Here is a 144,179-nt window from a genome sequence, read left to right on the forward strand (position 1 = left end):
CCTCAGAATTGTGCTGGAGCATTGCATTGCTGCTAGTAGAGAAGTCCATTACATTCAATTGTGCCACAGTGTATCTGTTTCTGTGTATAATGTTCTGGTTCTGCTCCTTTCACTCTGCATCAAGTCCTGGAGGTCATTCCAGTACTGTGAACTATTTCTGTATATGGGCAATGCTATAAGAGTCTTGCACCCAGAGTCAGCAAAGGGACCCCTATAATTTCCTTCTGAGCAGTTGTCCAACCCCTCCTTATCATCTTTGGATAAGAATTCCAGAAGCCTTGGCTTTTGCTTCAGTTGTGTTCAAGACCTACCCTGGTGAGCTACATTCTATCTCCACCACAGTGCACTAGATCCCTTGTACCAGCCTTCTAAGTTGTTTTGGGATGAAAAATTACTTCATCTTGTTTTACTGTGGATTATGCTGTTCCAGAACTCATCTTAAGGGGTTATATCATTGTTTTTAGAGGGTAATTTGGTAGAAATAAGATGTGTCCCTATCCCTTCTCTGCCATCTTGGCTCTGCTCCTTTCTACTCTGGTCATCTATTTTTGTGTCCAGTTTTTACCTACTACAAAAAGCCCTGATGTGAACATTTTAGTATATATGGGATCATCTTTTTTTTAAATCTTTGCTCCCTTTGGGGAATATGTCTAATAGTGAGATCTCTGGAAATGGATGCTTTTGTTACTTTCTAAATATAATTTCATATTGCTTCCAAGAATCAATGCACCAACTCACCACTTTACAAATAGCATATTTGTGTGCCTGTCTTTCCAGAACCTCTACTGCCTATTTGAAATGTCTGTTTCTATTTATATCTTTGTGTTTCTTTTCTAGTCTAAAGCCTGGAACTTAAAAATGATGTTAATTAATGAATGTAGCAATGATGCTAGGTTGCATTGTGGAGTGAGTGGTGGGACTGAAGTAAGAAAAACTCATATTCCCAAATTCAAATTTGGCCCTAGACACTTATTAGTTGTGTGACCCTAGAAAAGCCACTCAACTCTCCATTTCCTTATCAGTAAAATCATCTGGAGAAGGAAATGGCAAACCACACAGTATCTTTGTAAAGAAAACCTCAAATGGGATCACAAAGAGTTGTACACAACTGAAATGACTGAACAACAAAAATCAATTAATGTGCTCTTCAGCACACTTGAATTCTTTATGCTCTTGTCTTTCCAATGCTCTTTCTTTACTAACTTCTAATCCTTGGTTAAACCATTCTCAATGCTTTCTGTTATTACTCTGGAGCTGAAGAAAGTCACTAAGGCTAATGAGGACCACTAAAAATTAATTCTATCTACATTTACATGGATCCATCTGTTATAGACCACATACTGCATTCATGCTTTATATACTGGTATGTATTCCATCACGTTTTTCACAGCAGTTGTTCCAAACATATTACTTTTCCTCAAAATCCCAGTTTTATTGTTATTCCTCTCTGTAGATAACTTCTTTCTATACTTTTCCAAGAGGACTGAAACCATCTGTCAAAAACTTCCTTATGTTACCTTTCTTATATCTCAAAATTTCTCCAAATTTTTGTGGTTCAAGTTCTTCTCTTCCTTTGGTTCTTAAGGAAACATTCTGCAGCTGAGGAACCGTGGTATAGCAGAAGAAGGATGAATTTAGAAATATGATCCCGTGTTTGAATTCTTTCTCTACTGCATACTACCTGTGTGGTAGAGACATGAAGATAGAGCATTGGGAGGCAGACCACTCAGCTATATGCCTTTCTAGTGTATTCAAATTGATTATATCATCATGCCTAAGGACAAGGGATACAAATATGCATTGGTTATAGTGGATAGACTGACTTGATGGGTTGAAGCATTTCCATCCAAGAAAAGTGATACTACTTTGGTAGTGAGATTTTTATTCAAGGAGATTATACCAAGACATGGCATTCCCGAGACCAGATTCGGACAAGGGGTCCCACTTTAATTCCCAGGTTCTATAAGAAATCTATAAAAACTTGGGGATGAAGTGCAATTACCATTTCAGTATGTCGGCCCCAAAGTTCCAGGCAAGTTGAGTGTATGAACAAAGAATTAAAAATACAAATAGGTAAACTATGTTCAGAAACACACTTAAAATGGACAGATCTTTTGCCTCTTGCTTTGTTCAACTTTGAACCAGGCCTAGGAGTGACCTGCACATATCACCTTTTGAAATGCTGAATGGACAGCCACTTTGGCATGGTAGGACGGTAAAGCCACATTATTTGTCCATGTTGAGAGGGGAATGTGTTGTTCATGAATACTTAAAACAGATACAACATAGGACTGAAGAACTGAGGAAACTGGGTTTGCTTGTGCAAAGAATACCACTAGATTTTTCATTGCACAAGATAAAACCAGGTGATAAGGCCTATGTCAAGAACTTTAATAGAGAATCTCCTACAGAACCAAGATGGATTGGACCTACTACGGTCGTAATGACAACCCCAACGTCTATAAAGGGTGATCAAAGAGATCCATGGTTCCATGCTTTACATGTGAAATTGCATCACACCCATAATATTGAGTAGCCCTAAGAAAATAATTGATAAGCAAATGCAGTCCCTACTGGAAGCACAGGAAAGCACATGAGAGCCACCAGAATACTGTAGAGAGAGCCTGGCATATGTTGTAATAATGAAAGGATAGCACCCCTGAAGAAATGCAGCCAGTTACAGCTAAAACGAAAACATTAGCAGCCATGGTAAAAAAGCCTCAATATAAAATATAAAATAGTCTTTGCCTGACACAATAGCAAAACAGAAAGAAACAATGTTGTTATATAGGAATATATAATTCTCTAGATTCTATCTCCAAGATAATGATCTAAAGTAAACATTCAATAAATCTTTTAGTGAAAGGTGACACAAGAAGATTTAGCACACTTGAAATCTCTTTCTTATGCATAATGCTCACACCCATCCAGGTAACACCTGTACATCTTACTTGCAGGCATGAAGAGAGAAATCACATGTTATCCTAACTTGCAGACATGAAGAAAAATTGATAAATTCTGACATGCATGCATGAAGATTTCAATTCACTTCCATGCAAATGTACTTTTTACTCTTACTTGCACACATACGTAAAAAAACTCACTTGCACACAATTGTTCGTGGTTTGTTTGTGAGTTCTGGGTTCCTGATTATTGCAGTGGATCCTGATTTGAAGAGCACAAGTCTTCAATCAAGTGACAGAAGATGGAAGAGTGATGTGCTGACCAGAGAGGATGGAAGAGTTTCTACAAGCAACATGACTGGACATGGAAGGACTTTGGAACTTTGAAATCTTGTAACTTTTGATCATGAGGCTATATGAGAATGCATCGTACATGTGAACATCACATATATGCATGCACATCCTACATAGTAAAGGAAGATATCTCACGGAATGGGTAAGTATAATACAATGTGCATAGTTGTGTAACAAAGACACACTGATGAAGATTTCTGTGAAAAATTAAAACAAAGATATTTCTTTTCTGCATGATTTTGCACAGAAATTTAGAATGATGTACATATGTAAATCTGTACTAAGTATATCCTATGGACATATGTACTTACTAATTAACTATCTTGCTAACTATATTAGAATAATTCATTAATAGTCTAACTAGTAACAATAGTGATTGCCTAGTGAATTTCTTTAAGGCTTAGGACAGAAGAGACATAGAATTTCCAAAGTATAGGAGTTAGATTGCATTATGATTGTAGGTTAGCATTTGTTAGTGATAGGATATTTTACTTAGTGAATTTAGAGACTTTAGGAAATAGGACATTTGCATATTTTTAATGTTAGTGGAATTGTTGAGATGATTGGAATGTTGTTTGACTTGTTGTGATGTATAACACTATGTGCATGTAAATCCCTCACCTAAACCATTTTCCTAGCTTAACATTTAGACAGATAGAATAGCTAAGATGAGTTAGGATTTTGATATTTTGGGGGGGTAAGGGTATATTTATTGCAGAGCAGAGTTGAGATAGATTGGATTATTATAAAGGTAAGTATCATTAAAAATGCAAATTGCATTTTTTTTGTCAAATAAAAGGGGGGGGGATTGTGGTAGAGACATGAAGAGAGAGAGAGGTTTTGCAGGACAAGCCAAGATGCAAGAACCAAGGCTGGGGACCTGTCTGTCAATCAAGAAGGTTCCAAACAGAATGTTCCCAGGAGAAGGCAGTTGAGCTGGCCAAGGGGAGGATCTGACTCTGTCTCTCTCTCTCTCTCTCTCTGGGGGTTAACTGAACTGAGGAGACCTTGGCTTTGGGGCTATTTGACCAAAGGAGGAACTGATTTTGGCTCTCTCTCTGGGATTTGACTGACTAAGAGTTGGAGGAAAGCCAGGCTGAAGGAGAGACTTTCTTGATGGCTGACTGAAGGAGAGAAGCCCTGAACTGATATTGTTAAGTTTCTGTCCCAGACTGAAGGACCCTTGGGGGGGGGGGGGGCTTCTGAAATTAGGCTGAGAAAACTTGGTGGCTTTGTAGAGAAGAAAAGAAGACTCAACAGTTATCCTCCATCTCTTTGACTGTCCCTGTGTCACAGTTGTTGTTACTGGACTGATTTCTCAAACCCTCAAATTCTTATCGTAGATTAGGGAAACCCTCATCCCTTTTTCCTCAGTTTCCCATCCTGTTGTTTCCCAATAAACCCCTTACCTGAGAAAGAAAACAAGAGTATTTTATGGTCTACTCGTGGGAAGGGGCAAAGCCACAAACTTCAAGAAGAAACTGGGAGGGAGAAGCTGGAAGAAGGGAAGGGGGTGAGGGAGTGTGTGGGATCTGGGAGTGAAGGGAGGAGGAGGTTAGAAATAGATTGATCTATTAGTCATCAATAGTGATCAGTAGGCAGAACCCAGAGCATTCCCCTGTAGCAGTATCTCTCAGTGTCTCTCAAAGTATACCTATCCCCATTGTAACTAAGAAATCTTCTGTGTGTCCCCTATGAGTAGCAGCTCTCTCTAGTCTCAAGTCAGAGTACATCAGTCATTGCAACAAGAAATAGTCACTCAGATTAACATTTCCATTACACCTGTGAGAAATTTGGTAAATTATTAAAATTTGTTGGTTCTCAGTAAAGTTAGGGAATTAGAATCAAAGATCTCTGTAGCCCCTATCATCTTTACATTTATTATCTAATTATCTCTTTATTCAGTCCTCTTATTTTTGATCTATTGATTATTCTATTGTCCCTTTTTCTATTACTTTCCTGTTCACTCCTCCTTTCCAGCCTCTGACCTCATATTCTCTTCAGACTATTTTTATATTAAAATATATATACAGCTTTTCCTATCTTTTATTCTACATATTTGAAGAAAAAAAGATTTTCCAAACCATTCAAATTATTATACTAAATCTCTCCTCTGGTGCTTAATTTCTATCTTTTAAAAATTAACTTTTTTCAATTAGGTGTGGAAAAATTTTTGACAACTGTTTTCTGACATTTTCTGATTTAGATTCTCTCTTTCCCTAATCCTCCTCCCCAGGTGTGAGGTAGCCGGATATAGGTTATTCCAGTACTTTCATGTAATACATATTTCCATATTCCTCATGCCATGAGAGAAGACATCATATGTACAATGAAAAACTCACAAAAGAAATAAAATGAAAGATAACATGCTTTGGTGGGTGCAATCAGATTCCAATGGTTTCTTCTTTGGCTGTAGATAGATTTTTTAAAAAAATCATAAATCCATTGAGGTTTTCTTGGAACCTTGTTTTGCTAATAGTTTTGAACTTCACATTTAATAATCATACACTATTTCTATTACTGTGCACACTGTTTTCTTGGCTCTGCTCACTTTACATCAGTTGATTTTAGTCTTTCCAAGCTTCTCTGAATTCATCCTGTTTACCATTTATTTTGGCACAATAGTATTCCATTATAGTCATATACTACAACTTGTTCAGCTGTCTCCTGATTGATAGACATCTCTTCAGTTTCCAATTCTTTACTATCATAAAAAGAGCTGATAAAATATTTTTGAATAAGTAGATACTTTCCCTCTATCTATATCTGATCTGATCTCTTTGGGATACAGACCTGGTGATGGTATTTGCTAGGTCAAAGGGTATTCATACTTTTATGGCTTTTCAGGTATGGTTCCATATTGCTCTCCAGAATGGTTATGCCACTAACAATGTATTAATGCCTCAATTTTCCCATATTGCTTCCCTCATTTATCATTTTCTTTTTTGTTTTTGTTAATAGCTTAATGACTGCAAAGAGTACTTGGTTGCCTCCATTTCCTTACCTCATATTTCTTAACTCCCTGAAAAATGACTTTCATTTTGCAACATTCAAATGAAATTGCTCTCTTCAAGGTTATCAATCATCTCTTTCTTATCAATTACTACAACTTATTCCAGGTCTTTCTGTAGCACTTAGTTTTACTGATTGACTCCTGAATATTTCTGCTTTTTTGAGATTTGTGGCATTGATCTCATCTTGTTCCTTTCCCACTTGTTTGTTTGTTCCTTCACAGTTTCCTTCACTTATAGCTTTCTCTTTCTCCATCTAAATATGGGTGTCCTTCAAACATTTGTCCCTTTCATTATTTTTTTCTATGATCTTTCCCTTGGAAATCTAATTCCAGTAATTCCATGGTTGCAAATATTACTTCTATATACTTCCTCTGAACTAATATAGTCAACCTCAATTTGTTCTTTAGCTCCAATCTTCTATTTCCAAATGCCTGCTAGATATTTCTGTGTACATATGCCTATTACCAGAAACTCAAATTCAAAAGTCAGAATCTGAACTCATTTTCTGACTCTTAAAACCTGCCAGTTCTCCAAATTCCCTGTTTCTATTGATGACATCATCTTCTCTGTCATCTAGGCCTGAAATCTTTGTAGTCAGTTTGGAATTGTTCTTCTCCACCACCCTAATATTTGATCAAGTTCCAAGTCTTTTCAATTTAACATTTATATTTTATCTCTTCTTTTCTCATCACTAAGATGGGGACATTTTCAGGTCTTTGCTACTTTCTTGTCTGGGTTGTAATAAGTCCTCCATTCTAGTCTCTCTGCCTTCATTTCCCCCATCTCTGATTCAGCCTCTACATAGCTGCCAAAAATAATCCTGCTAATACATTTGCTTGACCCCACAATTCCTCATAAGAACAATCTTCAGTGGCTTCCAACTGCCTAAAGGATATAATATACAAACTCCTTAACTTGGCATTTTAGACACTCTACAATTTGGCTTTGACCTTTATTTTCAGACTTATTTCACTCTACACTTTCATGTATGCTATGTTCTAGCCTGACTAGACCTTTAGTTTGCTCCATTTTCCTGCCTCAGTAATTCAAACATACTATTGTATTCTCCCTCTATATTTTACCTTCTGAAATCCTCAGGTATCACCTCTCTTCCACAGTCCCCGGTGACGTTTCTTAGTCCCCCCCCCCCCCAATTTTATTGCAGCCCTTTGAATCTCTCTTTTGTCCTGATTAAATTAGATCATTTCACACTTAATTAGGTATATGCCTCATTCCATCCTTCCTCTACTAGAATGAAAGCAAGATCATTGCCCCTGGTTGCCAAGGTCTCCTCACCATAAACTACTAACCCAAGAAACATTTTCTATTCTGTATCATTCAAGTAATTCTCTTTAATATCAAACTATGCTCAATCCACAACCTGTTACTTCAAGGGCTTTCCAAGGTAACAGCTAGTTAATCTGAAAAAAACTTATCCACAGTGTAGTAATGAGTGTTAATTAGTTAGAAGTTCCTATCAACTCTCTCAACTAAGCTTCAACTATGGCATTCAGTGACTTAAACCTTTAATGATTGAACTATGAAGTATTTTAGCAGACTAGCAGTGGCTATTTGGGGCAGCTGGGCAGGGGTTAGCTCTTTTATTTTAATTCCCCTCCCCAAATCAGATCACATAGGTCCTTTCCTATATAAGAAAAAAATAACAATAGGCATTTATATAATGTGTTTCCAAAGCACTTCACATACATCATCTTATTTAAGCCTCAAAATAACTCTGTGAATTTGGTTCTACAGGGATTCTTAACCACAGGTATGCACAAGGCTAGCCCTGGCCACACCCCAATAACAGACTGGCTCCTTATCTTCAGGATGTCTTCTGGGATGGAAACTTCTTCAGAACTGAGCAGCCCATGACCTCATCATGTAACACAATCAGCCCAGATGCTACCAGCTGCCACACCCCTCTCTTGAACAACTTCCTGCCTCTGGTCTCCATTGAATTTACATAGATTCCAGCCAGCTCCTTACATGCCACCACATGAAGAACAAACAACACTTTCATTCATGCATCAACACTTTGAAAGGGGAGAAGATAAACTTACTCTCCGAAAGGGAGAGAAGCTCTTAAGTTGGGCTATTTTTTTGTTGTTGTTCTTTTCCTCACTGCAGATGATGCCATGTGGTAGTCAAAGCCATCAACCATGAACTTTCACAAGTTGATGAAGAGAAATGCTTTTTTGAAAGTCAAACTATGCTTAAGAAGAATAAGTGAAGTGAGCAATAGTGCCACCTAGTGAGGAATGGTCCCAGGAATTTGGAGAGAACCATTCTAAGCTTTCTAATTCTATTCAAATTCCTAGTTTAAAAAAATGATAATAATAAGAGCTATCTATATGCTCCAGAATAGAAACCTACTTAAGGCAAACTATATAAATGTCGCCTCCTGCTTTCGATGGATTTAGCTGGTCAGTTCATCTTAGCTGTCAGCCATGAGTAGGGTAATGAGGTCTCAGAACACTCTGAAGTCGCTTATTCCGGGCTTTCACAAAACTCTCTACGACCTGCCTTGAAATTAGGATAATATTTCACTAGGTCTATTTTAAATTGTCAACTAGAATCACCATATATTTCTGTACTAGAAAGGCAGTCTGACATTCGCATGACTTGAAATTTATGTTGTCATTCTGGGGTCCCCAATCTAATTCTAAATATGAAAATCCCTTTTTAATGTAAAAAAAAAAATGCCTGCCATTACATGATAGCAATCATACTGTTGTCATCTGTGAACTTAAAAAAAGCCCACTAACTATTTATTCAGTAAACATTTAATACTACCTAGTATGTATTTGTCATAGCTTACATTTAGATAATATTTACTGTACTAGTAGATAGTATGGAAAGCAAAATAAAAGACAATAGGAGACAAATAGACAGAAGAAGATAAACAAAAGAGAAAAATAGAAGACAAAATAAAAAGAAATTCCTGACCTCGAGGAGTTTGCTTTCTATCTGAGGACACATTTAAGTATCTGAAGACATTAAAAAAAGGAAAATATATGCAAGTCACAGACACATAATGGCAAAAAGCTACCTCAAATTTAGCAACCAATACAATGAATTTTTTATTTTTTACTCATAATATAGATTTGTAAAAATAACAGCATATGCAAAAATGGGCAAGGCATTTCATTTATTCAGTCTATAGCAGGTTGTTTTGCTTATTTTTTTCCATTGACTCACTGAGTGAGATGGCTGGCACTCTTGTGTCATCATTAATAAAGATTCTTTTATTTACACTCCCTTCTTTTTGGGCAGCTATGTAGTTAAATGAATAGAGCTCTGGGCAGAAATCAAAAAGGCTCATCTTCTTGAGTTAAAATCTGGCCAACTCAGACACTTACTAGCTGTGTGACCCCGAGGAAGTCATTTAACCCTATTTCCCTCAATTTCCTCATCTAGAAACTACTCCAGTATCTTTGCCAACCCTTCCTTCCCCCAAAACCGAAAAAAGCTCAAATGGGATCTTGAAGAGTCAGACACAATTAAAAAGACTGGACAACAAAATCTATATTTACTTCATTCTTAGAGTTGTGGAAAATTAATGTTGAATTGGGATTTTTTTTGTGAAATAATTTTCTCTTCATTTCCTAGAAAAATAATTCTAAGTTAAGTTTATAAATGCATAGTATGGAATTGGGTAGGTATCTCCTTTTATACATTTGGATCTTGGAAGGCTAACAGGATTAGGGACAGGACCAAGCAGCCAATTGATTCACTTGAAAGATTAAATCAACAAGTTCTAGCCACGTTGACCCAGTCATATGGCAGAATGTGTTTGTTAGTGATTTTTGGATCTCAACAACACATACATGTGATGAGTAATGAAGGTGGGTTGAGGTCTCTGAGTCCACCTCCTCAGTGACTATTTACCAATCAGAAATGTCTTTCCTCAGGGATATAGGGAGCCAGCATGATAGTCAAGCTTTGTACTTGTTTGAGTACTTCGAAAAGAGTGTAGATACAAGGAAGTCCTACGACTTAAACATAAGTTAAGCGTCGCAACCTCGAGTCTCACTTTAATATTTCTTGTGTGCTCTATTGGCACTATTCAGGTTTAGTCTGCTTAAGCATAGGTCAAAGTCCTTTCCATTGTTCAGCAAAAGGTTTCTGTCCTAAAGTAATCTTAAGAAGGGAGGAGGAGGAACCTCCCATGCCAATGGGGTTCACATTCCAATAGACTATCAGTAAGAAATTTTCCAAGTATGAAATTTCCCAATGGTGAAATTTCCAACATTTATAAGTCTAAGGAATTTTAAGGTTTACAGATGTCCAGGGGAAGGACTGAGTGATGAGGTTACAAGGGTTGTATACTGGTCTGCACACAGGAACTCATGCTCCTTGGCATCCATTCAGATTATGGAAAGAGTCAACTAGCTACTTTAGATTTTCTTGAGTGCTCAGTTAAATAATTCCAAAATTAAAAGACATTGTCTCTCAAAAATTCAATTGCTTCAGAGTCACAGAGAGTTAAACACTATTGAACAAACCTTCTTTGTTGGAGTTGAGTAAAGAACAAAATGATAAAAGACTGCTAATCATATGAATACTTAGACCTTTTTCAATAATTCCTTGTCTATCTCAGCTGACCATGGTATTGGAAACTACTTGGATAATGAGAATAATGAAGTTTGTAAAACTGATTTCTAATCCAGACTCTGCCACCAGGTAACTGTGGGACACTGGCAATTTAATTAACCTTCATAGGCTTTAATTTTCTCATCCCTCAGTTGACAGGTGAATCACTATGGTACCATGGATAAAGAACTGATCTTTAAGTCAGAAGCACTTGGATTCAAGTCCTGCTCTGTAATAAAGAGATAATTTGTGGAAAGTATTTCTGGTTGAAATAAATGCTATACTCTGGCTTGTGACTAGAAAGCAGCTAGGGGAACCTGAGGGTGCCTAGTTGTAATAATAGAGATAGAAGTACTTGTGAGAGATAGATAGAGAGATGCTGCTAAAGGGGTTATTCTGGGGTTACTATTGATCCCTATTAATGGCTAACAAATCAAACTATTTCCTACCCTCCACCCTTCCTTCACCTCCCTTAACCACCCTCTTCTTAAAGCCTTTTTTGCTTCGCCTCTCCCCCCTGCGTGGACTGTGAGATTTATGAGGAAAACTCCTTTCTTTTCCTTCCTCAAGTAAAAGGTGTTTAGTGAGAACAACAGGATGGGGATTGAGGTGAAAGGGATAGAGGGGTCCCTAATCTACAAAGAGGATTGGGAGGATTTTGGGAAATGTCAGTCCTGTCACAACTGTGACTCAGAGACAGTCAGAGAGATGGAGAACAACTGTTAAATCTTCTTTCTTCTTCAATTCTACAAAGCCACCAACAAAAGTTAATTTCTTCTCAGCCAAACTCCAGAAGTCCTCCCCCCACAAAGGTCCTTCAAGCTAGGACAGATGAAGCCAGTCTCCCCCTGGTCAGGAACCCCAGAGAAGAGGTCTCTCCCTTGGTCAGTAAATCCAGAGCCCAAGTCTCAGTTCATCTCCTCTGGCCAGCTCCAACTGCCTTTTTCTGGGAACATTCTGTTTGGAATCTTTACCTTGATTGACAGATCAGGTCCCCAGCTTTCTTTTGCAAGCTTGAAATTCTCTCTTTCTTCATGCCTCTTCCACAGATCCTGACAAACACTGGGTTTGCGACCAACAAGTAACCAAACTTCTCAGTGCTCTAGGCAAACATCTCATAACTAGAAGTTGCAAAAAAAAAATCTGCAAAGGGAGTTTTTATCCCTGGGAATTGCTCATATTAATTAAATAATTGCTCTGGACTATTTCAAAAAGTGGACAGTCTTACATATACTCTATATTTCCTTTCAGCTCAAACATTTTAAGAGTCAAGACAATGGCTAGTGTTGAGGAAAGAATACTATTTAAATTAAAACTCAGGTTCTAATTCATAAATTTCTTTTTGCAAAGATGGCTAAAGGGGAAGATGCTAAGAAGGTACTTGGGAGTGAAAAGGATTTGCTCTAGGATGAAGAAACCCTGGAAAAGGCTAAGATGGAGAAGTCTTTATAACACACAGATAGTAAATTTTATGGAGGACTCAGAAATTAAACCCTAGATTGCCTTGGAGATTAGTTAAGGAAAATAATTCAGCAATATAAATAGGTTAAGGATATTTTCTTAAAGTTTTAATTCATGATGTAAATTGCTACCTAGGTGTAGTTGTTTAATTAAAATTATGTTGTTTTGCTTAGAAAAGTCAAATCCCACTCTCAACTCCATTATACAATTAACATTAAAGTTCCTGGTAAGATACAGTGGAAAAACATATTTTAAGGACAAACATTTTTTAGAAGTTTTTTATTTTTCATCATGGTATTCAGGGATCTCAAGAGATCCTATAACAGGTATTGCAGTCACCAGGGTTTGGTTCTTTGGTTATGAAAAAACAAACAAACAACAATAGCAACAACAACTTATTTGTCATGGACAAAGTAATTTACTTAGGTGACTTCAATGATGGATAAAGAGCCATGGGAAACAGTCAAAAACAGGCAGTCACCATACTAGAAAGACCCCCTTCCACTTTTACTTAGATTCCAGTAGCATTCTTTTCATAGACATTTATAGTGAGGCTTATGAATTCTTTCAGTTTCTTCATATTTCCTTTCAGGGCTTGGTCTGACAGTAACACCTAAGAGCTTACATGCCTTTTCAGACCAGTGAAAGGAAAAAAGAATGGAAATGTCCTTAAGCTGACAAGGAGGAAGAAGGATGTGTTTTCTTTAGAAGGACCCTATAAAGTTTTTCTTTTCTTTTTTGGGGGGTAGGGGGGCTCTATGAGAGGTTTTACATTTCCGTGAGCAAGCACAAACCATTTTGCCATGGAAGTAGAAAATCCAGTAGTGCTATGGCTGGATCAAAGGGCAGACAGTCTTTTATTGCCCTTTGGGCATAGTTCCAAATTGCCCTCCAGAATGGTTGAATCAATTCACAACTCCACCAGCAATGAATTAATGTCCCAACTTTGCCACATGCCCTCCAGCATTCATTACTTTCCTTTACTGTCATGTTAGACAATCTACTAGGTGTGAGGTGATACCTCAGAGTTGTTTTGATTTGTATCTCTCTGATTATAAGAGATTTAGAACACTTTTTCATGTGCTTATTAATAGTTTTTATTTCTTTTGCTGAAAACTGCCTGTTCATGTCTCTTGCCCATTTATCAATTGGAGAATGGCTTGATTTTTTGTACAATTGATTTAGCTTTGTAAATTTGAGTAATTAGACCTTTGTCAGAGGTTTTTACTATGAAGATTGTTTCCCAGTTTATTTCCCTTCTAATTTTGGTTGCATTGGTTTTGTTTGTACAGAACCTTTTTAATTTGATGTATTCCAAATTATTTATTTTACAGTTTGTGACTCTTTCTAAGTCTTGCTTGGTTTTGAAATCTTTCCCTTCCCAAAGGTCTGAGATGTATACTATTCTGTGTTCACATAATTTACTTATAGTTTCCTTCTTTATGTTCAGGTCATTCACCCATTCTGAGTTTATCTTTGTGTAGGGTGTGAGGTGTTGATCCAAGCCTAATCTCTCCTACACTGTCTTCCAATTTTTCTAGCAGTTTTTATCAAAAGTGGATTTTTGTCCCAAAAGCTGGGATCTTTGGGCTTGTCATAGACTGTCTTGCTGAGGTCACTTATCCCAAGTCTATTCCACTGATCTTCCTTTCTTTCTCTTTTAGCCAGTACCAACTTGTTTTGATGACCACTGCTTTATAGTATAGTTTGAGATCTGGGACTACAAGGCCACCTTCCTTCACATTTTTTCCCTTTGTTTCCCAGGATATTCTTGATCTTTTGTTCTTCCAAATGAACTTTGTTATGGTTTTTTCTAATTCAGTAAAAAAAAATTGGTAGTTCAATGGGTATGGCACTAAATAAATTAATTAATTTGGGTAGGATTGTAATTTTTATTATGTTAGCTCATCCTACCCATGAGCAGTTAATGTTCTTCCAATTGTTTAGATCTAATTTTAATTGTGTGGAGAGTGTTTTGAAGTTGTGTTCATATAGTTCCTGTGTTTGTCTCAGCAGATAGATTCCTAAGTATATTATATTGTCTATGGTGATTGTAAATGGAATTTCTCTTTTTAATTTCTGTTGCTGAGATGTGTTGTAGATATATAGAAATGCTGATGACTTATGTGGGTTTATTTTGTATCCTGCAACTTTGCTAAAGTTGTTGATTATTTTGACTAGTTTTTTAGTGGATTCTTTAGAATTCTTTAAGTAGACCATCATATCATCTGCAAAGAGTGGTAGTTTTGTCTCTTCATTGCCAATTTTAATATCTTCAATTTCTTTTTCTTCTCTATTTGTTACTGCTAATGTTTCTAGTACAATGTTAAATAATAGGGGTGATAATGGGTATCCTTGTTTTAATTTCCTGATCTTATTGGGAATGCATCTAGTTTATACCCATTGCATATGATATTGGCTGATGGTTTTAGATGGATACTGTTTATTATTTTTAGGAAAGACCCTTCTATTCCTATACTTTCTACTGTTTTTAATAAGAATGAGTGTGGTATTTGTCAAAGACTTTTTTATGTCTATTGAGATAATCGTGTGATTTTTGTTGGTTTGCTTGTTGATATGGACAATTACGTGGATGGTTTCCTGAATTTATTAATTGTTTCTATAATTTGTTCTTTAACCAATTTTAGAGTATCATATTATTTAATTTCCAATTAATCTATGATTTGGCTCTCCATGTACCCTTACTGATCATTATTTTTATTGCCTTATGATCTGAAAAGGTTGCATTTATTATTTCTGCTTTTCTGCATTTGTATGCCATGTTTTTATGACTTAGTATATGGTCAATCTTTGTGAATATACCATGTCCTGCTGAAAAGAAGATGCATTCCTTTTTGTCCCTATTTATTTTTCTACATATATCTATCATCTCTAATTTTTCTAAGATCTCATTCACATCTTTTACCTCTTTCTTATTTATTTTTTTATTTGATTTATCTAAATTTGATAGTGGTAGTTTCAGGTCTCCCACTAGTATAGTTTTACTATCTATTTTCTCATTCAGTTCTACTAGTTTCTCCTTTAGAAATTTGGATGCTATACCATTTGGTGCATACATGTTGATTAGTGATATTTCCTCATTGTCTATCCTCTCTTTTATCAGGATGTATTTATCTTCCTTATTGCTTTTAATCAGGTCTATTTTTGCTTTGGCTTTGATATCATGGTTGCAACTCCTGCTTTCTTTCTGTCAGTTGAGGCCCAATAGGTCTTGCTCCAATCTTTAATGCTGACCTTGTGAGTATCTACCCACCTTAGGTGTGTTTCTTGTAGACAACATATGGTAGGATTTTGGATTCTAATCCACTCTCCTATTCGTCTGCATTTTATGGGTGAGTTCATCCCATTCAAATTCAAAGTTATTATTGTCACTTGTGAATTTCCTAGCATTTTGATATCCTTTCCCAGTTCTGCCCTTATTTTGTTATATCCTTTTAAACCAGTGGTTTACTTTTAATCAATCCCCCTAATCCCTTCCCTTGATATGCTTCCCTTTCTGACCCCTCCCTTTTTGTTCCCTTTTTTTTTTGTACTCATGGGAATTGAGATAAGGGAAAGAGTATATATAGAGATGACAAACTAGGACAGTCCTTTGTGGTCACTGATAATAGTGGGGCAAGCAGTGGATGATGAAACTGCAAAGGAGAGTTAACAGTTATCATAGGTACAAAGTAAACAGAGAGAGAGTATTTAGGAGAAAGGGAAAATAATAAAATAGGATAGTAGAACTAGACAAGGGGGCTAGTTTTTAAGGCAAGAAATATAATAGAATGTCTAACAAATCACAGACGATTGAAATAGTTATATATTAATAACTTTAAATATAGGTTTAAGAGTGTTTCTCATTATGGCAGATAAATAATTAGTGATAATATCTGACAGTAATATTAAACATATCATATTGAGAAGACTATTGACTATGAGGAAGTTACCTATTTTAGGCACTAAAAGAAACAGCTTGTTATATCTATGACTATATATCTTACAGTTAGAAATGGCTACACACAAAAACTCTGTCAAAATTTTACATAATGTTACTCCTATAAACACTGATGGACTTATTATTCTGATATCTGTTCAGTATTTTAATTTGAATTCATGATTCAAATGCTACTTTATTTAGAGCAGAGGTTCTTAAATAGGGGTCCAAAGACCCTGTTAGATAGCTTTTAGAGTGAGAGTCTATGAATTTAGAAGGGAAAAATTTCAACTTTATTTTTACCAAGCTATAACTTAAATGTAGCATTTCTTCAATTATTTAAAAATATGATTCTCAAAAGAGATTCATAGGTTTTATCAGTCACTCTGACCCAAAAAGAGTTAAGAACTCCTAGAGTAGTTCATTAATGTATGTATTTCTAATATACTTTCTGAATTTTCAAATTATTTTAGCTGCCTAATTGTTTGTGCCTAAATAATTTTTTTGCTGGACATGGGCAAAATGAATTGTTTGAAGGCAATTTCACCTAACACCTGACCTACTACATAACATAATAACTACACTGTGAAACAATATTATCAACAATGCTAACTGGATAAAGCTCTTTCCAAGGATCTCCTCATATATTAATTTCAAAACTCCTTCTGGTATGAACCTAAGATAAATTATAGAATCACAGAATTTTGGAGATAGAAAATATCTCCAAAATCCTCCTGTTAGATTCATGACTAAAAAAAAAAAAAATTCCTCTACAATGCCCATGTGGTCATCTTGAAAACTTCCAGTGTAGGAAAACCTATTATTTTCAATGGTACTCTATTGTACTTTGGAATAGTTCCAATTATTTCTTTGACATCATGACTAATTTTGCAATTTTAAGCTAGGGCTCCATTTCTTCTTTCCACAGTACCAAACAAAACAACTAGCGATTGATAATTCTGGCTGAAAAACAGCATTCTTTGATTTTTAGGGATATTTTATTTTCCCAATTACATGTAATAACAGTTTTCAGCATATCTTCCAAAATTATGAGATCCAGATTGTTTCCCTGCCTCTCTTTCCTCCCTACTCCCAGAGATGGTAAGCAATTTGATCTGGGTTATACATGTATTATCATACGAAACATACTTCTATATTGGTCATTGTTTTAAGAGAATATTCACAGAAAACCAAAACCCCAAAATAAAACCATGTGTAAAATGATATGAAAAATATTTGCTTTGATCTATATTCTAACTACTAACAGTTCTTTCTTTGGAGGTGGAGAGCATTCTTTGTCATAAGTCCTTCAAAATTGCCCTGGATCTTTGTACTGTTGAGAGTAGGTAAGTCTTTCACAGTTGATCATCATACAATATTGCTTTTACTGAGTACAATGTTCTCCTGATTCTGCTCATTTCTCTCTGTATCAGTTCATGTTGGTCTTTCCAGCTTTTTCTGAAATCATCCTGCTCAGCATTTCTTATAGAAAAATAGAATTCCATTGCCATTATATACCACAGTTTGTTCAGCCATATTGATGAATATCTGCTTAATTTCCAATTCCTTGACACCACAAAAAGGGTTGCTATAAATATTTTTGTTCATGTAGTTACTTTCTCCTTTTCAATAATCTCTTTGGGATACAAATCCAATCCTGGTATTATAGAATTAAAAGGTTTTATAGTCCTTTGGGCATAGCTCCAAATTGCCCTCCAGAATGGTTGAATAAGTTCATAACTCCACAAACTATTCCTATGCCCCAATTTTTCTACTCCCCCTGCCAATATTTATCAGTTTCATTTACTGACATATTGGTCAATCTGATAAGTGTGAAGGGGTACATTTGGGGTTGTTTTAATTTGCAGTTCTCTAATCAAGAATGATTTAGAACATTTAACTATGATTATTAATAGCTTAGATTTCTTCATCTCAAAACTGGTTATTCATCTCTTTTGACCATTTATCAATTAGGAAAAGAATTGTAATCTAACAAGTTTGACTTATTTCTCTATGTATTTGAGAAATTAGAACTTTATCAGAGAAATTTGCTATACTCCCTCTCCACCTCCAGTTTGTTTTTTTCCCCTTCTAATCTTGGTTACATTGTTTGTTTTTGCATGAAACATTTTAATTTTAATATAATCAAAATTATTCAGTTTCCATCTTATAATGTTCTCTATCATTTGATCAGAAATTTTTCCTTTCTCCATATATCTGACAGGTAAACTATTTTGTGTTTCCCTAATTTAATCATTGTAGCACTCTATGTCTAAATCATATGCCCATTTTGGCCTTATCTTGGCATTTGGTCTATAACTAGTTTCTGCCATACTATTTTCCAGTTTTCCTAGCAGTTTTTGTTAAATAATGAAATTTCCCCTGTATAATTGAAACTCTGTTACCACAAAAATGAACTACATTTCCCAGGAGCCCACTGACTTCCTGTCATTATATACTTTCTGTAGATAGGGGATAGGCAAGGGTGTGAAGGGTCCCACCTCTTTACTTCCTGTCCTGAGCTTGGTGGTGGTAAGGCAGGTAAGGCAGGCATTTGGACTGACTGATCAGCCATGAGCACATGGTCTTTATTTTGTATCCTCTTTATTCCTTTGTTCTAATGGTTTTTAATAAACCTCCATAAAATATAATATTTCTATTATTAGAGATTTTAATTTTTACAATTGGTGACCAAAAAGGATGAGAAACTCTCTCAATTTTTTTAAAGATAGCCTAGATAATTTTTTTAAACCATGTTTTTCCTGCCAAGGCTTTTTGCCCACCCCTCCCACCCTCACAAACTCCAACTCTCTTTGGACCTGCTGCATTTTTCTTTTCCTACTATTTTCCAGGTTGCTTGCTCTCTCTACTGGCTGGGCTATTTTTAGCCAGAGGACTCTTGGTGAAGAAGAGATAAACCACTTCTCTCACCTAACTGCTTGAGTCCTTCGTTCCTTGTTCCTCCTTTTTTCCTTGTTCCTTACTGCTGACACTGGTGTTGCTGATACTGCTTCCTCCAGTCCCTGACCCAAATCTCTCTTCTAGTTCCTATTCCCAGGCTCCCAGCAGCTCTGCTCCTAAAATTGAACTCCCACCAGACCCTGACCCCTGCTGATGTTGCTGATTTCTGCCACCAAGAAGCTAGGAGTCAGGGCAGATGGTAAAAAAAAAACTGGGGTATTCTTTCCTTAGGCAACAATTAGCCTCCACATGGCAGGGTACCTGGGGGGGTGGGGGAGGGAGGAGGAGAAGGAAGAGACTTTTCCAAACAGGAAGTTGATTACAAGCATGGTTTATTCTATGAAAGAGCAGTGCATTACCTATTTCAAACAGCTTCCAGTTTTAGGATGTTTCTTCACGAATACACTGATCTTTTCACTTATCTTGCCTGATATTCAGGGGAGAAATGCATCTCCCTGCAACTCTTTGCCATTTGGGCCTGCCCAGTTTGAGATTCCTAAAACCCATGTTCTCTGTCGATATGGGAGATCCCACAGTGCTGACAACAGGGATATGAATTTTAGAAAAAGGAACTTTAAGGGAGCTGGAGGTGAAATTTTAAGCCTTTTCAGACTCCATTTTTAAAAATGAAAGTCTCTGTATCATATTGTACTTTGCTGATTGTTTTGTTTAAGATTTAATTTTGTTGTTTTAAATTCATATATTAATGTATTTAATACTATTGTGCTACACTGCATTGGTTTAATCTACTGTGTTTTAACTATTTGATATATTCTGTTACCTTTCCCTTATGATTACTGAACAAAATATTGTAAAAGCCCATAAACAGATTTGTTTTTCCATTTTGCATTTGTTAAGTGTCACATTGATGGTGGATGAACTCAACCTAGCTAACAATCTTTGGAGAATTTAATAAGCTAAGAATTTAAATGGTAATTCTAAGGGATCTCCAGAAATAATTTAATTAACTATTGGTTTCTGAATGGATGATTTTTAAAAATATTTATATTATAAAGAATGTTATTTTAAAGGTAGAGAAACAAAGAAATATTCATACCAAGGTGTTTATATGAAGCAGGAAGTCAAAAAGAGCTCCTGCAAAATTCTTCAGTTTAATTTACTTCTACCAGAACAATCTAGATTTCTTGGTGATGTTCTAGACCCAGATAAGTTTTACTTAAAATATATATTTGCCAAGGTTGAAAGATTTGCCATGTCTGTAAAAATTGTGACAAATATCCATCAGTTCATAGGGTTTTTTTTTTGTCATACAACAACTTATATGAAATATGATAGTGTTGGTTTGTTTTTTTTTTGCTATTGTAATTAACTGGGCTATTGTGAATTTTGGGGACTTTGGTACTTCTTTGAATGTGCATTATCTACTGTATTACTGTTTTATTCTGAAAATTGTTTGTATTCACACAGTGAATTAAAAAGGAAATGGATCTCATTTTTGGATCTCAAAGGTGAGAAACCTTTGTATTTTACCTTTCCTTAGCTGACACAGTGTTTCAATGATTATAAGCTATATCTTTTTGAATTTTAAATTTAAATTTAAATGAATTGTAAAATTCATTGTTTTTGCTTGCATGTGCAATATACTATTTCTCTTTTTTCTTTTCTTTTTTTTAAACCCATACCTTCCATCTTGGAGTCAATACTGTGTATTGGCTCCAAGGCAGATGAGTGGTAAGGGCTAGGCAATGGGGGTCAAGTGACTTGCCCAGGGTCACACAGCTGGGAAGTGTCTGAGGCCAGATTTGAACCTAGGACCTCCCATCTCTAGGCCTGACTCTCAATCCACTGAGCTACCTAGCTTCCCCCTGCAATATACTATTTCAATTTTATTTTTTCTCTCCTTTTTGTATTTGAAGCACATGTCACCAGTATTGAGATTTTCTTTAACTTTTTTGATTTTGCAGTAATATGTTTAAAATTCATTTGCCCTAATGTCAATGCATATCCCAAAAGCCTTAGACTATAAAAAATGATGCCATTGATTGTTTAAAAAATTAATTATGGGACTTTGCTTGATGATTTTCTCTGATTCCAGGAGAAAGGAATACAAAAAGAGCCATTGCACAGTGCCTAAGAAGCACAAAGCTAAACTGAATAGTGCCAATAGAGCCCAAGGTCAAAAAGAACCAAACCAATCCAGGTAGGATTGATGGACTTCTAAGCCAATACAAAAGGACTAGAACCTACTGTGAGACTCAAGGTTGGAAAGTTTAACATATGTTAATACATAGGACACCTTGTACTACACTCTTTGTGAAATATTCACGGACAAGTACTAAAGTTTGTCTATCATCTTGGCTCCCCCTATCCCCAAGAGTCAAGGTACAATCAGACCAAGGAATTACACTTCCTATCACACAAATATCTATTCTCTTTTTTCCTCATAGTATGGCAACTTGTACATACAAATGGGTACAAATGGCTACAAAATTGGCTACAAATGGGTAAGTGAAATATTATTGCATTTGTCCTACTGACTTGTGTGATATAAATTACTTTAATTGGACCCTGATTCAAGGACCTGCTATAGGTTTATTTTCTTTTACTTAGAATTTTTACACATAAAACTTTGATAGTCTATATTTCATCTACAAATTATTTTCTCTTTTATTTGGATTTTTTGATGTTTTTAATTTCTCTTGCTAATTGATTCATATACCTCATAACTCAATCATGCATTCCTAAGTGATCCCTGTGTTTTTCAACACCCTCTTCAGGAGGGAATGTATAATTATTCTAAATTGCAAAGTTTAAATTCTTTTTGAGAGTAATTTTAGGTTAAGAAACATGCTACCTCTCTGAATCCAGAGTTTGAAGAAGGCACCATGAAGATGCCTCCACAGACCATAAGCTGCACCAGAAGATCCAGAGTAAACTTTTGGATATGGTTATTTGAACTGTGTTGAGTTGAATGCATTTGTTTTGTATGTATACTATTATGCCAAAGGGAACTGGCTTTTTGTCAATGCGCCTAGCAAATATTGGTTTTGTTCTCTTTTCCTCTTATCCTCAAATTATTGTAATTTCAAAGTTGGTTATGTTTAAAAGAGAGACTCGTCTTCAACAAATCTCAGGGGAGAATGTATAATTTGTGAACTTTGGATTACTCCACCCTACTTAGTCTAACAAAAACAGGAATGTCTATACCCATAATTAAGGATTAAGTATTTAGGAGGATGGCCTATGACAGACATGTGATAGAAAATGACAAATCAGAAACAACTGACAGACCCCTGGGATGTCCTAAGTCAAGCTTAAGCTACCATTGATACATGTGAGATGCAGGAAAGTGATGTAAAAACCGTCTATACATTTTGTGTCACTTCCTCTCTCTAGGCTATTTGGTGGCGGAGAGGTGGCTGACGGAGTGTGCTGAGCATTTCGGCATCTTGGGTATTGGCTGCTATTGTCTGGATTTAGCGATGAGTTTTCCTTGATACCATACTGGAGGAAGCTGAGTAGCCTAGTTCAGGTGAGGCATCTTTACTGAGCTCTCTCAGAGTTTAGGCTGATTCTTTCTCCTTAACTTCCAAACACTATCCTCTTAAAAAGCCACTAATCTTCTTCAGGGACCTCATGGCAGAGGACTTTGAACTCCCCCTGGCACAGGCCAGGTGGGAGAAATGCTACACCTTTTCCCTCTCCCTTCTCCTTAATTCCTTCCCTCTATATTAATTAAACCACCATAAATTTAAAAAATTGACTTGGGTATTTTATTTGGGATATTCCCTGGCAACCAAAAATAATTTAGATTAGGTCACAACCCTAAAATTATCCTTACAAATTGAAAATCCATTACACTAAAAAAAGAACTCCATCTCCCGGGACCCCACTGACTTCCTGTCATTATGTACTTCCTGTAGACAGGGGATATTGGGCAAGGGCATGAAGGGTTCCACCTCTTTACTTCCTGTCCTGAGCTTGGTGGTGGTAAGGCAGGTGTTTGAACTGGCTGATCAGCCATGGGCATGTGGTCTTTATTTTGTATCCTCTTTATTCCTTTATTTCTAGTGATCTTTAATAAACCTACATAAAATATATTTCTATTATTAGAGATTTTAATTCTATACCCCACAAAGCTGGAATTTTGAGGGTTATCAATCACTAGATTGCTAAGGTCATTTAAACCTGTATATTGTGTATCTCATCTACTTCACTGATTCACCATTCTCTTTCTATGTGACCCTTAGTCAAATCAAAACATCTCTGAGACTCATTTTCTTCACCTGTAAAAAGAGGGGTTTGGGTTGAAGCTTCCTAAATTCTCTTCTTTTCACAAGTCCCTCAGAATTATTACAGATCATCGTATTGCCGATAGTAGCTATGTCTATTATATTTGATTGCACCATAATATTGCTGTTACTGTATATAATGGTTCCCTGGAAAACACTCCATTTTAAAGGAAAGAAGTAGGTAGAGTTTACAATAAAGAGTTTGACCATCCCAAATCAAACTACTAGGGTTTTAATTTGATAGCATAAATATATTTTCATGAAAGCATTGCACTAAAATATATTATTCATTTTTCACCCTTTTTCAATTCTCTCTCTGTATGCTTCCCACCCCCACCCCTTTTTGGCACCTCTAACTAAAGTCAATGGAGCTGACACCAACCATTTTATTAGCTTTTATCAAATCTATACAGCTTTGCCAGCTGGGCAGTAGGCGGTGATTTATCGTGATGAGTGGGCTGGAGCCCCCTGATATTTACAGCCTCAGCACAGTAGCGATTTCCCTTTAATTACAGCATCCCTATACTACATTAAACACCAGATGCTTAGTGTTATGTTTCTCTTTCAGTCCACTTCTGTTAACACTTTCTTTGGTTCATTCTGACGTTTATTTCCTTGCTTGTAATCCCATTTGTCTTTTACTGGTGGCCAATCTTTCACTTAATCTCCTGAGAAAACATTGAGCCATATAAGTTACTAAACTCTGTTCTTCTATATAGTCTTCCAGGGATGTTGGAAAAAAAAGTCCTGCTGACAGTATATAAAAAAGACATATTTTAGTTGTACCTGCAAGGACTAGGTCGTTTCAGATCTAACCTACCATTCAGTACTCCCAACTTTCTTATTTCATACCTCCTATGGCCATCATTTCTACAAACCGCTGCCTGCCACCTTAAGAAAGTACTGGAGCAGAAACTTCATGAACTAGTCATTATGACATTTATCAGTTCAATGCAATGATAATTTCTTTGGAGCCCAGATGCCAATGTTCCTTTCTCTTTGTGACTCCAGTTTCTCAAACTTTCTGAAATAAATATTAAGCTCATAGAATCTTGGGCTTGCTTTTCCCTTTGCTCTTTGACATCTACATGATTTCCCTAAACTGCAATATGTGAATAAAAGGGCAGCTACAAAAGAGTTGAGTTAAAAATAATTTGTTTACATTTCTTACATTCTTGCCCATCCCATCAAATTCATTTGATAAATTTTTCCACAAAGAATAAAGGGGTGAAAACATGTTATTTCTATGGTAGGCAGGGATAGAAAGAGAATAAAACAGTACTGGAACAAAATGCATTTCCCATGTGACAGTGGACTAAAATTATACATCTTTGAAGACAATTTACTGCTTTGAACATACATAACTTTTCACTTCTATAATTACTAGTAAAGCCTGTTTTAATACTTGTGTAGGAAATGTAACAATCTTGGAACTATTTCAAGACTTAATTTCTTTCCTTGTATATTGAGATTGTGTCTAATTTAATTTGGGAAAACATCATGTGCTTTTAGAAGTAACTAAATCCAGATAGTTGGATAGATTTTTTTTTCTACACAGATGTCTCTATACCTCATTTCAATGGCACTGTTTGGGCATTCTGAATAATTTATAAATTCTGTATCTAACATTCACCATTTGAATAGCCCTTAGAGCCTAGGTTACAGTGAAGGGTTTGGAGTTTTGGAAAACAAATAAAAAATGAATGCAATTCTTTCAAAAGTCCTTTTAATCTTCATTGGTCTCCTGCTTATTAATTTTCTTCCCTAGAAACCTCACTGTGTAAATGTGACTAAGGGCAAAGCTTTGGAGAATGGACAAGTCTTTGGTGTTTCTGAATACTCTCTATAGGTAACCATCAAAGTACCTATACATCTATGTGATGGCCTATTTTGTCCCCAAAGAGGCATTCAATTTTGAATAACTCGTGACTGTCTCTATATCTATATGCTATTTCTAACTATAATTATTGAAACTGAATAAATGCTTGCTATAATTCTGTAGTTTGATTGATGGAGGTGCATTCCAGTTACTGTTATCCTGATGGATCTGCAGATGCCTGTTGAGATATTTTAACCACAGAAATGCAATGCAATGGTACTCCCAACCGTCTGTTAAGCATTTCTCCAAAAGTACTATTACTCTGATCCTCCAAGCTTGAATGAGCCTAGTTTAATGTTGTTAATAACCTGCCAGTTATTAATGAAGCTCAGCTTGGAAAGTTATTTTGTTTGAAACAATGAGCTCAACTCAACTCCCTTTGAAGAAAAAAAATTGAAAATATCCTACATGAAGGTTCTGGGGAAAAATGCTTCTACTTATTTGTCAAGTAACCAGCATGTGGTAACAGTTGTCTTTGAGAGAAAAGCCAAATCACCAGCAATCAAGTAAAGTCAAACTTGACTCAGATTTCTTGGGAAAGAATTCAACATTTTCATTTTATGATAGACCAGGAATACATGTAAGTGTCCAAGTAGATATGTGCATATATTATAATTTCCAATGGATTCTACAGATACCTCCAAACAATCGCAGATGATGGAAAGTTCAGAGGAATCAGAGCTCTCTAGTTTTTATAATTGCCATAGGTTTTTCAAGCCCAAGGAAAGGGAAGGAATAGCACAGCTAGACAATATCCCTTAATGTGAAGATGATGATACTCTCTTCAAGATTACCCATCATTCAGATTGTGAGGAGTGTGTGGGTGTGAGGGGAACAATGGCCAGGAACACTAAATGGGTTTTAATTGAGAACAGGACTTTGTGTGTCCTGAGACTATTGTGGGAATGATAGAATAGATAGACGATAGATATGACTTTATTATATATATATCAGTACATCACAATAAAATTAGGAAGAAATTCTATCATTTAATACTACTTTTGTCAATGCTATCTTTGGCTCCAGGGTTACATAATAATATATTACAGATACACATAGGGCAGTAATAAAAAAAAAAACTTCATTCCTAAGCCCAGATAAGATAAAATAAGAGCAGAATTTGAAGAATTACTTAAATATAGAGAAAAAAGGTGAATTACCTGAGGGTATTGAAAACCTACATTTCATACAAGCTGCAGAAATGCTGCATAATAATGAAATAAAAGGCAAAAAATAATTCTGGTGTCTAAAAGGTTTTTGAAGAGATGAGCAAATTTGGAATGGAATTCTGGAAAGCCCTTTTTGGAACTTGACAATGAAATGCAACTAAAGACCAACTATACCATAACAAAACAATTCAGAAAAGTCGGCATCTATTTTATCCATCATGAATAAATTCATTCTCCTAACATACTGGATAGACAGTTTAGGAACATTTCAGGACTTGAACACAATGATAACTGCTAAGGATCATAGAAGGAAAGGTAGCTTTAGCAAATTCTTTAGCAAAACTTTGAAGACTAACAACTGTTACCACCATTAAAGAAGTAGCTTGAAAAAGCTATAGAAAGTATGCGTAAAAATACTGAAAAACCACATCAATATCTATCTAGAATGTACTTAAGAATCCTTGAATGCCAATCACCCAATTGAAGGCAATGATGAAGAATAGATTCTGGGGTGGGTAAGTAGATAGGAAATTCTTATCCTTAATCAGCAACTAAAAGTTAAAGTCAAAAGTAAAGGGCAACACAAGATACTGAAGCAGTGCAAAGAACAAAACCAACAATTTAACATTAGTCAAAAACTACACTATAAGGGTTAGAGAAGAAAAGCTTTAGAGAAGCAAACAAAACCTTAGTTATGTAGGATGTAGAGAATTATTGGTAATCCAGAAGAGCAAAAAAAGTAGCACAATAAAATTGTAAGGACTGAAGGCTTTTCAATTCAATAAACATTTATTAAGCAACTTGTATATGCCAGGTGCTAGGTTAAGCACTGGAGATAGAGACAAGAAAAAGAAAGTCCTTGACCTTAAGGAAATTATAATCTAATGGGAGAAGACAGTACACAAAGGGTGATGAAAAAGGAAGGGGATATTAATAATTTCATCCTCCAATTAGAAGGACAGGATGGTGATGAAGTGAAGTGCCAAGGCTGATGCAATATTGTAGGATAATGTTTTTCCAATAATGAGCTTCCTGAATCTCAGGCCTACAATGATTTCAAGATAAATCCAAAATAGTTATGATGTAAAATGCTATCATTCTCCAGAGAAAGAAAAAGAATCTGAAGGCAGATTGGAGAAATAGTATATTTTTCTCATTTTTTCTTTTTTGATATGTGTCTTTTCCCATAAAACAACTAATACACTAATACATTTTGAATGATCACACATATTTATATAGCCTGTGTCAAATCCCTTACTGTTTCAGGAAGGAGGGAGGGGAGAGAGAGAGAGAGAGAGAGAGAGAGAGAGAGAGAGAGAGAGAGAGAGAGAGAGAGAGAGAGAGAGAGAGAGAGAGAGAGAGAGAGAGAGAATTTGGAACTCAAAATTTTAAAAAATAAATGTTAAAAATTGTTTTTATATGTAATTAGATAAACTAAAATATTATTTTTTTAAATGAGCTTTCTGAAATAAGGTGAAAAAGCTCATGGCACCAACTTTCAATCAAAGGAAGAGAAGGTAGAGTACCAAGACTGATGGGATCTGGCAAGATGATAAAGTTTTCCCAAAAGAAAAACTAATGTACCTTTAAAATAATAAATGACACAATGGTTATATCTAAGGAAGTAAATGAAACTCTCCTCTGAAGAACTGGAAACTAGAAGGACCAGAAAGATTCATAGTTATTAGCTCAAACATTTCAGTGGCACACGGTTATATTAGAAAAGTACCATACTTTCTCTCTGATTCAAGTATGATGCCATCTTTTATAATAGTAGGCATTACAAATCTCTTACCAAAAGATGAAAATAGTAGTATAAATATATATAAATATAAAAGTATTACACCTTTATATAAAACTCTGCTTATATTGCTTGAAAAATATTTAAGCACTTGGGAAAAAACAAACATATCGGGTGAGAATCAAAACTGATGTGCCATAAAAATCCCAGTATGTAGAAAAACTCATTATTGAATTAGTGATTATTGAACAAGCCAGCAGTAGGTGTCGTAACATTTACACTGTCTTTTTAAAATTCCTATAAAGCATTTAATTCAGTTCTGCACTCATGGCTTGGTCATGTACTTCAAAGGCATAAAATTGATGCAAGTGTAGCGATTTTTTTTATGCCAGTTATTTTCTCTTCTGATTCCTTGATGAACCTCTCCCACTCCCACTTCCTTTCACCTTTTGTTCTGGAACTCTAATTAAAACCACTCTATATTGCTTCCAGAAAGGGTTTTTTAATTGATATTTTTCTATTTGGTCCTTTCTCATTTATAAGGAGTTCAATTCTTGGATACATTTTGTCACTATTTTTTTCTAGGATATTAATTCTCCTTGCTATTCTTCTCATTCCAGCCACACACTCCCCTTTAAAGATTTCTTCTAGGTCCTTTTTTAAGCTCCATGGCTAAGACATTCTTTTCTTTGATGCTTTACTTAGATTTGTTGTGGAATGACTCTTTTCTTCAGGGGTAATCCATTGGGTTCCTTTCAGTCCAAGATATTTCTTCATTGTGTTTGGCATTTTCTTCTGTTCATTCATATCTCAAGATTTTTGATTTAAGAATTTGGTCTTAGTTCAAACTCCATTCTCATATACGCCTATTAACATGTATTGTTTGTTATGTGTGGTCTCTGCCTGATCCTGAGTTTAGTGGCTAACGCTAGGTCCTGCCTTCTCGAGGAATGGCTGGCTTGTCTCTAGTTCAGGCCCTGAACTGACTGGATGCTGGGCTGAATGAGGTTATCAAAGAAATAGATTGAAAAGACTAATGATGGAGGCTGGCCCTACAATGGCTATGACAAACCACTTGCCATGGAGGTGAATGTAGTAAGTGAATCTCCTTTGTGATCTGCTACTTCAGGAAGGCAAGATACACTAAACTCCCCAGAAATACCAATATTCTGTGTGTTAAGGATGCTTTGGTGTAATTGTCAGTGACCCCTAATGCGGGCAAACCCCAAAGGATTGGTAATATGAATGCTTTTTATTTATTTATTTTTTGGTCTCAATAAGTTTTTATTTTTCCAATAACATGTAAAAATAATTTCTAATATTCATTTATCAAAGCTTAGAGTTATAAATTCCTCCCCCCTTATTTTCTTTAGGTTATATATTGCCATCATGTAAAACATATTTCCATATTACTAATATTGTAGAATACATGTATTAATGAAAAGAAAACAATAAAGTAAATAAAATGAAAAATAGTATGTTTCCATCTACATTTAGATTCCATCCATTCTATCTCTGGAGGTGCATAGCATTCTTTGTCATGTCCTTCAAAATTGTCCTCGATCATTGTATGGCTGAGAGTAGCTAAGTGTTTCATAGTTGATCATCATATGAAATAGTTTCAAAGATGAAATAGGCATGTGTAGGCAATAATTTCATTTTTTGAGTTTGATAGCACCCATCCAACTGGGAAACTACACCAAAACAGAGTAATTAAATTTTTTTTTGTCATTTTCTTTATTAACAAACATTCTTCCATAATATTTGAGAGAAAGCATAAAAACATTTCAGGCTTTGTACGTAGCAATATATGTGATAACCATTGCCATAATAAGGAGGGGCTCTCAAGGACTACTCCAAAGGGCAAGTGTTAAAAATTTCCCTTGGCTGAAACAACTTGGAAATGCTTTCTGAAGTCTTACACACAAAGGCATTGGAAATTATGTCAATATCAAGTCAGTCTATGCAGAAGACTTGCATAGCATATTCCCTAATTAAAGATGACTAAAAGGAAATTTTTGTAATGGTATCTGGAAAATGAAATATGTTTATAATTCTAGATTCCTTAATCAATAATTAAAATCAGAAATCAAAAGTTAAAAAATGATCAAAAGAAGCAAAGCAGGGCAAGGAATAAACTAAGCAATTTAATACTAATGGAAGTATCAGAGAGACTTTGAAAATGAAAGAAATTAGAGGAGAGAGGTATATCTTTAAGAAGAAAGATGTGGAAAATTTCTGGTTGTCTATATTATTATAGGAAGTCCAACACAATAAAAATTAAAGCTGTTAACATAATAATAGCATAACAGTTAGATCAAGAAAGTAACTGAAAAGGGTTTCATAAAAAAACTGAAAATAATGGGACTGTGTAAGATATGGAAAATATCCACAATTAGTGGCTCACATATGTCATATTAGCACACAAATTGAAAACAAAGTATAAGTCTGATCATATCTTTCTTAATGGAAGGTATCATATATTTGCAAGCAGAAGATCAAAAACCCAATGACCTACCATAGGCAATTATGTGTCCATGTAGTATATACAAAACATTTTGAGACTGTTCACAAAGAAAATGATAAGAATTTATAATTATATATTGACTGAGGAGCAAAAAGGATATGAGAAAAAGTCCCAAGTGTAAAGAACATCTTATTATACATTTGTTAATTATTAAATAATCAATTCAAAATTACTGTGGACATCTTATTGATTATTACAAAGCCTTTGACTCAGTTCCACAATTATGGAGGAAGTTAAATGGCTCTAAGCCTTGTTTTCCCCTTCGAGCCCCTACACAGCTCTCTTTTCTGTGTGTATTATACAAACAGTAGTATAGAGGGAACACAGTTAGTATAAGTAGGTTACAACCTATAACCAATGAGGAACTTTGAAGAAGAAAAGGGAGGAAGGGACTCAGCATATGTATGTATATATATGTCATATATATGTAATATGTAGGAAGCTAGGCAGTGTAATGAATAGAATAAAATAACATATATAATATATAAAATTAAAAATAAAATAAAAATAAAAACTCCAGGAGTCAGGAAGACTCATCTTCCTAAGTTCAAATTTGGCCTCAGATACTTGTGTGATGCTGGGCAAGTCACTTAACCCTGTTTGCTTTTATTTCCTCACATATAAAATGAACTGGAGAAGAAAATGGCAAACCATTCCAATATCTTTGCCCCAGAAACTCCAAGAAGGGGTCACAAATAAATGCACATGACTGAAAGATTACCAAACAACAATAAAATCTATTCTGTGGTGGGCAATGTGCTACGTGCTTGACAAATCTTATTTGTTTTTCACAAGTGTGGGAGGGAAGTAGTTATATTTATCCCCATTTTATTGTTGAGGACACTGAAGCAAACTAAGGTTATTTGCCTTGGGTCACACAGCTAGTAAGTACCTGAGCCTGGATTTGAACTTGGATCTTCTTGACGCTATCCACTGTAGCTGACTGTATGGTAATTTGCCCAAAGTAGATATCGGTGGATGGATCTGAATCATGTTTTCCTGACTCAAAGCACAGCATTAAATGAGGGAAGACAGGTGGACTGCCAGAGTGTTTTACTCTTAGCCCTGCAAATGTCAGGAGAAAATGAGAGGCATCTTTCACATTAGTACTATCTGGACTTCTTTCATCATCTCAGGGGGAGAACATGGACAAGAGTTTCATAGGAAGAGCAGATATTGATGAGTTGTGATGTACAATGGCTGGAAGAAACTTATAATGTAGATCCCTTTGAGTAACTGAGTATTTGAGTAAAAAACACTTTACAGAGAATTATTAGCTCGACTTTCAGTAGACACTTATCTCAAAGGAAAGTCTAACACTGAGGAGCTAGAGCATGAAATAGCTGTCAGGACAAAAGGATGTCCCCTAAGAAGAGCCCATCTGGGGCTAGAATTCAGGCCTGATGATGTCTGAATATTTTCCAGGCTTCTAGGAGATATTTGGGTTATTATAAATTCCATTTCTGGCTACATTTTGCCACTTAAGGTACTGTATGTATGCATTCTATTTCTGCTTCTTTGTGAGAAACATTTCATTTCTCCTAAGTGGACCTCTACAATGCAATAAAAATAGAGAAAATAATAAAACTCTTGTCAGAATCTATAAACAAAGTTTTGGGGAACAGATCACCTGAAAAGTCAGCAGTATTACCCAGACTTTTCTATGAACTTGTAAGTCACCTGAGCCAGTTATTAAAATATAAAGGGATATATTTTCCTTCAATAAACTTAATAGCCAAAGACAATCAAATCATTAATTTCCATTTGTCAGAAATTAAGCTTTATTTTAACCCTCTCATAAGTCATATTCTGGACTTTGGTATTAAGAATCAAAACAGTATAGCATATACTGAATCCAGAAATCTATGAGGGGTCCTTCTCTGGGCTGTTGCTAATTATAACTGTTCTGGCTTGAGAGATGACTTTGGATAGCCACTGTAGCCAAAGGGCCCATTACTCTCCAAGTAGATGGGGGAGGAGTCTCTTGGAGTTTTGTCAGGCTGGTGCTTTGATGATAGACATCCCAGGTATTTGCTGAGCTAATTTTCCAAAGATTTTATGTCTTTTTTGGTCTCCTTGGTGCCTTGCCCTATATATACTTTCATGTATTTTTTATAAGTTACAGAAAGATTTCCTTCTTCAGGTATAGGTTGGATAATGTCATAGAATCAAGATGCTCTATTTTTAATTTGGGATACAAGTTAGTTTTAAAAAATGTCTTGTTTTATTCATTATTAAGTCATAGAAGAGAGAGACATCACTAACCCTGTAGAGAAGGGAAGCCTCTATGGGTTACACAGGGTGCTAACTATAGTATGTAATCATGATGGATTCACAAATAGTCAGCTCCTGCATTGGTGACAGTGTGTTGTGTTCCAGATAGGGGACAGTCTTCCTAATCTGATTTGGAATTGGTTTTGGTAATCTAGGACAAGGTCTTTGGCGGACCTTGCATAAAATGGTTTTTGGAAGTCCTTTTCTCCCTTTTGTGGGGTGCTCCAGAATTTCCCCAAGGCATGCTTCTTTTCTGGGCTTCTTCTTGAGTCTTAAATCTGAATTGAATCTGTCTACTCCTTATGCTGACAAGTAGTTGGATGTTCCAAGCTTGCATCTTGGATACTCTGATATTGGCAAACTCCTCTTCTAGCCAAGATGGAGAGTAGAATAGGGAGGAGGCTGAGGTTGAAATGGAAGTGTTCTCTTTCCCTTAAAAGTGATTCCTTCTCAGAGGTTGCTCTTTCTCCTTTCCACTGTCCCGTGCTTGTTGGATTCCAAATCTCTACTGGGTCCAAACTGTTTTGATATTTTATAGACAAATAGGGCATGACCAAGTTTCCCCTGCCAATTCAAGGTTCTTTCTGTTCAGTTTCCCAGATAGTTCATCTATTGGTTTATCAAAGAAATCTAAATCTATTAAAATCTTTTCACAGTTTGTTAGAATGCTTTGATTGATCTGATTCAACTGAGATGTATTCTCATATACTGAGGTTTGTTGTTCAATCATTTTTCAGTTATGTGACATCAACTTCATGACCCCATTTGGAGACAAAGATACTGGAGTGGCTTGCCATTTCCTTCTTTAGACCATTTTAGATATCAGGACCTGAGGCAAATATGGTTAAGTGACTTGCCCAGCTAGTAAGAAAATGATTTAGTCTTCCTGACTCCAGGTCTGGCACTCTATCCACTGTACCACCTGGTAACTATAGTACCAAGATATTAAATGTTATCACTTAATTTGTGTTATCACTTAATTTAAGAGGTCATTTGAATTATTCACTCAATTAATCACTCTCTCTTACACTTATATCACTAGTTCCTTTACATGTAAAAAAAATTAAGAAATATTTCTTTAATTGACTTCATTATTTCTTAACTTTAAAATTCTATGTAATGGAGCAAAGTGCTCTCAAATTTATATTCCCATTTAGTCTCTTAAATATTTAGCCTTTTATTCTATGATTTAAGGGTCCAAGTAATGCTGGTAATACAGAGATCCTTGGATGAGTCGAGGACGAATGTAAACAGTTTGGATGTATCACATGTGGAACCCTTTGCAACCAAAGGAATTCTTCTCTCTTCCAAAGAATCAAAGTAGCCAATAATCTCTGGTTCATAGGATCTTAGGTTCATAGATCATAGGATCATAGGTCTAGAGAGGAAAATCACCCCATGTTATCCTCTGATTTTATTGCTAAGGAAACCAAAGCCCAAGGAAGTTAAGTGATTTACCTGTTTTAAATACAGATCATCTGACTCCAGTGTCAGAATTCTTTTCACTGTATAATACTGATTTTGCAGCTTGCCTACAGAACATAGTGATGCTTGGAGATCAGGAGGATCTCTTTGGGGATATTGTTTGAGGCATGGAAATAACAGAAAAGAAACAAAAAGCACTTTTAGAACCTGCTTTGTATACATCTCTATGCTAGAGAAACAAAGAAATTTGGGGGGTGGGATATGTGCCAGTTGTAAGATGTTTAAAACTATCAAGGGGGCAGAGGCTATGTCTACTCTCCCAGAACAGTGTGATGACTTAGACTAGCTGACTTAATGAGTCAACTCTTTTAAACTATTTTTTTGAGACCAGAATTTGGACCTGGGATGCCTGAAACTAAATGTCATGTCAATACATCTGACTATTCTACCTCTAGTTTTCTGATATCCGGGGACATGAACAAAATCTGACTCAGGTAGAAGGATAGTAAATTTAATAACATACTTATGGCTTATGGGAAGCTTATAAGGGCTGTCATTCCATTCCCTTCCTCAACTATGGTTAGTAGAAATTGTGGCTATATTTTTTTAAACCCTTACCTTCTGTCAATATTAATTCTAAGACAGCAGAATGGCAAGGGATAAGCAATCAGGTTGGGTTGCACAGCTAGGAAGTGTCTGAGGCTACATTTGAACCCAGGTGTTCCTGATTCCAGATCTCCCTCCTAGCTGCCCTATGGCTACATTTCCAAGATCAATGACCTGCATTAGATTAAAAAAGGCAGGAAGGGAAAAGGAATATAATGAGAAAGAACCATGGCTATTGCCAACGATAAAGGGCAAATAGGGCCAGGACATGAACTGGAAGATAAACAAAGCCTGCCTGAACCTAACTTTTGCCCAAGGGTAGGACCTATCCTTAAGGCAACTTGGTGGTACAGTGTTGGTCCTGGAGTAAGGAAACGAATTTTCGTAAGTTCAAATCTGGCCCCAGAACACTAGCAATATGAATGTGGGTGAATCATTTAACCTTATTTGCTTCCATTTCCTCATCTATAAAATGAGCTGGAGAAGGAAATGGCAAACTACTCTAGAATCTTTGCCAAGAAAACCCCCAAAGGGGTCATGAAGAGTGGGACATGGCTGATAAACATCTGAACAACAAGAAGGAGCTATGTTATGTATATTATTTCCTATGTAGTAAAGTTAAACAATAAGTCAAGTCAATAAACATTGATTAAGTGTCTACTTTGTGATAATAAGAGTAAGATAAACCATCTAAGAAAAATGATCCAGGGTCATTTGAGGAGGATCAGAATGGGAAGAGAGTAATGTCCTGTGTTCAGATGCTAAGGAAGGATTCAGATTGCATAGGCACAGAAATGCCTTTCCACAAACCTTTAAGCCAGGGCTACTGGAAGTAGGCTGAACAATTGCTTAAATAAAATCAAGTTTACTCAAAGTAGGTCTAAACCAATTTAAAAAGTAACTGGGAAATATTTAACAAATTAATAAAAGTACAATAGAACACAGATAATGGTAATGTTTGGTTTTCTAAGTCAATATGTAGCTGATGGAATTCTGGTGTACTATTTAGTGACCTCCATATCTACCTAATTTTGACACCACTATTCTAAGTTATTCTGTGACATCTAAGGCCCTAATTAGGGAAGTATGTGGGGAGGCAGGCACTAGTCAGAGAACAACATCTATTTTATTAGACTTTACCTGAAAATCTCTCCATTAGCAAGCAGCTTTTCCATCGACTGTCTAAATAATTATATTTTTCTTTTATGATACTTCATAAGTGTTTTTCAGTGCTCAGTGGAACATTTTATGAAATGTAATAAAGTGAAGGAAATTTGTTGAAATGGAAAATAAATATCAATAAAATATGCAACTTGGTTGATATTACGATTTCTCTAGACTATTAATCTACAAGCAAAATTACACAGGGAGCATGATGTAGTCAAGTTGGAAATCCTGTGTTTGGATCCTGGCTCTTTGATTACTAGTTATTTGGCCTTAGACAAGTAACATTGGCCCTCTGGATCTCAATATCCTCATGTGTAAAGCAACAAGTTTACTTTAAATGATTGTTAGGGTACTTTCCAACTTTAAATCTTCTAATCCAAAGGGGTAGCATGTTCATTTGTTGTTGTTCAGTTGTTTCAGTTGTATCTGATTCTCAGTGACCTTGGGGTTTTCTTAGCAGAGATACTGGAGTGGTTTGCCATTTTCTTCTCCAGCTCATTCTACAGATAAGGAACTCTATGGGACTTGCTCAGGGTCACACAGTTAGTAAGTTTCTGAAGCCATTGTAGACCAGGGGCAGTTAGGTGGCTCCATGGATTGAGAGTCAGGCTTGGAGACAGGAGGTCCTGGGTTCAAATTGGACCTCAGACATTTCCTAGCTGTGTGATCCTGAGCAAGTCACTTGACCCCCATTGCCTAACCCTTACCACTCTTAAGCCTAAGAACTGATATTTAGCTTCAAATTTAAGACAGAAAGAAGGTTAATGGTTAAAAAAAAAACCCAACCCAAACTCGACACAAAGTATAGCCCAGAAGGATTTATAGTACAGTTTATCAAATATATTAAAAATAAATTTGATACCCATACTATAAAAACTATTTTTAAAAAGAGAACAAAAAGGGATTCTTCCTTTTAGGCAATAAAAATATGGTCCTAACACCAAACACTAGGTAGAGACAAAGAAAAAAAGTGAACTATAGATCAATTTCATCGATGAATTTTGATTTAAAATACTGAAATAAAACCATCTCAAGGAAACTATATGGCAGTGGACCCAAGAAAGGCTATTATGTTCAAGCTGAATTTATTCTAAGGTTGCTTACCCCAAGTATGTGAAGACTTTCTCCCAGTGAAATGAGCAGATGAGAACAATTTGTTCCAAGAACCATGAAGGTTGCTGAAGCAGGAGCTGTCCGCTGTGAAAGGTGCCAAAGTCATCCACTGAATCCCTGGCCATTGCCAGCCATTCTGATTTTAGTCGTGCCACTGACTTTGATAACTCTAGAAGAGAGAGCTTGATTCTGCCTCACTTAAATCGAAATCTCTGGTCCTCCTTGAAATGTCATCCTGACCCAGCTACCAAAGCAGTAATACAAAGGCTTTTAAAATATATAATTAATTTTAAATTTAATTTAAATAATTGTTAAATATAAAGAAGGTGAGGTGATAATGTGGGATCTGAGCGCTAGGCTATCCACAGGCCTAGGTGGAATGGTCCTTTATATACATCTGGAAGGCACAGCCTTGGAGAGGGGTTATGGAAGTTACTCTCAGTAATAGTCAAAAGTCCAGAGCCTGGGAAAGGCTGGTAAGTAGCAGGGAGAAGGGTGCTATGTACCCTCAGGCAATGTTTGACTCTGAGGATAAGGCAATCAGAAGGCATTTTGCTGCCAAAGTCCACACTTTCCTCCCTCATTGACCAAAGGAGGTATCAAGGAATCAGATAAGTTTCTGGACCATGTTAGATACCTTAGTCTGAGTTTTGCTCAGCAAACAAGGAGGCTGTCCAGAAGAGCCTAGGGTGTTGATCTAAGGAGGGAACTCAGGTCTATATGGAGCCAGGCAAAAAAGATCATCTTTCCACCAAGAGTGGGAAGGGAGATAGAAGTGAAGAGAATACAATGACAAGAGCCATGGGGGACAGTCCCCTTTGTCAAGCAGATCTTACAAAGAACAACAGGGCATGGATATGAAGTGAAAGGGAAAAAGAAACCCATCCTCATCGTTTTTTTCCATCAGCCCATCATATATTGCACCTCCATACTTTAAAAGTCTCTAAATTGTATACACCTTTTCATTCAGTAATATAACTGCTATTAGGCACATATCCCAAATATATTTAGGCTATATTTTTCAACCATTCCTCATTTTATTTAACTCCAATAAAGTAGCTGAAGTTCTCATTTTTATAGAGATTTAGAGTTTCTTAAAAGAAAACAGACCAAAAAAAAAATCTGCCTCTGAAATCACAGAAACTGGGTTGAAGTACCACCCCTGATATTTAGTGCCTACTACTGAGTGATCTTGGGTAAGTAACTCAGTCTCCTAGGGCCTCTCTTTTCTGATATGTAAAATGAGGATGTTGGATAAAATAATCTCTGATGTCTCTTTCAGGTCTGAACTTAGACTACTTTGATCTTCCTAATAACATGACTGTGACCTTAGACCATTCTTTGAGGTATGATATTTTTCCTTACTTCAAGAAGTTTTCTGAAATTTCTGAGTGCTTATCTTACATTTTTTAAAAAGCAGCCATGAAATGCAGATGAAGACGTAGGATTTATCACTTGTTTGTTTGGGTATATGATTTGGGGTTTTGGTCTTATAAAATCATTCGCTTACAGAGATGGAAATGTTTTGAGTGATAATACATACACAATCCAGTGGAATTGCTTGTCAGCTCTGGGAGGGGGGACAGGAAAGGGGAGGGAGACAACATGAATATTGTAACTTTGGAAAACTTATGTGTAATTTGTTATTGAAATAAAATAAAGATAAAATTTAAAAAGCAACTATATTAGGGCACATCATTGTCATTTACTAACTCACACAAAGAAAAGTTTGCATGAGTTAAATGGAAAATTTTTGTAAGACCAGACACAATCCTTATGACCCTCTCCTTCAAAAATTGTAATATATACAATTACCTTTTTACCTTTTACAACCTCTCAGTAGCACGGAAGTTTCTTGAGGACTGTGATTATTTCCTTAAGAACTTGTCTTCATATTCTCCATGCTTTGCTCATAGCTCCTTAAATACTCACTGAATTGGATTGCATTATGCACATTTCATTAGCATGTGTATTGGATATTGTAAATTTGGAGGAATGGAATGAAGATGTGAGGTTGGAGGACAGGTGAAAGGAAGAAATAATGCCCTAACTCTATAGAAAATCAATCAATTCTATTAACTGATGTAGCTAGGTAGTGCAGTAGAGAGAGAGCATTGAACCTGGAATCTGGAAGACTCCTCCTCCTAAATTCAAATCTGGCCTCACAATTACTAGTTTTGTGACCAAGAGCAAGTCACTAAACCCTGCTTGCCTTAGTTTCCTCATCTGTAAAATGAGCTGGAGAAGCAAATGGCAAACCACTCTAGGATCTTTGCCAAGAAAACCCCAAATTGGGTCACAGAGTCAGGCATGATGGAAACAACTGAACAACAACATTAACTGATGCATATTGAAGTTAGCAAAACTAGGAGAACATTTTATACAGTGATAGCATTATTGAGAAAAAGCAACTCTGAAAGACTTTAGAACTCTGATTATTGCAATGAGAAACAAGGATTTCAAAGGAATGAAAGTGAAGCAGAAATACTGTATTCACCTCCAGAGAGAGATGAACTTAAAATGCAGAAAAAACCCAAACCAAACATTTTATGCATAATTAAGATAGGAATTTATTCTGCTGGTCTATGCAGCTGTGTGCTGAGGGCCTAATTTGGGGGGGGGGGTTGTATTCTTTATTTGTTCAGTGACTGGTGTTAATTGAAAAAATAATAAATTCTTTAAAAAAAAAGAAAGTTGATCATCACTGGGTAGTTGAGATGATGTTTTTGGAAAAGCAAATGTGTACCAACGAATCACATGACCCAGCAGAGTTTCCTTCAAAACAACATTTATTTTATTTTTGTTTCATCAGCTCTGTTCAGATTAAGTACACATACAGAGCTTTCCTTATTGCTTCTTTTGGGTTTATGTTTTTATGCAGCACATACCTGAGGGCTGGGTTTTTTTCTCCTTAGCTTTATATGTTCAATCCCTGTGGACCTGTTCTCCTTTTCAACTTTCCTTCTTTCCTTTCTCCCACCCTACATGATAATCCACAGGAAGGACAGAAGGAGAACACGGATTCATCTAAATGTGAAATGGTCCACATGCAGTTAAAAAATGCTTTCAGTTTTTCAGCTATGCAAATGTGCAGGCACAGAGCCCAGCCAGGAGGAGAATGCTACTACTGAAAGGCGTTGGTGACTTTCAGAGGTTAAGAAGGCACAATGAGGAATTATGTTTGAAAACACACACACACACACACACACACAGAGTTCAACTCCTACCTTAGACATTTCCTAGTTGTGTGACCCTGGGCAAGTCATTTAACCTTGATTACTTAACCCTTGCCACTCTTCCATCTTAGAATTGTTACTAAGACAGAAGGTAAGAATTGTAATAAAAAAAGAACAATAGAGATAGAGCCAAAAATAGAAACAGAGATTAAACTATTGCTCTTTTCTCTTGAAAGGCTGCCAATTTCTGCACTACATTTCAGGCACTTTAAGAATAATGATTATATCTCTATGGTCCCTAGAGACCCCAGTAAAATGACTTAGATTTTATAGGTGATATGTGTGGGAAAGTATATCTATCTACTATCCATCTATCTACTATCTGTCTATCTACTATCCATCTATTTCTATCTATCTATCTATCTATCTATCTATCTATCTATCTATCTATCTATCTATCTATCTATCTATCCATCCATCTGTCTATCCATCTGTCCATCTGTCTGTTTGTCTGTCTATGTACTCAATTGCACTGACCCAAGATTCTAATCTGATATTTATCAGGGATGTCCTTTCAACTGTAATGTGAAAAATAACTATGGAATACTTGATAGGTGCTGCTGCCAATTGTTGTTCTGTCATTTCTAATTCTTTGTAACCCCATTTGGGTTTTCTTGGCAGAGCTACTAGAGTAGTTCACCATTTCCTTCTCCAGCTCATTTTCCAGATGAAGCAATTGAGGTAAACAGGGTGAAGTGACTTGCCTAGGGTTACACACTATGTATCTGAGGCCAGATTTGAACTCAGGAAGATGAATCTTCCTAACTCCAGACCAGCACTCTATCCACTGTACCACTTGGCTGCCAGTACGTACTGTCAACACACAGAGATTCAATAGGCAAATGTTTAGGGTTTTATTATGCTTAAGTACAGGCCCAGAACTTCAAAAAATAACTCTGAACCCCATCAGAATTTTTAGGAAGGTTTATAGTTTTCAATTATGTTAGGGAAACAAAGGAACAATTTTTGTTTTACACAGTTATAAGAGCAGATAATTTCATGCATTAAACAGGGGAGGGAGATACAAAGTTTTACAAAGATGAACTTAAAGGAATAAAATTTCCAAGCTAGGTCTGTGAGTTTTACACTTCCAGGCTACATTTGGAGAGCTAGTACTAGGGCTAATTAAGAGGAGAGATTTACATTTCTTAAGATAACTCCACAGCTGGAGTTTAGTTGTGGTTTACACAGAGAGGAGGTTAGGGGTCCTAAGTTTAATTTACTATCTATCTCCACCCCTTTTATCTTAAGAAAAAAATGCCTGAGTCTAAATGGATTTCAACCAAGCAAGAAATGGTCAGTTATATAATCTTCCCAGCAAAATTGTTAGCTTTGCTTCCCAAATAGTGAAGATTAATAAAAAAAAAGTACTCAAAGACTCTTATGACACAAACCAAGGATGGTCTAGTTCTCCGTTGTGCCTTGGAAACATCATTCTGGCAGTCTTCTTTGGAGCGAGCCGAACTGGAGATGCTACATCCTAATAATAAACACATATTTTGAAACTTCTTGGGGTTTATCAGTTCTGTTCATCACCACATTTAAATTTCATTCTCAGAGGGTTTCCTTGTCTAAAGTCACAGTCAACTCTCCTATTAAAGTCATTTCTTGGTTTCTTTTTTTTTCTATTCTATTTTTACTTGTTTACCTATCCTATTTACACTTAATTTTCCCCTCCAGAAGGGCTGTTTTTAACCAGTATTTTGCTAAGATGCTGACATCTCAGGGCATTACATAAAACTCATAGCTTCATACATTTGACTTCATCTGTATGTTCATGATGAGAAATCTTACTATATTTATGTTTTATTTATCTTTTTTTTCCATAAAAGAAGGTTCCAGATTCCTAAGTGTTTAAAATAGAGGGGGAAAAAGAGAGAAAAGAAAACAAAGAAAAGGCAAGCAGTGAACATATAGGACTTCAGGGTAACATATAGCATGCTTATACCCACAGAAGGGAAAGTTAGAAAGCTCTCATATGAGAATTTTTAATTAAAGAGACCTAAGGTTCTGGTATTTATAACTGAAATATATAGCTGGAAATGGGGAAATGCCAGTTAGGAGAAGTTTGTATGTTTGTGGTTTGTTCATGTGTGTATTAGAAAACTATATATTTTGCCCTAGAAGATGAAGAGGAAAATGTAGACTTCAGAATTTTCCTTTCTCAGAGGACAGCAACAAGGATAAAGGTAGATTATTTAATTCTCTATTTCAGAATATTTTAAAATAAAAGACAGTTATGTAGCTCTTTGGATAGAGAGTCAGACTTGGAGAGAGGTGGTCCTAGGTTCAAATTTGGTCTCAGACACTTCCTAGATATGTGATCCTGGGCAAGTCACTTAACCTCAATTGCCTAGCCCTTACTGCTCTTCTGCCTTGGAACCAATACTTAGTATCAGTTCTAAGACAGAAGGTAAGAATGTTTTTTTAAAAGCATCTTTGCATTGATGGGTTTAGGAGATAGATAGACAAGTGTCTTGAAATTAGAAATAGGGGGTACCTGGGTGGCTCAATGGAGCCATGGAGGTCGTGGGTTCAAATCTGGCCTCAGATACTTTCTAACTGTGTGACCCTGGGCAAGCCACTTAATCCCCATTGCCTAGCCCTTACTACTCTTCTGCCTTTGGAACCAATACATGGTATTGATTCCAAGATGAAAGGTAAGGGTTAAAAAAAAAAGAAACTAGGAATAGTAATTGTTAGCACTTATAAGGAATTTTGAAATTTTGTTATTGTTTAGCTGTGTCCAACTCTTTGTGACCCCATTTGGGGTTTTCATGGCAAAGACACTGGAGTGGTTCACCATTTCCTTCTTCATCTCATTTTATAGATGAGAAAAATTAGGCAAATAGAATTAAATGAGCTGCCCAGGGCCACATAGCAAGTGTCTGAGGTTGGATTTGAATTCAGGATGCCAAGTCCACCACTCTATCCACTGTGCCACCTAGCTGCAAGTTTTATCTTTACTACAACCCTGAGAGATAGAGGGTATTATTATAATGCTATTTTATGGATGAGTAAACTGAGGCAGAGACTAAGTGATTTGCTGTCCAGGGTCCCATTGTTTGAGGTCAAATTTGAATTTTAACTCCAGAGCTCATCTGGCTGTTTTCCTTTCCCTTGCTCTTGTCACCAAGAACAAAAGCAAGCTTTGCAGTATAACAGCCAGTTTAGGAGTCTTTGCCAACTTTAACTAGGCTACAGACAACCTCTAAGCAGTGGAGACGCTGGTGCCCACTGCAACAATTAGTTGTCAGGATTACTGGCAACTCTTCCTGCCTTCATGTTCCTGATCTATTTGCCAGTCTGGATGATTTGGTTGACAATGCTAAAATTACTAAAAAAGCATAATTTTTAACCTGGAAGGGACCTCAGAAGTAGCTCGGTGGTATAAGGGGAAAAGAGCACTGGATCTGAATCAAGAAGATCTTAGTAGGGATAAGCTATCTAATTGGAATCAAGAACATGTGGGCGCTGAGTAACTGCATAATCCTGAGCCACTCACTTAACCTTTCTGAGCTTCAGTATATAGAAGTATAATAATGGCAACTGTCTCTTAGGATCACTAGGAGGATCAAATGAGATATTAGATATAAGTGATCTGCAAATCTTAAAGTACTATAATATAAATATTAGCTACTGCTGTTAGTACAAATGGCATCTTTTAATAGATTAGGAATTTAAAGAATTAAGTAAAGGTCCTAAGTGATGGAGCTGAGATTAGAACCTGAATCTTCTGTTCTTATATTCTTTCCAGCACTGCCTCCATGATCTCCTTTTTCCTTCAGTAATTCTGTAATAATAATACTAACAATAACTAATATTTATGTAGGACTTAATTATTTTTAATGGTGAATTATTTTATTTCCATTTTCTTTATTGTCATGCAAAAATACTTCCATATGGTCATTGTTGTAAGAGCACACTCAGACATAATTGAAACCCCAAATTAAAACCAAAGGTACATTTATGTGAAAGACGATTCCAACTATTCTTTCTCTGGAGGTGGATACATGCCCTGTCAAAAGTTTTTCAGGATTGTTCCAGAGTATTGTACAGCTGAGAGTAGCCATGTTTTCACAGATAATCATCATCCAATATTGCTGTTGTTGTGTACAATGTTCTTCCAGTTCTGCTTATTCCACTCTGCACCAGTTCCTGTAGATCTTTCCAGCTTTTCCTGAAATAATCTCACTTATCATTTCTTATAGCACAATAGTATTCCATCACCAACACATACCAAAATTTGTTCAATCCTTCACCAGTTTACGGGCATCCCTACAATTTCCAATTCTTTACCATTACAAAAAGAGCTGCTATAAATATTTTTGTATAATTAGGGTCATTCTCTTTTTTTATTATCTCTTTGGGATACAGACCCAGTTTATGAAGCACTTAAAGGTTTGGAAGGTGCGTCATTTATATTATCTGTGAGGTGGGTACTATTAATCTCATATAACAAATGAAGAAACTGAGGCTAAGACAGGGTCATTTTTTATACTTTATTTAGACCTCCAGAGAACCTTATGCATAATAGATTGCTATTCAGTTGCTTTAGTCATGTCTGACTCTTCATGATCCCATTTGGGGTTTTCTTGGCAAAGATACTGAAGTGGTTCTCCATTTTCTTCTCCAGTTTAATTTACAGGTGAGGAAACAGGCAAAAAATGACTTGCCCAGGGTCACACAGTAAGTATTTGAAACCAAATTTGAACTTATGAAGAGGAGTCTTTCTGATTCCAAGCCCAGTGCTCTATCCTCTATATCATCTAGTTGTCATACATAATAGATGGTTAATCTCAGAGGAGATTATTGTGTTTAGATGTAGGTTGGGTTAGTCAGTAAATAAGCATTTAAAAAAAAAAACACCCAAAACCTTTCTTTCTTAATAACAACTTCAAGACAGAAGGGCAAGTAGTAGGCTAACGGGGTTAATTGACTTGCCCAGTATCACACAACTAGTCTGAAGCCAGATTAGAATTAAGGTCTTTCTTACTCCAGAAATGGCATTTTATTTTATCCACTGTGCTACCTTAGCTGACTCTAGACAATAAGCATTTGTTAAGTACCTGTTAGGTGCTAGGCACTGTCCTAAGTGCTAGGGATACAAAGAGAAGCCAAAGACAGTCCCCTTGGGGAGCTTACAATCCATGTGTATTTTGAAGTTTCTTCTATTTCTGACATTTTGTGACCATTTCTTTTTGTCTCATTTTTTGGACAAAGCTTAGGGTGGTAAAAAAGAGTTCGAGGTATAAGGGGATCTGGCTTCTAGTCTCAGTTCTGCTAATTAGGAACAGTGTGATTTGGGATAACTTTCTGAAAATTTCTCTGAGTGGGCCTGTTTCTTCATCTATAAGATAGGGTGGAGCTAGGGAATTTCTGGCTGCTAGGTGTTGCAGTAGATAGAGTACTCTTCCTAGAGTCAGGAGGACCTGAGTTCAAATACGACCTCAGACACTTCCTAGCTGTGTGACCCTGAGCAAGTCACTAAACTCTGCTTGACTCAGTTTCCTCATCTGGAAAATGACATGGAGAAGGAAATGGCAAACCATCTTTACAAAGAAAACCCCAAATGGTGTCATGAAGACTCAGATGGGACTAAACACCAACAGTGTCATTTTGATTCTAATTGTATAAGCATAGAATGGTCTTTTTTAGACACCATTTGAATGATACGTCAACTTGGAAAAACACAGAACCACTAAAGTAGTCAGCAAGACCAAATCTTTAACCAGGATTAGAGATAATGTTCAATATCTGGTTGCCATACAGAGTCAAGTGCTCAATAGCACACAAAGCCAAAGCTCTGGGACTCTGGCAATGGTGTCTTCCCTTAAGGCAAGTTCCTAAGGGACAGGGGAAAACTTGGGGTTTCCAGAAATGCAGTTGATAGATAATAGAAACAATTCTCTTTTTCTAGGGTGTGATCATTTATTAAAATTATTTTTATATTTTAAATTTATTTTTAAATGTTTTACAAATAAAATAAAAATAAATAAATTTTATTATTAAAATTCATTAAAATGATGCCCTACAAAGCCCCTCCAATTTATTCCCACATTTTGTCCATGCCATGAAGAAATGAAATTCTAAAACCTTTCCGTCCACCAGTGATCACTCCAAGAATGCCTATACTCAGAAAAAAAAATTGATCCTAGATGAGATTGCTATCAAAGGGACTTTGCTGAGAGCCTGATGACTATTCTCAGGGAAGAGGGAACTCAGTTCTCAGAGACTGAACACTTTGAAGAGAGTATACCATGATCTAATGAGATCAAGGGGCCTCTGAGCTCAACACCACCAGGGCAGTTTTCCAGCTCTGGGAACACAGGCTGGTAAGCTAAAAACCATGAAAGGGAAAAGAGAAAATAAGCTTTTTTCTTCCACCTTACCAATGTAGGACATGACCTTTCTGGTTCCCAGAGGCTTTGTTTGAATTGAAGCTGCAACACTGAGTATTGGCTTTCACTATTTACTCTGGAAAAGAGATGGGTAGTTCTTACGTGTTAGGAGAAATGTCCCCTAGCCCTTCTGGACAAAAGCTTTTCTGGGCTTGCCTTTGCTTCTTCCTGATTCTTTTTCCCAACACACACAGAGGAGAGTGAGAGACCACAGAGAAAGGCTGCATTGAAAGAGTCTGTTTTTAATAGTTTGGGGACTGAGAAAGCAATCCCTAATCATAAAATAACCTGGAAAGATGGAGTGATACAAAGTGAAGTGAGCAGAACCAAGAGAACATTGTATTCAGAAGCGGCAACAAAGTATGGTGATCAACTGTAAATGACTTAACTGTTATCAGTAATGCAAGGATCTAGGACAACTCCATGAGACTCATGACAAAAAAAAAGACTATCCAGGGGCAGCTGGATTGAGCACTAGCCTAAGACAGGAGGTCCTGGGTTCAAATATAGCCTCAGACACTTCCTAGCTGTGAGACCCAGGACAAGTTATTGGACCCCCATCACTTAGCTCCTACCACTCTTCTACCTTGGAATCAATACACAGTGTTGATTCTAAGAAGGAAGGTAAGGGTTTAAAAAATAAAAGACTATCTACTGCCATAAAAGGAACTGACAAGAGTCTGAATGCAGATTGAAACATGTCATTCTTCATTTTATTTCTCCCATGAAATTTCCTCAAGTGTCAATAATATGTCTTCTTTTCTGTATTATATGATAACACATGTACAACCTATATCATATCTGCTATCTTAGAGAGGGGGGATGGATGAGAGGGAGGGAATGTGGCTTGGAAAATGTCATAAAATGATTATTAAAAATTATACTGGTATGTGAATTTTTAAAAATTAAAAAAGAAAGAAACTGATCACTATGAGAAAAAAATTTCTAAAATTGGGCGCATTTACATAACTCCCACAAATACATCATTAGTGTGTTCAGAGGAGCTTGGCTGCCTGCTTGAAGGTACATGTTGCTCTCTTCACGTTGCATTGCTGATGATTACTCAGCAAGCAGGAGTTTCTAATCTCCCACAGGCCAGTCTGGGGTTAGGTGAGGGCTTTTATACAGGAGATGCTGCAGTTCTATCTCCTTCTCTGTCCTGACAACTTTCTTTGCTATTTCATATTATTCCACTGACCAGCCAAGGACAAAATCCACCTCTAATTATTTAGTTCAGGCTTCTTTCTTGTTAGAACTTCCATTGCCATCAAAGAATGTTTTCTCCTAATTATATTCATCTTTCTGGACCTTTATCAATGAAAAACTATCCATCAACCACATAGGTCATTTGAGTTTTGTTTTTTGAATGAAAAGCAATTATTCTGTACATACTTTGTGCCAGGCATTGAATTTGTGATTTCACTGGCTGAAGAAATTTTAGGTAATGAAAGTTCCTTTACCAATGAAGAACAACTTTTCTATGATTTATGGTCCTACATAATTGCCTTCAGTCCTGAGGGGTTAGGGGATTTGTCCAGGGTTACACAGTGTGTGTCAGGGGTAGAATGTGAACCCAGGTCATCTGGATTCTGACTCTGGATCTCTACACACTGTATCATGCTCCTTTTCAACCCAAGATTTAAAAAAAAGCCTTTTACCTTCCATCTTGGAATTGATACAAGTATTATTTCTGAGGTAAACGAGAGGAAAGGGCAAGCAACTGGTGTTAAGTGACTTTCCTAGGATCACACCGCTAGGAAGTATCTAAGACAAGATTTGAGCCCAGGACCTCCTGACTCCAGCTTGGCCCTCTATCCACTGTGCTACCTAGCTGCCCTCACACATGACATTTTAAAAGTAGCTTCTTGGTTATTAGCTTTCAAATGAACATAAATCATTAGCATTATAAATATTACCAAACTGAGCACTTTCCCTTTAGAGTTGAGGCAGCCAGGCAGTACAGTGGCTAATGCACTGAGCCTGGGGTTAGGAAGACCTGATATGAAATGTGGTGTCAGACCCTTACTAGCTGTGTGACCTTTGGCAGGTCATTGGACTAGCCTGTTTCAATTTTCTCTACTGTAAAATGGTGTTAATAATACCCAGGCTTGTGGAGATCAAAAGAGAGAATAATACTTGTAAGGTGGTTAACATAGTGCTTGGCACAAAGCAGGCATCACCAAAAGCACTATTATTACACGTTATCAATTCAATTCAGTGAACATTGGTATAAGAAAAATCTCTATTGGGTTCTTGGAGACAGAAAGAAAAAAAGTTTCTTCTCTCAAGGAGTTTATAGTTTATTGAAGAGGGAGAGGGATTTACAATGTGTAACAAGCAAATATATAATAATCAAAAGTAATTCAACCCAGCCATACCACTGTTGAGTTTGCACCCCAAAGAGATAATAAGGGAAAAAAAACTTATACAAAAATATTCATAGCCCCACTCTTTGTGGTGGCCAAAAATTAGAAAATGAGAGGATGCCCTTCAATTGCAGAATGGCTGAACAAATTGTGTGTTGGTGATGGAGTACTATTGTGCTCAAAGGAATAATAAAGTGGAGGAATTCCATGAAGACTGGAACAACCTCCAGGAAGTGATGCATAGTGAGAGGAGCAGAACCAGGAAAACAATGTACACAGAGACTGATACACTGTGGTACAATCAAATATAATAGACTTCTCTACTAGCAGCAATGCAATGATCCAGCACAATTCTGAGGGACTTATGAGAAAGAATGCTATCTACACTCAGAGAAAGAACTGTGGGAGCAGAAATGTAGAAGAAAACCATATGATTGATCACATAGTTTGATGGGTATATGATTGGGGTTTTGATGTTAAAAGATCACTCTATTGCAAATATGAATAACATGGGAAAAGATTTTAAATAATGATACATGTATGACCCAACTGCTTGTTGGATTCTGGAGTGGGGAGGAAAGACCAGAGGCCTGGGCTCATGAAACATGTAATCATGGAAAAATATTCTAAATAAAAAAAGAGGAAAAAAAGTAATTCAAGATGATTTCAAGATGGTAAGAGCCAACACATTTACTGAGCTTCATGGAACCAAGGGTAAAAGAGTCCTTGTCCTCAAGTTGCTTACCATTGAGATTGGGGAGACAAGAGAATAACACACATGAAATTATCAGAGAAATAGTGCCAACTAGTTTACATTTACAACCTAATTATATTTAATTGCCATATTAGTCTAGAAAAGGGAGAGATCTATATGGACTGAAGCAACCTTGGAGAAGTTAGGTCTTAAAAATTAGGTTGCAGAGAAAGAAAATAAGGGAAGGAGCCCAAAGGAGAGAATAAGTATGACAAAGGAGAGAACAAAAGTGGAGAGATTAGATTAGATCAGATAAAATTAGAAGGCATCACTTGGGGAGAAGTGTGAAATAAAGTCAGGTAGATGTGACTGAAAGGCAGCAAAAGAGGGCTTTGAATGCTAGATAGAATTTCTACTTGATGTATTGAGTAATAAGGAGCCAAAATTGGTCTTTAATCAGAGAATATTGCTTCTTTTTTTCTTATATCCCCTAAGAAGAACTTTAAAACACAGTCATACAATAGTACAATGCCTGAAATAATGCTAAGTACATAACAGGCACTCAAGGATATCTTTAAAAAAGCAGTTTTTGGGGGAAATGAGTTTGCTAGGAGGTGTGTGTGTGTGTGTGTGTGTGTGTGTGTGTGTGTGTGTGTGTGTGTGTTTGTGTAGGGAGAAGATGAGAGAAAGATATATATATATATATATATTTATATATAGAGAGATACATATCTATCTATATCTAAATAGAGAAAATTGCTTTAAATGAACACTATTTCAAATTCTTCCATCATATTCGTTCTCCAAATTGAAATTTTCATCATCATAAAGATACTAAAATATCTTATACCTAAGAAAGGCAAAGATATTACTACATAGTTTTATTAGAAGTTCAAGGTAGAAGGGATATGAGATGTTAGCTAGTCTAACTCTTTTATTTTCTAGATGAGAAAACTTATGTCAGAGAGGTGGTGACCTGCCTAAGATCATCTCAGTCACTATCACCAAAGCCAACTCTTCTGACACCCATTCTAGTGCTCTTTCCAATATGCCAAATGTGTCATTATCAAATGAAAAAAAGACCAACGTACCCATTTTACAGAAGGGAGTTGTCATACAAAGAGCAAATGACTCAACTTGAGATTCCACAATCCACAGTCACTATGTCTAGTGGTAGATTTTACTGGGTGGGCCATAAAAATCAGAGCCAGTTTAACAAATAGTTAAAATAAACCAAGATGAAATCTCTATTTAGGTTTGCTGGGCATATAGAAGTTGATCATTTCAGTGCCTTGCTCTAACTATTGTTTCATTTTTCTTAAATTAATAAAAAAGAAACTTGAAAATTCATCTTATTTCTGTCACTGTGTGGTTATGTTAATGATTCATTTTGAACAAAATGACTTGGTTAAAATAAAACTAGAAAATAAGAAAATCATTGTTCTACCTGAAATCTAGATTATAACTTGTTAAGACTCTAGAGACTATTTAGCCCAATTTCTTCATGCCACAGATGAGAATCCTAAAACCACAAGAAGTGGACTGACTTACTCAAGGTCATACAGCCAGAATTTGGCCCTCAGTTCCAAGTACAGTGCTCTTTCCACGGTATCTTACCACTTTCTTGGTAAGTTAAAAGATAAACATCTCCAGGCAGGATAAGAGAGGACAGTTGTCTAGAAGACATAATCCTGTTAAAAGTTAATTTAGTTTTAAGTCTATTTTGAAATGGGATCAACTTAATTCAAAGATATCAAATTAGACTGTGGTAGTTCTTATCTACAAAACCATATGGCTACCAATGCCAGATGACAGATATGTAGGACATTTCCATTTCTAAATCATATCATTTGCTACAAAGCCTTTTTTGACAGTAAATTTGTTTTTCTCAGTAGTAAGCCTTCACAGCAAGGCAGAGATTCAAAATGTTTCCTACTTGGATGTAATGCAAAGCTTTATTCCTGAGTTGATCTTCCCACAATACTCAGTACCAATGATGTTTTAAAATTTTAATTAAAAATTCACATTTATTTCATGCTTGCTACATGCAAAGGACTATGTTGGGTATGTATGGGAGTAGCCAAATGGCACAGTGGAAAGAACATTGGTCCTGGATTCAGGAAGATTTGAATTCAAATCCAGTCTCATATACTTATTAGTTGTATGACCATGGGCAAGACTCTTAATCCTATTTGCCTCAGTTCCCTCATCTTTAAAATGATCCAGAGAAGGAAATGACAAACCATTCCAGTTTATTTGCCAAGAAAACCCCAAATGAGGCCACAAAGAGTCATGATTGAATGACTAAACAATAATAAGCGGTACACAAAGTCACAAAAAAGTTACTGAAAAGACACTTTAATGACAGAATATATCATAAAAATAAAGAATAAAATAAATGAGTAAATAAATAAATTAATTAAAGTGTAAAACAAGGAAAACTGAGAGTACGGGGAGAGAAACACAGAGAGAAAGAAACAGACAGGAACAGGGATAGAGAAATATGTCTGGAGGAGGGGCAGTTTTATCAGGGAAGGTAAGTCTCTTTTTGGATATTTTGAGTTTGAGGTGCCATCATCACCCAGCAATCTGATGATATTTGGCTGGAGGTTAGAAGAGAGATTAAGGTTAAATATGTAGATTTGGGATTAATTGACATAAAGATGACATTTCAACCAATGGAAGCTGCTAAAATCTCCAATAGAGACTGTAGAAAAAAAAAAGAAAAGAGGGTCCAGACCAAAGTTAGAGCCAGAATTGAGCAGTATATGAAAGAAATCAAATGAAGAATTAGGGTTCAAGGAAGAGGGCCATAGCAGCAGGAAAAGCTTCAAAAATGTCAAGGAAGCTAAGGCCTGAGCTTTTGCAGAATTTATTGATTTGTCTTTGATCACTCACTTGCCCTGTGATTTGAGTGGTTTCATGATTATGTGAATGACTGTTAATGTTCTCAGGGTTTGTGACCTCTAGGCAAACTTGCCTTATAAAAATACTTTCTGATACTCCACAGATTAAACCCACTTGGAGAGGATCCAAAAAAGAGACAACTTAAACTTTCTGAGGCTTGATCATAAACTATATTTTTGAAAAGTGTTTCATGATATGAAATTAATTGGAAACAAAAAAGCCCAAACTCTAAAACCACACACTACAATCAGGGGATAATAATATTTCTGCTACTAACTTCATGGTATTGTGATACAAGTACTTTCCAAAAATAAAGGGTCATATTCAAGTAAAACTGAAGAATATCATTGTATTATTAGTAGTAGTATCATAGTATAAAACCATAATATATAATTTATATGCATATACATATATATAAAACCCTGCTGATTATATACTACATTAATTTTGTTGTAAGAACAAAAAGTACAAAATTTCATGTTTCTAGAAATGTTCTTTACAAACAGAGATTCCATTAGCAAAAATTCTTGGGGAGCTAAAAAAATGTCAGGAGGGTTGGCAGAAAAGATTCTCTTAATCACTCTGCATATTTGCCCTATAAATTTCCTCTCTATATGTAGAATTTAGTACTTCAGTGCTAATCCACTCTGATCTTTTCCAAAGTTCCTCTGCTAGCTGCTGAAATGTTAAATAGTGGGATTGGAGTTGAGTGGTGGAATGGAGAATGTCTCTATTAACATGATATTTTCTGTCTTCCCGGCACAAGTTTTCAAACATACTTTTTTTGCCTCTGTTTCCTCATTTGTAAAATGAGCTGGAGAGAGAAATATGATTATTGCTGGAGAGTTGGATTGGTTTTTGGTCCTTATTGCTATATTCTACCTACAATATTCTAGGGATTCTGCTTGGTCCTGTAACATTTAAAAGAGTGGTTGGCATAAACTGTGACCATGAAAAATACAGTTTCAAGACTTTGAATAGCCCAAAGCATAAAGATAAGTTTTAGTGTCTTGATTTTATATCAAAATAAAGTGGTCGCCATGGGAAAAATTCCCAAATATGAAATATCCAAGTCAGCTGGGTTTTATGGAGATTTAATTAATACAAATAAAGGAATTAAGAAAAAGGTGTGAGAGAGAGAGAAATATAGTATGAATGTACTAGGCCAACATGGCCCAGGCTTAAGCCCTAAGAGAGACCAGTCAGTCTTTAATCCACTCACCACAAGATTTCTCCCAAGCAAGATTCTAGTGTTCAGAGACACCCTCCAGTTTAGCTCCTCAGCTCCACTAAGTTCAGCCACCGAGCCCTCCAATTCAGCTTTGGCAAGCTGCCCCTTTTCAAAGGCCTAAACCTCTTCCTTTTAAAGAGAATTTTCTCCTATGTCAACTCCCCTAAATTCTCACATCTACCAATCACAGTAGACATTTTCATAGGACTGACCATTCTTAATTCACACCTGAGTAGACTAAAACTTCACACCTCTTTTGTTAAGCTTGTTCCTTGCAAGTTTGCAAGTTGCCTGACCTTCATAGGTACTTGGCCAGACCCAGCTTAAGGTTTTTTAGCTTTACTTTAAGTATGAGTTAAGTACTTTTCATTGTTCAGTAAGGAGTTTACAACTTTATCTTCCCCTAAAGTATGCTTAAGTATGAGTGGAGTAATGTTAGAGTTCTCACATTCCTGATCAAGTACCTTCATTGTTTAAAATGGGGAATGGTCTTAACCAAATGTTCTAAGGTAGAGTCTGAGAATTTTTAACATTCACAAGTCTGAGAAATTTTAAGATTCACAGTCCTAAAGATAAAGACAAAACCAAAATAGTCTGACCAGCAAGGTGGTTCAGAAGATAGAGTCAGCCCTAGAGATGGAAGATACTGGATTCAAACTGGCCTCAGACACTTCCTAGCTGTGTGACTTTGGGTAAGTCACTTAACCCTAATTGCCTATCCTTTACCACTCATTATTCTGCCTTGGAACCAACACAGTCTTGATTCTAAGACAGTTAAGGGTTTAAAAAAGAAGCAACAAATGGTTCTGCCTTCAAGTAGCTTATATTCCATTAGGAGAAAGAATATGTTCACATGTGAGTGATTAGATGAGTTGTAAGCATCCTTTTAATGTTAAATGTAGTCATGTGACATTGAAGACCATTTTTTAATACTACAATCATTTGGAGATTTATCTAATGATTTAATGAGTCACAAGATTTTGGTAACTAAGTTTTCTATCTTCAAGTCATCAGATTTTGTTCTGATTTTGTGTCAGCTCCCTTATTCCGAACCTTCATTCCTTTCTCAACCAAAAGATACAAGCCATGTTTTGAAGCTTATATATTGTCAGTATGAATTTTCTCTTTAATGGCTGAAAAAAAAAGCACGGGCTAAGCACTGAGAACATAAATCTAAAAGCCAGAGAGTCTCTTGGAAAATGTCACAGAACCTGTTTTCTCACCAGTAATATGAGAAGAATAGCAATAATTCTTTCCTCTTCGGGTTGTTGTAAGGATGAGATGAAAGAGTAGATGTGAAGAGTAGGGAACACAGCTCTAGAGCCGGAAGAGCCTTCAACGTTCTTCTGGACAAACATCTCATTTTGCAGAGGAGGAAGCTGTGACTCACTCAAGGTCACACAGTTAGTGTCAGAAGTCCTATCTTATATTGTACATTGTACTTTGAGTCCATGTTATGTTTGTTTTTGCCAACCTTTTCACCTCAGAGAAATAAGTGGTACCATGGTTAGAGTGCTGGGCCTGGAGTTAGGAAGTCCTAAGTTCAAACCTAGTCTCAGATACTTCCCAGCTATGTGACTCTGGACAAGTCATTTCACCTCTGTCTGCCTCAGTTTCTTCAACTAAAAAAATAGAGATAATAAGGATAGCTAGGTGGTATAGTGGAGAAAGTACTGGGATTGGAGTCAGGAAAATCTGACTTAAAATCTGGCCTTAGACACTCACTAGCTGTGTAACTGTTCAAATTACTTAACCTTGTTTACCTCAGTTTCCTTATTTGTAAAATGAGCTGGAGAAAGAAATGGCTAACCAGTATCTTAAAAAAAAAAAAGCAACTCCCACCAATGAAAACCTCAAATAGGGTCATAGTCAGACATGACTGAAATGACTAAACAACAACATGGAGATAATAATAACAATATTACTTCCTAGGGTTGATATGAAGATTGAATGTCTTAGCAGAGTGCTTGACAAATTAAAGGAAAAAAGATATCCTTGTTTCATTCTCTTTCCCTTACTCTTCTATCAGCACTCTATTCTCCTACTCTTACCCTTTAGGGAATTCTATCCAGGAACCACAGATTTCTGCTCTAAGCTAGCCATCAGTATTAGAAAGTGGATAATTAAAACAAAACAAATTAATCCCAGATAAGGTATTTTCTGATAAGAATTGAAAGGTGATTTCAGTCCAAGGGAATTTGCATTTTAATAGAAATTTCTGGAAGACTGGAGGGGGGTACCCCTTACCACCTAAAAGAATGACTCTCAATGGTGGAATTTTAGATATGATCACAATCCTACAAAGTTAGAGCTAGAAAGGGCCTTAGGAATTATTGGTTCTAACTCCTTTGTTTTACAGGTGAGGAAACTGAAGTCTAAAGAGATAATGTAAAAATTTCACAGGGAAAGTCTCATTGCTTACTAAAATATTTGATTAGTTCTCAAATGACAATCTCTTTGAACTTTTGCTCCAACCAATCATTGCACTTAGAGCCTTTCTTATACATTTATTTGCATGACAGTTGTGATGATTAAAAATTCTGAGAGACTGGGTAAGAAAATCAATTTCTTGATCAGGCTGGCAATAATCAACAAATTAATTGGTTGGTGATTTCCTTTGGTGATCATAGACAAATTCATTCAGTATCTTGAGTCATTAAATCAAATTTTGTAAGTGTATTATTCAGCTTTCCTTAAGACAACTCCAGTTGTTGGATACCTAATGAGAAAAGTAGGCCAATATTCTCTAGCCCCTCCCTGATGGTGGAAAAATCAAATGCTTGATAATAGGATTCTTTTTTTTTTAACCTTTACCTTCCATCTTGGAATCAATACTGTGTTCCAAGGCAGAAGACTGGTAAGGGCTAGGCCAGTGATGGGCAATCTTTTGAGATTGGTGTGTCAAAATGAGCCAAAAAACCAAGCATAACTCAGGTGGTTTGTCACTTCAAGAAAAAAACACCCCATAATTTCATGAAATTTATAGTTTTAAATAACAAAAATGTATAATTGTAATATATAACTGTATTTAATAAACCAAAACCTAATTATTTAACTTACCTGCCTAGTGACTTCTTTGTTCAGCTGTCAGTCAGTTTCTTTTGTTGGCCTTGATATTATTTAACTTGAGTGGAGTGCCATGAACAAGGATAATCAAGGGGGAGGGGGAATTCATTAACTAACCAGTCTATTAGTGACATTTTTGTTGCTGAATTTCATTGGCTAAAAATTCAATTGAAGGTTGATATTTTGTACACTTCAAGCCCATGCAAGTGCTACTAACTTCATTTGTCAATCTATTTATTTTGTTGGTTTTGATATTATTTAACACTGAGAATAAGGTCTCACCAAAGTATGTAGAGGGAAGAATTGTGAATAAAGCCATTGATATATTTTTCAGGGTCTTAAAAGTGTCTGGTAAAAGTGTCTGGTAAAAGTGTCTGGTTCCAGGCACTCCAAATTTCCTGTTTGTAGTGGCACTCCTCTTGATTCTCCAAGCAGCAGCTTTCCAGATACTCAAGCTTTAACCTCAAGTCAACAAACATCTGAGCCCAGATGCTGTCTTGAATTTCTGCAAGTTGCATCTCCAAATCATCAATTTGCATCCATTGGAAACCATTTAATTCCAAACTACTGTAGATTACTACATCAGGATACTGATTTTCATGGTCTGTGCTAGGCTTCTAAATTGATTAAATTTATTACTGAACTGATCAAGTAACGAGTCTAAAACATGCTGGTGCTTTAGATGCAAGGGTTCCATTTCATTTTGTACAGTTGCACTGGCCTTCTCAAAATACTTTGTTACTTGAGGAAAATACTTACAAGTTTTAGTTTCTACATCTCGCTTGAAATTTTTAAGTTTACTTTCAAAAGCTTTTATGTATCTAAATATAACATCAATACTTTTGCAAAAACTTGTAATTTTAAGTTTAGTTCATTAATATGAACAAAGAGATCTGTAAAAAACATCAGGGTATTGACCCATTTATTATCATTGAGCTGAGGAAAGTTTCCCAGATCCTTATCCTCAAGAAATACCTTAATTTCTTCAAAGCACTCCAAAAGTGCTCAAGAACTTTTCCCCAGCTCAGTCATCTTACATTATTGCATAAAAGCAGTCCACTGTAGGTGGAATCAAACTCCAGTAAAAGTGCAGAAAATTCTCACTTGTAAAGGGGGCAAGCAGCTATTAAATTAACTATTTTTGTAACAACTGACATTAAATCATTTAAATTGGTGAATCCTGCCTTGGCACATAAAGCCTCCTGATGGATAAAACAATGAAAAGGCACAATCAGATGTCCAATAGCTTCCATAAACAATATGACAAATCCGACTTTTTCCCACCATGTTTGATGCCCCATCTGTCATCACTAACACAACTTTAGAGATATCAATGCTTAGGTCACAGAATGTTTGTTTAACAATATTACATATTCGCTTCCTGATGTACTTGTTGGCACTGATACAAGTTAATCAACTGATAAAGTTAATCAACTCTTCTCTCATTGTGAGACCATCAGAATATTGACCAATAATGGGACAACTGAGCATGTGATGTTACATCAGTAGTTACATCAAGAGAGATTAAAAAAAAATATTTACAATGACATGTCTCTCTTTAATTGATGTTGTATGTTTGTGTTCAGTCTCATTATTTGGTCTTTTATATTTCTATTGAGTGGTAACTCATATATTCTCTTAATAATTGCATCTCTATTCTACATATTGTGAAATAGAATTGGTGCACATCTTAGGAGAGTTTCTTTAATAAATTCTTCCTCATGGAGTGCTTTTCCATGCTGAGCTATGGAGTGAGCAATGCTCAGACTTGCAGATGTTAAATGTATAGAGCCTTTTACAAATTTAAGGATGGAATTAGATTGGTTCTTATAAAGGTGTAGCTGCCTAGAAATGTATTCCTTCCTTTCATCCTCACTTTTTTTCAAGAGCTGGAAATGATTCATTTCAAAATGTCTATTTATATTCCATAATCTGCTTACTACCATTTCAGTACACAGAACACAAAATGATCTGCCATTTTTTCTTATAATGCCATACATTTCCATCCATGCCTCTTGAAAGGGTCAACTACTGCTACTGCCACTTCCTTTATTTCACCTTGGTTTTTTATTTTTGGGTTCTCCCTCAGGGGGGGAAATGACAGAAGATAGAATTATAGATAGCCGGTTAGCCCTGCAGGCAATTAGGGGTTAACTAGCCTAATTGACCAAAAGCTGGCACAAGTAACTGTCTTTTAGGAAAGGGCAGGGTTAATAAGCAGAAATAGGAGTGGAGTGTGCACTATGCTGCAAGATGGTGCTCCTTATGTAAATTATGGCTGCCCCTCTTTCTAATGGTGGGAAACAGCACCCATAGCACAGGCCCTTGCCTCTCCCAGCCTCCCCCTCACTTATCTCAGTAATGATGGTCAATTAGAAATTCACAATATCCCAGAACAGTAGATTGGATGATGGTTGCTGTGGTTAGATGGTTGCTGGTAATGGTGATCACAGGGCCCTCAGAGATGCTTCCCCCCATGGCATTCCACTGCTCCCTGCTCCACTGCTAGAAGTGTGAATTTTGAAATTTCTCAGACTTGTGAATGTTAAAAAAAATTCCCCATTGGGGAATTCTCCATTGGGATAATTCCCTACTGGGACCACTCCCTATTTGGACAGTGAGAACTCTACTTAGATCAGAAATGTGAAGACCTCTACTCCACCTTACTTAAGACTGCTTTAGGGGAGAAAACTCCTTGCTGAACAATGAAAAATACTTACACCCATACTTAAGCCATGCCTATTATTAGAATTAATTACAAAGGGGTGCTAAGTACCTATAAAGGTCAGGCAACTTGTGAACTTAAAAGGGGCAAAGAGGAACAAACTTACACAGAGATTCTAATCTACTCAGGTGTGGAGTTCTAAAAGGATTAATCTACTCAGGTGTGAATTCAGAATGGGCTGTCCTTTGGAAAACGTCTACTGTGATTGGTAGATGGAAGAACTTAGGGGAGGTAACATAGGAGAAAACCCGCTATATAAGAAAAAGGACAGACTGTTGAAAAAATCTCTTGAGATATACAGGCTCTTGAGAGACAATCTCTAAGGAGGTCTTTCAAGGGAGGCTGACTCTGGCTGGAACTCCCTCTGGGGAGACTCTGTCCCCCTGAATCCTCGCTTGAACAGATCTTATGGTGAGTGATTAGGACTGACTGATCTTTTCTTTTAGGGCTTAAGCCTGGGTTGGCCAGGGCTGCCTGGGCCGGCCTATTCTTTCCTCATTTATTTCCTTTCTCTCTCTCCCTCTCTCTCTCTCTCTCTCTCTCTCTCTCTCTCTCTTTGATTCCTCATTGTATTATTAATTAAAATTCTCTATAAAACCCAGTTGACTTGGGTATATTCATAATTGGGAATATTTCCCTGGCGACCACCTTATATTTGATTTAAAAACAAACATTGTAGTGAAAACATATTTTCTGTGGTCACAATTTACTCACCCACTCTTATATCTATCACAATTTATATCTTCCACTATTTTACTCACTACAGTTTACCACCTCAACAATTTTAACTCTTACAGTTTATGGCATTAACTCTTTTAAGTGCTACAGAAGTGAAGTCAAAGATCTCCTACCAGAGGGGGCAGCTGGGTATCTCAGTGGATTGAGAACCAGGCCTAGAGATGGGAGGTTCTGGGTTCAAAGCTGACCTCAGACATTTCCTAACTGTGACCCTGGGCAAGTCACTTAACCCCATTGCCTTGCCCTTACCATTCTTCTGCCTTAGAACCAAAACAGTATTGATTCCAAAAACCCTTAAAGTAAGGGGGGTGTGTGCGTGTGTGTGTTTGCTTGTTTTTGGAGGCTTTAAATTTTATTTAGTCAATTTAGAACATTATTCCTTGGTTACAAGAATCATATTCTTTCCCTCCCTTCCCTCCCCCCACCCCTTCCCATAGCTGATGTGCAATTCCACTGGGTATTACATGTGTCCTTGATCAGAACCTATTTCCATCATATCCCCATTGAGCCATGTGATCAAGCAGTTGTTTTTCTTCAGTGTTTTTACTCCCACAGTTTTCCCTCTGAATGTGGATAGTGTTCTTTTTCATAGATCCCTCCGGGTTGTTCAGGATCACTGCATTGCCACTAACGGAGAAGTCCATTACATTCGATTGTACCACAGTGTATCAGTCTCTGTGTACAATGTTTTCCTGGTTCTGCTCCTCTCACTCTGCATCAATTCCAGGAGGTTGTTCCATTCCCTATGGAATTCCTCTACTTTATTATTCCTTTGAGCACAATAGTATTCCATCACCAACAGATACCACAATATGTTCAGCCATTCCCCAATCAAAGGGCATCCCCTCATTTTCCAATTTTTTTGCCACCACAAAGAGTGCAGCTATGAATATTCTTGTACAAGTCTTTTTCCTTATGATCTCTTTGGGGTACAAATCCAGTAGTGCTATGGCTGGATCAAAGGGCAGACAGTCTTTTATTGCCCTTTGGGCATAGTTCCAAATTGCCTTCCAGAATGGTTGAATCAATTCACAACTCCACCAGCAATGCATGAATGTCCCAACTTTGCCACATCCCCTCCAGCATTCATTACTTTCCATAGCTGTTATGTTAGCCAACCTGCTAGGTGTGAGGTGATACCTCAGAGTTGTTTTGATTTGCATCCCTCTGATTATAAGAGATTTAGAATACTTTTTCATGTGCTTATTAATAGTTTTTATTTCTTTGATGGAAAATTGCCTATTCATATCCCTTGCCCATTTATCAATTGGAGAATGGCTTGTTTTTTTTGTCCAATTGATTTAGCTCTTTGTAAATTTGAGTAATTAGACCTTTGTCAGAGGTTTTTGTTATGAAGATTGTTTCCTAATTTGTTGCTTCCCTTCTATTTTTGGTTACATTGGCTTTGTTTGTACAAAACCTTTTTAATTTAATATAATCAAAATTATTTTACATTTTGTGATTTGTTCTAACTCTTGCTTGATCTTAAAGTCTTTCCTTTCCCAAAGATCTGACATGTATACTATTCTGTGTTCACCTAATTTACTTATAGTTTCCTTCTTTATATTCAAGTCATTCACCCATTCTGAGTTTATCTTGGTGTAGGGTGTGAGGTGTTGATCCAAACCTAATCTCTCCTACACTGTCTTCCAATTTTCCCAGCAGCTTTTATCAAATAGTGGATTTTTGTCCCAAAATCTGGGATCTTTGGGCTTGTCATAGACTGTCTTGCTGAGGTCATTTACCCCAAGTCTATTCCACTGATCCTCCTTTCTGTCTCTTAGCCAGTACCAACTTGTTTTGATGACCACTGCTTTATAGTATAGTTTGAGATCTGGGACTACAAGGCCACCTTCCTTCACATTTTTTTCCCATTATTTCCCAGGATATTCTTGATCTTTTGTTCTTCCAAATGAACTTTGTTATGTTTTTTTCTAATTCAGTAAAAACATTTTTTGGTAGTTCAATGGGTATGACACTAAATAAGTAAATTAATTTGGGTAGGATAGTCATTTTTATTATGTTAGCTCATCCTACCCATGAGCAATCAATGTTTTTCCAATTGTTAGATCTAGTTTTAATTGTGTGGAGAGTGTTTTGTAGTTGTGTTCATATAGTTCCTGTGTTTATCTCTGCAGATAGATTCCCAAGTATTTTATATTGTCTAGGGTGATTGTAAATGGAATTTCTCTTTCTAATTCTTGCTGCTGAGATGTGTTGGAAATATTGATTCCAAGATGGAAGGTAAGAGTTTAAAAAAAAAAAAGATCCCCTAATGGCCTAACTGGAAGTCCTAGAACTAGATGCTCTGTGTTGTAGTTCTCTTGTTTTGGCCTACAGACCTCCAGCACAGGGTGTCTACACTACACTACAGCAAATGTTTTATCCTTGGCTACTGCCCCTGGCAATGTAGGAGCTAAAGATGAAATGTCCTTCTTGGCATTTGGCCCCATACTTCTCTTTATGTGGCTGCGTGTCATCGAAAATGACTACATGTGTCAGTGCTGATACTTGTGTCATAGGTTCACCATCATGGGGCTAGGCAATAGGGGTTAAGTGACTTGCCCAGGGTCACATAGCTGTGGAGTGTCTGAGGCCAGATTTGAACCTAGGACCTCCCATCTCTAGGCCTGGCTCTCAATCCACTGAACTACCCAGCTGCCCCCATGATAATAGGATTCTAGTATCTAGATGAAGAAATCAAGTTATGTCTCATTAGAGTGAATTTCCTTTTTCACCTAAATGGGTGAGTTGAAGGATGGTTGCCATGCTGCCCCACAGAAATATTTGGCCTAAACTAGTTTCTGTTTACTGAACAAGATGGGACTTAAAATTTTCAATATTAAATATTCCCATTTTAGAAGTTGCTCTGGGGGTAGGGAGCATTCCTAAAATTGTCTATAGAAAGAAATGAGAAAAGAGTCTCATGAGGAAAAAGGCTTGAAAAAACATCAAGCCCTATTAGTAATCAAATCCCATACAGTTAGAGAATTATTTAGAAATGAAAATGATATGGCATTAGAAATAAATCTTTTCAATGTATTGTATTATCTTTTTAGTTCTATTGTTGTTCAGTCAACTCTCTGTGACCTGACTTGGGGTTTCTTGGCAAAGCTATTGGAGTCATTTGCTATTTCCTTTTCTAGCTCATTTTTACAGATGAAGCCCTGAGGTGAACAGGGTTAAACAACTTGTAGTACATGCCTGAGGCTGGATTTTAATTCATGAAGATGAGTATTCCTGATTCTAAGCCCAGTGCTTTATTATCCATCATGCCAAGGTATTATCTACCATTCTGATTATTAGAAGACTTATCTCCTCTAAACTCGTCCACACTTCCTTTCCTCCTCATGTCTTTTCTCAGTCTGCCAAACATGGCATAACACATGGTGTATTGCCAAATTAGCCTGATAATCTGACAAGGTAGATTTAAAGGCTCCAGTTCCTAGTGATTCTGCCTTTGGAAGGGTAGTTATGAAACAGATGAATGGCATGATTATGCCTCCAGCTGGAGGCAGTAAACTTGTAATGATGGTCTGGGGGATGATGATTCAGCCCCTCTTTGGTGCAATGAATGAAATTCCCTAGAGGAGGTATTTTTAGTTTTTAAATATTTTTTATTGGTCAACCACTCTCTTGTGGAACTATAGAATTTTACCACCAAATATTTAAAGCCAGCAAGGAGTATTGGATCTTTTGGGTCACTGTTATAAATAAGTTTTCTTAATAAGTGGTGTTTCAGACCTCTCTATTCATAGTATAAATCAATGAATGTTCTTTTATTAAAGAAAACAAAGGACCTATGTTAGAAATATTTTTGAAAAGTTGCTTTTCATAATGCTGATGTAAATGCATCAAAGTTTATTCAGAGGGAATTCTTCAAGCTTGATTTGCGTAAAAGAGAAACACTAATAGAATTGTCTTCATTTAAAAATTTCTACTGATCAGTGATGAAGACATCTAACTAGCCAGCACACTCCCTCCACAGGTGCAAAAACCCAAGCAGGGTCCAAAAAAGAGAAACAGCAGTGTGAGCTAGACTAGGTCAGAGAGAACTGAGGCTTAAGCATAAGCCACTAAATGGCTAGGTTGAACTTGCCAAAAAAGTGAGAGTGTGGCCAGAAAAGAGGACATATAAAGAGGCCAACTTCCTCTCCTGCACATTTTATGACATCACCATCTAGTCCCTCCCCAGGACATTCTAATAGGTTTCTGATTGGAAAGTAGGCACACAGGAAGTAGAATCAGAGACCCAGAGACCGGAACTCTTTAGTCACAGCAATGGAAGTGTCCCCAGGATGCCAAGAGACTCTTTATTTGGCTGTCACATTGTCTGTACAGGGCATGCTTCCCAATATGGTAGCTGTCTAGCTGATTTCCTTATCCAAGGGAGTTCTTGTTTACAGATAAATAAGGAGCAGGTCTCTATACTGCCAGTAACAAAAGACATAGACAAAAGAAGGGAGGATCCAATCTAGTTTTATAGCCTTGGGGTAAGGCTGTTTAAATTTTAAAATCAATCTATGTCCCAGAGGGGACTAAAGAGAAAATTATTTCTCAAAAAATATCCCAATTCAACATTAATTTTCCTCATGGAAAGATTATTCTCCCTTGTGTGGCTCCCAGATCTGCCCCATGCTATCATGATCAAGGATCATATAAGGACATATAAGGAAACACAAGGAAATGCAAAGGAGAGGGTCAATGAAAGGTGAGTCCAATCAAATACAATCCATAACATACTATGAGGAGATGCTTAGAAATATATGCCCATGTCCTCCAGCTGAAAAGAAAAAGGATAAGGACTGCCAATACTTATGAATTCTCCCCCCTTCAGCCTCTGGTCTCTTGAACACATATCCATAATTTCAAAATAATACAAGATAAGATAAAAACTCAACTTTTTAGTTTGTACGTTTCCTCTTTAGCTTTCACTTCTCCAGTCTCCTTGAAGCATGAGTTTGAGAATGGATTGCCAGTAGGATATATGGGATGCTGCCACAGTCATGTTTTTTGTTGCATGAGGCCAGGGTAAAGTTTGGATACCTCTTTTCTAAATGTTCTTTCCTTCTCCTTTTCCTCTTCCTCCTTTCCCTTTTCCTTTTTGCCCTTCCACTGCAATCTTGTGCTACCTTATTCTTGTCTTCCAAACTGGTGAGAAATATAACTCCCATTCAAGCAGTACTGTCAGCATTGTCTTGTAAGAAAGATTGTTAAACTGGAACAAACCACTGTTTCCCCAGAACTTCCTGCTGAAATCCTTTCCATCTTTCGGCTCAGAAGCTACAGCTATGGCTTATTCATAGATATTCCTTTGTCTCACAACCAGGTCTAGAGGAAATCAAAGTAGGCAGACGCCCAGAATACAATTAGAAAAGAGCAATGAGGGACACTTAATACTAATCTTTATATCTGCATTATTTTAATGCCATAAAAATCCCATTTATTATATCAGATAGATTTTTGGATAATTGAGGAGCATGTATCCTCTGAGGACTAATGCCACCAAGCAACTCAAAGTTAGACACTTTCACCAGCACATAACAAAGGAAATTGGCTTTACTGTGATTGTGTCTATAAAATGCTGTCCAGAAGTAATGAAGTGATCAGAAAGAAATGACCAGAAATTAAATTTTATCATAATGGATTTATAGAAATTTATTTATGTATAATTTATTTTATTTATAGGAAGAACGAAATGAAAAATTTAACACAAAGTATACAGAATACTAAAGACAAAGTCATCCTCATTGAATGGCTAAAACATGAACATTTTGATTTCATAATCAGTACTGGTGCCATGCTTTCTAGATTAAATCTCACAACTTTTGCATCTTACCCCTGACATTTGTTAGGCAATACTTCCTTAATATTTTCTTTCTTTCTTTGCTCTGTTTGACATTCAAAGACCCCCATAACCTAGCCCCTTCTGCCTTACTATCTTATATTTTATTCCTTTACACTTATTCTTTGATTCAATTGCACTAGGCTCCTGGTTTTTCTACAAATGAGATACTCCCTCTTTCAACTCTGGGCATTTTCTCTGGCTGACCCCTATGCCCGGAAAGTTCTCCTTCCTCTGCTTTAACTACTGACCTCCATAGCTTTCTTTAAGTCACAACTAAAATCCTACCTTCTACAGGACACCTTTTCCAACCCCTCTTAATTCCAGTGCCTTCTCCTTGTTAATCATTTCCTATCCTGTATATAACTTACATTGTACATGCCTGTTTGCATGTCGCCTCCTTGGTCATAATGTCTTTGAGGGCAGGGACTGTCTTTTGACTCTTTTTGTATCCCCAGCACTTAGCACAATACCTGGTGCATAGTAGATACCTAATCATTGTTTACCGAATTGAATTGGTTCTGTAATTTTGTCTATGTGAAGAAAGCTAGGAATGGAAACAGCCTCCATGAATGCAGATCGACAATTCCTCTGGAACTCAAACTCTTAGAAAAGTGTGAAGTCCCTCTGAAAAATGACTTTGCCAAATTCATTGCCATAGCTACTAAAGGCTCAGAGGCAGGATTTTAACTGAAGTCTCCCCAATTCTAAAACTGGCTCTTCATTTACTATATTTCACTGCCTCTCAGTTTCCTTAATCTTGGGTCTCATCTATTTGGGAAATATACAGCTAAGCGAGATGAAAAGATATAATCCAAATTGTTCTTGGTGTGCTCATATATTTAGTTTTTTGTTATCTTGTTTCTAGGGCAGCACTGATGATTTTTCTGTCCATTAAATCTTGCTATTTTTATGTAACTTTATAGAGTTCTGAAGATTTCTTCAGTAATCTTTAACGTAGACATGAAAAATGTCAGGAGAATCAGATTCTGTTATGACCCAGCCCCAGACATTTAATAGCTATATGACCCTAGGCAAACTACCTCTGCTTGCCTCAGTTTCCTCAAATGTAAAATAGGGATAATAACAGCACCTACTTCCAGGGTTGTTGTGGTGATCAAATAAGATAATAATATTCATAAGGGCTTAGCAAAGTACCTGGCATATAGTAAGCTCTCTATATAAATGTTTATTTCCTTTCCTTTCCCTCTTCATCAATGATCTGCACTGGCACCTTGGACAAATTGTCCAAACTCTATGCATTTAAAGATCTTTTTGTCTGTAGGTTGAAGAATTTGGGCTAAATGATACCAAGATGGGATTCAGAGTTAACATTCTTTGATTTCAAGAAAACCAATACTGTTCTGCCAAGGAAAGTAATATTGGAAGATAAAGAAAAGAAAATTTTGGCAAGATTATTAATAAACATGGAATCTCTGTGTCAGAAGTCAGTTAATCAGTCATTAAGCACTTATTAAGAGACTAGTATTTGCCAGACACTGTGTTTACATGCTAGGGATATAGAGAATGGCAAAAAATACTCCCTCAAGGATCCTGAAATTTAATGGGGGAGAAAATATTCAAACAACTATATATAAATAAACTATAAGCTATAGGCAGAAGAAATGGGAATAATCAACAATGGAAAGACGTTGGAATTAAGAGGAATTGGTAAAGACATTTTAGCTGAGGTTTGAAGGGGTCTGAACTATTAGCTATTATGGTAGTCTCCAAACTTTTTTGATCACATATCCTTATTAGAAAAAAGAAAAGGAGCTTACACCCCCGAACACAAGTTTATTTATTAATAAATTATATGCTTATACTTCTGTATTAATGTTACATATGCTATAGAACATATATATGACAGATTTTACAAGGGTAAAATAAAGATAAAATAAAATAATATTCTAAATATATATTTTATTTATTGATGGAATAATAACCTTATGCAATATGCAAAATAACATTTTAATGGTAGGATGTTTTTTATAATTTTAATTTATTGTATTTTATTTTGACAATATTTTAGGGAGTGATTATGTTTTATTATTTTTGAAAAATCTTTGTGTATATTCCTGGGTGATATGATGGACATAACATTTTTTTCAAAATATGTTATTCAGTTTATTAACCAAGAATGTGAATTTCTTTTTAAAAAGATATTTGGGAGGGGGTAGCTGGGTGGCTCAGTGGATTGAGAGCCATGCCTAGAGATGAGGAAGGTCCTGGGTTTAAATATGACCTCAGACACTTTCTAGCTGCGTGACCCTGGGCTCCCATTGCCTAGCCCTTACCACTCTTGCCTTGGAATCAATACACAGTATTGATTCTAAGACAAAAGGTAAGGGTTTAAAAAAACAAGATACTTACTGATCAAAGGGTACACAATAAGACAATCAAATAATAGGTTAAACCTTTCAATGAACACAGCAGCTTTTTACTGGGAATCATATTTTTAGATATTTAGAGAACACTATACACCATACCAAAAAAAAAATGGGATCAACTCAGATCTTCTCTCTAGAAGTGCTGTGGAGTTCAGGCCCAATTTCCATATAGAAGTCAGGTAGTAGGCTGTAAGAATGGGCAAACAAATGTAAAAATAAAATAACTTCATCATAATGATTTCGTATGGTAGCATGAACACTCAAGGCACAAACTAAGCAGAGAATGAAATGAAAACATTTATAAACAATGCCTCAGAGGAAAACACATGTTGGGTACAAACTCAACTAGAATTCCTGGAAGAGATGAGGCAGAGTTTAAAAAAAAAAAAGGAGTTAAAAAATCTTTCCGTAACTGAAATGAGAGTGCTTGGGGAAAACAAAGTGAAAAAGAAATGAGAGCTATGGAAGAAAGAATAGGAAAGGGAATGAACAGTTTGGTAAAAGAGGTACAAAACCTTGCCCAAGTAACAAACTAAGAATTGTAATGGAACAGAAAGAAGGCAATGACTCTTTGAGGCAACAAGAAATACAAATACAAAGTCAAAAGACTGAAAATATAGAAGAAATATAGGAAGAAATAGAAAGTATCTCATAACAAAAAAAAAAAGAAAGAAAGAAAGCAAAAGAAAAAAGACCTGGAAAACGGAGGAGAAAATATTTAAGAATCATTAAACTATATGAAGGGAATGAATTAAAAAATGAACCTAGACATTCTATTTCAAGAAAACTTCAAATAAAATCATCTATCTCTCTTAAAAATAGTAAGTAGAAAAGAAGTGAAAAGAATCTACTGTTCACTTTCTAATATATATATATATATTTTGAAATGAAATCTCTCAGGAATCTGATTGCCAAAATCCAGAGTTTCCAGGGGGTGGGGGGGGGATTGAAAAGTGCCAGAAAGAAAGAATTCAAGTACCATATTGAGAAGCCACAGTCAGGATCACACACAATTTAGCAGCCATTACATTAAAAAAACAGAGAACTTGAAAATATAGTAATCCATAACTCAAAGAATATTGGCTTATATTAAAGAAAAATTTATCCAAAAAACTGACTATAATGTTACAGGGGAAAAGACCAGAGCTTCAGAGAAACTTTGACATTCAAACACAAGAGTAAAGGGAAACATAAAAAGACAATTATGAAAGAACAATGATAAAGTACTCAACACATTAAACTACTTACATTCAAATATAGGGAAATAACATGTGTCCCCTCTAATCACTATCATTATTAGGGAACTCTGACTTAGCATGCTATCCACCTCCTGACAGAGAGGTCTTAGAGTGAAGACAGATTTTTTTTTGTTTTGAAGAAAATTTTGTTTTGCCTGACTACTAATACTTATTATAGGGATTTTATTTTTCTTGCTTTCTCAATGGGTAGAGAGAGGTGGAAAGGCCAAACTTTTAAAATAAAATAAAATTTAACTTAAAAAATAAAAAAGAGATAATATAATGAGATATTTGTTTGCTCATTCATTCATTCATTCATTTTAAACCCTTACCTTCCATCTTAGAATCAATACCATGTATTGGTTCCAAGGCAGAAGAGCAGCAAGGTAAGGGCTAGGCAATGGGGGTTAAGTGACTCGCCCAGGGTCCACAGCTAGAAATTGTCTGAGGACAAATTTGAACCCAGGATTTCCTGTCCCTAGGCCTGGCTCTCAATCCACTGAGCCACCAAGCTGCTCCTCTCCTGGTACTCAGGCAGTCTATCCTGTAATGAGATATTTAATACAAATTGCCACCTATTTCATGTCTGCTCATCCTGTGTGATTCACTCTTACTCATCCAAAATGAAAAGGAGGGGTTGAGGTTTGCTGGTCACTGCAGTACTGGAGTCCAGTACTAGTTTCTGAGAGGCACTTGCCATAGCCATGAGGTGATCTGGGAGGGAAGTTGGGGATACTTTTTCCACCTCCCAATATAGGACCTCTTTAGAGACCACTAATTGAGATTAATCAGTACTTATCCCATAGATCTCCTCTACATTACCCCCATGTCTTTCCTTGAAGACTCATAGTAATTTGTAATTCTTAACCTCCTCAAGAAGTCTATTTGATTTTTGCAATAATTTTAATTTAGTTAGATATTTCTTTATAATGAGTTATAATCTGTCTTCTGGCAACATCTACCCAATATATTTCTTCGCCCTAGGGTCAAACAGACCAAGTCTAATCACCATTCCACAGGGCAAGTCTTCAGATACTTGAAGACAATTATTAAATGACCCTAAATGTTTGTACAAGCCAAACATCTTCAGGGTATTCAATTGATTCTCATATGGCATGGAACTTATTCCTCCTACCATCCTGGTTACCTTACTTCAGACATAGTCCAGATTGTTTACATCCTTCCCCAAATATGGCTACCAAATCTATACAAAATATTACAGCTCTGATCTGAGAACATAATGATATGAGACTAAAACCAAAGAGAATTCTTCCATATATTTTTGCTCTCTCTTCCCCAGAGCATCACCTGACAATGTGGAGAGAGAAGAATCATTTTCTCATTTACCTTACCTAGCAATGACAAATGTTCAAACATTAGATGAATCTCATCATTCCAAGTTTTTTAGTCCAAGTTCAACTTCATTTGACTAGAAGAATTCTTTAATTATCACCATAATTAATCACTTATGTCATCCTTTGGGAAATATTTGTATTATAAAATGCAGAAGAAACACAATTCTATTACTGACTTGTGAAATCCTTGAAAGTAAATGGGGGAAGGGAATTATTATAACCACTTATAATTTGAGAACAATCAGCTTCCTCCTTAGGGAAAGACTCCAAGTAATTAAAAAATATTATTATTAATGTAAGAATAATGGTGTTCTCATCTTGTTATTTCCTAACAGCATTAAAATGTCTTTAGTAGCACAAGATTTGTAGAAAAGAATGTTAATTGACAACATGAGATAGGAACAAATTCAGAATACAATTAATTTTGGGTACTGTTGAAAAGTAATGCATTTTACATTACAGCAAATGGTTGCAACTAATTACTATCTGAGGAATAGCTGTAAATTGGTTATTTGTTCTTTATTTAATACAGTTTCAGTGACTGCTTGAGCTCTTATTTATAGGGAGCTCTAGTTTTCAATTTAAAATAATTACCAAGAAAAAAGGAAAGTGAGAAAATGGGTCTAAAACAATAACAAGCCTACGAAATGTTTTTAGAATATTTGTTCAGGACCTGCTCACATCAACATTTAAGTGGGCAAAATGTATGTTTAGTGTCTCCTTTTCCCTTTCTATATCTTTTCCTGTTCTCTATCTGTTGAGGGTAAGATGGGGAAAGTCAACTAGATAATTCCTGTACAAAAGATCTGAAAGGAGTGAAATTAGTAGACTGTGGGCTCAATATCTGTCCCCAGTGTGACAAAGCTGCCCTAAAAATTAATGAGATCTTTGGTTGTATTAGAAGGAAAATAGTGTCCAGAACGCAGGAGATGATGACCCTGTTATCCATTTCCCAGGGCAATGTACCACTTTTGAAGCACTGTATTCAATTCTAGTCTCTAAATATTAGTAATGAGATTGGCAAGGGGTTGAACAAACCCTGAGGAAATCAAGGTGGTTAAGAAACTAGAAACCAAGCTGTTTGATAATTAGTTGAAGGAACTCAGAAAATTTAGTCTGGAAAAGGCAATACTTAAAAGGGAATATTATATGAGATGCAATATAGATAGATAAAGAGCTGGCCTAAGGGCCAGGAGGAACTGAGTTTAAGTTTCAATTCCAACAAAGACTGACTGTGTGACCCAGAGAAGTTATTTAACCTTTTGGTGATCTAGAAAACTATAAATTGCAGAGGAGCTTCTGACCATTGTTGGAAGAATTTAGTTTCCTCATTTGGGAATTCTCTATTCCAAATGAAATCATGAGTCTAGTCCTATAAATGCTGAGTGTCATATGAAAGAGATTAGAATTGTTTGTCTTGGTCCAAACAGGCAGAACAAAGATCAATGGGTACAAATGAAAAAGGCAGATTTAGATTCAATATTAGAAAAAATTTCTTAACTATTACCATTACCCCAAATCATGGAATATACTACCTTGGAAAGTAATGGATTCTAACTCACTGAGATTCTTCAGATAGACTAGAAGACCAATTACAAGAACTGTTATAGGAAGCATCCTTGGTCAGCTAAGGACTGGTCTATGTTTGGTTCCTCCAATTTGGAGATTTGGTGATTATGATCTCATCTACCTCTAAGATGCTTAAATTGTTAGAAAGTTTTTTGTTCTTGCCATATCTAAATCTGTTCTTCTGTAAATTCAGTCATTATCATTGGTGCCAAGTACAAAATTGAATCTGTTCTCTACAGTTCACTTCAGTACTCTACAGTACACTTCAAATGGTTGAATACAATTATTATGCCATTCTTAAATCTTCTCTTCATTTGTCAAAACATCCTGAAAATCCTTCAACCCATTCTTGCATGTTTTGGATTCTAGTTAAAAAATTAGATTCTCAGAGTTAGAAAGGGGCTTAGAAGCCATTTTGTTCAATCCATATTCCAGTACATATTTGGTCTACAATGTTCCTGGTAAAGACCTTCAGAGAGGGCCAAACTACTAATGCTTTTTTTATGGTGCCAATTTTAAATAGATTTCATTCTTCAGATTTGCATTTCTACTTGTTTACAAAATTGAAGAAGTGCAATGCTATTTGTTTCGCATATTCAGAATGCCCAGATTTGCAAAGTAGCTTAAATGTTACTGTCTTAGCTACAAATTTGAGTCCTTCAACTTATGGAAAATCTTGTGGAATGTTCTTTCACCTCATGTTTTAAGTTGATGTGGTGAGTCTATAAGAAGCACCCCTGGATGGGGCTGGTCTACCATCTGGGAAACTCTGAGGTACGTCTTTTGCTCTTTGGCATAACTTAGTAATAATGAAATTGCAAACTTTTTCCAATTCTTTCTGCTGCTGTCCAAATTCTTCCTTTTCAGTAGTTTGCTTCATATACAGCCAATTGATTATTTGGTTACATCTGTCAATGATCTTGTGTTAGTCTTCATCACCAGTTTCTCATCCTCTACTCTAGTCTTCATGTTTAAAGCATAAGATTCAAGTGCATTCTTGCCAAGTATCTTTTCTTTTTGCTTCTCATCTCCAACCTTGTATTGCTCAGTTTCCTGGACCACACACTCAATGTCTTTGCTCAGATGACCTTTGTCACTGGTGATCGTGATCTTTTAAAAAAATGTTGTCTTTGCTTTCCATCTTAGAATCAATACTATGTATTTATTTCGAGGCAGGAGGGCAGTAAAGGCTAGGCAATGGGGGTAAAGTATTTTGTCCAGAATCACACAGCTATCTAAATTTGAACCCAGGACCTCCTGTGGGATGGTGATCTTAATCTCCTTGCCTGTGTTTCTATCCATAGCAGACACATTTTCACCAATGCTGAATGTTGCTTTTATCTGAGGAACACCCTTATGAGTTCAGGCTTGCCAAGCAGGTTATCATTTGCCATTTTTCTTTTACTATGTGAACCTGAACAAGCACATTAGAAATCATCGGAGTAGGTGGTCAGTGCCTGTGTCTTCTTGGTAGGGAGGGTTGTTTTGTATTTAATCAGAAATGTCATATAACTCACTTCATGTTACATCCTCTGCTTTGCCTGGTTTCAGCACCCCACAATAAAATGCTCTTCCCAGGATAAGATTATCATTTCTAATCTCATCTCCATGATGCTAACTTAAGCCTTGATTGACAGGACCACTCTGGACTTCCTTTATCCTCTGATTAGAGAGCTGGAGGGTGGCATACCAAATTCCTCCTAATGCCTTCATTATAGAAGGTAGGAATTTCCGTCTCAAGATCTCTCTACTGCTTGCCCTGATTCTGACTCCAGGGAACAAGTTGTCTCCAGGGATACTCTCACCTATTTTCAACTTCTTTTTGGACATTGTCTCCCCCTATTCGATTGCAAGTGTTTGGGGAGCAAAGCCTGCCTCTCTTTTGGGATGACTAGAATTATTATTTAGGGGCTATATTTTTAGTTTGGTAGTATTATTTTATGAAAGACCATTCCATATTTTTAACCAGGCAGCAGATTCCCTATACAGTCTGAACAGATGCTAAAAATAACCCCAGGGGAGCCTACATTAGAGAGAGACAGGAGTGAGAGCAGCTGAGCTGCCAGGCTTGGGTAGGAAAAGGGAAAAAAAAAAACCCTCATTTCCTGTCCTGAAAGCCCGTATGTGCTCCTTGTGAAGACATCATCCAATTCCTCTTTGGCACATCCTTAGCGGCTTCTCATTGGACAGAAGCCACCTAGGAAACTGAATGAGATGGAATAAAGTATATGATTCTCAAGGTAAAGCATCCAGCTTGGCCCCCTACCCTCCCCAATCAGGAATGAAATGTGTAAATAAGTCTGTTTTTCGCTTTAAGGATGTCTGGACTAGACTTTTTCTCTTGCTTCAAGGACATCGTCAGGGGTCAAGAAATAAGGGAACAGTATCTCACTCAGCCCAGCTGTCCCATCTCTTCTTACCCTTGCAAATGTAGGGTGACACTCTTGGCTCCCAAGTAATGAGCTCATGTAGCTTGCTGGCTTCTGATTATGGTAGACTTCTTGCCTAGATTGTAAGTTCAGGCTCCCCGACAAAGGCAAGCTGGACAGAAGAGGAAGGGGGCAGTCTTGCTGTCAGGAACCCTTATAATGTTATATTTGCACCCAGGCATTTGCATTTCTGCCTCACTAAGGCAGGGGCCCTTTTTCATGAAAAGGGAATAAAACTTGTCTCCTTTTCTCTCATTTTCTGATTCCAGGTATTTTTTTTTTTAATTTGAGTGAGTGGGTACTCATGCACACTTTTATCTCACACAAAATGAATTCAAGCGACTTCCTCACAGGAAGTGTCATGTCTTCCAGATTCTAAGACACTCTGATGCAGGGTGCTTGGCTCCAACATGGCATCTATCTAGGTGATTGATTACTTCACCTTAGGGAGTTCTTGTTTGCAGATAAACAAAGAGCTGGTCTTTACTCTGCCCGTTTTTACATTTAGACAGAAGAAGGGAGATCCCAACATAGCTTAGGGGATTGGGGGGGTGGTTAGTAAAGAGACAGTTTGAGCTTCACTTTTTTAAAAAACCTTTTCTTTCTTAGAAAGTGTATTGGTTCCAAGGCAGAAGAATAGTGAAGGCTAGGCAATAGGGGTTAAATGACTTGCCCAGGGTCACACAGCTAGGAAGTATCATCTAAAGTCAGATCCTCCCCAGGATCTCCCATATCTAGCCTAGCTCTCACAGAGCCACCTAGCTGGTCTAGTGCTTCACTTTTTATTAACTACATTCTTACTTCTTAACACAGTGCCTGGCATGTAGTGGGTGCTCGATAAACATTTATTAGATTGAATTGGATAATTCTGCCACAAGTTTCAAAACCAAAAGAAAGAGAAGTGACATCTAAAAGCAGCAATTCCTGACATTCTCAGATTTGTCTCTGAACAAGAGGCAGCCTGGACCATTGCACCAAAGGTAACAGCTTTATTTAGGACTAATTCTCTGGTGGAAGTTTTGCCTAAGTTTCTGGAATTTGAGGATATGAGTAGAACCACCCACCAAGATGATGTCACAAATCTGTGCATTATCTAGCTTGGAATCCCTTAGGGACCTTTCCAAAGAATTTAGTGTGCATGGCAAAAGTCTGTATTTAACTCTTCTATGGGTGATAGTGGAAAAGAAACACAAAGAAAAGTTACATTCATAGAGGGCATCAATCTCCATATTAGCCAGAGAAGAAAGGGTACTCTTTGCACATTCACAAGCCCTCCCATTCTCCCTGATATCTTTTCAATGCTTTCATTTGAAATCAGCAACCAAATGGTTGACTTTCCAGTTGTCAAAGTCCTCCCACCCAACTGGGTATCCCCTGCTGAGTATTTGACTTCAAAGATGCCTCTTTAGTGGCAAGAATGGAGATGTCACAAGGGTGACCTACAAAGTCCAAAGATCAACATATTTCTCAGAAGCAACTGCTCTGACCATGTTGTAAGCAACAGTAGCAGCAGTTGGCTCAGTGATGATTCAGAGCACATTGAGACCAGGGATCATTTCAGCATCTCTGGTGGCCTGAAGTGGGGAATCATTGAGATAGGCTGTGGTATTGTGACAACAGTTCAACAATTTCTTTCATCTTTCTCAAGACCAGAAGAGAACCTTCTAGATAAACATTTTTAGTCTGTCCCTTATATTCCACTTAGAACTTGGGATTGCCTGTGTCATGGTGATGGACACCATGAAAGTTAAATATTTCATGTCCAACTCCCCCATTGTGACATCAGATCTGTGACCAATCAGACATTTGGCATGAAAGACTGTGTTGGTCAGGGTTCCCGGGAACTTGATTCTCTGCCATATCACTGAATAAACATCTGTGTTGGTAGAGGTAGAAGGTATAACTTGGTATAAGACCATAACTTGGGATGGTCTTATTTTCCTGGTCATTAGTAATGATCTCTACTTTCTCATTTTGTAAGACTCCCACACAGGAAAAAGGGGTACCAAGGTCAATGCCAACTGCTGGTCCCTTTCATGGGGATTGGCAGTAAGCAGTAAGGGGTAGTAACAGGATACTACTCTGAAGTCTCATAGTTCTCACCAGTTAGTACTAGTTAAACATCAACTGAAAATCTATAATGTTAGCATCAATCAAGCATGAATTGCAGGATTTGTATTGTTGATCAGTTCATCAATCACCTGCACTGAATTTGTACTTAACCTAATATTCCAAATGTGTTTGGACCAGAGCAAATTATAATGGGATTATCATCTCCCTAGCTTCAGACAGGAGGCATTTCAATGAAGTTCAAGATTGTATTAGCATTTTTTGCCACCATATCATACCAACTACTCCTATTGAACTTGAAGGTCACTAAAACTCCTAGATATTTTTCAGATAAATTGTTATCCAGCCATCCTTCCTTAATCTTGTATTCATGCATATATTTTGAACCCAACTGTGAGATTTTACTACTATCTCTAAAAAGCCATTTTAGAGAGGCATGAAAAGATAAGTAAATTGTGGAAGGATACTTCTGAAATTTTGCATTTTCAAATGTATTAAAGGCTGATAGAACAATTTCTAATGTAGTATCTGTTTGTCTAGGACAGTGTTGGTTAACCTTTTAGAGATTACGTGCCCACACTACACCTTCAGGCTGCCAGTGAGTACCCTTGAATTCCTCCAGATAGCTGAGGGAGGAGGTGCTCCCATTGGGTGACTGGGCAGAGGGGCAGGGCATGCAAAAAATGTCCTCTGGATGCAGTGGTGAGGGGGAATACAGCAAACCCCCCTTTGGCACATATGCCATTTCTTCACCAACATAGGTCTAGGATCACTTTTTCTGGTCATATTCAATTGGTTAATATCATTTCTGCAATATAATACCCATCTGTGGGTACTTCATTATGACCGTGGGATTCCATCAGTAAAAGAAATGATATGGGTTTCTGTTAACCAGATTCAGAGATGCCCTAGTGTCCCTTTCAAACATATCTTTGTTTCTTTGTTTGGAATTACTCTGATGAGTATTTTTGTATAACAGAAAGCTAATTTCCATTATAAGCTTAATTATTTCAGATCACTTTGCTAGAGCCAGTTAAAAAATAAAAACAGGACTAAGGCTCCATACAGGATACAATTTTACAGTGGAAATAACAGACTGACATTTTTTGCTTTGGAAACAACAACAACAGAGCTACCTTAAGTTCAATCACTAGTTGGAGTGCTTAATCATTACTTACAAAGTTTACATTGCTAAGACAATTTTTGAGTTAGTTTACCTTTTCCAAAGAATGTGCCATCTTTCCCCAGGCTTTAGAAATCGTAGAAGCCACCAGAATTTAAGGATGGGCTTGTAAGCAGCAATGATGAAATATTTTATGTTTATATTAGTTGGGGCCCCTCAGGAGGATTTGTTTGCATATTTCTAAGCACCTCATGTTGTAGTATGAAGACTGAATCATTTGGGTCAGCTATTATATACTCTTGCTAAGATTTGGGGGTTGATTCTTTTAGAGTTGGCAGGAGAGCAGAAGCACGTACATGACATTGAAATGTAGCCAGAGGGGAAAATGTTCCCTGAATCATTTGAGAATCTTGCTTTATTATTTTTTTAAGAGATGACTTTTGTTGATCTTTAGCCTTTCTTTTATTTGTTCTATTTGTTCTTGTGATTCCCTTTCCCCATAAAGCCATTCTAATCACAAGAAGACTTCAGTCACCCAAACTTATCCCAAACAACAAGCATTTATTAATGCCCTGCTGCTGGGCATTGTGGAAACAGAGAAAAACAAAACAAAATAAACAACTGGAACAAAAATCACTCCTTGCCCTCAAGGAGTTTGCATTTTTTTTTCCAAACCCTTACCTTCTGTCTTAGACTCAGTCCTAAGGCAGAAGACCGCAAAGGCTAGGCAATGGGGGGTTAAGTGACTTGCGGGGGGGGGGGGGGGGGGGGGGGGGGGGTCACACAGCTAGGAAGTGTCTGAAGCCAGATTTGAGCCCAGGTCCTAGCTGCCCCAAGCAGTTTATATCATAGTAACTAGTGATAAGAATCTGAGAAGGAGAGAGATATAAAGGGATCAGGAAAGGCTTCTTATAGAAGGGATCATGTGAATTTAGTCTTGGAGGAATCTAGAGATTCCAAGAGGCTGAAGTCAGGATGGTGTGCATCCATGTGTGAGGTCCAGCTTATAAAGGTCAGAGATGAATCACTGAGGTCCAGAAAGTTCAGAAGGAGCACAAAGACTATAATGGTTAGAATGTGTAGCATGTCTGAAGGTGAATTGATTGCAGTCATCCTGGAAATATAGGCTAGAGTCAAATTGTAAAAGGCTTTACATTCCATGTTTGAGAGTTGGAGGTGATTTTTCCCCCTTTCTTTTTTTTCCTAGAGACAATAGGAAGTCATAGAAGATTCTTGATTTGGAAACTCAGGTGATTTGGACAATTGAGTGGAGAATTAATTGTAAGGGGAATAAAAGTTGGAAGTCCAATGAGGACTTGGGTTCAAATCCAACCCCAGACACTTCTTAGCTGTGTGACTCAGAGAAAGTCACTTGCCTTTAATTGCCTAGCCCTTACTGCTCTCTTGCCTTGGGACTTATATTTAGTGTTGATTTTGAAGACACAAGATATGGGTTGAAAAAAAAAAAGAATATGGCAAATAGTATTGTTTGTTTTTTAAACACTTATCTTCTGTCCTAGGAACAACTCTAAGACAAAAGGGCAAGAGCTAGGCAACTGGGGTTCAGTGACTTGCTCAGGGCCACACAACTGGGAAGTGTTTAAGATATGATTTGAATCCAAGTCCTCATCTGGTGCTCTATCCAGTGTGCTACCTAATTGCCCTGGAAAATACTATTGCTAAAAGATGTTGAGGAGCTGAAGTAGGTAGAGGGATTTGTGAGTAGAAAGAAGAGGATGAATGGAGGAATGTTACGGTAGATTCTCTGAGCTTTGATCACTCAGGGATAAAAGCACTGAGATTTTTTTATAGATTCCTCACTAGCCTTTCACCAAACTGAAAGGTCACCTTTTTGCATAGGGATTTGGTTGAGCTGACCTTTCAGACAGTACAGTAGGACCTTGTTATACACAAACTCAACACATAAGAATTCAGGTATATGCATTTGGCAACAGAAAAAAAAGGCAGAAAAATATGTAAAGTAAGAGATTTTAATTAAATGCTAAATCCATGCCATTCTCTCAAGTGGCATAAGTTTGCCCAACAATAACTTATTCTCACTTTGAGAAGCATTAGTGCGAGTCATGACGTTGTTTAGTGCCAAACAGCAGCTCTCAGGTCAGTCTTTGTCCAGAGTTCTTGCTTGTAACAAGTTGTTTCTGCTTCAGGGCAGTTCTTCCCTTTGTTTCATCAATGTTATTTAGCTATTAATAATGGCTTCAAAATACAAAGGTTGGCAGTCCTGATAAGCCCAAAGAGAGCTGTAAAGTGTCTAAGAATATTCATTTATAAGAAATACACATTAAATAACAGGGTTCACTATTATGCACAATTTTCAGCTGTGGAATGTATCCTACAAGAGGATCGCATAAGTACCAGATGGGAAAAGTGTAGCTAAGACCATTGAAAAAATGGGAAATTGGTGGTCATCGTGTCCCACCTCTTATTTTATTTTATTTTTTTTTGTAATTTTGTCATTTGTAAAGTGAGGAAACTGACCACTATAGGGCTCAAATGATTTGCTCAATGGGGAAAACATTCGAGGCAGAATTGAACTCTACATCATTTGACTCCAGAGTAGGTGTTTTCTCTATCAAACCGTGTTGCTTCCTGCATTTAAGAATCTGGGTAGATAGATGAATCAATGAATAATCCCTTTCTTTATGAAATGGACTGGATTACCTAAAGTCCAACTCTTTCAGGCACAGGATATTCCGTTTCAGATAATGGCCCTTTAGCACAGTGGCTAAATCTCTTGCAATAATATTCTCACTGGCATGACTACCCTGATTTTAGAGAGTTAGAAGGTCATCTCATCCCTCATCGTACAGATAGCGAAATGGAAGCCAGGAGAAGGTAGGTGACTCGTCTAACATCAAACACATGGTGTCATGCCTGCAATTTTAACCCAGATGCTCTGATTCCAGAATGAACTTATTAATTTTTTAACACATCAAAAAAAAGTTGACTTTGAGTTGCCAGAGAAGTAAATCATATTTGTTACTCAAGCACCCTAATGTTTCTGGCTAGGTGTCTCCACACCTTCCTTATGCTTTAATTTGGGAAACCCCATCCTATTTCTGAGATTTTTTTTGTTATTGTTTTAATCTACATGCCACCTCCAATTCTTTTTGCAATAGACCAGACATTGTTAGTCTTAAAGAGATAAGATATCATTTTAAACATATTTGGGTGATAGGTTGAGTGATGCCATATTTTTAGAATGTTCCATAAAAGATACAGGTAGGTGGCATCGCAGGCAGCTAGGTGGCATGACGGATAGAGCGGGTCCTTGAATCTGGGAGATATGAGTTCAAATCTAGTCTCAGATACTTACTAACTATGTGACCTTGGGCATACCACTTAACCCTGTTTGCTTTCAGTTCTGTAAAATGAGATATAAAAAGAAAAGGCAAACCATTGTAGTCTCTGCCAAGAAAACCCCAAATGGGGTCACAAAGGGAGGACATGATTGAACAACTACAAATAAAAGATAGCATCCTACTCCCCATTTAGCTTTTCCTTACTTTCTGGTAAGTTTTGTGTAGATAGAGATGATCTCATTTTCTGTCTTTGTATACTCCAAGCTCATTAAGTGCCTGACCCATGGAAGACATTTTCAAAAAAAGCTGTTGAATTGAAAATATCCATTCTAGAGTTTCACCAGCTCAGAGTTGGAAGGGAACTAAGGGGTCCTCTAACCTAGCCTCCTCATTTCACATTTATCCTCCGTTTCCTTCTCCACATTTCCCAGGAATCTCAGCTTTCAGGTCATGCAAGTCAAAGTTTAAAAAAATCCTCACAGATGCTATAAGAAAACAACCGGGAACAAGGATGATTTTACTTCCACCCACTCAATTCCATCCTTCCTTCTCAAGCTCAGCTTTAGATGCTTATCTTACAGCCTCCCTCCCACTCAGACCAAATGCCTTAGCCTTTTCTGAGGGAGCCACTTAATCTGTACTCCTTCCCTGCCACTGGCCTTTCTCCCAATTCCAGAAAGGACCTCGCCTCACAGGCAGGAAGCAAATCCAGGAGGGTCTTTGGCTCACGGGTGACTCTCCCCACTCTTTCCTGTTAGAACCTTCTAGCAGGGTCCTCAAAGTGGCACAGTGGATAGAAAGATGAGTCTGGAGTCAGAGAGACTCATTTTCCTTAGTTCAAATTTGCCTCAGATACTTTACTAGTTTTAAGTGACCCTGGATAAGTCAGTTAACCCTGTTTGCCTCAGTGTCCTCATCTGTAAAATGAACTAGAGAAGGAAGTGGCAAACCATTCCAGTATCTTTGCAAGAAAGCTCCAAATGGGGTCATAAAGGGTCTAAAATGACCAAACAACAACAAAGGAGCACTAGAACACAGAGGGTAATGCTTTCCACCTCTTGGTGGTTCACGCCATTGAACACGTAATGCCATGGCCTTGTAATATCACATTTGGCAGGAGTTGTAAACAAAATCACTGGCCATGACTTAAAGCAGGAGGGGAGAAAAAGGAAAAAACCAAATCAAACCAGGTCTGGGCATTACAGATGCTGAGCTCGTTGGCCCACTTTGGGAATACACTGATTCTGTAGCCTTGGCTTTTCAGGGCTCAACATAAATTTCAGTCCTGTTCAGATAATCAGCTGTATTTCATTTCCTATAATTATACAGCACAAGTTAAAGGGGAACTTTGCCTACTTGCTTTCTTATAATCTCTCAGCATTAACAAAAGCTTCCTGAGAAAGCCCAGCAACCCATTTTTCTTTTGGATTTATGGTGACAGTCACATCCTGATATTAAGTAGGTGATTTCCAGTTTTACAATGTAAATAGCTTTGCGCTCTGCTGTTTTTACTCACTCTGATTCTCCTCCTTTAGCCTTTACATATGAGTCCTGTTACTTGAAGCTATATCACTTGGAGGATTAAAAACAAAACAAAACAAAAAACCAAGCAGGCCACAAAGCTTTTGAGTTTGTACTTTATAGGGGAGCTTGGATTTTGCTGGAGTGTCTGCTTAGGTGGCCTGATTCCAGGGGCACTGGGGAGAGCAGAATGGCTCTATGTCCCTTTCTCTTCCTGTATACACCCCTCAGCTAGCTTTCAGTTCCCTAAATACTCTCTCTAAGGAGAACAGGGGGGACAGGTTTGCTTTTTGTTTTCAACTGAGACAGGGCTCACAATGTAAAATAGCCTTGGGAAAAATAATATAATAGGCGAAGTTAAGTAACAGGACTGCTTTCAAACATTTTTCTAAGAGAGCCAAACTGATGAGAAGAAGAGGACACGGGTCCCCTAAAGGGTGTCAACGTGGAATCTAGAAACCCCCAACTTGTAGCCTAGTAGGATCTGATGAACCCCAAGTTTAAGGACTAGCTGATAAGCTGGAGACTCCAATGCTTGTACGGGTTCCCTGTTCCCATGAGAATCCACCCTGAAGGTAATCTCAGGCTAGCACTTTCAGACTGAATAATGGACTCTGGGGTAAAGACAATCCACTAGAGGTGGAGGCTGAGTGACTATTTAGTGCAGTAGGTAGCACATCAATCTGGAAGGGTGTGAAATCCTAGGAGAGGCTTCTGGAGACAAGAAGAGTCACTGGCTTGGGCTTAGCCTCCACCTCTAGTGGATTGTCTTTACCCCAAGGTCCATTATTCAGCCTGAAACTGCTAGCCTGAGAGTCCCTTTGGAGGGTAGATTCTCATGGGAACAGGGAACAAGTACTAGTTTTGGGGACTCCAATTTACAAGCTAATCTTAAAACTTGGGATTCATCAGACAACACATCTAAGTGGGATCAATGAGAGAGACATCAAGGTCAAATACAGACACAGATAGATACAGAAAAGAGGAAGAAACCACTTTGAGATGCAGGACCCCTTCTTCCAGAAAAGAATTCTAGGAACCAATTCCAGAAAAGATTTTTGGTTGTGAGTTACTCCTTTTTAGCACATATTCCCAAATTTGTGGCTCAATATTTTTGCATTATAAGTTCGAATATACTCCTCTTATATATCTATGCATATTTGTGAGATGGTGTACCATAGGCTTTAGGAAGAATATTTTACAAGTTCTATATGACACTTTCTAAATACCTTTTCCAAAATTTAATGGAAGTCTGATTTAATTGAATTCAACAAAATTTAATTGAATGGTAAATATCCTGGTGGAGGCATATAAGGGATGGTACTAGAAATCCAGCTGATCAAGGTTTCCCTTCAAAACTTTAAGAGAAGTAGTTAGCTGCCATCTGGAGACCCAATCTTTGAGAATGATTATCAGTTGGGGAGGTGACTTCAGAATGATTGTTGCACCTATCTTGGCTTCATTCTCAAAACACCACTATAAAAACATAGGGTCATAGATTTAGAGCTGAGACTTCAGAAATGATTAGGTGTCCAACCCTTTGCATTTTATAGATGAGGAAACTAAAGCCTTAGTCTTAGTAACTGGCTCAGGGTCACACAGCTAGGAAACTGCAGAGCTAGAATATGAATTTGGGTACTTTGACTCCAAAGCAACAGATTACTAATACTTTGATTCTGGTGGTTTTTAATAGCTCATTTATATAAAAAGAACATTTATTTTCTAAATATGCTCTTGGACCGGTAGATCAAAAAGTGCTATTATTTATTCTACACTTTATCTACATAGTTAATTTTTTCAGATGACCAAATCATGAGCTGTTCCCCAAACTCACACTTAACAGGGAAAGAAAGAGGAAAAAGAGCTATGAGGCTGATTTTTGAAAGTCAAGAATAATGAATAAATAAGCATCAAACGGGGTGTATGGGGTGCTCAGGGAGGGGGTAGTATCTTTGGTATGGAGGGCTTGTTGTGCCCTTCTAGGGCAGCTCTCCAGCCTCTGACCCCCACCTGACACCCAGCTCTCACTTATGGCTCCCAGTAGATGTTAGCATGCGGCAGCGGCCACACCCCGGGCAACGGCTTCAACAGGCCAGCTAAACCTTGTGAGGGTAGCCATCGGGTCGTCAACCCCTGGTGAACCAGGGCTTTGCTCACCCAGCATGTTAAGACTGCTTCGGAGGAACAGACGGAAGAAACCAACAAGAAGGTTCAACGGCTGAGAGGGCAATGCAGCAAAGCACTGTGGAGTGCTTAGGGCGTGTTGGAGCACAAAAGACAACATGGCCATCCAATGCAGCTGAGGAAGTCTCCAGGTGTAATGACTTTTCATGCCACTGGACCCAGGCTTCCAATGCCGAGAGAGTGGGACTGTCTCTGTGCATCGACTTTTCCACTTAAATCTCCTTCACACACAAGTGTCTTTGTGCACACTCATCTATACACCATAGATGAAAACGCACAAAGACAATTGTCATCCTCGGTTACGGAGAGACTACTACTAAGTATCAAACAATGAAATCAAAATACTTCTTAACATAAGTAGTTAAAGGATCTAAGAATTTAACAGTGTAGGCACCTCCTTTCATTGACACACATTACAAACTCTCTACAATTTATCCAAGAGTCTATGATTGCCATAGTTGAAAAATTCATTACTTTGAGTTTAGTAGGGGAATGGGCTCTTTGGAGCTTTATTGGTCCTCCAGTAATGGACAAACAGCCCATCAGTATATGTTCATTTGAAGTCTTTCCAGCTTGGTAGGATCTGTCCGAATTTACCTTCCACTGGAATAGCCTTCAAAAGTCCAGAACTATATGGTATAGTGGATCTTTAGAAGATTAACTTAAGACACCTGCTTTTGAGTTCACTCCAATGATTACTATACAATAGATAAAAGTCACTTTGCTTCTACTACTGGACCTAGCAGAACTTCATGTATTATTTTAAATAATAACGCATGTCACAAATAGCATATACACATATGAAAGTGTGTATAAATGAAGTACCATATATATTCATGCACACATGGGTGTGCATAGACAACATAGTGATTAGAGTACTGGACATGGAGTCAGGAAGACATGAGTTCCAATACAGCTTCAGACAATTGCTAACTCCATGATCCTAAGCAAATCACTTAATTCTGTTGGCTTCATTTTGCTCATCTGTAAACTGAGCTAGAGAAAGAAATGGCAAACCACTCTGGTATCTTTACTAAGAAAATCCAAAATGGTGTCATGAAGAGTTGACACGACTGAAAAATGACTGAAAAGAAAAAAAAATGCACACACAGACATATACGTATGAATATATAATATACCTCTCTATAGATATCCAGGGACATATATATTGTACCCCAGCATTTAGCTGCAATAAGCTTTGTCAAAAATCCCTATTTTGCTTCAATTAATCAATCAATTCTGAATCTTTTAAACTAACACTACAAATTAAATTCAAGCACAGACTGGTTCTAAACATTTTCTTCAGAGGCATTTTACCTGTGCCTACCCGACACAACAAAAGGAAGGCCATCTGTTTCCCAGATTGCATCCTATCAAATGAGATGCTAAAGCCAGACATCAGTTCAATGAGATTGCCTAATCAAAATTTTGAAGATTAAAATATTGGCTCCCTCAATCTGTATTCATCTGATGGGCTATGTTCTGCCTCAATTACTCCTGACCAAATGATTTGTTGCTTTTAATTAAATCCAGTCACCATTATTACCACTTTTGCTCTAATCTTGAATGTTGCTGTGTTTTCAGAGATGATGAATCTAATGTCAATAAAGCAGCATGCAAAGGCATTTTTGTATTAAACTTAAATTAGTTGGAGAGTTTAAATAAATCAGCAGTGGGAAGAAAAGTATACAAGTTTTATCACCTCAATACATTTATTCCTCTGCACGTGATGGAGATAAATAGGCATTTATCCCTTGGCTGTGTATAAGAGAATTAAAACCTAAGAATAAAACCAAAATGGTATGGTAACAAAACAAAATAAAACATTAAATTCATCAGATTATATATTAAGTGACTACTATATGCATTGCATGGCTTAAGGTAGAGTTAGAAAAGACAGTTTCCATTCTGGTGGATTATAGTTTAAAGAGAAGATCAAATGTACAGAAACAAGTATAATACTGGGCAAATGAGATGGGGCACATGGAGAGTTCCAATCCAAGTACCAGAAATTTAAATGAGAAGAGTTCACTTTTAAAAGAAAAACCTTTTACCTTTTGTATTAGGATTGATACTGTGTATTGATTGGTTCCAAGACAGAAGAGTGAAAAGGACTAGACAACTGGGGTTAAATTACTTGCGCAGAGTCACACAGCTAGGAAGTATGTGAGGACAGATTTGGATAGTCCACTTTTAATCAGGAGGATTAAAGAAAATTTCCCATCTGAGGTAATATTTCAACTTGGACTTGAAGGAAGAAAAAATATTTCAATAGATGGATTTCAACAAGCAGCAAGTATTCCAGATGCTGCTCAGATTCACAAAGGCAGAAGAGAAAAAAGACAAAAGTAGGAAAGATTTTATAACATATTTTGGCTGAAACTGAGAGTGCTTGAAGGGGAATGAAATAGAATAAGGTGGGAAAGGTAGGTTCAAAGTGAAATAGGAAAGACATTCAAATAATAATAAGGCAAGGGAGTTTTAATTTTTTATATAACAAGCAATGGAGAGCTAGTGAATTTTTTTTCTTTCTGCTTTGCTTTGTTTTAAGAAAGGGCATGGTATGGCCAGGTCTATGTCTTAGGAAGATTATTCTTGAAGCTATGTAAGGATGGATGAGAAAAAGAGAGGCTAGAAGCAGGTAAGACAGGGAGAAGGTAATTAGAGTGTTAAGCATTAATGCTGATGAATTGAACTTAAGTATAGTGTGAAATGGGTGGCATGGCATTAGGTGGTATATGGAGTTAGGAGGACACGAGTTCAAATGTGACCTCAGAAATTTACTCAATTTGTGACTTAGGTAAGTTACTCAGTCCTATTTGCCTCAAACACCTTATCTGTAGAATGACCTGGAGAAGGAAATGGCAAACCATTCCATCATCTTTGCCAAGAAAACCACAGATGGAGTCACAAAGGATTGGACACAAATAACTGACTATAACAATAGTGAATAGAGGAGTCAGCCTTGAGAGATGACAGAGAGATAGAATTGATAGGATATGTCAACAAGTTGGACAAGTAAGGTGAAACAAAATGAAGATTCAAAGATGACCTTAAAATTTCAAGCCGAAGTGATTTGGAGAATGAAGGAGTCATCAATAGAATTAGGGAATCTGTGAGAAGAGAGATAAAGAATTGCATGGTGGAAAGGAAGCTAGCTTTATATTTATATTTATAGAGGCAAAGTACTTGAATTCAAATTCTGGCTGTGCTACTTACTGCCTGTGCAATCTTGGGCACATCCTTTAAATTCTCTGAGCTTCAGTTACCTCAACTACAAAATGAGAAATGTTGTTCTCAATAATCTCAAAGGTTCATTCTGTCTCTAAATCAACAATGACTTTATTTTTTGGACATGCTAAATTTGGGGTACTGAGAGGAAACAAGGTGAAATGTCTAGCTGATTGTTGGAGATTCAGGACTGGCATTCAGCAGGAAGATTCTAGGTGGATGTAAGGATTTTGGAGTTACCTGAATGGAGATGATAACTAAACCTTTTGGAGTTGATTAAAGCACTAAGAAAGTACATAATGAGAAGAGAGGTCCTAGGATAGAGATCTGGGGGACTCTTAGGCTAACAGGGCAGGAGGAGAATGATGAATCATGGAAAGAAACTGAAGAGTGGTCAGACAGATAAAAGGAGAATTGGGAGAGAGCAGTGCTACATAAGCCAAGGGAAGAGAGACTATATAGCAGTGTTCACCCACATTTAATGTTGGTGACAGATCAAGAAAGACAAGTACTTGAGAATAAACTGCTGAATTTAATGATGAAGAGGTCATTTGAGACCTTTGCACAAATTGTTTTAGGGCTGGGTCAGAATTCACATTACAAGGAGTGAGTGAGTAGGTCATGAGAAAGTGTGTTTGTTGAGTTTCGACTACTATTCCTAAAGTTTAGCAGTGAAATTCAGGTGACTTATAGGGAAAATGTAGCTTGAGAGAATGCCAGAATCAAGGGAAAATTTATTTGGGTCAAAGGTGAACTGGACATGTCTGTAGGTAGTGGGGAGGGAACCATAGTCAGAGAGAGCTGAAGATGAAAAAGACTTGGAATGATAGATGTAGTAGTAAGCTGTTGGAAGAGCTGGGAGGGGATGGGATCAAGGATATGAGTAGAGGGGTTAGTCTTGGCAAGGAGAAGTATCAGCTCATCTCCATGAGCTTGGAACAAAGGAGATAATGTTGAAGATTTGTAAGGTGTTTAAGATGTGAAGGAGGGGAGATGAGGAAGCTCAAAAGAGATAGCTTCCATGAAGTAGGAGGCAAGATGGCAGGAAGAGAGGGAAGAGAATGAGAATAGATTTGGCAATTTAAGGAGAAGGAAAAAGATATAGAACAGCTGCTTTGGGGAGTATGCTAGTGAGTAAATCATAGAGAAATAAAAGGATTGTTAGGTAGCAGAGAGACTCCAGATGTGGTTAAATAACATGTTTTTGTGGTGATCCAGTCAGAATAGTTTTGTTACTTCCTATAGCAATAAAAGTGTGGGACTAGGAATGAGGAAGGTAGGAATGTTAGTGATTCAGGTTTCAGAATTACTGGGCTTTGAATAGTGGAAAGACTAACAGACAATTGCTTTAAAAGATGAGAGAAAGTGCTTGGTTAGACTGGTCATCCTTAGGTCAGAAGTGTGAGGGGAAGAGAGGAGAGACTGAGACCAAATTAGGAATAATGGGCTAGGGAACTAAAGGGTAGAGACCAGAGTTCATGAATTTGCATGTCATCCTTGTTCAAGAGTCATGAAATCATGCTATAATTTCAATTTGGGAATGCTTTCTCCCATAGTAAAACCATAATCTTTTGACTTTATTTGTAGCATATCTAAGCTTCTGATTCCAGTTCTACTTAATGGAAAAAGGCATTGATCAAGTCAAAAGATATGGATGCTAGTCCTCACTTTTGTATAAAATTACTTAATTTCACTTGGTTTCAGTTTCCGTAATTATAAAATAAGAAATAGTAATAATATCAGCCCTGCCTATTTATAGAATTTCTGTGAGGATCAATAGTGTGGTACAGTTGAAAGAATTTCGAATTTATGTCTCTGAACTTGGCATCATTAGATCCAAGTTCAAATTCCAGCTCTGACACTGACTCTGAGTGTGACCTTGGGCAAGTCACTTAACCCTTCTGGGTCTCAGTTTTCACATTTGCACATTGAAAGAGTTGGTCTAGATGGCTGAAATAGTCACTTCTGGCTCTATAATACTTAAAACTGCAAAATACTGTGACAGAGGCAAGCCAGAAAGAGAGAACTTCAGGCTTGCAAACCAAGGCTGGGGACCTGATCTGCAAAATCCAGGAGAATAGGACAAGCCTGCATGCAGGCCAAGGTGATTTCCTGTCTGTGAATCGAGGAGAAGTTTCCAAATGGAATGTTTCGGGAGAAGGCAGTTAAGCTGGCCAGGAGGAGGACCTGTTTCTGTCTCTCTCTCTCTGGGGTTTGACTGACCAAAGAGACTTTGGCTCTCGAGGCTTTTCTGATCAAAGGAGGCAAGCCTGACTGAAGAGGGGAGAAGCTGAGAACTAATCTTGTTAGCTTTTGTCCCAGGCTGAAGGACCCTTGAGGGGGGCTTCTGAAATTAGGCTGAGAGACCTTGGTGGCTTTGTGAAGAAGAAAAGAAGATTTTAAACAGTTGTTCTCCATTCTCTCTGGCTGTCTTGGAGTCACAGCTGAGACTGGACTGATTTCCCAAATTCCTCCTATCCCTCATAGATTAGGGAAAACCCTCATCCCTCTTACCTCAGTTTCCCATCCTATTGTTTCCCAATAAACCCCTTACCTGACAAAGGAGAAAGAATATCTTTATAGTCCACTGGGGGGGGGGGGAGGGAGGAAGCCAAAGGCTTCAAGAAGTAGGTGGTTAAGGGAGGGAGTGAGGGAGGAAGAGGGTAGGAAATAGATTGATCCATTAGCCTTCAAATAGGGATCAGTAGGCAAACCCCAGTGCACTCTCCTGTAGCAGCATCTCTCAACATCTCTCTCTATCTCTCAAAGTATTTCTATCTCCATTGTAACTAAGAAATACTCAGTGCATCCCCTACTAGTAGTAGCCTTCTAGTCACAAGCCAGAGTACATCAGTCACTGCAACAAGAAATAGTTCAAAACAGATTATATCTTCTATTACATTTGGCACCTCAAGTCTGACTGTACCCACAATTCTTCAGGCAGGGTAGTTAAGGAACAAAGACAAAAATGTTCAAACAAGGAGTTGGGATTGTGACAGTCATTGCATGCTTTTGGATATACTACTTACTATATAGCAAACTAACTCATATGGTAGTGGAAACTTTGGATTATGTAGGCAACATTACAATGTCTATTTTACAGTTGCCATTTCAATATGAACTAGTACTCTGGCAAGTCCTGGCACAAGTATATGTACTCTTTATTATGGCTGTGTTGCAGACTCAAACCCAAGTGAAGAAAGTATTCAGATTTGTGGTTCCCCTAAAGGCAGAGAAGATTATGGCCATGAATAACAACCTAGAAGGCATGATTAAGGCTGTATTTGAACAACTGATTAAGGAAAAAGGTCTACATCTAGTTATGGGCAAGGACAATGGGAAAACTGAGAATGCACCTCAGGAAAATGAAGGTGACAATGAAAGTGAAAACAAGGCTGTTAGTGAACCTGAGAAAATTTGCCCACTGAAAGAGGTCACTAAGCTAACTACTAATGCTGGTGTGATACACTCAAAAGCCCATAGACAATTCTCCCACAGGAACTGGAATCCATAAAGCACCATTTCCCAAAATTTGTGGACAATCCCTTCAAGTCCCAGAAGAAGTTAAAATGTGCCTTCAGGATCTTTGATCCTGATTTTGAAGATGTGGAGTTCCTATTGTCAGAACTGTTCAGCCCCCATGAACAGAGTCAATTTTTGGAGAAAACTAGATCTGACAGCAATTTGACTAGCTGGACAACTGTAGAGAAAAGGGTGGACATGGACTTTGCAAATCCTACCTGCAAGTCCTATCTAAAAAGGTGCAGGTAGGATTTACTGCAGCCATTAAGTTGTGCTGTTCCAAGTCAAATGCATGGGCTAAGTTTGACAAGATCAGGAAGGATAATGGAGAACATCCTGCCACATACATAGACCATCTGTCAGAGATGGCAGAGTAGATCTTAGGTCTAGAATCTGATACTGAAGAGACAGCGAACCATGTACATAGGCAATTTCTAAGGGGATGCACACCCAATTTGAAAATCTTTTTCAAAACTATTTCCCTAAATATGACTCAGTTTCCCTGATTGAATTGAGAGACACAGTGAGTTACCTATTTGAAAATAATTCAGATCAAAGTAAGCAAGTTCAAGACCTGAAAGATAAATTAGAGAGGACAGAGAATGATTTGAAACAAAAGGAAATTGATGAAATTAAAAATTTGAACGCAGTTAGGACTTACACAACATCTAGTCAAAAGATACTGAGTTACAAGGAAAGACCAGTGCAGAAAGAGACTAGGGAATGTTTCTTTTGTCACAGGAAAGGTCACTTGATCAGAAATTCCTTTTTAAAAGAAGAAACATGAGAGTAATAACAAAGACAAACAAAATGCACAAACTAGGTACAAGAAGTCCACTTGTTGTTCACATTGCAAATTAAAGTCCTCACAGCAAGTTCTGGACTTGAATGAAATGCAATTGGCCATAAAAACTGGAGCTAACCCTAAATATTCTGACATGGTTAGAAAAGAGTTATGAAGTCAGGCCCATAAGATATATAGTGTGACACTTGGAGATAGAAGACACAGTGAGAAAGAGGCTGCAGTTGAAAATAGTAGAAAAAAGTTGGGAAATAGTGTACAATTGGTGCAAGAAAGTGATTCTGTAAATGATAGCCATTGCAATAAAGCAAGAGAAAGGCTAAGACAGATTAAAGAAATGGAAGCAGAAATTAATGAAATAACATCTCAAATTGTAAATGAGATGAGGGACTTTGATAAGACCTGTATAGTAACCAAACAGGAAAAGTCTGTAAAGGAAATCAGTTCATTCCTGGAGAACTTTTTCCAGTGTAGAGTGGATAATTGGATTGAATTATGCAAAAGAAAAAGAAAGAGTCACAAGAACTCAAGAAAAAGTTAGTGACTGATACAAAGACACATAATTTCAATTCCCGGGTTACTGTTGCTAGAGATGACAATGCTTTAAAAACATTCACAGATGAAGTCTCACCAAACTTAGTTAATTCTGTAAATAGCTTTGTGGCACAGGTACCCATAGAAATGATATCTAGTTTGAATCCAGAAGCTGAAACTTTCCATCCAGCACTGAGTGATTTAGATGAGAAAAAAAAAACTAACAGAAAATGGAGCTGACATTACTTTTGAACACAATAAATATCCTGTTCAAAGTATTGGGGGTGACATTTCAGTTAAATTGGAAAAGCAGGATGGAATGGAATTCTTACCAACTGGAATAACCGCCATGGATTCAAAAGACAGGCTTGAATCCCACATTCTAAGGGGCAAAGGGGTATCTGGCCAAAGTGAAGGTTCATGTTCCATTTGAAATGGATCTAATAAGAAAGAATTAAGTGAGTTACATATGCAACTGGCAGAGAGTAGCAAAGACATGGACATTGAGTCAGTGGTTATGAACACCTTAACTACAAAGCCAGAAACAGACATATGTTGTAATGGGGGACAACATGGAGCCACACATCCTGCTGATGGTGCAGCGGGACATGCCAACTTATTCCCAGAAGAAAATTATACCTTAGAGGGTAAAATTCCTATCTCTACACAGTCAAATGAGGATGAAGATAAACATAAACCTCAGACTAGTGGTAGAGTAGGATCTATGATTATTAACAGTGTACAAAATCTACAAGAAGAAGCTAGCCCCATACCATCTAGTGTATCAATTCTAAATGAAATTCTAAAGCTTAGTAATGAGACACATCCAGAAACTGATTTGAAAAACCCAGAAGCTGGTGACATAGGCTTAGATCAAAACACAAAGCCAAAGTTGCCAACATCTGACAATAGTTTACATGGCATTGAGCAAAATCCAAAGAACATAGTGATTGGATTTAGTGATTCAGACTCAGATACTGAATCTGAAGGAATACCAGAAGGTGTGATAATAATGGATGAAGATGATGGAGAACAAATGCCTTATCAGCTTTATAAGCTTTATGAAGAGGTAGACGAAGAAGGGAAGGTGTGGGACACAAGTGAAATGATAGAATACCTGGAACCAGTGCAAACAAAATCTTACCAAGATTATGATGATGAGGGATTATTCTTTGGGCACAGAACAAGTTGCATACCATTAAAAGAAATGTATGCAAGCTTGAGGTTGATAATGAAGATGACTTTATAGATAAGTTGAATTACATGGCTTATGCAGATACGGATTCTGAATGGGAAGGATAATATTAAGAAACATATTGAGAACCGGAGGAGGAGAGATAGATACACAATTTCACTTCTATTCTCTGACTTCAAAAACATGACAAGTACCATTCTCGCTGTAACAGTGACACCAAGATTTGTTGGAGTTCCATAGGGTAACATACTACACAAAACCTTATGTGAATGAAGACTAGTCTTGGGGTAGCATGGTAAATAAGTTATTGCAGCAAAAGAAGAACAAGTAATTCAACAACAAGAACACTCCCGCACTTGTAGCTTAAAGTTTCAACTTCATAACTAGGACAGACACAGACATCTGGAATGCTAGAGAAGCATGGATTCACATTGGTTGAATCTGTTATGAAAAGACTTTAACAGTAAGTTGTAGATTGAGACCTGAAAGAGAAAGGTTATCCATATCTTCCAAACTTCACCCCTGAAACAGTCTATACCAGGGGAAAGAAGAGAGAGAGGGAATACCATGAAGATATTACTTCATAGTTTCAGATGCCTCTCTAGACACAACGATGTGATTGTGTCATCAGCAAAGATACATGCAGATGACATATGAAAAAAAAAGTCCTAGTCATAGACTGCAACATGAATAGCCCAAGAAGAAGAAGTCAATGACAGTCTTGTGAATGTAACCCTACTGACAACACAGGAAAGCACAGGAGAGCCACCAGAATATAGTAGAGAGAGCCCTGCACGAGTTAAAATAATGAAAGGATAACATCCCTGAAAAAATGCAGCCAGTTACAGCCAAAAGGAAAACATTAGCAGCCATAGGGGAAAAAAGCCTCAATATAAAATATAAAATAGTCTCTGCCTAACACAGTAACAAAACAGAAAGAAACAATGTTGTTATAAATGAACACATAATTCTCTAGATTCTAGCTCCAAGATACAGAACTAAAGTAAACATTCAATAAATCTTTTAGTGAAAGGTGACACAACAAGATTTAGCACACGTGAAATCAATATTCTTATGCATAATGCTCACACATATCCATGTAACACACTTGTACACCTTACTTGCAAGCACATTTGCAAAATAAGAGAGTTGGTCTAGATGGCCTAAATAGTCACTTCTGGCTCTATAGTACTTAAAACTGCAAAATACTCAGCAAATACAGAAATATATCTTGATGCTTGGATAGTTATGGCAAGAAGAACTCCAGCCAAGTGGAAATCCAAAGACATAAGTATTTTAAAGACTAAGCAAGAAGCATAGCAGAGAGTATTTGTAAAAGGAAAAAAAAATAGTTCAAGAGCTCAAGTTGTGGATGGTGGTGGGACATGACTAAACTAATTCATGTGAAAGAAGTTGGGGATTTTAGCAGACTACATTTTCAATATGGGTCAGTATAACATGATAGGCCCAAAAGCTAGTGTTAGGTTAAGGCACATCAACTGAACTAGAAGGTCCAGTTCAATCTCATTAACTATATGACTTCAACATTTTATTTGATGTTCTGTAATCTCATAATGATAGCCAACATTTATACTACAGTGATTTAATCAAGAAAACTTTCATAGTGATCAAGTGGGATTTATACAGTGATGTAAGGATGGCTCAGTATTAGAAAAATAACCAATACAATCACATTAAAAACCAAACTATCCCAAACCACATAATCATTTCAATAGTTGTGGAAAAAGTCTTTGACAAAGTATGGAACTTTGATGTTAAAAACCTTACAAAGAATGGACCTAGAGGAACCTTTGCTTAGTATCATAAAAAACATCAATCTAACACATAAGACAAGCATCATATGCTACAATAGAACCTTTCCTAATAAATATGGGAGTGAAGTAAGAATATTCACTTTCCTTGATATTTTTGATCCAGTACAGGAAATGTGAAGAGTCAGCATTTATATAGCACTTTAAGGTTTGCAAAGTATTTCTCAAATATTATCTCATTAACACTACCCAATATTATTATGCTCCATTTTATAGATGAGGAAACTGAGGCAAATAAAATTTAAGATATGTATTCATATCTGCTTTCTGTCCCCAGGACTAGAACTTTTCCACTGCACCACCCAGCTGTTGCTAGAAAAGTGGAGGTAGTTTATTAATATGACTCATTTGTTTAATTCAGAGGAAAACACGTCTTCTCAAATCCATAATTTGCCTATGAACAGATGCCATTATTTACTAAGCTTCTTTGTGGCATGGCCCCTTTTACTATGGAACACCAATACAGTAGCACTAAGTAATCTGGTCTTCTCTCTTTGTTACTTTAAATTGTAGACTAGAAAGATTGATCTAATGGGAAGAGCACTGCAATGCAAGTAAGGGGATTGAGTTTGTAATCTCCTCTAATGCTTGACTGTAAAAGAATAAATAGGGGAGAACATGTACCTCCCCCTTTTCTCCTGAAAGGTGAAGGACTACGGTTGTGGAACATGGCCTCCCTTGCCAGATTCCTTTTATACATTGGTCGGTTTTGCTGTTCTCCTTCCATCCCTGCCTCCCCTCGTCTTTTCCTTCTTATTCTTTGTTAAAATGGATGAATCTCTGATGGGAGAGAGAAGTCTGTATTCGGAAATGAAGCAGGAGTGAAAACAAAAAAATCACATCTTTTCGTCCTCTTCTCTTAAATCTTTTGCAGCTTGAATTTCTAATCAGTTGACTGTACTTTGAACTGATCTTTGTGAATCTGGAGTATTACATTCTCTTCCTGTGGTTTCATTTAAAGAAAGCATTGAAAAAGCTAGAACAGTGCTAGAGGAAGTAAGCCTATGAGAGAATACAAAGCTATGTCCTATGTGAAACTGTTGAAGGAACTGAGGATATTCTTTCTCAAGAAAAGAAAACTTGAGCAACAGGATTATTCTTCAAATAAATGAGGAAGTTGTGGGAAACAATAGAAGTTGAAATTTCTGCAAAGCTTTATAAGCAGCCTCTCCCTTGAACCTCACAATAAGTACCATGCCGTGGGCCTGCAGATGAGGAAGCTGAGTGACCTGCCTATGGTTATACCTCTATTAAATATAGAAGTAGGATTAGAACCTGGGTCTCCATACTTTGAGTTCAATGTTTTTGCTACTAGATGCAGAGGTTAGAGTTAGAACTGATGAATGGAATTAATAGGGGTGTGCAATTCACCTCAATAGAAGGAAAAAAATCATAATAACAAGCTGGTGAATATTGTATTTATTTATCAATTTAGGATTTCTTCATATTTCTTATTTATTATCTCATTTGATTCTCATGAGAAACTTTTTGTGAGGGTTAATAATAATAACCTTACCCTGTTAGTTAGGTGCTACAATCATACTCATCTTACAGATGAAGAAACAAAGATTAAGAGAATTTGAATGACCTGTTCAACCATACAGTTGGCATTTATTTGTCTGAGGCAGAATTTGAACTCAGAACCTCCTGACTTGAAGTTCAACACTCTATCCCCCGACCCATCTACCTGTTTTATTTTATCTGACAATGAGCTCTGCATCCTTGAGTATTCTAAAAGAGAAACTGGATAGCCCATTTGTCTAGAATGTTACAGAGGAGGTTCACATATTGTCAGGATGGAGTTGGACGGACACTAAATTCTCTTCCAATTCAAAAATTCCTTGCTTCTAAATGGGAGACTCTATTTCAATTAGTTTTAATATTATTACTTTCTTCAATAAATTTTTTTTTAAATCCTTAACTTTCAGCTTAGAATCAATACTAGGTATTGGTTCCAATGCAGAAGAGTGATAAGGGCTAGACAATGAGGGCGAACTGACTTGCTTAGGGTCATACAGCTAGGATCTTCCATAAAAACTAAATTTGATTCTTCAGTGTGGTATGGAAGTGGCCCTGGGTCTCCAGTGCCTACGGAAGTTGGGCATAATCTCTGATAGGTTCTAGACCACAAATATCAAATTGCAAACTCCCAGAGGCCATCTAGTCTAATTTCATTTTACAGATGAGGAAACTGCAGAGTAAGAAAGGAAGGTAGGAAGGAAATGAGAACTTATTAAGCACCTGCAATGTGCTAGGAGCTTTACAAATATCTCCTCTAATCGTTACAACAGTATGATCTTCATTTCATGGCTGAGGAAACTGAGGCAGACAGAGGTTAAGTGATTTTCCCAGGGTCACACAGCTAGTATATGTCTGAAGCCAAGTTTGAACATCCATCTTTCCAACTCCAAGTCCAGGGCTCTCTCCATGGGGCCATTGGTGAGGGAAGGAAGGAAAGAGAGACAGTCTCTTGGCAGGGAGATGAAGACCCTGATGTTACGCATTTATTTGGTAAAGGATAAAAGTTCACTGAAGTTAATTATCTGATACCTGTCTTTTTAGCTTATTTTCAAAAAGAATTTTATTTACACCTTTGGTTTTTATGTAATAGTCATTTTTTAAAATAATCCTGACCCTCCTACCTTGGCTCTTTTCTAGCCAGGGATCCCCCCCCCCCCTTTTTTTAAACCTATTTAATTAATTAATTTAGAATATTTTCCCATGGTTAAAAGATTCATCATGCTCTTTCCTTCCCCTTCCCTAGCCCCCTTCCCATAGCTGATGTGCAATTCCACTGGTTTTAACATGTGTCCTCGATCAAGACTTATTTTCATATTATTGATATTTGCACTAGGGTGATCATTCAGAGTCTACATCCCCAATCATATCCCCATCGGCCTATGTGATCAAGCAGTTGTTTTTCTTCTGTGTTTCTGCTCCCACATTTCTTTCTCTGGATGTGGAGAATGTTCTTTCTCATAAGTCAGGAACTTTTTCTTTGTAACAAGGACAAAAGCAATGCTAAGCAAAAACCAATTGATCTCTTCTAGATGAATGGGTTCTCCAGCTTCTCCCTTTGAATCTCCAAGGATGCAGAGCTCATTGTCATATAAAACAGAACAGGGAGATGGGACAGGAGATAGTGTGTTGAATTGGGGGACAGGAAGATCTGAGTTTAAATCCCGTCTCAGATAAATGTCAACTCTCTGACTCTGACACATATCTAAAACCATATGCAAAATTCTCCATCTACTTTTCCCCACTTTCCAAAGAAAGGAGGGTCACATATTTCCCCATCTCTTCTTCAAAGTCCAATTTGACCATTATAAGTAATCAAGATTTAGTTTGTGGATGCTTTATTTATTATGTATGGTTACTAAATACTATTATAAATGTCTACTAGTCCTGTTAAATGCACATCAAGTCTAACTGAGTTTTGCTGAATTCTTCACATTTGTTATTCTTTATATTGCGATAGCATGCCATCACCTGTATCGACCTTCTACTAATGGGCTTACATTAAATATTTGCTTAGCTCTGTTGTTACTATGAGGTTGGCTCTAAGCATACATATAGTTAGTAAGCTGGACAAGTCACTTAAGCCTGTTTGCCTCAGTTTCCTCATCTGTAAATTGAGCTGGAGAAGTAAATGGCAAAACAGCTGAATAGCAATATCAAAAATCAGCATCCAGAAGCACAGCCCCAGTAGGAGTACTTACTATTTTGTAAGAAACATATCTCAAATGAGAGAAAAAGGCATATTTTGTGTGAATTAACTTAAAAAAGGTGTTGCTCTTTATTTCCAGGGTAGCTTAATTCAAAACGAACAACAAAACAGATTTAATGATCAAGTGGGGTGGTGCAGTGAATCAAATACTGGATCTTGACTCAGGAAAACTAGGGTTCAAATCAAGCCTTGGACATTAATTGGCCATGTGACTCATGGAAAATCATTAGAACACTAGACCTTGAATCAGGGAGACTTAGGTACATATCAGGTCTTAGACATTTATTAGCTAAGCGACCTGTGGCAAGTCACCTCGTCACTATTGTTATAGGGAAAGTTAAGTTAAGGTGTGTAAGTAAGAAGCTTCTGCCCTTTGCAAGGCACCTTAACTTAACTATTCCTATAGCACTCTCTGCCTCAGTCTCCTCATCTGTAGAATGGGGATAATTACCATACCAGTCTGCAAGGGTTGATGTGAGGATTAAATTTGGTGATTTTTATAAAGCACATTGCAAAAATTAAGGCACTGTGTAAATTATTCTCTATTATTATTACCTTTAATGGGTAGTCTCGTTAAACATGCATCAGGGTCAGCACAGAAAGAATTTGATTTTGACCACCAATGTTTCTTCTGGGGTAAAGGACAGCAACTTGTAAAATACTTTCTTTGGAATGAATATGGTAGATATCTTTTCTCCTAATCCCTTTATGGGGTTGACTGATATTAAAGAGGAATATGTTTACCTGGTATTGTACAAACCTAATCAAAATAGCTTTAATATAAAAAGGAAAGGGGGAGAGATGGGAGGCGAAAACTGTGTATATCCAGCCAGCTAGGTACCATATAGAATGCCATTAAATAAATTAGAATTTGAAGGGACGTCTAGTCCAAAACAAAAAGGAATCCCCATTAAATACCCACTCAATGATTCTCTGAGTCTGGCTGTTGGACCAATTCTCATTCCACTTAATTTTATTATCACCTAGGCCCCATCCTTCTATTTTTTCCATAAGAATAGTGTGTGATATTATATTAGATATTTTAATACAAGTAGGAAAAGCATACTGATAGCATACAGTGCAGGAATACACAAATATACCACAAATAGGCAAACAAATAATTTTGACAAGATTTAGTGGATTGGGGGAAGAAGGATCCACAATCATGAAATAATTCATTCCTCTTTTGGGCAGCTGTATTGGGACATTTTTCATCCTGAGTTCAAATCCAGTCTCTGACACTTAGCTAGGTAACCCTAGTTAAGTCACTTATTCCTGTTTGCCTCAGTTTGCTCACCTGAAAAATGAACTAGAGAAGGAAATGGCAAAACAATCCTGTATCTTTGCCAAGAAAACCCCAAATGAAGTCATGAAGAGTCAGACATGACTGAAAACAACTGAATACAGCAACAATGTTCTTTCATTGTTCCTGTTTATGGCATTTGGGATGAAATAGAACAAATTAATCTCTTTTCAGGATGAAAAAATATTGGAAATACAATCTTCTCTTTTTCAGGCAAATATCTCAAGTTCCTTGAATATATCCTTATACATTATTGATATCCTTCACTGTCCTGCTTGTCTTTCTTTGGATGCCCCTCAGCTTATCGATGTCCCCTTAAACCCCAAAATTGAAATGAAACAATACTCTGGATATGATTTACTTGTAGCAGAGCCCTGAAACTATCAACTCATTTTTAGAAGCTGTGCTTTTCTTAGCCCACGATTCCTTGTTGTTTAGTCATTTCAGGCATATTTGACTCTTTGTGACCCTGTCTGGGGTTTTCATGGCAAAGATACCTGAATGGTTTGCCATTTCTTTCTCTAGCTCATTTTACAGGTGGGGAAACTGAGGCAAGTAGGGTTACATGACTTGCCCAGGGCCACCCAGCTGCTAAGTGTCTGAATCCAGATCTGAACTCAGAATGATGAGTCTTCCTGACTCCAGATCCAGCACTCCATCTACTGTGCCATGGTAGCTGATTTCAGCACAAGATTACAATAGCTTTTTTTGGCTGTCACATCATATTGATGAATCATATGGTATGTTTTATTATCCAAATCCTCAGATCTTTGTCAAATACACTTTAGTCTATCCCTATCTACTTCTTCCTGCACTTGAGAAGTCAACATTTTCCCCCACCATCAAAATGAAAGGCTTTACATGTATCCCTAATGAACTTCATCTTATTACATTCAGTCCAGGCTTTAACCTATCTGTTTGGATCTTAATTGTCATTCTCTCTGTTAGCTCCCGCTCCCAGCTTTGTGTCTTCAGAAAATCTAATGAGTATGCCATGCATGCCTTTATTTTACTCATTGATAAAAATGTTAAACAGCACAGGACCAAGGCCAAGCACAGCTTCCTACTGGCTTTCTCCTTTTTGCCTAGTTGCCATTAAACTACTGACAAGGATTCTCTGAGTCTGGCTGATGAATCAAGTGTCAGTCTATTTAATTTTTTATCATATAGGGCCCATCTTTTTCCATAAGAATAATATGAGACTTCCGGTTAAGATGGCGGCTTAGAGAAAGCTGAAGTTCAGATCTCCGGAAAACCCTTCCCGACCGATCTCAAACTAGAAGCTCCTAAGGCGCCGAAATTCAAAACGATCAACAGCACAGACCCTGGGAACCCTCCTCCTGGACCTGGACCCGGTTCAAAAGGTACGGCTCCCCTTAAAAGCCAGAACCCGAGATCCCTCGGACCTCAGGGGTAGGAGCGCAGAGTCCAAGGCTCCCGGAAGCGGCAGCCGCGCCGGGCTCAGAGAGCAGGGTCTGAGGAACAACAACCCTCAGGGTCTTCTACCCAAGTCCCAGTCCGGGTGAAAGTTACTGCCTGGGGCTTCCGCTGCAGAGAGCTGGTCAAAACAACAGCAACCCTCAGGGCGGGCAAGACAGCCTCACGGGCTGGATCCTGCTATCCAAGTCTCAGTGAAAGTCTGTGCTCTCGGAGCTTGGGGAAGCGGCAGCCCATCCCCCCGCAGGCCGACGAAACAGCCTCACGGCCAGGGATTCTGAAGGCAACTTCCGGAAATCGAGCCAGGGGGAGAGTGTGGCCTCGTGGTCCGACCCTTCCATTCCAGTTCCAGTGAGGCATATTCAGTTTAACCCAGGGAACGCTCATAGAACCAACATCTGCCCAGGACTAAAGCCTCTGATCACCAGACAAAGACAAGAAAAGCCAATCCTCCACGTTCAGAGAAGACAAATTCCACAGAAGCACAGAAGCCCCAAAATACCAAGAAAAATAAGAAGAAAGGGGCGACTCTGGACACATTCTATGGAGCCAAAATACAAAATACAGAGCAGATAGAAGAAGATATACAAGGAAATTCTCCAAAATCTTCCAAAGGAAATAGAAACTCTCCACAAACACATGAAGAATTTGAATCAGAAAGGAGCAAAAAGATGGAAGCCCTCTGGGAGGAAAAGTGGGAAATGATGCAAAAGAAATTCACGCATCTACAAAACCAGTTTGACCAAACTGTAAAAGAAAACCAGGCTTTAAAGCAAGAACTAATAAAGCAAAGCCAAAACACCAAGAAATTAGAAGAGAACATAAAATATCTCACCGACAAGGTGATAGATCTGGAAAACAGGGGGAGAAGAGAAAATTTAAGAATAATTGGACTCCCAGAAAAGCCAGAAATAAACACCAAACTGGACATGGTGATACAAGATATAATCAAAGAAAATTGCCCAGAGATTCTAGAACAAGGGGGCAATACAGCCACTGACAGAGCTCACAGAACACCTTCTACACTAAACCCCCAAAAGACAACTCCCAGGAATGTAATTGCCAAATTCCAAAGCTATCAAACAAAAGAAAAAATCCTACAGGAAGCCAGAAAAAGACAATTTAGATATAAAGGAATGCCAATCAGGGTCACACAAGACCTTGCAAGTTCTACGCTGAATGATCGTAAGGCATGGAACATGATCTTCAGAAAGGCAAGAGAGCTGGGTCTCCAACCAAGAATCAGCTACCCAGCAAAACTGACTATATACTTCCAAGGGAAAGTATGGGCATTCAACAAAATAGAAGACTTCCAACTTTTTGCAAAGAAAAGACCAGAGCTCTGTGGAAAGTTTGATACCGAAAATCAAAGAGCAAGGAATACCTGAAAAGGTAAATATTAAGGAAAGGGGAAAAATGTTATCTTCTTTTACTCAAACTCTCTTCTATAAGGACTACATTTATATCAACCTATGTATACTAATATGTGGGGAAAATGTAATGTATAAATAGGGGGTAAAGAAAGACCAAATAGAATAATGGTTCTCACACAAAGATTCACAGGGGAAGGGGAGGGGAAGAAAACTCCTATAAGAAGGAGAGGAAGAGAGGGGGGGGGGTTTACTTAAACCTCAATCTCAGGGAAATCAACTCTGAGAGGGAAAAACATCCAGATCCATTGGGATCTTGAATTCTATCTTACCCAACAAGGGTAAGGAGAAGGGAAAACCAAGGGGGGGAGGGGGAGAGGGAGAACAAAAAGGGAGGGAAAGAGAGGGGGGAGGGGGAGGGAAGAAAAAGGGAGGGACTAAAAAGGGAAACATCAAGGGAGGGGACAAGGGGGACTGATTCAAAGTAAATCACTGGACTAAAAGGTAGAGCCGAAGAAGAAAAGGTTAGAATTAGGGAAGGCAATCAAAATGCCAGGGAGTCCACAAATGACAATCATAACTTTGAACGTGAATGGGATGAACTCACCCATAAAACGTAGACGAATAGCAGAATGGATTAGAATCCAAAACCCTACCATATGTTGTCTTCAAGAAACACACATGAGGCGGGTTGACACCCACAAGGTCAGAATTAAAGGATGGAGTAAGACCTTCTGGGCCTCAACTGATAGAAAGAAGGCAGGAGTGGTAATCATGATATCTGATAAAGCCAATGCAAAAATAGACCTGATCAAAAGGGATAGGGAAGGTAATTATATTTTGTTAAAAGGGACTCTAGACAATGAGGAAATAACATTAATCAACATGTATGCACCAAATAATATAGCACCCAAATTTCTAATGGAGAAACTAGGAGAATTGAAGGAAGAAATAGACAATAAAACCATACTAGTGGGAGACTTAAACCAACCATTATCAAATTTAGATAAATCAAATCAAAAAATAAATAAGAAAGAGGTAAAAGAAGTGAATGAAATCTTAGAAAAATTAGAATTAATAGACATATGGAGAAAAATAAATAGGGATAAAAAGGAATACACCTTCTTCTCAGCACCACATGGCACATTCACAAAAATTGACCATACATTAGGTCACAGAAACATAGCACACAAATGCAAAAAAGCAGAAATAATGAATGCAGCCTTCTCAGATCACAAGGCAATAAAAATAATGATTAGTAATGGTACATGGAAAACCAAATCTAAAACCAATTGGAAATTAAACAATATGATACTCCAAAACCGTTTAGCTAAAGAAGAAATCATAGAAACAATTAATAATTTCATCAAGGAAAATGACAATGGCGAAACATCCTTTCAAACCTTTTGGGATGCAGCCAAAGCGGTAATCAGAGGCAAATTCATATCCCTGAAAGCTCATATTAACAAACAAGGGAGAGCAGAGATCAATCAATTGGAAATGCAATTGAAAAAACTCGAAAGCGATCAAATTAAAAACCCCCAGCAGAAAACCAAATTAGAAATCCTAAAAATTAAGGGAGAAATTAATAAAATCGAAAGTGATAGAACTATTGATTTAATAAATAAGACAAGAAGCTGGTACTTTGAAAAAACAAACAAAATAGACAAAGTACTGGTCAATCTAATTAAAAAAAGGAAGGAAGAAAAGCAAATTCACAGCATTAAAGATGAAAAGGGGGACAGCACCTCCAATGAGGAGGAAATTAAGGCAATCATTAGAAATTACTTTGCCCAATTATATGGCAATAAATACACCAATTTAGGAGAAATGGATGAATATATACAAAAATACAAACTGCCTAGACTAACAGAAGAGGAAATAGAATTCTTAAATAATCCCATATCAGAAATTGAAATCCATCAAGCCATCAAAGAACTTGCTAAGAAAAAATCCCCAGGGCCTGATGGATTCACCTGTGAATTCTATCAAACATTCAGAGAACAGTTAACCCCAATACTATACAAACTATTTGACATAATAAGCAAAGAGGGAGTTCTACCAAACTCCTTTTACGACACAAACATGGTACTGATTCCAAAACCAGGCAGGTCAAAAACAGAGAAAGAAAACTATAGACCAATCTCCCTAATGAATATAGATGCAAAAATTTTAAATAGGATACTAGCAAAAAGACTCCAGCAAGTGATCAGAAGGATCATTCACCATGATCAAGTAGGATTCATACCAGGGATGCAGGGCTGGTTCAACATTAGGAAAACCATCCACATAATTGACCACATCAACAAGCAAACTAGCAAGAACCACATGATTATCTCAATAGATGCAGAAAAAGCCTTTGATAAAATACAACACCCATTCCTATTAAAAACACTAGAAAGCATAGGAATAGAAGGGTCATTCCTAAAAATAATAAACAGTATATATCTAAAACCAACAGCTAATATCATCTGCAATGGGGATAAACTAGATGCATTCCCAATAAGATCAGGAGTGAAACAAGGATGCCCATTATCACCTCTACTATTTGACATTGTACTAGAAACACTAGCAGTAGCAATTAGAGAAGATAAAGAAATTGAAGGCATCAGAATAGGCAAGGAGGAGACCAAGTTATCACTCTTTGCAGATGACATGATGGTCTACTTAAAGAATCCTAGAGATTCAACCAAAAAGCTAATTGAAATAATCAACAACTTTAGCAAAGTTGCAGGATACAAAATAAACCCACATAAATCATCAGCTTTTCTATATATCTCCAACACAGCTCAGCAGCAAGAACTAGAAAGAGAAATCCCATTCAAAATCACCTTAGACAAAATAAAATACCTAGGAATCTATCTCCCAAGACAAACACAGGAACTATATGAACACAACTACAAAACACTCGCCACACAACTAAAACTAGACTTGAACAATTGGAAAAACATTAACTGCTCATGGATAGGACGAGCCAATATAATAAAAATGACCATCCTACCCAAACTTATTTATCTATTTAGTGCCATACCCATTGAACTACCAAAATACTTCTTCACTGATTTAGAAAAAACCATAACAAAGTTCATTTGGAAGAACAAAAGATCAAGGATATCCAGGGAAATAATGAAAAAAAACACATATGATGGGGGCCTTGCAGTCCCAGACCTCAAACTATATTACAAAGCAGCAGTCATCAAAACAATTTGGTACTGGCTAAGAAACAGAAAGGAAGATCAGTGGAATAGACTGGGGGAAAACGACCTCAGCAAGACAGTATACGATAAACCCAAAGATCCCAGCTTTTGGGACAAAAATCCACTATTCGATAAAAACTGCTGGGAAAATTGGAAGACAGTGTGGGAGAGACTAGGAATAGATCAACACCTCACACCCTACACCAAGATAAATTCAAAATGGGTGAGTGACTTAAACATAAAGAAGGAAACCATAAGTAAATTGGGTAAACACAGAATAGTATACATGTCAGACCTTTGGGAGGGGAAAGGCTTTAAAACCAAGCAAGATATAGAAAGAATCACAAAATGTAAAATAAATAATTTTGACTACATCAAACTAAAAAGCTTTTGTACAAACAAAACCAATATAACTAAAATCAGAAGGGAAACAACAAATTGGGAAAAAATCTTCATAGAAACCTCTGACAAAGGTTTAATTACTCATATTTATAATGAGCTAAATCAATTGTACAAAAAATCAAGCCATTCTCCAATTGATAAATGGGCAAGGGAAATGGATAGGCAGTTCTCAGATAAAGAAATCAAAACTATTAACAAGCACATGAAGAAGTGTTCTACATCTCTTATAATCAGAGAGATGCAAATCAAAACAACTCTGAGGTATCACCTCACACCTAGCAGATTGGCTAACATAACAGCAAAGGAAAGTAATGAATTCTGGAGGGGATGTGGCAAAGTAGGGACATTAATTCATTGCTGGTGGAGTTGTGAACTGATCCAACCATTCTGGAGGGCAATTTGGAACTATGCCCAAAGGGCGACAAAAGAATATCTACCCTTTGACCCAGCCATAGCACTGCTGGGTCTGTACCCCAAAGAGATAATGGACACAAAGACTTGTACAAAAATATTCATAGCTGCGCTCTTTGTGGTGGCCCAAAACTGGAAAACGAGGGGATGCCCATCAATTGGGGAATGGCTGAACAAACTGTGGTATATGTTGGTGATGGAATACTATTGTGCTCAAAGGAATAATAAAGTGGAGAAGTTCCATGGAGACTGGAACAACCTCCAGGAAGTGATGCAGAGCGAGAGGAGCAGAACCAGGAGAACATTGTACACAGAGACTAATACACTGTGGTATAATCGAACGTAATGGACTTCTCCATTAGGGGCGGTGTAATGTCCCTGAACAACTTTCAGGGATCCAGGAGAAAAAAAACACCATTCATAAGCAAAGGATAAACTATGGGAGTGGAAACACCGAGAAAAAGCAACTGCCTGAATACAGAGGTTGAGGGGACATGACAGAGGATAGACTTTAAATGAACACTCTAATGCAAATACTATCAACAAAGCAATGGGTTCAAATCAAGAAAACATCTAATGCCCAGTGGACTTACGCGTCGGCTATGGGGGGTGGGGGGGAGGAAAAGAAAATGATCTATGTCTTTAACGAATAATGCTTGGAAATGATCAAATAAAATATATTAAAAAAAAAGAATAATATGAGATGTTATTAAATGTTTTTATACAAGTAGTGAAATTATATCTATAATATTTATTGTAGGAATATGTAAAGGATATTAGTTTAGTTTGGTCTCACATGTGCTTTTTTCTCCGAAGGAAGGATAGTTTTATTAGTGGCAACATGCAAGACTTCACAATTCCATTCATGGGGAGAAGAAGGATTGGGGCTTTTTCTTAGTCTCCTTTTTGGGACTCTTGGTAGAGAACTTCTCTGGTAGTTTTCCTCATTAGATTGTATTAAATTTCTTAATTTTTTTCTAAGGCATCTTTAGTTGGTAAAATTCTACATTCTTCTACCATCAATCCAATGAAGGCAATATCCCTAAAGAAAGGCTATTTGACTTTGTAATAGCTTAAATGGAGTTTCACTCTGATTCATCTCATCACAGGTTTTAGGTTCTCCAATATGAGTGTTCTCTTCCTCTTGAAAAATCTGTGGGGGAGGTGGAGTCAAGATGGCGGTGTAGAAGCAGCAAAAGTTCAGACATTTAATAGCCCTTCCTTACCAATTACAAACTGAATGCTCCTAGGGGACTAAATATCAAACCTAACAACAAGACAGAGCTAAGGGACCCTCCTGCTGGACTCAATCCAAAAGGTATTCCCCCCAAAAGCCAGAATTCCAGAACACTCAGGTTTAAGGGGAATAAAATCAACCAGCTTGAAAATGAGGCAAAGGAGATGAAAGATGAGGCAAAGGAGATTAAAGATGAGGCAAAGAGGATGAAATATGACCTCCAAAGAAAATCAGACCAGAAGGAGAAGGATGACCAAAAAACCAGGAATGAAATCCAATCTTTAAGAGCCAGAACACAACAACTAGAATCAAGTGACTTCACAAGGCAGCAGGATACTATAAAACAAAATGAAAACAATGAAAAAATTGAGGAAAATATGAAGCATCTCATTCACAAAATAGAAGATTTAGAAAATCTTCAAGGAGAGACAACTTAAGAATCATTGGTCTACCAGAAGACTATGACAAAAGAACATCATCACCTGGACATCATCCTACAGGAAATTATTCAAGAAAGCTGCTCCGATATTCTAGAACAAGCCGGAAAAGTGGAGCCTGAAAGAATCCACAGATTACCTACTGTACATAATCCCCAACTGACAACACCCAGGAATGTTATAGCCAAATTCAAGAACTATCAGACCAAAGAAAAAATATTACAAGCTGCCAAGAAGAAGTCATTCAGATACCATGGAACCACAGTGAGGATAACACAGGATCTGGCTGCATCTACACTGAAGGACTGAAAGGCATGGAATAGGATATTCTGGAAAACAAGGGAACTAGGTCTACAACCAAGAATCAACTACCCAGCAAAACTTCTTATATTACAATATAATATTATATATAATATATAATTATAATTTTATAATATTATAAATATTATATTATGTTATAATATAAAATTCTTACAGGGGAAAGTATGGACATTTAATAAAATAGAAGAATTCCAAGAATTTGTAAAGAAAATACCAGACCTGAACAGAAAATTTGATATCCAAGCACAGGACTCAAGAGAATCATCAAAAGGTAATTAAAAAAAGAGGGAAAAAACAAAAAACAAAACAAAACAAACAAAACAAAAAAAACCCTTTTTTTAAAAAGAGACTCAATAAGTTAAAATTATATGTATCCCTATAAGAAAAGAGGTCATTGGTAACTCTTAAAAACTGTTGTTACCACCTGGGCATCTAAAAGAACTAAAGAGGGAAAAGTGACGAACTGTATAGGATGAAATAACAAGACATAAATAGGTATATATATATATATATATATATATATATATATATATATATATACATAAATACATGTACATGTGTGTATGTGTATATATATATATATACACAACTGGAGCTAAAAAAAGAGGTTAATACTAAAAGAAATGGGGAAAGAAACAAAAGGGGGTAAATTTATATGTCACAAAGAAGCTCATGGCATGAGGGGGGAGAACATCAATACACTGGAAGGTTAAAAAGGTTGGAGATAGGAAATAATCAACTCTTACATGCATTGAAATTGACCCAAAGAGGGAAGAACAATCCAATCCATTGGGACAGAGAATAGTTTTGTGCCCTATAGAGGAGTAGAAGGGTAACAAATGGACTGGTGGGGAGGGAAGCAGTATAAGGGAGGGAGAGAGTGGGGGGTAGTTTTAAAACCAATGCAAAGAAAATAAGGGGGGGAATAAGAAGGGACGGGGTAGAAAGGGAAGTAAAATAAAGGTGGGAACTAGGGGGATTGATTAAAACCAAAATTGGTGTAGAAGGAAATAGTGAATCTATTTCAAGGATGAAATAGATACAAAAACTATACTAGTAAGAGACCTGAACCTTCCTCTATCTGAATTACATAAATCAAACCAAAAAATAAATAAGAAAGAGGTGAATGAAATCTCAGAAAAATTAGTTAGTAGATATGTGGAGAAAAATAAATAGGGACAAAAAGGAATTCACCTTCTTTTCAGCAGCACATGGTACATTCACAAAAATTGATTATGTATTAGGGCATAAAAACATTGCAAACAAGTGCAAAAGAGCAGAAATAATAAATGCAATCTTCTCAGATCACAATGCAATGAAAATAATAATTAGTAAGGGTAAATGGAGAAGTAAATCAAAAATTAATTGGAAATTGAACAATATGATTCTCCAAAACTGGTTAAAGAACAAATCATAGAAACAATTAATAATTTCATTGAAGAAAATGACAATGATGAGACATCCTTTCAAAACCTATGGAATTCAGCCAAAGCAGTACTCAGGGAAATTTATATCCTTGAATTCATATATTAACAAATTGGGGAGGACAGAAGTCAATGAATTGGGCATGCAAATTAAAAAAACTAGAGAGTGAACAAATTAAAAATCCTCAGATGAAGACTAAATTAGAGATCCAAAAAATCAAAGGAGAAATTAATAAAATTGAAAGTCAAAGAACTATTGATTTAATAAATAATAATAGAAGCTGATGCTTTGAAAAAACAAATAAAATAGACAAAGCACTGGTCAGTTTAATTAAAAAAAGGAAAGAAGAAAACCAAATTGACAGTATCCAATATGAAAAGGGAGACCTCATCTCTAATGAAGAGGAAATTAAGGCAATCATTAAAAACTACTATGCCCAATTATATGGCAACAAATATGATAATCTAGTTGATATGGATGAATACTTACAAAAATATAAAGTGCCTAGAATAACAGAGGAAGAAATAGATTACCTAAACAACCCCACATGAGAAAAAGAAATTGAACAAGCCATCAAAGAACTCCCTAAGAAAAAATCCCCAGGGCCTGATGGATTCACAAATGAATTCTATCAAATATTCAAAAATGATTAATCCCAATATTATACAAACTGTTTGACAGAGTAAGCAAAGAAGGAGTTCTACCAAATTCATTTTATGACACAAATGGTACTGATCCCAAAACTAGGCAGGTCAAAAACAGAGAAAGAAAACTATAGACCAATCTCCCTAATGAATATAGATACACATATCTTAAGTAGGATACTAGCAAAAAGATTCCAGCAAGTCATCACAAGAGTTATTCACTATGATCAGGTAGGATTCATACCAGGAATTCAAGGATGGTTCAATATTAGGAAAACCATCCACATAATTGACCATATTAACAACCAAACCAACAAAAACCACATTATTATCTCAATAGATGCAGAAAAAGCCTTTGATAAAATGCAACACACATTCCTACTGAAAACACTAGAAAGTATAGCAATAGAAGGGCCTTCCCTAAAAATAATAAACAGTATATATCTAAAACCATCTGCAAACATCATCTGCAATGGGGATAAACTAGAAGCCTTCCCAATAAGATCAGGAGTGAAACAAGGATGCCCATTATCACCTCTATTAATTAACATTGTACTAGTAACACTAGTAGTAGCAATTAGAGAAGAAAAAGAAATTGAAGGTATTAAAATTGGCAATGAGGAGCCCAAGCTATCACTCTTTGCAGATGATATGATGGTCTACTTAAAGAATCCTAGAGAATCAACTAAAACATTAGTGGAAATAATCAACAACTTTTCCAAAGTTGCGGGATACAAAATAAACCTACATAAGTCATCAGCATTTCTATATATCTCCAACCCATTTCAGCAGCAAGAATTAGAAAGAGAAATTCCATTTAAAATTACCCTAGACAATATAAAATTCTTAGGAATCTCTTTGCCGAGACAAACAGAGGAACTATATTAACACAACTACAAAACACTCTCCACACAATTAAAACTAGATCTAAACAATTGGAAAAACATTGATTGCTCATGGGTAGGATGAGCTAACATAATAAAAATGACAATCCTTTCCAAATTAATATACTTATTTAGTGCCATACCCATTGAACTACCAAAAAACTTTTTTACTGAATTAGAAAAAACCGTAACAAAGTTCATTTGGAAGAACAAAATATCAAGGATATCCAGGGAAATCATGAAAAAAATGCAAAGGAAGGAGGACTTGCAGTCCCAGATCTCAAACTATAATATAAAGCAGTGGTCATCAAAACAATTTGGTACTGACTAAGGGATAGAAAGGAGGATCAGTGGAATAGACTAGGGGTAAATGACCTCAACAAGACAGTCTATGATAAGCCCAAAGATCCCAGCTTTTGGGACCAAAACCCAGTATTTGATAAAAACTGCTGGGAAAAATGGAAGACTGTATGGGAGAGATTAGGTTTGGATCAACATCTCACACACCAAGATAAACTCAGAATGGGTGAATGACCTGAATATAAAGAAGGAAACTATAAGCAAATTAGGTGAACACAGAATAGAATACTTGACAGATTTTTGGGAAAGGAAAGACTTTAAAACCAAGCAAGAGGTAGAAAAAAATCACAAAATTTAAAATCAATAATTTTGATTATATCAAATTAAAAAGTTTTTGTACAAACAAAACTAATGCATCCAAAATTAGAAGGGAAGCAATAATTTGGGAAACAATCTTCATTACAAAAACCTTTGACAAAGGTCTAATTACTCAAATTTATAAAGAGATAAACCAATTGTACAAAAAATCAAGCCATTCACCAACTGATAAATGGGCAAGGGACATGAATAGGCAATTTTCCATCAAAGAAATAAAAACTATTAATAAGCAAATGAAAAAGTGTTCTAAATCTCTTATAATCAGAGAAATGCAAATCAAAACATCTCTGAGGTGTCACCTCACATCTAGCAGATTGTCTAACATGACAGCAAAGGAAAGTAATGAATGCTAGAGGGGGTGTAGCAAAGTTGGGACATTAATGCATTGCTGGTGGAGTTGTGAATTGATCCAACCATTCTGGAGGGCAATTTGGAACTATGCCCAAAGGGCGATAAAAGATTGTCTGCCCTTTGATCCAGCCATAGCACTGCTGGGTTTGTACCCCAAAGAGATAATAAGGAAAAAGACATGTATAAAAATATTCATAGCTGAGCTCTTTGTGGTGGCAAAAAATTGAAAATGAGGGGATGCCTTTCAATTGGGGAATGACTGAACAAATTGTGGTATATGTTGGTGATGGAATACTATTGTGCTCAAAGGAATAATAAAGTGGAGCAGAGCCTGGAAAACATTGTACACAGAGACATTGTACACTGTGGTACAATTGAATGTAATGGACTTCTCCACTAGTGGCAATGCAGTGATCCTGAAAAACTTGGAGGAATCTACGAGAAAAACCACTATTGATATTCAGAGGAAACACTGTGGGAGTGAAAATACCAAGGAAAAACAACTGCTTGAATACATGGGTCGAAGGGATATGGTTTGGGATGTAGGCTCTAAATGAACATCCTAGTGTAAACTTCAACAACATGGAAAAAGGTTCTAATCAAGGACACAAGTAATACCCAATGAAATTGCACATTGGCTGCAGAAAGGGTGGGTCGATGAGAGGGAGGGAAATGAAATGATTATTGTAACCAAAAAAGAAATTTAAAAATTAAAAAAAAAAAGAAAAATCTGTGATACCCTATACCATAAATAATCACCCAGGACCTTCTGCCTAATCCCAAAACTTGAGGGAATGTTGTCATGAACAGTTGGCCATCATTTTGGGTTCCTTCACAACTCATTCTTCATGATACCTTTGCAATCAATGCTTTCTTTTTTTTAGATACTCAGTGATCATATCTTTTTTTTCCCACAGATCATTTTATTGTTCATTTTGCGAGTAATCTTATAAAATCAAAGTCCCCAAACATAAACTCAAATAAACAAGTGAAAAATCATATGATTTCATCTGCATTCCAATTCCAATGGTCTTTCTCTGGAGGTGGATAGAATTCTTCGTCATAAGTTGCTCAGATTTGTCTTGGATCACAGTATTGCTGAGAGTAGCTAAGTCTTTCTGAGTTGATCATAATATAATATTGCTGTTACTGTGTATAATATTTTTCTGTTTCTGCTTATTTCACTCTGCATCAGTTAATGAAGGTTTTTCCAACTCTTTCTGAAAACATCCTGTTCATCATTCCTTAAAGCACAATAGCATTCTATCACCATCATATATCACAACTTGTTCAGCCATCCTCAATGGATGGATTTCCCTTTAATTTCCAATTCTTTGTCATCACAAAAAGAACAACTATAAATATTTTTTTGTACAAGTATGTCCTCCCCTCTTTTCTTTTATCTCTTTGGGATACAGAACTGGTAGTGGTCTTACTGAATGAAAGGGAATGCATTGTTTTATAGCCCTTTGCACATAATTCCAAATTGCTCTCCAGAATGGTTGGATCAGTTCACAGCTCCACCAGCAATTCATTAATGTCCTAATTTAGTCACATTCTATCCAACATTTATCATTTTCCTTTACCGTCATATTGGTCAGTAATCATATCTTGAACAATTTGTTCTAGACTCTCTTATGGAAATAAAACACTGTTTTATTGTTAATAGCAAACAATTAAAAATCTAAGGAGTACCTGTCATTTAGGCCATTGCTGAAAACAAAAATATGGCTTATGAATATAATGAGCATTATTGCTGAAATTAATAATGAAAGGGATGATTTTAGGGAACCCTGGGAAAATTTATATGAACTGAAGCAGAGAATAGTGAGCAAAACTGGAAGACAATTTATTCAGTAATTGATAACATTGTAAAGAAAAGCAAATCTTAGAAACTTAATTCTTTCCAACTGTGACAAGGAAATCACTTTAAAAGACTGATATATATATATTAATTTAAGGTCGTCAAGGAATTCAGCTATGTAATTCCTAAATGAAAACTCAAATCAGCCATTAGCCTTTTATAGAGTTTAATTACAAACAGGAGGAAGAAAGGAATTAGAGATAGAGAGATAGATAGATAGATAGATAGAGAGAGAGAGCGAGAGAGCAAAAGGGGAGAGAAGGGAATAGGGCTTAAATACCCCTTCTGTTTAGGCTGGGCCAAAAGGCCCAAGCCCTTAGATAGCTGGGGCAAAGAAAAGAGATCAGTCCCTATTACTCACGTGACCAAAATGGAGAAACAGTCTCAAAGGCCCCCACCTTCAGCTTCCTTCAGAGCAAGCTTCTCAGAGCACACTCCAACCGCTCAGACAAACTCCTCAACCCCCACCTTGAGTCTTCAGACCCCTCTATCTTTAAGGAAACCATCCAAGTTCCCTCCCCTCAGTTCTCACATCTACCAATCACTGTCCATCAATTTCCCTGTGCCAATGGAGGCTCTAGCTTAACCCAGGACTGCCCAGAGGTCTCTGGCTTTGCACATGTCTGTTGAAGGTCATATTTTCAAATAATTAAATCTTGATCCTTTGCTACAGCCCTTCCTAAATCCTGTTAACCTGAGTAGGGTAGAGATTGGAATAATTAAATTTTGATCTATGCTGCAGCCCTTCCTCAATCCTGTTAGGACTGAGTAGGGTGGAGATTGATTCCAAGTATCTCCATTGTATCAATTGTAAAATCAATCATGACTCAAAGAAATTCCTGTTCTATGCTTAAGCATAGGTCAAAGTCCTTTCCATTGTTCAGCAAAAGGTTTCTGTCCTAAAGTAATCTTAAGAAGGGAGGAGGAGGAACCTCCCATGCCAATGGGGTTCACATTCCAATAGACTATCAGTAAGAAATTTTCCAAGTATGAAATTTCCCAATGGTGAAATTTCCAACATTTATAAATCTAAGGAATTTTAAGGTTTACACAACCTTGATTCCAGAGGAATGGTGATGAATCAATCTATCCATTTTCTAACAAGTGATGGTCTCAAGGTGTCAAATGAAACATGCTTCTGGGCATTGAACATATAGGAATTTATTTTGCTTGACTGCATTTTTATTATGATAGTTTCTTTTTTTTATTTGGGACTAGGAAAAACCATACCATTGATTCCCACCCTCAACAAAAGAGGGTTATTGAAGCATTTTAAAAATACACAGAAGAGAACTAAAATCCAGAAAGAAACTCAGCTTTGAACATTACATGTTGAATTTATTGCATATTTTAAAAAGCAGGCTGTTTGTGCTGGAAATTCACAAATTCATTTGTGTATCACCTCTTTTTCTGTCCTAATTTTTATATGGAAAGGCTCATTTTGTGTGTGTGTGTGTGTGTGTGTGTGTGTGTGTGTGTGTGTGTGTGTGTGGTGTATTCACTGAGTTCAGAATAAAAATAAAATAAAGCTAAGACTGATGACAATAATAGTATATAATTATACCAAACAACAAATGCTATTTTCAAATTTATTTGACCTTTACTGTGGAAGCCTAGCAAACTATAGCTTTTCTTTCTTACTGACCACCAAAATGTTTAGTACACTGTTTTAGGGAGATATTTGGGTGTCCTGCATGTAACAGGATTAATCACTTCTAATTTCCTTTTAAAAAAGAAAGGGATTTTATTTTACAGATGAAGACATAGACATAGAGACATAGAGATTTTTTTAAATGACTTGCCTAGAGTTACCCAGTCTGAAGTGGAATTAGAATTCCGATCTTTAGGATCCAAGGTAAGGTATCTCTAATCTTGTCACTGGATGGTCTAGTAGTAGGAAATGGTAAATAGCAGGGGAATTTGTCTGCTCTTAGGTTTCTTTTCACATGTAAAAGGTTGACAGGCAAATAGCTGCTTTTTTTCCAAAGCTTTTCCAAGCTATTTCTGGATATAGGTCATGCTCTGTGGCTACAGCGATATCCGTGGCTCCAACATCTCTCCCATCAAATAGATTCTGAAGCTGCAGATGGATTGTAATCCATCTTCTAATAATAGCTCTAAAAGGCTGCTTTACTGAGGTTTCCCAGCTACTTAATCTCAGATGTAAATGCATGCAATGTAGGTAACCAAAGACCTTTCTCTTCTAGCAGGCAGCCTAGATAAGACTGGTGATTGGATCTCAGAAATAAAGTTTGTACTTACTAGTTTCTCTGCTTCCAGAAATGTTATGGGTCCAGCCACATACAGCATATATCTGTGCTGTCTTTTCAGTAAGCGAATTCTGTCAGGATCACTTGGGTAAAATGGGATTAACCTTGCTGTGACTATGAATCTCAAACATTTTTGTTCCATGCCCTACCTCAGATCTTGAGGGTACAGATTCATGTTTATTGTAACCCTTCAGACTAAATGATGCCACCTACTTATACTAATTCCCTCAAGACCCACAGGGAGCATACTTAAACAGGAATTCTGTCATAATTAGTCTTCATTGGTCACAGGCAAAGCCTTAATGTTATCACCTATTTAAACACACACACAAACACACACACACACACATGAATAGATAACCTTGGACCCTTTGTGCCTCAGTCTCTCATTATTGCAAACTTATTGCAACAATATTTGTTATCATTCTTCCCTCCCACCTTCCCCAGATTCTAAATATTTCTTAGGGATTTCACTGCTGTTATCCTATTAGAGGTAAATTTATTGCAAGAAGGGATTATTTTATTATTTCTACTAGTCTCTCTCCTGTGTAGCAAGGGAAATTACAGGGTGCAAAGAGTTTGATTGACAAGCCCTCAAGGCTCAGAATTCTCCCAGGGCTGATAGGAAAAGTTCCAAACTGTTGAAGAGACAGTTTTTCAACAGCAGTCTGGAACTGAGAAGTGAAGCCTGAAGGATGCAGATCTGATCTCTCCTGGTCTCCCTTGGACAGCTTGGAAGCCGCCTCTTTGAATACCATCAAGCAAGAGTGAGCAGGAGTTTCCTCAATACCCTCTGGTGGATAGAGAGGAAAACTGGAGGAAGTCAGACTCTCTTCTGGACATCTGCGGACTCACCTGGATTCCTGTACCTGACCCATCAAAGGACTCTCTGAGTGTGAGAAATCTGGTTACCGGTTGGACTTGCCTTTAGAAATTTATGTAATTAGTTAAGATAGTTAAATAGTGGGTTTAATTAGAGGATAAAGCAGTCATTCTCCCATTTTCCTTCCTCCCTTCAGCCCTTCTCTGTTAATAAATTCAATATAATTTTTATGTGCTGTTTTCCCTTGTCCCTTTCCAAAATTTAGATTTAACACCTGCCAGGGCAGCTAGGTGGCATAGAGCACTGTGCCTGGGGTCAGGAAGGCTCATCTTTATGAGTTCATGTGTGGCCTTAAAGACTCACTAGCTGGGTGATCCTGGGCAAGTCACTTAATCCTGTTAATCTCAGTTTCCCCATCCTGGAGAAGGAAATAGCAAACCACTCAGTATCTTTGTCAAAGAAAATCCCAGTCACAAGGAATTGGACATGAAAGAAACTACTGAACAAAAGAGAATATATATATATATATATATATATATATATATATATATATATATATATATATATATATATATATATATATAGAGAGAGAGAGAGAGAGAGAGAGAGAGAGAGAGAGAATGCTAGGTAGTTCAGTGATTATAGTACTTGGTTTGAAGTCAAGTCAGGAAGACTTGTCTTTCTGAGTTCATTTCAGGCATCATACACTTATACATTTACTAGCTGTGTGACCCTAGGCAAGTCACTTAACTATATTTGCTTCAATTTTCTCATCTATAAAGTAAGCTAGAGGACATGGTTTTGATTACATGAATAGTTGAAAAAGACTGGTAGCAGATATGCTACCAACCAGCTGTGAATCCTTGGGCAAATCATTTTTTACCTATTTGAGTTTCAGTTTCCACATCTGCACTAGATGGTCATTAAGTTTCTCCCTGGGTCTAAATCCTATGATAATGTCAAAAATGCCTCAGAAAAGATATTCCTCTACCATTAGCTTAATGAAATCAAATCTATAAAATGAAAGGGAGAGGCGGAACACTCCCAAAGGATCAGAAATGTTCCACTGCCTTCTAAATACAGCTGGAGGTGCTAATAATGGAACCGTTGGATGAACTCAATTCACAATAAAGTAGTGTATTCCAGGATATTCTCCAAAAGATAACAACAGGACTTAAATGTTGCTGCAACCGATTGCAAATCATAAGAAACAAATAGTTGATTGTGAACTGCATGTAGGGAAATAGCTAGGAAAGCACATTTACTTAAATGGCTGCACAATTTAGAGATGTGCCCTAAGCCTTTCCCAGGGAAGTTTCAATTAGAAGCGATGTTCTGTGAAACAGATCATATTTCAAGGCTTGGGCCAGCTATTAAAAGAAAGCTATGATTTCCCAATTATGGGTTGCATTAAAAGATGAAAATTAATATTTCTGGGTGGGTTCAAGTTTAAATAACTCCCAAACCTGGATCTATGCTTTGCTTTTGTCCAACGCATGGTTACTATAATTTTTTATTTCTCTGTGTTGTATGTTTGTCCTATTCAACTGATCCTTCTATTTCTTAGTCAGTACCAGATAGTTTTCATGATTAATTATATTATTGTATTATTATACAATTAAAAATCTGGTACTTCTAGAACTCTTTCCTTTACAGTTGTCTTTAATTCTTTTGATGTTCTTGATCTTTTGTTCCTCCAAATGAATTTTGTTATTATTTTTTCTTGCTCAATTAAATAATTTTCTGGTAATTTAATTGGGATGTCATTGAATAAGTAGATTATTTTAGGTAGGATGGTTATTTTAATTATATTGATTCTTCTTATCTATATACAAATGCTATTTCTCTGATTATTGAGCTTGACTTTATTTATGTAAAAACGTGTTTTATTATTATGTCCATGTAGTTCCTGGGTTTGTTTTGGCAGTTATTTTATTTGGTATGCGGTTATATTAAGTAGAGTATTTTTTTTCTATTTCTTCTTGCAGGACTTTGTTAGTAATATATCAAAATGTTGATGACAAAGTGGGTTTATTTTATATCCTGCTACTTTCTTAAAATATTGATAGTTTCAACTAATTTTATAGTTAAATCTCTAGGATTTTTCTAATATACCATCATATTATCTGTAAACAGAGATAGTTTTATTTCTTCTTTGCCTATTCCTTCCATTTCTTTTTCTTCTCTTATTGTTATTTCTAGTATTCTAATAACATGTTAAATAATATTTGGGATAATGGAGGGCAGCTGGGTAGCTCAGTGGATTGAGAGCCAGGCCTAGAGATGGGAGGTCCTAGGTTCAAATCTGGTCTCAGACATTTCCCAGTTGTGTGACCCTGGGCAAGTCACTTAACTCCCATTGCCTAACCCTTACCACTCTTCTGCCTTGGATTCAATACACAGTATTGGTAAGGGTTATGTAGGTAAGGTAAGAGTTTAAAAAATATTGGGGATAATGGATGTTCTTGTTTAACTCCTAATTTATTGAGAAGGCTTCTAGTTTATCCCTTTACAGATAATAATTGCTGATGGTTTTAGATAGATATTTCATATCATTTTAAGAAAGAATTCATGTATACCTATGCTTTCCAACATTTTTAATAGGAATGAATGTTGTATTTTGTCAAAGGTTTTTTCTGAATCTATTGATATAATCATGTGGTTTTTATTATATTTGTTATTAATAAAATCAATTATGTTGATAGTTTTCCAAATATTAAACTACTCCTTATTCTTTTCATAAATCCTATTTAGTCTCAATGTATAATCTTTGCTATATATTGTTGTAATCTTCTAGGTAGTATTTTATTTAGGATTTTTGCAACCATATTCATTAATGAAATTCATCCATAATTTTCCTTCTTTGTTTTTGCTCTCCCTGGTATATCAGCACCATATTTGTTTTATAAAAGGAGTTTGGACTCATGTGAATGTATAAAGAGTGAAATGAGTAGAACCAAGGGAGCATTATATAAAGCAATAGAAATATTGTTAACAGAATAATTTGTGCAGTCCACCTCCAGAGAAAGGATTGAGAAATAGAAATAAGCAAGATATATACATATATATATATATATATATATATATATATATATATATATATATATATATATATATATATGTATAAACCTTTTGTAGAATCATCCCTTTTCTAGTGAGGGGAGGAAAAGGAGTAAGGGAGTAAGGAAGATACCTGGGAAATCGGTCTGGGACAAGAAAAGGATTAAGAACTCCTGTTTTGAAGCTAAAAAAAAATTACTTTGGTGGGCAGGAACTGGGGAAAAGATTAAATCACCTGGTCATATCCTGGAGGGCATATCAGTGACCAACTCAGAGATGTAAGGGGCAAAAATTGTTTTCTCGACTCCTCATGAACTTTTGAATGTTGACTATACAAGGACAAGAAGGACGTTTTAGAGTAGAGGAACCCGTCTGTCCCAGCCTGACCAAGCCTGACCTGAAATCTGGGATATAACACTGCCATATATACTCCCAGGAGTAGAATGAAGATACTTTTATCACTGAGAACTGAAAACATTTTTAATGTGAACATTTATACCTCAGAAATCAGTAATGACTGCAACTAGGGCTTGATTTATTGTCTTATTGATTATCTAAACTTAGAAGTTAATAATGCAAATTTAACTTTAAAGTATGTGTGTACATATGACATTTTGGAGGTCATTAAACATTTACCTGCATACTCTTGTATTGGTATATAAACATACATCAAGGAACCCCACAAATAACAACATATATAATATGTTGTATTGTTATTATTATTAGGCTACTTATATATATATATATATGTATATATATATATATATATATATATATATATATATATGCATGTAGCACTGGTGCTAGGTTGCATAATGGATAGAGTGCCAGGCCTGAAGTCAGGAAGACTCATTTCCCTGAGTTCAAATTTGGCCTCAGATATTTACTAGCTAGGTGACCCTGGGCAAGTCACTTCACCCTCTTTGCCTCAGTTTCCTCATCTGCAAATGAGCTGGAGAAAAAAATGGAAACAATTCTAGTATTTCTGCCAAGAAAACCACAAATAGTGCCATGAAGGGTCAGTCTCAATAGAAACAAATAAGCAACAAGAAAAATGTATATATGTTTTTAGAGCTTAAAGATTTGCAAAATCCTTTGAATCTATTATCTCATATGAGTCCCCAGCCCCCTTGCATGTTTCCCTTTGCCATAATGGGACACAGCCTGGAAAGATATTTTTCCTCTGGAAAGAAGACCAGTGATGCTATTTGACCAGAGCATCAGAACCTTCAGGCAGAGCAGATTAGAGTTGCTTCATAGTGAGACTCCCACTTTATAGGGGGAGTGAAGATGTTTAATGCCTGTTGGGGGGCAAGAGAGGGCTGCATGAGGAATAAGATTAAAAATCACTTGCTGAGAGCTGGTGGGAGTTTCACTGCTCTGCTTGCTGAGGAATCATGAAAAGTCACACTTGCTTGGGGCCTTACCCAGTGCTTGCTTCTAAGAAAATGGAACTAAAGATCATCTTTGGAGAAGAGTTACTCCTTGGTAGGTGATGATATTTTCCGAGAATTCTAATTAGAATTTGACTTGCAAATAAGTTTTTTCCTTTTTTGAGATTTGTGAACAATGTGCTTGCAAGGGGAGTTGGTGACACCTCACTGAATTCATAGAGTGAAGTTTCCATATTTTCTGTGTAGGGATAATGAGCTAGAGAGGTGAGAAATCCCTCAAAATGTTTATGAGTCCTTTTTTTTTTTTACAAGGTGAGAGCTTCAGGTACAAGAGTTACAGATGACAGGAATAAAATGGGATATTTATAGCAGCACTTTTTGCAGAAGCAAAGAATAGGAAACTAGTAGGACCTTGTTTTATGAAAACGCAACACACTCAAATTTAAGCATATGTGATTGGCAATCAAAAAAAATAAAGGCAGAAAAACATGTAAAATAAAAATGTCTAATTACACATCAAATCCATGCCATTTTCCTAAGGTGCAAAGTCTTGTTTGCCCAAATTTGTTCTGCTCATTCTCCCTCTGAGAAATGTTAGTGTGAGTCATTACACTATTTTTTGGCAAACATTAGCTTTTGTATCATTTTTTATCTGGAGTTCCTACTTTTAACAATCATGTCCACATCAAAGCAGTGCTTCTTTTTGTTTTATTACTACTATTAGAGAGCCCTTATATGGGTATTTGCTGTTGATTTTGTTGTCATCATTGTTGTTCATCTTTCCTTTGGAAGAGGACAAATGACATCATAAGTCAATGTCTCGACTTGCTCATGAATTGGGTTTAAGAAAAACAGAGCTGGAGAAAGTTGCCAACTTCACTCTCTCTTCAAGAGTTATAACACTCTGGGGGCAGGAAAAAAGCCAAGATGTCTGGTGGTAGCTTGGGATTGTAAGGGGAAAAAAAGAGGTTAATTCTATAAAAAGGTTGGGCTGGATTATTTAAGAATAGCATCACTAGGAATTTATATTAATTCCCAAGAGATTTATTTACAAAATATGGAAAAAAATGAAGTAGGAAATCAGAAAGAGGATAGGGTAAGATATCTAGCCTAAGCACTAAGTAATTTACTCCTGGCTCCTGGCTCAACCCAGGCAAGGAGAGTTAGTCCTTAGCTGGCCTCGGAAGGCTCTCTCAGAGGATAGGTCTCTCCTGAGGCTACTCTCTTCAGAAAAATCTAGCAATTAAGAGTCAGATTTTCATTCACCACATGTCAGTCCAAAGGAAGAAACTTAAGGACAGTCTCACCATCAACAGGGTCTCAGGTCCAGTCAATAGATTCTTCTTCAGTCTCCACTCCAAGTAGAACTCCAAGTAGAACTGCACTCAGGAAGTTGCTGCTTCCTTTTAAAGACATTTTTTTTGCATCACTTCCTGTGCCTACCCCCTAATTTTATGTCTACCAATCATAGTTGAAGCTTTGCTTTATGCCTGCCCAGGGACAGTCATTTTAATTCTGATTCGTTACCCACTATTGCACACATGGGTCACAGACCTCCCCCACTCAAGTGTGAATGGGATGTTTACACCTTTGGTGATGAAATCTAAAAATTGGCAGATCTCCCCACTTAACTTTAAGTATCATGTTTGCACTTTTGATTGTTAAATCTAAAAATGGGCAGGAGAGTTAATTTAATTTTCACAATTGGGGTAGAGTTAATTAATTCCATTTTCACAATCAGGAAAGAGTTAAATTTAATCTTCATTGTATGCATTGAATATTCATTGAACCAAACTCTAAGCACTCCATAGGGCCTATACTTCTATCACTTCCATGGCCTTTGGAACACATTGTTCTCATCTGCCTCTTCTGCCAGGGGAAGTCTTTTGCATGTCTGCGATAGACACTCCCTCTGTGGAAGACTAGAAAGCCATAGATTGCATTCTTAAGTGATTGACAGCAAGAACTTAAAGCCAAGATGAAGTTTTAAGGGTACAAGTCCAAGAAAGGAACTTAACAGCTATCCAAGTAAAAAGTATAACAATAAAAACCCCCAACAAATTCCTAAAATCTGCGGGAGGATTAGTATTATGCTAGAGATAGAAAAGTTGGATTGAGAATATCAAGTCAAAAAACAACTTAACAAGCATTTATTATGCTCTGGGCACTGTGCTAAAACACTGGGAATATAACTTAAGCTAAAAGAAAGACAGCCTCTACCCTCAAGAGTAGAACAAGGCTGCCTATTGTATCAAGATGTATGGGATGTGTGGGGAGGACTTGCACTTCTGGTGTGAGGGCCAGTGTTCTGTGTACTACAGCACCACTCAGCTGCCTAGGGAGGTCTACCATCTCTGATATGAAGCCTTGCCAAACCATTTCCACCAAGGTCATCCACCAAAGTGTCTACCTTTCACTCAATTCTCACCTGTGGCTCCAAGAAGTTATCATGTGCAACAGCCACACTTGGGTAAAAATGTCTCACAGGTGGGCTAACTCAGGTTGAGAGTAAGTGCCAGGGTTGGGGGAGATGTCTACACCAAACATGGGAAGACTTCCCCTGGCAGAAGGGACAGGTGAGAAACAAACACCATGAAGGTAGCTGGCGCAGTGGATCTGGGGAGAAGCCAAGGTCATCTATTGTGTTCTGGACAAGTTGTCTTGATTTGTGTCTTGCCATTGGACTTTGGTGACCCTTGAAGACAGTGTGAGGCTAATGAATTTGTGCAACTCTGCCTCACTTAATTCCAATTCACAAGCAAGTCAAGGCCACTCTCTGATGTCATTGGTCCTCTTTGAGAACCAGGGACAAACAAAATAACAAGGGAAGATAAACAAAAGAGATGAACTCCTGGTTGGAGAGTTCTTCCCTGGTGAGAAGGTTGCTGGGACATGGTGGAAAAGTCTGGTGAATTAGGGGGAAAGATGGGAGAGGAGTGAAGTCGCAGCAGTGAGCTTTTACTTAATACTTTAGGAGTGATTATGAATGACCTAGGAATTTCCTCCAAATGTCAAGAAGTGCCAAAGCAAAGAATGTGAAAGGTTACACATGAATGACTTTCAGCTCCAATGTAGTGCTCAGACACATGAAATTTACAGAAAGAGTGACAATAAGCCTTACATCTGGGATTCCTGATTTCAAGGGTAGGGCTTATAATGGGCATTTATATACAAACCTATAGCTTTGATATGATGCAACAAAAGAGTTATCCAAGTTTAGTAGGCTTGGAAAGGCAGTCTCCTAGACCCACAATTGTATCAGGGAGCTAAATAAAAGTTACTGCCCAAGCTTGATTAAAAGACATAAAAAGGCTTAAGGCAACTCATTTGGCCATATACCATATCCATTCACAGAGCTTTAAAAAGGCTGATTGAGCAAGGACATACAGGACGAGGCTCCGAGAAGATGTTGGTACATGAAGTATGAAATACACAAGATGTCAGAATTCATGTTCAAAGTGAATTTTTATAATTCATTTTTACAACAGTGTAGGCACATTTAGCACTTGAAGGTTTACAGAGCACTTTACATATATTATTCCACTTGAGCAATCTTGTGAGTCAGGTGGAGCTGAACAATATGAAACAGTCCAATACTTTGGGCAGTGTCTGGCCAGCAGTAGGTCTTTAGTGGGTCCTACTAGTTGACAGGTGACTGACTTCACCTCTCATTTTACAAATGAGAAATCTGATGATCTCTAAGGGTATATAGCAGATTTGTGGCAGAGTAGAGATTACAAACCCAGATTTCTTATCTCTCAGTTCATTTCTCTTTCACTACACCATGAAGTAATACAATATATTTATTTGACTGGAGTCGAGAACACCAAGGTCAAATAATGTGTAAAATTAATTGCAATGTTTTCAATAATTTTTACTTTGTAACAATAGCAGAATAATACAGAATTCACCTTACACAAATACATAGAATAGAAATTAATGAGAAGTGAATGTGGATGCATGGTTTCATACAAGAATTTTTTGCTCAATTTTTGCTCAGTAATTTTTCAGGTGTGTATGTATGACTTTTTGTAATCCCTTTTGGAGTTTTCTTAGCAAAGATATTAGAAGGGTTTGTTATTTCTTTCTTCAGCTCATTTTTAAAAACTCTTACCTTCTATCATAGAATCATTATTCTACATTGGTTCTAAATTAGGGGATATTTTTTAAGGCCTGGCACTCTTTCCATTGTACCATCTGGCTACCCATTGGACAAAGATGCTAAATAATTAAGAAAAGAAGATTTTGGTTATTTGATTTTACATATTAATGTAGTCACCAGACATTTAAAGCAATATGTCATAGTTTAAAATGACAACAAAACTAGATTTGGAATCCAATGATCTGTGAGTCTTCTTGGACAAATCACTTTTCTGAATTTCAGTTTCTTCACATGTAACATGTAAATAATAATATTTTCTCTACTCAGTCCATAGAGCTATTGTAAGAGAAGTGGTTGGTATACTGTGGAATGTTCTATACAAGATGAGCTATTGTTATTCAAAAAAGATAATGTGTGTATTAGTAATCTAAAACCTAAAAGTGGCCATATAAATATCAACTACTATCATTATCTTGTAATAGTGAAAAATGGCATTTTTGCATGCTTGTGGTTTCTTAATCTCACCCATAGGAACAACAGCAGGGACTCTTTTTTCCTTTGCCTAATTTTTTCTTCCTATTCAATCTGCATCTTCTCCATCCTATCACATAGTGGTATGCAAATTAGAACATACTTAATAAATATCTGTAGAGTTCAAGAGTGAGCTGAAGATATCTTAAACTGGTTTGGGAAGCCAACCATTCAATTTTCAGTGTGAGCATGTATTTACACCTTGAAAACTGACAAATGCTACAAATCAGAGCTTGATTTATTTTTTTCCTTGATTATCTCGATTTAAGAAAGTAATGGAAACATGTTAAAGCAGATAAACTTAAAAGTGTGTTCTATATGTTGTTAAACATTTACTAGCATACTTCTGGGTAAAGTAGTCTGAGATATGGAGGGCCTTGATTGGTCAGAAGGTTTTTGAACTTCTAAAGAACCAGGTAGATTATAAAGAACTTCAATTTTCTCACCTTTCTTTCTTTCTTTCTTTCTTTCTTTTCTTTCTCTTTCTTTCTTTCTTTCTTTCTTTCTTTCTTTCTCTTTCTTTCTTTCTTTCTTTCTTTCTTCTTCTTTCTTTCTTTCTTTCTTTCTTTCTTTCTTTCTTTCTTTCTCTCTCTCTTTCTCTCTTTTCCCTCTTTCTCTCTTTCTTTCTTTCTTTCTTTCTTTCTTTCTTTCTTTCTTTTCTTTCTTTCTTCTTCTTTCTTTCTTTCTTTCTTCTCTCTTTCTCTCTTTCTCTCTTTCTCTCTCTCTCTTTCTTTTCTTTCTTTCTTTCTTTCTTTCTTTCTTTCTTTCTTTCTTTCTTTCTTTCTTTCTTTCTTTCTTTCTTTCTTTCTTTCTTTCTTTCTTTCTTTCTTTCTTTCTCTTCTTTCTTTCTTTTCTTTCTTTCTTTCTTTCTTTCTCTCTCTCTCTCTCATCTCTCTCTCTCTCTCTCTTCTTTTTTCTTTCTTTCTTTCTTTCTTTCTTTCTTTCTTTCTTTCTTTCTTTCTTTCTTTCTTTCTTTCTTTCTTTCTTTCTTTCTTTCTTTCTTTCTTTCTTTCCTCCCTCCCTCCCCTCTCTCTCCCTCCCCCCCCTCAAACAATACTATATATTAGTACCAAGGCAGAAGAGTTTTAGGACTAGGCAATGGGGATCAAATGACTCGCCCAGAGTCACACAGCCAGGAAGTGTCTGAGGCCAGATTTGAGAACCTCAACTTTCCAGGCAGAGGAGGGTTTTATATTATAGGAAAAAGAGAACTACTGAGTTTTACTAAGATGGGGGAGATATGATCATCTTTGAACTTTAGTTCATCAGATAAAAATTTTATATAGCAGGCTTATGTGAGTTTTTATGCCTTTCTTCAATTTCTAAGTGATTGAGAACATGGAAGATAATCAGAGATTGCTCTTTATAATTTCAATTTTCCTTAGCTATTATAGTCATCTTTCAATTATCTTTAGACAGTCTTGCATGGTAAATCTTTCTTCCAAGGTCTAATAACATCCTTACATTGATTTGGTAACAAGTGTCTATGATCCATATTTTGTCAGATCAGAATCCTGGCAATGTAATTTTCTTTTAATAAACATTTATTGAGCATCTCCTCATTGAACAAATGTGAACCATGTTCACAGTGGGGAATGTTTGCTTTTTGTCTACATATTACTAGCACTTAGCATAGCATAGACATGTTTGTCAAACTGAATTGAAATGAACAGTATCCATAAGAGGCATTCTTCGACTTTGGTATTCATTTGGGAGAAAAAAGTGCCAACCTCTCTACCCAATTATAATGACCACCAGGCTCTCACTGGCTTGAGAAGCTTGTACTTCCAGATGATTTTTAAGTGAAATAACATCCCTCTGTAAAGGCATACAGATTTTAAAAAATATCACACATGTCCATCTTATTTGAAGAAACAGGATTTCATTTTTTTAGCATCTACCTTAAAAAAGATCCACTAAATTTTCTTGATCGAAAGTAGAGTCTACTTTTTCCTATCTCCAAAAGTTGTTTGTTTCTAAAAATCTGTAGCAGTCCAAAAAACAAAACCAAAAAAAACACAAGTAAAAAACTCAAAAACCTAATTGAAAGCAAGCACAAAAAATTAGACAGGGAAATATTTAATCTTCAGTATAAATAAATAGCCCTATAGACTATAAATATCTCTTTTGGCCTTGACTAGCTATTAAGGAAACATTGCTTATGGCAACCAGAAGGACTTGCCCTTTCATAATTGGATTTTTTATGATAAGTTTCCATGGCAACTGCTCAACAAGCAAATACAACCTGTCTCCTGAAATGACAAACGAAAGCTTCGAATATATCTTTTGTGGAAAAATAAAAATGCGTTCCCACCCTCTCTTTTCCCCAATATAAATTTGACTTTAGCCCACACCCGTTAATGGAAGAAAGGAGAGAGTTCATCATAAGAGAAAATTTTCCATGTTCATGCAATAACCTAACACAATGGAATTTTCTCCTCCCTCTCCCCATTTAAGGTTACTGTGGCCTAAATTAAAAGACCAGGCATTAAAATTTCATGATGTGCTTCTGAGAAAAAATGATCTTTGCTTAGTAAGATAATTGAAAGCCTGCATGGTGGACACAAGACTCTGAGAGGAGAATGGGGAGTGGTAAAACCACTTGTTTTCATCTGTATTTTGACAGGCCAGGGGAACTCCAAAGAGCTGCTGACATGTACGTTCTGGAGAGCTGCCCTCTGTTTTTGAATGCTGAGGCAAGGCTCAACCCCTGTTCTGAATATCAGGCTGCAATGAGATGGATATTTGAACTACTATCTCTTCCCAGAACCCAACTCTTAGCTTACAAAGCAAATACCATAGAACTCTGTAAGGGACAGCGGTGTAAAGACTAAGCCTTCTAGATAGTTGGGTGTTTGCCTTCCATGTGCACTTCCTGGACCCCTTGAGTGGAATGCATTTGTTAAACAGAAGGAACTTCTACAAGTTTGAATTTTAAGTCAACCTCATTCTCTCCAATCATAGATAGCTGCCACAGTCTGGGGTGGTTTCCTATTACATCCTAATCACAGGGTGGTGATTTGCTCTAAGTGTTACCCATGCTAACATTGAATTCTGAACAATAATGGTCTTTGCTCTGCTGCCCAAGTCAGTGGCACTACTAGAAGTAACTTGTGGTCTAGGAGAGAATAATCCTCCCAAGACACAGAGTGGAAACTGTTATCGTTTCATGTGAAACTAATATGTGTGTACACAACACTGTTGAATGTTATTTTTCATGTTTTATTTTTATTTTATTTTAATAACAAATTTCCACATAAGTTTTCCAAAGTTAGAGGATTTAAGTTGTATCCCTCCCCACTCCCAGAGCTGACAAGCAATTCAATCTGGTTGCATGTGAATTTTCATGCATAACATATTTCTGTATTATTCATTTTTGAAAGCGAATAATCTTATAGAGCAAAAATTCCATAACATATACCCAAATCAACAAGTGATCAGTCATATGTTTTCATCTGCATTTCTACTCCCACAGTTCTTTCTCTGGAGGTGTCTGCTCCCGCTCTAGGCATCCCAGATTACAACAAGTCATTTACTTTGTATGTACATGAGTGAAGAGGGGTAGCTTCAGGTGTAAAGATTAAAATTTAGGAATATGGGGAGACTGAGGCAGGTAGAAATTAGTTTCTCTCTGCAAGGAGTATTATATTTTTTAGAGGTTTATTGAAGATTAAGGATTAAAGAAAATACAGGATAAGAGACACGTGTCCAGGCCATAGAGAGGCCTAGACACAACCTCACCTACATTATGAAAAAAGCCACGCCTGCCCCGAAACGGAAGTCCAAGAGCGAGCCCCTTCAAAAGCCTTTGAATCAGCTTAAAAACTTCTCAATCTCGGCCCAGGTGAGATTACAAGGCATTCTGGGGAAGTGGAGCAAAGGCTCATGGGGATTGTAGTCCTGTATTCGAATCTATTTTTTACACAGGTGTTTTAACTCAGACTTTGGGACCTTCTCAGCACCCAATTGCCTATTATTCTGCCCAACTAGACTCAGTAGCAGCAGGAGCACCACCATGTCTTAGAGGAGTAGCTGCTACAGCCTTACTAGTGACAAAAACTGTTGATCTAGTATTGGGATGCCCGTTGACAATTATGTGCCCACATGAGGTAGAAGCATTGTTGTTAAGACATAGAACACAGGCATTTTCTGATCAGCGAATTACAAGGTATGAAATAACCTTGTTAAACAATGAAAACATTACCTTGAAGCGCTGTTCAACCCTTAATCCTGCCACCTTGCTTCCAGACTTGCCAACTTCAGGAGAACCATTACACAGTTGTGAAACACTAGTGTCCATGGCAGAAAAGCCTCGAGATGATCTCCTGGGCACTCCCTTAAACAACTCAGACCTGATGTTCTTTACTGATGGTTCTTCTTTTATGAGGGATGGCATACGCTACACTGGAGCTGCCTGCTAGCATGTATTGATTCCTATAGGGGGAGTCATTTTACTGATTCTGTCTTAAACCAAATATATTCTTGCTTGGGGATAACTCCAAAATTCCATGTTCCATATCATCCCCAGAGCTCAGGCCAAGTTGAAAGGATGAATAAAGAACTTAAAACTATGATTGGAAAATTATGCAGTGAGACCCATTTAAAATGGCCTGAAATTCTCCCTCTGGCCCTATTTTATCTTAGAAGCAGGCCTAGAGGAGACTTACATATTTCACCATTTGAGATGCTTTTTGGACATCCGTCTATACAGGCTAAGCCTTTCTCCCCGGCATATACATCGCTATTAGGGGGAGATACTACTATTGCTTCCTATATACAGAAATTACAGCATAAACTGCGTGAGCTACATGAATCCAGAGCTGCAGTACAAGCCGGACCACTAGACTTTTCACTTCACGACCTGAACCCAGGAGACAAGGTGTATATTAAAAATTTCCAGCGTACTGGAGCAACTCAGCCTTCGTGGGAAGGGCCATTCCAAATATTGTTAACTACTCCAACATCTATAAAGGTTGGAGAAAAGGACTGTTGGATTCATTGCTCACATGAAAAGAGAGAATTTTCTGCTAAGACTGATTGACTGTATCCTATCACATGCTTTGAAGATAATAATCCATTGACAAGTGGATGCTGTTTTTTCAAAAACACACTGAACTCCTGATTTTTTTCTTCTCTTTCCCTTATTTTTTTATTATTGCTTTTCTTCTGAATATTTGAATTTTTTCCCCTTTCCTCATTTCTTGTACAAAAGGTACATACAATTAATTTTTTTTCTCTCTCTCTGCAGTAATATAAGTTTAAATACACATACCCAAACAGCTTTAGACTGTGGGAACCTGCCATTTATTGATAAAATGTTATGCGACTATGATTAATGTTTGTGTCTGATTCTAGGAAATGGGATAAAAACAAGGAGCACAGACTTTACCTGAATAGTGCCAAAAGAGCACACAGCAAATAATTATGTGGACTCGAGTTTGCCACGCTTGACATATGTTAAGTAGTAGCACTTCCTTGTATCTACACTCTTTATGAAGTATACTCATACAAGTACAAAAATTTGACTATCATGCTGGCTCCCTATATCCTTGAGAATGAAAAAAGTCAGACCAGGGAATGACTCTTCCCCATCAAAATAAAATTCTAGTTCCTTTCCTACTTATAATATGACAACTTCCTCTAGTCTTGGCTGCAAGTGGGTAAGTGAAATATTACTGCATTCTGTCCTACAGACTTGTGGGATAGAAATTACTGTAAATTGGAACTTTACAGGGACCCATTATGAAGTTATTCTTGTTTACTCAATATTTTATACATAGATTTTGGTATTTTGATTCTGATTTTGAATTTTTTTTCTTCCCTTTTTCCCAAAAGTTTAACTTTCTTCCATATTTTTTCCCTTTATATATTTTTTTGTTTCTTTTGTTTTTATTATTTTTGAATTCTTTTAATAACTGACTCATATACCCCCATAACTCAACAATGCATTCTGTGCTGAACTGGATTTTTTTTAACATCCACTTCAGGGGGGATTGTATTTTAATAAAAGTCCAAGATTTTGAAAAGTTTTTTTTTGTTTGAGAAACATCTTCAAGGAAGAAGCTTGCTAACTCCTAAATCCAGAGAATGAACTGTTGCAGAAAGATGCCAGAAAACCTACATTACATCAAGATCAAGAATGAACCTTGGGGTGTGGTTGCTTGAACTGAAGGTTGATTGAAGTTATTTTGAATGTACACTCTTCTGCCAAAGGGGACTGCCCCCTAATTGGCTTCTGACAATATGCCCAGCAAAACATTGGTTTTGCTGTCTCTCTCTATCTCTTCTATTTTTTCCCTTATCTTTAACTATTGTAATTTCATAGCTGGTATGTTTACAAGACCCATTGGAGAGATTAGTCTTCCTTGGGCCTCAGGGGGTGTTGTGAATTTCAAAACTACTGAACCCTGTTCAAACCATTCTTTAGAAGATAGGATTTAGCTATTTCCTGATCAATAACAATAGAGATACTTGGAATAACAGAATCAGGTCTTGGAAACTACAATCTCCACCCTACTCAGGATAACAAGATTTAGGAAGGGCTGTGAGAAACTCAAGATTTAATTATTTGAGAATATGGCCTTCAACAAACATGTGCAAAGGGGACAGACCTCTGGGCGGTCCTGGGTTAAGCGAGAGCCACCATTGGCACAGGTGAGACACAGGAAGTGAGGTAGAGAACAGCTGAGGAGGGCTTCCTTCTTCCTGTGTGGAGGAGAGGTGTTGGTTGGAGCCTGGTGCTTAGAGTGGAGGCCCTCAGACTGTTTGTCTATTTTGGTCACGTGAGTGATAGGGACTGATCTCTTTTCTTTGCCTTGGCTGTCCAAGGCCTTGGGCCTTTGGCCCAGCCTAAGCAGAGTGGGTATTTAAGCCCTATTCCCTTCTGTCTCTCCCCCCCCCCCCTCTATCTCTAATACCTTTCTTCCTCCTGTTTGTAATTAAACTCCATAAAAGGTTGAAATACTGATTCTTAACTGATACTTAATGCAGGGAGGAAAGACTGCTGGAGAATTCATGATTAGTTGATAGACTTCCAGGAAGAAAATGAGTAAGAAAAAAAGGCTTTGGGCTGTTACTCCTGATTTTACTCCAAATGGGTAACTCAACTTCCCTGAAAAGGGGTTTTGAGCTTTCTGAGGGCTAGGAGGGTCATTACATGGTCCAACATTTCTTTTAATTCCTTTTATTTTATGGTTCATTGGGCTATCAATTTCCTTCAAAATACTATGGAGATTTCATGTAGCAAAACTGCAAAGCAGATTGATTGGGATTGGGATGAGGAGATTCTTTCAGTTGTTTCTTACACAGATCTGGTTACTCATGAACAAAGTTTAAAAAGCTTGGATCTAGCGGAACTGATAACTTTTGCCCTACTGCCCACTAGCTACCAGGACCCTACTGAAATTTGTGCTAACACTCAGAATTAAACTCAGTTATAAAACTATGTATACATTTAGACCTAGCTGGGTCTATTTTCCAAGGAGATCAGGGAAAGTAGAAAAGAACCCATATAGTCCAAAATATTTATAGCAAGTATCTTTGTGGTATCAAAGAATTTGAAATTGAGAGGATGACTATCAATTGGGGAATGGCTGTACATATTGTGGTATATGATTGTGAAGGAATACTACTGTGCCATAAGAAATGATGAACAGTCTGATTTAATAAAATACAAAAACGTGCAAAGAGCTTCATGAGATAATGAACAGTGAAATGAGAAGAAACAGAAGAACATTATACACACCATGGAATTAATGCTGGAAGAATAAATTGTGAATTTTATCTCCAGAAAGTGAACATAAAGGTGAAATATGAAAGATTTAATTTATATGTACATGTTGGCCGCCTTGATGATATCTTCTGTGATGGGGGAGGTGGGAAGGCACTGGGGCACTTGTGGATAGGAATTATTATATAGATATGAAGAGAAATGGAAGCTAACCATATAGGAGATTTGTGATTTCATTTGTGTACAATCTTCTTCTTCACATATGGAAGTGCTTGGTTTTGTAAAATTGGGGGGGCGGGGAAGAAAGTTATGCTGACTCTGTGACTCTCTTGTTCCCAGTCCTGCTTGTCAATCAGTGCTAGGCTTTTGTTTGTTGGAAGAAACTTCACCTAGTCTCCATTTTATGTATTACCTACTACTCAGCACATAGCAGATTATCTCCCACTAGTTAGTCAACCCTAGAAAGCCCATTTCCCCTTATCTATAATCTCATTTTCTTATGATGTGGAAATTGGGGAGGAGCTGGCCCCTTTTGTTGACATGGACCTATATGAATTGTCTTTATCTCATTATGAAAGTTATCAATGAAAACAGATTCTATCTTGAATCCTTTGCTGATCTCTAGTGATCAGCCTGTGAGTATTGACACCTTGATATATTTTTTAATAAACTCTGTTTAATCCTTTTTTCCCTGAGTTTTGCCTCAATAGTCAGGGTAAAAGCTTGAACAAAGAATTTTCCTTTTAACAACACTCCTAATGCTTGTAAACATAGAAGCACCACAGAAATATCAACTGTTATCTTTACTGAGCTTGGGCCTTAGTTTTTCAAGTGATTTGAGTACCATAGTCAGGTCCCTATTGGTATTGAGTAAATCACGTGAAGTGGTCCCACATTATTTGAAGTTATATTTTCATACAAAATAGAATAACTGGTTCATATCCAAAAGAAATATGTGATGACAGTTTTTAAAAATAAAATTTTTAAATCTGTTTATCAATGTAAGATAACTGCAAAGGATAATAAAATGTACTTTTATTCATTTTAGGTTGTGCATTGCTAGGCTTGGAGTGAGCAAGACGTCTCTTCAAATCTTAAGGAAGGAACTAGTTGTGTGACTCTGGGCAAGTCACATAGCCTTGCTTCCCTTAGTTTCCTTGTCTGGAAAATGAGCTGAAGAAGAAAAGGCAAACCTTACCAGTACCTCTGCCAAGCAAACCCCAAATGCTGTCACAAAGAATCAGGCAGAACTGAAATGACCGAACAAGAAAAAAATAGCTATAGAAAACAAATTTCAAAAAGTTAAAAAACAAGCTTATGCAGATGCTGAGATGAAAATTTTATCCTTGTTTAAAATACTTTAATAGCACAGGACGAACTGTCTTCCCTTTCTTTAATCTTTAAATATATGAGAGTAGAGATAGAAAGCTTTATCCAGTCCTTAGGGAATTTGCATGCTAACATTTTCCCACAATGAACAGAGACTAGATAGGTTATCTGAGACATCATCTCAAAGCAGCATTGCTTTAAACTCCATGTTGTTTTCCTACTGATATTTTTCAATACCTGAGCTACAATAACTTGAAAACCAGTCTTCAAAAACCATTTGAGTCACCCATGATTTTTTATTGGTTTCCCAAAGAACTGAGAACCTCTCAGCATGAGAGGATTTCTAGAACAAAAAGAAGCACTGATTTTAATTTAAAATCCCCTTCTGTGTTACCCCCAATAAAAGTGTTAGGCAGCCCCTTAGACACTTTAAAATCCAGGATAGGTATTTTCTTCTTCTTAGAAATATAAATTCAGTACAGCATCCTTTCCCAGAATAAGCCTGTCTCAGCCATGTTAAAATTTTGTTGATGATCAATAAATAATACATATATGCTTTGATCGTTTCCTTCAAGCCTCGAAATATTTAGCTGCTACGTCCTCCTCTGCACCGTGATCTCTCCTCTATAATCTTAACTTTATACAATCGAACTCCATTTTAAAAACAATTTAGACAACAAAGGCTTACAGTAAAAGTTTCTTCCCTATGCACTTCATTTTCTTTTTCTTTCACTGCCTTAAGTAAACTTGAAGCTTTTGTCTGAATGACTGCTCTTCTAAAACGAATGTGTTTTTTACTGCAATTTTCAATACCTATGGGCAAAAAATATTCTATTTCTATCATATCACATACAGGCAGTTCTTGCTTTATGTAAATTACCATCACGCAAATTTGATTTTATGTAAAGAATTCTGAAAGAAATCCCCATCCAAAAAAACCTTAAGTTAACTTTACTGGACAGAATTGTGCTGTTTTCAGCTTCTGCTCCTTACTCAGATAAAGCTCCCCAGCCTCCCCTCCACTAAAAAACAAACAAACAAACAAACAAAAAACCCTCCAAATGAAAGGAAAAGAAGGGGAAAGACTGTTATCAGGGCTCTCTGGCACTAAGCGAGATCTTTATCCCATTTTGCCCACACCCTTCTTGTGTCTGTCTAGGTGTCTATCCTGTCAAACTGAATGGGATACCATGGATCTGTTCCTGGCCCATATCTGCCCCCACCTGTCTGCCCCATCTCTTTTCTTCCTTTTGATTCTGGCCAGGCCCCTCCTGTTTTCCCTTCTCTGTCCCCTTTCCCCCTAGGCCTTTGAACTGTGTGCTGGCCCCTTCCCTACATTGGCAGTTGGCTCCCTTCTTGCCTCCCTCCTTCCCTTCTTTCTCTACATCCCCTGTAAATTCAAATTATGTAAAAAAAAAATCACTTTTAAATAGAGGTAAAGAGAGAATGATTTGTATTCCTTTTCATTAAAAATTATACTTTATTTATTTTAACATTCATTTAAGATTTTTTTTAGTTCCAAATTCTCTCCATCCTTCCAAACCTCCCCTACCCACTGAGAAGGCAAGAAATATGATGTCAATTATACATGTGAAGTTTTATAAAACATATTTCCATGTCATCCATTTTGCAAAAATAGCAATAAAAATAAAATAACTTTAAAGATTATGCCTCAACATGCTCTGGGTTCATTAGTTTTCTGTCTGGATGTGGATAGCATTTTTCATCATCAGTTCTTTGGAATTATCTTGGTTCATTGAATTGATTAGAGTAGTTAAGACTTTCACAGTCAATCATTGTATTTTTTGTAATTGTTTGCAAACCACAAACACATACACACATACAACTTTACTTTTTTCTTTTCTTTTATCTATTTCCCCCCCTTTTTCCTATAGTTATATGGATTTCAGTCTTTGGGAAGTGGTGAGATCCAGAGAATATAGAGTTTGAATTCATTGCTTTCTGTCAAGTAGGGTGGTGTTTCCTACCAATGTGCCTTCATCTTGTGCTGTCTATCACTTTTATCAATGAATTTTATGAAGTTATATGTGATATGCCTGTCAAAATAGTACTTGATATAAATATAGGAGAGATAGCTAATATATTGGATGACGGATGTGGAGTCCAGAAAGGTCTTGACATTATAGAATATTTTCTCAAATCAAATAACATGAAATCTGAGGAGAACTATGAAAACTTATTTGTGTTAAAAGAAAATTAGGATCACAAGTACAAGATGGGGAGGTATTATTAAATAAATGTTCATGTAAAAATCTGGGGATTTAGTTGACTCCAACTCAATATAAAAAATTTAAAGTTTGAAATGAGAACCCTAAAGCTCATGGTATTCTAAGCTACACTAGGAGTGGCATATTCCCAGCAACATGGAAAGTGACAGTACTACCATACTCTGTCCTCATCAAATGGAGTATTGAGTTAAAATCTCAGTGCTACAATTTAGGACAGGACTATTGTTGTTCTTTGTCCTTAGTTTTTGAAGATGATCAATAATATCACAAGTGTGATATTTGCACTTGCACATGAATTGGATTTAAGTGAGGCAGAGTGGCACAAAGTTGTTGGCCTCACATTCTCTTCCAAAGTCATTGAAGTCTGATGGCAGGACAAAAGTTAAGACAGATGCTGATGTCCTCAGATGCAGTGGATGACCTTGGCTTCTTTGACATCTGACCAGGCACTGAATGCTCCTCAGCACCTCCTTCATGGCCATTGGAACAAATTGTTCTCATCTACTCATTCCACTAATAGGATAGGGATCAAGGAGTATAAAATATCTAGAGCAGGGTAACCAAGATAGGAAAGGGATTTGATATAATGATGTAAAAGGATTAGTTAAAAGAAATGGAATCATTAATCTTGGAGAAGAAATGACTAAGAGGGGACTTGATAGTTGTTTTCCAGCATTTGAAGGCTTAGCTATATAGAAAAGGAATTAGACTTGTCCTGTCAAATTTTAGAGAGAAGAACTAGGGTTCAATTAAAGTAATTTCTGTCCCACAAATCTGTAGGACAAATGTAGTAATATTGCAGTTATCCATTTGGCAGCCAGGTCTACAGGAATTTGCCATACTATAAGAGAGAAAAAAGACTAGATTTTCTGTGTAAAAGGGAAGTATGTTTCCCTGTTCTGATTTTACCTTCATTCTCAGGGATAGGGGGAGCCAAGATGGTAGCCAAACTTTGGTACTTGTCCAAATGTGGCACAGGGAAGACCTGTGTCTGATGTATGTCAAACAATTGAAACCTCAAACCAGTCCTCTGTCTTGGCACAGATTCTCATCAGTCCCACTGGGATTGGTTGGTTTTCTTGATCTTGTGCACGTAGGTACTTGTACAGATTATATTGTGCTTCCTTGGCACTACATAATGACTCTTTTTGTGATCCCTTCTCTTGGAATCAGGCACAATCAGTAATCACAGTCCCATAATATAACATAACATTTATCAATCAATGGCAGGTTTCCATAGTCTAAAGATATTGCAGTTTAATGTAAGGGGGGGAAATTTTCCTAATAATTAGAGCTATTGAAAAAATGGAATTGCTTGTCTTGGAGGGGAGTGAGTTCCACCTTCACAGTCGTTTTCAAGAGAAGTCTGTACTGCCCCTTGTCTTATTTTGTGGAAGAGATAGTATTCTGTTAGAACCAACCTGTAGTTGGACTAGACAACTTCTTGGATTGCTTACAACTTTGAGATTGTGATTTCATAATTTTTCTCTGATTGTTTCATATTTTCCCAACTATACCATGAACTCTTTAAGGACATATGCTCTGTGATATATTTCTCTCTTCTCTCCACCCATTTTTAGAACTCTTCCTTCAGTACTAACGATGAACATAACTTAAGCATACTATGAATCCCTACTGAATCATTGATTTTTGATGGCTTGGAACTGTAGACATTTTTCTGAATTATTCACAGACTCAAAACATTAGAGCTGGGAGTGACTGAAGAGTTTTAGTATAACCAGTCTAAAAGGGTCCAATATAAGGATACAGTTTAAGTCATATATGACTCTTTGTGACTTTCCATTTAATGTTTTCTTGGCAAAGATACTGGAGTGGTTTGCTTTTTCTTTCTCCAGTTCATTTTACTGATGAGGAAACTGAGGCCAACAGGGTTAAGTGAATTGCTTAAGGTCACACAGCTAGTAGTAAAACTTAGTCTTCCTATCTCCAGGCCTGGTTCTAGCCACTGTGCCACCTAGCTATTCTCAAAATAGAAATATATTTTATAATATAATATTTATATATTTATTTTTATATAAATAATATTTACAGACAAACTTTGGTACTCAATGGTTTCAGAACTCATTGAATTTGGTATTCAATGCAATTAAATGAGAAAAAAAATTATTGTGGTCTTTGACATTTTCTTGGCACTCCATGTACTTGCTAGAACTTGTTGTTGTATCCACTCTAGACAAAACAAAGGATCATGTATTAGTTCAGGAGCATAAAAAAGAGCTCAACACTGAGGAGCTCGAGGAAATTTAAAGAGGACAGCAACAGCTAGAGGCAGGGGGAGCTTTCTTCAGGTAATAAAGATGCAAAGAAATATAACCCCATTTAATTAATCAAGAAAATATGTACAAAATGGGTGATAATGCAAAACTTTGTTTAAAATTATACACCCTGATAAAGCTTTAACAAATAGAATTGTACATTTGTTAAATGATCAGACCATTTCCCACTTCAGAGAAATTTTGAGTCCCAGATGAAAACAAACACCTGGTGAATCTGGAGCAGGGTTCCATTGTGATAAGGGACAGAAAAAAGAAATAGAAAGAACTCCAGAAGGACATTTGCCCCCAGATATTATGGAAGGGGACTCCAATAATTTCTCCTCCCCATCATTTCCTCAGGCCATGAAGTCTTCTCAATACAAGTTAAATTATTTTATTTAAGATCATTATTTTTTTGAATTTATGTCTATATATTATGAATGTTTATTTAGCAAAAGACAACTCCATTAATGCATATAATGTCTTTTAAAATCTGAGTTTTCTGGGTTTCTGGAATGGATTAATTCCATTTACATTATTCCTTATGGGAAAAATACATTTGGTATTTGACCTTTTTGGTACTCAACCTGCCTTCTGGAACAAATTAATGTTGAGTGCTAAGGTCCCACTGTATATATTTATATATTTCTATGATAAAATATGAACACATTTTTAACATTTCTATTATATTTATATATATATATATAATTCATATATTTATATTATAAAATGCATTTATATTTTGGGGGCAGTTAGGTGATGCAGTGGATAGGAAGCAGGGTCCAGAGTCAGGAAGACTCAGATTCCTGAGTTCAAATCTGATCTCAGACACTTATTAACTGTATGATCCCAAGTAAGTCACTTAACTTCTTTTTGCCTCAGTCCTTTCAGAAGGAAATGGCAAACGACTAGCACTTTTGCCAAGAAAACTTCATGGACAGTATTAGTGTACTGTGGTTTACAGGGTCACAGAGTCAGACATGATTGAATGATTGAACATCTTCCCTTTAGAGCAATTGTTTGATTTTAGTGGAAATGTGTAGGTGATTCTCCTCTTAGTTCAACCATGGTTATAGGTACATGGAATGGTTCAATGCCTCAAGACAGTTCTGGAAAATATTCATAATGAGATGGTTAGTGAATCTAATGGGGCAGGGAGGTGGAACAATTGATCTAATGTTTAACTCTTAGTCAGGAAGACCTGAGTTCAAATCTTAACTTAGATGCTCATCAGCTTTGTGTTTCTAGGCAAGTCTTTTAATCTATTTAGGATGCAGTGTCCTCCACTGTAAAATGAAGGGGGTGGAGGCAATGAATTCTAAGGTCCCTTCCAACTTGAAATCCATAATCTATGGTACTATAACATTTCCCTTGTTTTGAAAAAAGAATGAAACTAAATAATTTACTCCTGGAATGGTTTTTAAAATCATATAATTATAACATTACAAGAGATTTTAGAGATAATTCAATTCTTACTTCACAAATTAAGAAATGAAAAAATAGAAAATGCCTCACCTAGACACAGTGGATATAGTGCCAGGCCAGTAGTGAGTGGTAAAGAAAAAAATAATGGTTTTTTTTTTTATAGATTATGAACAAAAATAGCCGGGCTTTATTTTGTGTGTATAAGGCACTTACATTCTCAATTTTCTAAGCAACTTTGTAAGATGATAAATTGCAGGAAAGGTTGTGGCCTACATAAGTAAAGGGAATTTCCTCATCAAGGAGTCCTCTAGACCACCTAAATCTCAGGTCCAGTCTTTCTCCTATCCTATATCATAAAGTCATAAGATTTCATGATAATCTACCATTTACAGG

Source organism: Monodelphis domestica, chromosome 8 (assembly GCF_027887165.1).
Source record: "Monodelphis domestica isolate mMonDom1 chromosome 8, mMonDom1.pri, whole genome shotgun sequence".
NCBI lineage: Eukaryota > Metazoa > Chordata > Mammalia > Didelphimorphia > Didelphidae > Monodelphis > Monodelphis domestica.